The sequence below is a fragment of the Rhamphochromis sp. 'chilingali' genome (assembly GCF_963969265.1).
Source record: "Rhamphochromis sp. 'chilingali' genome assembly, chromosome: 15".
Lineage (NCBI taxonomy): Eukaryota > Metazoa > Chordata > Actinopteri > Cichliformes > Cichlidae > Rhamphochromis > Rhamphochromis sp. 'chilingali'.
Window position 1 is genome coordinate 34,325,886 of NC_137942.1, and position 144,179 is coordinate 34,470,064.

General features: G+C 44.1%; 3 protein-coding genes and 1 long non-coding RNA gene across 10 annotated transcripts in view; 2 read left to right on the forward strand and 2 right to left on the reverse strand.

The window, feature by feature from the left end:
• The first annotated feature begins 5,137 nt into the window (after positions 1–5,137).
• On the forward strand, positions 5,138–23,174 carry LOC308411656. Of its 3 annotated transcripts, none has more exons than XR_013974433.1 (4): positions 5,138–5,211; positions 20,455–20,587; positions 21,010–21,074; positions 21,928–23,174. It is a non-coding gene; the product is annotated as an uncharacterized lncRNA (long non-coding RNA). The 3 variants fall into 3 exon arrangements; XR_013974434.1 differs by lacking the exon at positions 5,138–5,211 and adding an exon at positions 11,274–11,795; XR_013974435.1 differs by lacking the exon at positions 5,138–5,211 and having other exon boundaries at positions 20,196–20,587.
• A 4,732-nt stretch (positions 23,175–27,906) lies between these two features.
• On the reverse strand, positions 27,907–52,556 carry hao1 (hydroxyacid oxidase (glycolate oxidase) 1; the record flags this gene model as incomplete). The annotated part of the gene is made up of 8 exons (XM_080906392.1): positions 27,907–28,193; positions 36,056–36,125; positions 36,229–36,387; positions 39,297–39,388; positions 41,195–41,367; positions 41,479–41,749; positions 51,511–51,662; positions 52,426–52,556. The coding sequence occupies 8 exons, from the start codon at positions 52,554–52,556 to the stop codon at positions 28,126–28,128; spliced, it is 1,116 nt and encodes a 371-aa protein (XP_080762518.1). The 3' UTR covers positions 27,907–28,125.
• An 8,774-nt stretch (positions 52,557–61,330) lies between these two features.
• On the reverse strand, positions 61,331–120,336 carry smg1 (SMG1 nonsense mediated mRNA decay associated PI3K related kinase). Of its 5 annotated transcripts, none has more exons than XM_080906538.1 (64): positions 120,114–120,336; positions 117,920–118,068; positions 117,371–117,523; positions 116,793–116,929; positions 115,846–115,904; positions 113,934–114,147; positions 113,194–113,319; positions 113,018–113,090; positions 110,549–110,646; positions 109,766–109,939; positions 108,896–109,117; positions 108,359–108,460; positions 107,729–108,007; positions 106,118–106,248; positions 102,642–102,803; positions 102,366–102,484; positions 102,193–102,280; positions 101,974–102,075; positions 98,771–98,911; positions 98,294–98,520; positions 97,914–98,113; positions 96,992–97,153; positions 96,107–96,261; positions 95,860–95,993; positions 95,333–95,644; positions 94,927–95,068; positions 91,904–92,054; positions 91,583–91,703; positions 90,910–91,158; positions 87,795–87,946; positions 86,971–87,106; positions 85,544–85,688; positions 85,228–85,366; positions 84,067–84,285; positions 83,765–83,945; positions 82,568–82,729; positions 81,987–82,201; positions 81,699–81,853; positions 80,425–80,647; positions 78,681–78,927; positions 77,144–77,373; positions 76,785–77,030; positions 76,527–76,665; positions 76,052–76,161; positions 74,783–75,001; positions 74,191–74,384; positions 73,012–73,184; positions 71,689–71,968; positions 71,051–71,323; positions 69,799–70,033; positions 69,487–69,698; positions 69,232–69,388; positions 68,427–68,616; positions 67,828–68,108; positions 67,034–67,243; positions 66,651–66,788; positions 65,736–65,888; positions 65,471–65,650; positions 64,629–64,856; positions 64,230–64,441; positions 64,021–64,121; positions 63,707–63,880; positions 63,309–63,415; positions 61,331–62,970 (listed from the first exon to the last, which is right to left on the reverse strand). In XM_080906538.1, the coding sequence occupies exons 1-64, from the start codon at positions 120,188–120,190 to the stop codon at positions 62,893–62,895; spliced, it is 10,953 nt and encodes a 3,650-aa protein (XP_080762664.1). In that variant the 5' UTR covers positions 120,191–120,336; the 3' UTR covers positions 61,331–62,892. The 5 variants fall into 5 exon arrangements, with proteins under 5 accessions (XP_080762664.1, XP_080762662.1, XP_080762663.1 ...); XM_080906536.1 differs by having other exon boundaries at positions 77,138–77,373; XM_080906537.1 differs by having other exon boundaries at positions 87,795–87,949.
• A 23,731-nt stretch (positions 120,337–144,067) lies between these two features.
• The window catches only part of LOC308410906 (E3 ubiquitin/ISG15 ligase TRIM25-like), a 2,884-nt gene continuing 2,772 nt past the window's right edge, over positions 144,068–144,179 (forward strand). The window contains exon 1 of the mRNA XM_080904582.1: positions 144,068–144,179. This exon is cut by the window's right edge and continues 2,772 nt beyond it. The gene's annotated coding sequence lies outside the window, so the exon portion shown is untranslated.

Here is a 144,179-nt window from a genome sequence, read left to right on the forward strand (position 1 = left end):
GTGAATTGCAGACTTAACCCTTAAGTTGCCAAATTTGGAGTTACTGATGTTTGCATTAAGAAACATTGTGTTTGAATAACTGTGTTTTAATTAATTATATCATTTATATTGTTGGGAATGTTAAATGCTAAAGTGAAGAAAAGCTTTGATTTCACTCATGACTGAACATCTTATTATTAATCATTGCGGGCCACTGTAAAGAGTCAATTAACGTTTATAGAGGTTAAAAAAAAAAAAAAAAAAAGAATAACAGGGGAATGATAGACTTGTCACACTCAAAATGGAGATATGTAATGATAAACACTGGTCCCCGTCTTTTAGGTCCTTTCATTGAAATAGTCAATAATTTAGAAAAAGTAGAGACATAGCCGACAGGGGCATGCGACATGAGGTGGTGCTGCATAAAATAGGAGCCAAATAAAGAAAAATTATTGTTCTTAGCTTTGAGAAATTTAAATTAAAATGTACCATTGCACTCAGAGGATCAATAGGAAATTCAATATATGTTAATTTTGTATAAAGTACATGACTGATGACTGTTCTGTTCTGAGCTTTTGTTTTTACAGCACCCACTTGACCACACCAACAGTTTCTCGCCACCAACAGGGGGTACTTGCAAAGAATAGGGAGGAATTGGACTCAAAACTGGGAAAGGTAAGCCCCAAAAGGGTGTGATAACACCATAACTTTCACTTATTCCTGCTCCAAATTCTCAAAAGTTGACCCCAAACATGGAAAAGTCTTCAAACCTTTAGAGACAGAGTGGAGTTCTAGACAAATGTAAATGTGCCAAACCACATGCAAATGGAGCATTTGAATCGATAAGATGATGAAATAACACACAGTAAAATGTTGATAATGTTGATTATGTTTATCCCAGTGTGCAGAGCAAGGTTATTAGTATTAAAGAAAACAAATGAAATAACAAAAACTAGAAGTGGAAAAACATTTGCGTTAACGGAAATAAAATAAAAACAAAAAAGGAAAAAAATTAACTAAAACTGTAATGAAGTTCACAAAACTAACTAAAACTAGAAAAATTTGCATTTCCTGCGAAAATGCAGTGTGGATGCTTTAAAGCTGGAGCTGCATGCGAAAAGTAGCAGAAATTGTAAAAACTTTGTAGAAGGAAAAGAACTTTGCGAAAATGTAATAACTTAGTAAAACTGCAATATCTTGGAGGAAACATAATACTTGGCAGAAATACAATAGTATAGCAGAACTTAGCAGAAATATTGTAACTTACCAGAAACATGATAACTTCTCAAAAAATACAAGAATTTAGGGGAAATAGTATAAGATAACAGAAAAGAAATATATTTAGCCAAAAATACTTAAACATTACAGAAACACTAGGATTTAGAAAAGTAATACAACATAGCAGAAATACTGTGATTTAACAGAGGCATTGTGATGAACTGTAAATATTGTAATTTTAAATTAATACTATATTTAGCACATCTATTGTAACATGACATTCCCTCAAGCCAAGAGCATAGCAACCATAACAACGCATGGATTTTGTGAAAAATCACAGTTTTGCAACTCAAAACGTAAAGAGGGATAAGATGAAAACGGTAGAAGATATGAAAAAGCTGAATCATACATGAATAGCCCAATAATTTGTGAACATTTTAAAGTTTGAATGGTTGTTCTAGCCGAAAGTAGGGGGTAGTAGTTAAAGTTTCAAAAACAAGCAAGGTTTGGCAGAATTGCGAAAGTTTCCCATTCATTTCAATGGGACAAATTAAAAGAAAAAGCTTAAATTTTTTAAAGTAAAAATAGCAAAAGTTATGGCCGGAACGAGCAAAAATAGCAAAATAGATTAAAATTTAAACGGTGAAAATAGCACAAAATTGTGTAAGTAATAAAGAATAAAGAGAAACAGGAACTTAATGGTGTAGATGCTTAAAGCATACACACAATTAACTGAACTTATAGCAAAAGGTGTTTAGTTTTCATTGATGTGTGTGCCCTACAATAGTCAAGAATGAAAATGAAATTTAGTTTCCAGATTTTTCCTTGCTGTCTCATTATGCCAGCAGGTGGCGGTACGTTAATGGAGTCATCTGTGCGGCTGCCAGTGGTGCCAACTTAGCGACTTTGTCGCTATATTTAGTAAGTCTTCAGACCCCTTAACAAAAGACGTGATAGCGCGTATCACTTTTACTCTCAACAAGCAGCGGGGCTATAACGCAGTCAGTTCTTGTTTTACCGTTTTACTCTTATGCTGTTTTATGGATCACAAGGTTTAAAATTAGTTATAAACCCACACACACGAAGTAACTCCACAGGAGTGCCTATTTCGGATCACTTTTGCCGGTCCAAGCCCAGGTGAAGGAGCAAGGTTGGAATTGTGTCAAAAAACAACAAACAATAATGGCAAAACAAATTTAACTTGTAGTTCTAAATAGACTCTAAATGCAGTTAGGATATTTTTTTTTACCCACTTTATGTCACTTCCACGATATTATTTCTCTCTCCAACAATTTGGGTTACAATGAGGTTAGCATGACCAATTATGCAAAACTAGGCGATGGCGTCATTCGGCGACTTTTGTCGACTTCTAGCGATTTTTAGCGCAACCAATAGCGATTTCCCCTCTGTGAGGAGTTGGCGACATTGGTTTCTGCTTCGTCTTCGTGCAGAATCATGTCAGGAAAAGGTCGGGAGAGAGCAACAGAGTTCAATTTGGGATTACTTTGAATATGACTGTGTTTTGTTTAAAGCAAGTGTCTTGTAGTGGAAAGAGACAAATTATGAGGGAGATTTATAAAACGGTAAAAAATCCCACAAACCTTAAAATGCACTTGAAAAGCTCACATAAGGAGGCTAGCCTAGCTTACCTTGAAAAAGGTAAGGGAGTACACTCCCCTCCACTTAACCACTCATCCCCTCATCCCCAGAAACAGAAGCTAACCTCAGACAAGGCAGTGTGACGCATCCCGAGACAACAGGACGGGAACATCTACACAACTGTGTGTGTTAATTGCCTTCACAAAGTTTATCAATTCACCTGAACCAAATTAGGAATATCCCGTGCTGTAAGAGTTAATAGTCGCAATACATGGGAATGTGTCAAAACAGGGGGGGAGTTGAGTATTAACATTAATCAAGGGTTATATGAACATTTCTATGACTTCATTTGTGTTTTAATTACTTTGGTGAATTTAAGCTAATAGTGACCCTAAAGGTTTTATAAATCATTTTTCATCATTGAATCATTGAAATGAACTGAATTTTTTTTTGGGGGGGGGCAAATGTTGGGTTTATGAATGGCTAATTTGTTTTTGATGCCGTTTGTTAAAATGAGTGGTTCTAATAATTCTCTTACACACCTTGCAAATGTGCTTATAATGAGTTGGCACTCGGTCTTTTGAAGGTCATAAGCTTCGTTCGGCGTGATGGTCCGGATTGATAAAGTGTAGGAAACGCCTTGAGTGCAGAGGGCTAAATGCAAACACGCTTACACACACATAGGATATGATTAGAATAAGTCCCTGGGACATTCTCAGTGTTCTACATCAATTCTGAATCACTGGAAGGTCAATAGATAACAACATTAGATTATTAGGGCTAGGCAGGGAGGTGTTTTGGTTTTCTGTCTCTTACAGAGAAAGGAACAGACACCAGACGAGGTCACAAATATACGAGGATCCTTTGCAGCGGAGACAGACACAGTGATGGCCGAGATACCAACTGGGTCCAAGTGTCATGGCGTTTGGGCTCCGATTAGTCACCTGAAAGGATGGATCCCATAAACACAGCGATAACCATGAAGGGGTTGGCGGAAATCCAGGAACACCAAACCAACGAGGTTCGAGAGGCTCTTGGGCAAAAGGGGGACACGTTCCTGTTCCTTTTTCTGGAGGATACACTGGACCGGAGGATACACAGATTGTTGTTTGAAATCGGGGCAGAATAATCCCCTGATCTGTGCAACGACTGAAGGGTTGTCTAACCCCTGAGGTTGAAGAAAGAAGAGCAAAGGACCACCCGACTGGACGACACTGGTGGCTGCAGCAATAAAGTAAAGGTCAAAAGCTCCTTGGATAGACGTCTGAAGGGTATAAGGTAGCACCAAGATAAAGCTGTGGGAGACCTGGGGAGTGTCATCTGTACCTGCTACTGTTGTAAAAATAATTTTTTCTTGCATCTGAACCGCGCAAACACAGAGGTCATCTCACACATGGTTCGCCCAACAGAGGGACAAAGGGCCGGAGGAGTGAGTCGAAATGGACCCGGCCACACTGGATTGCAGGGTGTAGGTGAGCTCTGGAGAATCCAGAGCTCAACAGAGGGAATTGTCAAATATAATGTTGGGTTATAATATTATTTTATGCCTAATTAAAGATTGTGAATTATTATGTAGTTTTAGTTTGCATTATTCTCCTGAATTAGAAGAAGCTGATAACTATTGCATTTGTTAGACTGATTTGCATTACCTTAGACTGCTGATTTATTGTGAATGAATGATGTTGTTTTATGATGCATTATACTGCTAAGTTATAAGAAATACTGTTCGCAGAAAGTCATCGCCTTATTTGTCTGATTAGAAGAGAACAGAACATGCTGGAGTTTTCTGCTCCATCTCAGCAGGAGCAGATAAAGAGGGAGCCAAGGTCGTAGCTTAGGCGTCGTGTGAGAGAGAGTGTGAATGTTTAGGCTTTTATGATAAGGTGGGAGGACCAGAAGCTATAAGAGTTTGAGCAATGCTCCACCATTTTGAGATCTGATGCTGTCTGCATACGGTGTTTATCTCCCACGCGTGTGATCATTAAAATCATTGTTTGACTGAACCCGACCGGACCAGTGTTGTTCTTTTGGTTTTTCATCTTGTCTCCATCCCCAATATTTTGAACTCGTAACACCGCCCACCAGGCGTGTGGAAGAAAGAAGAAAAGAAGAAAAAACCCGGTCCGGGCCGCCTGGCCACCCTTTGTGCGGGTGTCCGCTCCCCAGGCTCCGAAAGCCTTGCCAGCCCTTGTGATCGGGTGGCACCGCCCACCAGGCGTGTGGAAGAAAGAAGAAAAGAAGAAAAAACCCGGACCAGTCACATGATCACATTTAACCAATGGTCGCCCTTGACGGCAGAACGCGCTAGTTACGAGACGGGAACGAGCTCACAAAGAGCACGCGCATTTTTAGCGGTCCGGAGCTGCAGGAGAAACACAAGTGAACTCAGAGACACAGACTGATGCGACAAAACCAGTAAGTAGGTGTACAGCGTACACTGTAGTGTGTAGCACCCAGGAGTATTAGCTTATTACGTACACGTTGGTAAGCTGTCTTGTTGCAACTGACGAACTGAAACAAACGAGCGTGCTGTGTGTGCAACAGCGCGACAAACATTACCTGTCCTTTTATTAACTCATTCACTGCCAGCCATTTCCAAACGTATGCTTTCAATTGACGTCTATAGCCGTCAATGGCAGTGAATGAGTTAACTGCACAAGTAGTGCTGGTCACAGCTGCTGGCTACCTGTGTAAGGCTGTCATGGGTCTGTAGCTCTGTCACCGTTTTAGGGAACATATTTAGTTTTAAAGTAAGTTTCCGGGCTTTTCCTGCCTTTCTGGAGGGATTATATTTCACTAAAAAACGATCTAATATGCATGTCCACATAATTATGCATTATTATAATTATAATATATTAAAAAACACACGCTGTATTTTAAAGAACATACATTAAGAAGCAGATTATATTAGATTTATATTTTAAATATGACAAAATTTGGATTTTACAGCAGTAAAATGATTGTATCTCTACAGTTTAAACATGTAATAAGCTTTGCCCTGCACAGAGTGGATAGTAAAACAAATGGAATCATCATAAATACATTATTTCATATTTATTACTTCCCCCTCCTCTTTGCTTTATTATTGTAGCTCTAGTAATAAATAATAATGTAAGGATTCTGGATCAGCACAGTGATGCCCATAGTATATACAGTATTCTGAAGAAGGTCTAACATGTCACTGTGTGTGCGTGCATGTGTGTGTTTTATTTAGATGGATTTTAAAAAAAATATTACCCATGATATAACATTGTGCAGACATGGCTGGTAAGGACATGAGGAGGAAACAGCAGGAGCTGTGTGAGGCTACTAAAGGCAGGGCTATAACATTTTTCTGTCATCATTTTATTATAGATTAAGTGCTGGAGTTGTTAGGTGTGGATAATTAGATTATAGTTTATTGCAATAGCAAGTTGTGCCTTGTTCTCACATAGACAGCAAGTGGAGAGTGATATATGAAATGATGGGATGGAAGGAAGAAGAGAAGCAAAGAGTGATTCACAGGCAGAGCCTAAATTATTTCTCACAATTTTTTGTGTCCTTATGGTTCCAAGCGCTGTCACCAATCTTTGCATTTTGTTATTATCTCATGACACTTGTTTAATCAGCTACCATCTCTCCTATGGACTTTTTAATGTCTACAGTCTCAGATCAACACAGCCCTGCCCTTCCCATATTAGATTCTTGATGAATGTGTGTTGTTGTTATTCAACCTGGTTCAATGTGCCCCTTTTTAACTTTGAGCACCCGCCCCTTTAAACCTCTCTGCACGGCCCTGGTGTAGGGGACACAGCAAACATGTGGAAGAAGGTACTCTGATCAGACGAGACCAAAGTTAAACTTTTTGGCCTATATGAAAAGCGCTACATGTGGCAGAAAAATAACACTGCTCATCACCAGTGTTGGGACTAACGCGTTATTAAGTAACGCGTTACAGTAACTACGTTATTATTATGGTAATGAGCACGGTAACTAGTTATTATGCCAAAACCGGGAACGCGTTACTCGTTACTGGGATTTAGATAGGCTCGTTATTCGTTACTTCGTGTGGTGGCTGTCGCGGAGCTTCCGCAGATTCAATAACATTAGCAAGTGGTGGAAGCCAGCAGGTGGATGAAGGAAAAGGGAGAAGAGGAGAGACCCGAAGCGGGCGCTGGTCCGAGAGTGTCAGGTGAACTGAACTTCAGGTAAGAAGTTATGACCTGCAGTCTCTCTGGGTCAGATATGAACCAAGTTTAGGTGGAGTTTATTTTCGTTGCGCTGACTTTTTCGTACTGCGTGCTAGCTAGCATGACGGAGTTTCTATACAGCTGGGTGGTGCTATGTTACTGATGTTGAACTTTATTTTGTTCATACAGTTAATTATTAGAGTTGCCAACCGTTCCCTAAAAAACAGAATCGTCTCGTATTCAGAGAAATTATTACGCGTTTCTTATTGAGGTGAAAAGGAACACAGTTTGTTCCGGACTTCAGCTACAATGAAAAAGACACAAAGCTGGAGTTATTCTGTGTTTACGCTGCACAGCTGCCTCTTCTTCTCTCATTCTCTCCCCTCCCTCTCCTGTTTCTACTTTAATTATGAAACTGATCAATGATCAGCTGATGGCTTTTCCCTCTTGTTTATTTATCGTCCACTTTGCGCAAGAAAGAGGAAACCACCGGATGTCGCGCTAAACAACAGCAGCACGTTTAAGCTTGATCAGCTGTTGTTAGAATTTATTTAATATTAATTTCTAGTATCAGCTGATGTTTGCTGGAGCCACAGCTGTAAAGCTGCTGGTCATGATGTCGGTTTGTATATCTGGTGAGAGGGAAACATGAAGATGAAACCAGGAGATGTCCTTACTGAATCATCAGAGCTAAACAGGTGATGGAGAAACAGGTTTACCTTTTAGGTGACATGAATGAGTTGAAGGGAAGTTATGAACTGTTTCTGAGAGACAAATAACACCAGGATCCTTTTCTAAGTAGCTGACAGCTGGTAACTGTGCAGGGGCGGGTCTAGCAAAGTGTTGCCAGGGGGCCATGTAGGGAATTAACAGGGAAAGGGGGGCACAAAGAAATACTTTTCTTTCTTATTCTCATTTAAAATGTCTAGCTTTTAAAAAATAATTATCTGAATCTTACAACAAACGATTGATAGATTGATACATATATACCATCAAGACAGTGTACATCACTGTCACAACAGTGTTTGTTTTCATTCAAAGGCTTTATGATATTTGCAATAATGGCGTCTCTAGTCAAAATGCCCGGGCTGATTTTAGTCCCAGTCCAGCCCTGTATGCAGCGCATCTGCAGTCTGGTGTTACCTACATCTTCCTATTCGGAAGGCAGAATTTATGAGTTCTGAGTACAATCGAAAGCACCACGACTGCAGTTTTTGTGTTGGATGTAAAAAGCGCACATGACGCTGTGACGTAGACTAGAATCATGGCGGCGGTCAACAACGGTCCAGGCGTGGGATTTCTCTCGTGGAAATATGCACATTATTTTTTCCTTTGGTAGGTGGCACAGTGCACTTGTGGCAAGTAAGCAAGCTAGAAGACTGGCAATCTTGCTGGGTATCCAGTTAGCAACACATTAACAAGAGAAGTCTGAGTAAAACCAAAGTTACTTTCCCTAGTAACTAGTTACTTTGAAAGTAACGAGTAACTTGAAGTAACTGAGTTACTTTTGATGGAAGTAACTAGTAATGTAACTAAGTTACTAATTTAAAGTAACTTACCCAACACTGCTCATCACCCTGAACGTACCATCCCCACTGTGAAACATGGTGGTGGCAACATCATTCTGTGGGGATGTTTTCCTTCTACAGGGACAGAGAAACTGGTCAGAGATGATGGGAAGATGGATGGAGCTAAATAGATGGGAATTCTGGAAGAAAACCTGTTGGAGGCTGCAAAGGACTTGAGCTTGGGATGTAGATTTACCTTCCAGGAAGACAATGACCCTAAATATACAGTTAGAGCTTCAATGGAATGCTTTAGATCAAAGAATATCCATGTGTTAGAAGGGTCAGTCAAAGTTCAGACCTAAATCCCATTGAGCATCTGTGGCAAGAGTTGAACATTGCTGTTCAGACACGCTTTCTGTCCAATCTGTCTGAGCTTGAGCTGTTTTACAATGAAGAATGGGCAAATATTTCAGTCTCTAGATGTGCAAAGCTGGTAGAGACATACTCCAAAAGACTTGCAGGTGTAACTGTAGCAAAAGGTGGCTCTATGAAGAGCAGGGGTTTGAATAGAAATGCATGCCACACTTTTCCAAATTTATTTGCTTAGAATTTTGACAACCATGTATTATTTTCATACCACTTCACAATTATGTGCTACTTTGTGTTAATCTATCATAGAAAAGGTCAATAAAAAACACATTTTGTTTGTGGTTGTAAGGTGACAAAATGTGTAAAAGTTCAAGAACTATGATTAATTTTTTAAGGCACCGTAACTTCAAATCACCACACAAGCACACATCAGTTAACATGCATGTACACATATGCAGTTAAAGCATATGTGTACATAGGGCTGCTCGATTATGGTAAAAATGATAATCACGATTATTTTCACTGAAATTGAGATCACGATTATTTGACGATATTTATTTAACCCTTTAAGACCTACCATAGAACCAAGTCCACCAGAGCTTATATTATTTTATTTTTTTTACATGCTGTAGTGCCATTTTGGGAGCATTTCAAGTTGCTATACATCAATACAACTGTTATAGCCCATATTTTAATAATATGTATGCATTAAGTCCATAGTAATTACATAAATTGCAAAAAAGTGCAATAAACTACAAAAAAAATTGAAAATCGCTTTTGTTTTGTTTACATATATTTCTACTTGGAGAAATTTAAGAGGTTTATCCCTCAAAACTTTAAATACAATAAAGTTGCAAAAAAATAGTTTCCCACCACAGGAAATTTATTTTGAGTGTCTTCATAGTTTTATTTTGGAGATACAGCAATTTTTATATACTGCAGGAAAAACAAAAAACAATCCTATGATGCAAATTTGCAAAGAAAACAGCATGTGCATCATTTTACTGTGGGAAGTGTTACGAACAGCTGATAGGAACGGCAAAGCCTGTTTCTGGAGTATTATGTTTTTGTTCCTGCAAGCGCTTTTTATGCAATTTTTGCAAAGCTATATGTGGAACGAAACCGTGACCGAGGACAAGCTGATGGCATCAGATGTAAGTACAACTCCTCCGGTTTCATATGCAAAACAAATTATTGCGCTAGCTTACACGGTTTAGGTTCTACAGGGATTTAAAAATAGTTACACAACACGGAGCGTGCTGCTCTGACCGGCTTTAAAGGGTTAACAATGACTTTAAAAAAATAATATAAAATAGTGTGCAACACCACTGAAGTTTTTTTTTTTTTTTTAAACTCTCTTTTCAACCAACGGCAGTCACTCTCCTCTCCAAATAACTTCTGCTTCAAAAGTTAAAGTAGAGAAAGACTGCAAACCTTAGGAACAATATGGAATGAGTGATAATGTCAGCACCATTCCATGATTTGGAAATATTTGTTTCACTTTAAATCTGTTTTTTTTTCTTAATTGCAAAAACTGTAAAATTTGAATTATCTTTTGTATCGCTTCAGTGTTCTGTCACTTCACTGACTCCCTCTTGTATCCTTGCTACACATTGGATATAATTTTTCTTACCACGATGATGCATGATCTTTACTCTCAAATCATTTTAATGGCTTCTGAGGAAGTTGCCCCTCCGCTCCAAATTACTGTTTAACAGGCAATTTGTTCTTTACTCTAGTTTGTTCCTTGATTGTAAAATCTGGTATTTTTGCAAATTTGGCTCAGGGGGACCTGAAAGCCAGGAGACAATTTATTGTATTGGCCACAAACAATCTAATAGAGGCCCATTTCCCATAAATATTAATAAAGATTTCTATCAGAGCAAAAATATCTCTCTCTCTCTCTTAAGTATTTGCTCCTAACCTAGCAGTCATATATAGCCTTTAATTAATCCTGCATTTTTTGTCAAAGATATTTGTCACCATGAAATTAATAGCTTAAAACGGCAACGTATGAACAGATTCACTGAGTAATCAGAAAAGTTTAGCATGAATCTGGACATTAGATTTAAGCTTGAAGTTTTAACCTTATCAAATATCACTTGGTAGAAGCTCCTTACCGTTTGAAGAAATCTCTTCTCAATCTGCTGTCCTCTTTTGCTTGCATCTTTTTTTTTCCATCTGAGACTGACGTTATTCCGTGTTAACTATTTTTTCTCCGTGAAAAACACAGCAACTCATCTTATCCCGGGGTGCCAGGGCGTCGAGCTCCGGATCTCAGCAGAAAAGTGCCAGAAAACGTTGCAGGCTGATCCAGGTATCAGTTTAAAATAAGTTCTCCTCCGTGACGTCAGAGTTGGAACACCGTTGCCTCTGCGTAACCATGGTTACAGGGGACGCTTTGGAGCTCTGCTGCTCAGCAGCAAAAGATTTCAGGTTAAACTCTAAAACCAAATAAAATCAATATACTGTATATGTGTATAGTGTACCGCGTAAGCGTTCGTTTTCTGGAAGAGGCTGTAAAACGGACAGTTAAAATGTGACCGGATTGAGGATATGTCGAGCTGTCGATAAGCACGGCTGTTTTTGTGCTGTTATTTACTGTTAGCCTGTTTTGCTGGCGTTACTGAAGTTGTTTTCAACTGGATGTCACATTGTTGAACTCTGATGATTAATGAATAAACTCTCGATGTGACGATGGTAGAATGTAATTGTAACCCTGTGTTCATTTAGTCGTTTGATACCGTTTAATATCCAGTCCATCTGTTTGGTATTTTGTTTTTAACATGCCCTGGAATAATTTAAAGTTTTACAATGCCGGTGATTTTCGACTCTTTCGCGACAGTCAGCTGGGGAGTAAACTGTGGGGTTCTCAGAGGTAGCTCATGTGAGCCAGCAGTGACATCTGTACATGCAGTAGCCTTAAAATACTGATTATTTATTCTCCTGCTAGGTAAGAATTTGTGTTTTATACGTACATTGCTTCTTTCTATATGTTATCGTTTGGTTATGTTATGATGTGTGGTTAATGATTATTATTAGTGTGCTAACCGTGAATAAGGTAGTAAGCTTGAAAATTAGCAGCCATGTTAAGCGGATTTCGGTGATCAAATTCGTGTGTCACTGTTTGGAATATAAACCCATATGGCTTGCACTACTTTCAAGATGTAAGCTAAAGGGGTGTGTTTTAAAAAAGGTGCAAGAATGACCTAACTCAGTGAGCGATGTGTGTTCATTGTACAGTAAGTTGTAATTTATGTTGTTGTGCATTTGAACTAGCAGACTGCACTGTTGTTTAGGGGCTATGAGCACACATGGGCTGTGACCCAATCCAGTGACCGCACGCTTCGGGGTACGCGCAGTTCGCGTACTACGTACGGCGCGTACTAGGAAGTACGAGAAGTGCGGAAATGAGAGGCTTGTGAAATGGGACGGTCTGGCCGTCGTCGCGCTGCTCAGGTTGCCTAGCAACCATGATACTAACCGCGAGAAACGTTAGCTAGCTAACCACGCTAACGAGCTAACCACGCTAACGCCATGCAGCCCAGAGGTGCTGCACGGACTAAAATCCTTTCATTTTCTCAAAAGTTGACAGCGCGCCTTATGTATGAATTCTGGTTGTGCTTGATGGCCGCGAACCGATTTTATGTGGAACACGGCGCTCAGCAATCTGTCCAAAAATGTTTTAGTACGACTTTAGTAAGCTACGGAGCTGCACCGCTTGATGGATTGTCGGAGCATTACGGCTGAGCCTCGCGGAGTGATACGTACTGTGCTTCAACGTAATATTACCCTACTGTGTATAAGGACCATAAATGGCACCTGTTAAGAGACGTGGTTGCGAAGCGGATTTCAAACTCCAGGCTGTCAGTCACGCAGTAGAAGTTGGGAACAGAGCAGCTGTGAAATCTGTCTTTGTTATTGTGCTCAGCGTCTTTTAGTTTACATTTTGACTGCACAATTGTGAGCTTTTTGTTATGCACAAAAACAACATTGTTTTCTTTTATTTATGGAGCATTATTATTTAATAAATGCTCATAATTTATTTTTGAGTAAATTTATGTACATCTGCTCTATGTTAATAAAAGTGCCTGTGTGACATCTGGGACACAGCTTTGACTAAGAACTCTCTTTTTGTTCTTACTTTATGGCTTTAAAAAAATATATCGAGATATATATCTTATATCGCCATCCAGCTAAAAAATATCGAGATATGAATTTTGGGTCATATCGCCCAGCCCTATCAGGGGGTCCTTTTGTCCCTCTGTGGGGGGATACTCCCACTAGGTTTATATCTGGGACTCTCCACCATTTGACCTTAGAACTGAAGAAGCTTCTCGGATGAGAGGTGAAACGTCTTCAAGTAACTTAAAGAAGTCCAGACGCTTTTCTTTGCAAGCTCCTTTGACTACGATGACCTGGATGACTGAGAACCTTCACAGACATTAGCAGGTGGTGGAGGCCAGCAGGTGGATGAGGGAAGGGGAGGCAAGAGGAGAGACCCGAGGTGGCCGCCGGTCTGAGTGTCAGGTGAACTGAACTTCAGGTAAGAAGTTATGACCTGCAGTCTATGTTGGTCAGATATAAACCAAGTTTAGGTGGAGTTTTATTTTTGTTGTGCTGACTTTTTACAGTCAGTTACAATAACTCGTACTGCGTGCTAGCTAGCATGATGGAGTTTCTATACAGCTGGGTGGGTGCTATGATACTACTGATAGTAGAGTTGCCAACCGTCCCGTAAAAAGACGGAATCGTCCCACATTCAGAGAAAATATTACGCGTTTCATATTGAGCTGAAAAGGAATGCAGTTTGTCCCGTTCCATCCTACCTGACAAACCATCCTACCCATTGTTTCTGCGCATGCGCACAACACGAAATTAAGTGGCAAACCGTACTACCTTTGTGAATATTAGCCAGAAAAATATTCTGACGGGTAAAATTAAGTGCCAGACCATCCTACCTTTGTGAATGTGACCTACAAGCATACTAACAGCTAAAATTTAGTGGCAAATCGTCCTACCTTTGTTAATCTGAGCTAGAAGCATATTTTCACAGCTAAAATTCAGTGGCGAACCATCCTACCTTTGTGAATATGAGCTACAAGCATACTCTGATGGGCAAAGTTAAGTGGCAAACTGTCATACCAACTTAAATTTGTGCTGGAATTTTTCTGTGACAGCAGAAATGTGCATAAACTACTTACGGTAGGACATTTTGCCAAAGTAGGATGGTTTGTCAGAACACCGTACTTCAGCTAGAAAGGAAAAAGACACAAAGCTGGATTTATTCTGTCGTTACGCTGTCAGCTGCCTCTTCTTCTCTCATTCTCTCCCCCTCCCTCACCTGTTTCTACTTCAATCATGAATCTGATCAATGATCAGCTGATTGGCTCTCTTGTTTGTTTATCGCCCACTTTGCGCCAGAAAAAGGAAACCAGCGGATGTCGCTCTAAACAACAGCAGCACGTTTAAGCTTGATCAGCTGTTGTTAGAATTTATTTAATATTAATTTCTACTATCAGCTGATGTTGGTTTGGATATGTGGTGAGAGGGAAACATGAAGATGAAACCAGGAGATGTCCTTACTGAATCATCAGAGCTGAACAGGTGATGGAGAAACAGGTTTACCTTTCAGGTGACATGAATGAGTTGAAGGGAAGTTATGAACTGTTTCTGAGAGACAAATAACACCAGGATCCTTTTCTAAGTAGCCGACAGCTGGTAACTATGCAGGGGCGGGTCTAGCAAAGCTTTGCCAGGGGGCCAGGTAGGGCATTAACAGGGAAAGGGGGGCACAAAGAAATACTTCCTTATTCTCATTTAAAATGTCTGGCTGTTATTAAATAATTATCTGAAGCTTACAACCAAAGTTTTTATCTGACGTAAAATGTATAGAAATCATACATATACCAACAAGACTGTACATCACTGTCACAACAGCATTTGTTTTCATTCAAAGGCTTTATGGTTTTCCTATAATACCTGGTGGGCCGGTCTCTAGTCAAAAAGCCCGGGCTGATTTTTTGTCCCAGTCCAGCCCTGGGCACAACACGCAGTGAATTAATCTGAGAGGTGCATTAAAAAATAAATGGCCGCACCAGCGGTGCACATCGCAAATCAGCTCACATAGACACATTAGTTGTGCCGCTTCTTAATGACGGTATCTTAGCTAACAACCCTAACAATCAGATTCAACTTGTAATTGGGTTAAAATAACTTAGCCTACTGGTGAGAGGGACGTTATTATCTTTCTACATTCCGACACTTCAAAAGCTTCAGCAGCTGTGCGCTCAGCGCAGCATCAGCACCACGGAGATACACGGATACATCCGTAGACTCGAGACAGAATTCACAATGTGTTTTTGGGACTTTCAGGTGTATGGACCAATGTTTTATTTTCTGATCAAACCAGAAATCTTTAATGAGCAGCTGGATTTGTCTCGCATTAACTGGCTGAGTTAATGCCAGTTAATGCAACATCGAAGCAGCTGGAATCCACAGCTGTGTGTGTTCATGGAGCTGCATGTTCACCTGCTGGACATCACTACCTGACAAGTTTGACTATCTTCAGAACATTGCAGAGGCCTTATTGACAGTATTTGGCTCTACATGTCTGTGTGAGCAGATTTTCTCTCACATGAATCCTCAGGTAGCCTCTGAATGCTGGACACTGGGAGACCTGTGTCTCTGAGTGGGAGACCAGAGATCACATTAACATGTGTGTCTCTGTATTAACAAACATGCCATATTGGCCCAGTTTATTTTTCTTATCATTGTTGTGAGGAGACCATAAACAGCATTTGTATTTTCTGTTGTACAGTTCATTTGCTCTTATGGATAAAATGTGTTTTTTTTGTTTCAAAATAGCTGATAACTATTCGCTGACAGCTGCCAGCATCTGCAAACAAATATAATCCTATAAAGTGGTTCTATATAGTGTGTAACTGTTCATATAGAGCGTTATTAAATTTATTGCTAATGCAATCATATGGCACATTGACTTCTGAGGAAATTTTAGATGCACTCGTCATCAGAAAAGTTGCCGACCCCTGATATAGATGTATCATATATAAGAGACAAATGTTGTTCCTTCAGTATGTTGGCATTATTACATTTGGCTCAATGCTTACATATATGTGTAAAAACAAAATGTACGAGCTGTGATAACTGTGTCTGATAGAATGAAGAGTCGACTGATATATGAAATATTCCTTTATTGGGTGAGAAAACCAACATTCCACAGGCCACAATTGACAATCTGATAGACTCCATGCGACGATGTGTTGCACTGCATGAGGCAAATGGTGGTCACACCAGATACTGACCGGTTCTGGGTCCCCAGACCCCCAATAGCGCAAAAAACTGCACATTCCAGGGTGGCCTTTTGTTGTGGGCAGTCTGAGGTACACCTGTGCACTACTCATGATGTCAGATCAGCATCCTGATGTGGCACACCTGTGAGGTGGGATGGATTATCTCAATATGGCAGATGTGCCCACTACCATACATTTGGACTGATTTGTGACCACTGTTTGGGAGGGATGGTTATATTGTGTATCTGGAATGAATTTTAGGTCTCTACGTCCATCCCATGGGGAATGGGAGCAGTAACAAAGGTGTTGCGTTTATATTTTTGTTGAGTGTATAAAGCATTAAACAGTTACAGCAATATGATGCAACAAACACAGCAGCTACTGATCCAAAATACTCAAAGCTTCATAGAACTGAAACCAACATTTATTTTTAGCTCCATTCTGCTGCTGATACAGACTTTAGGTTTCTGAACATTAAACTTGTTGCTGCCTTTCATAGTGTGTAGCTTGAAGGCCCTGAGTACTCTGAGTACTTTCTCCCACACTGGAAACACTGGGATGATCACATTATTTGAACATTACCTAATAAGACTGATTCAGCACAGACAGTTATGTTAAACTTTCCTAGCAGTCCTTCACAAACAGGGAACAGTCTGTCTATTCTCTCCATCTGTCAGCTGCTGCTGGCTCTTCCTCCTCCTCTTCCTCACACACTGCTGAGTTTGTCCTGGTGGATCATCAGGGGTGCAAAGCCTCACAGATGATGTGCAGCAGTGGGTCCCTCAGTCTGTCCTCACTCTGGACACTTGCAGTCGTCACACATGGAAATCAAATGTGTGATAAGCTGCAGGATTCAAACACAAGTGTAACTTATAAACACATGTTCATACTTTTATTCCACAATCAGAGAGAAAGAAACAGAGAGAGAGTGCAGGACAGACAGACAGGTGACAGTCTCAGGTGTACACACTGCTACACAACAGCACCAGAGAAGCAGGATTTAGTGTTTGTGTTATTACGAGTGTAAACAAGAAGAGTTCCAGATGGTGCAGTGGACACATGTGTGACTGCTGTGATTAAAGCATCTTTCTTTCAGCTTAACGAGTGAACCGTCAGCTCGTTCAAACACACGTTAAAGTGCGTTTGGCTCGACACCACCGAACAGAGGCAGCAATATAACACAGCTAACATTAACAGTGCAGTGAATCCTGCTTGTGCCGTGATGTTCAGGACTGCAAACCGAGCAGCATCACTGACTTTCAGCTTGTTGTGTTTGTGGATATATGACTGACTTTAATTATCCACAAAATCATCACATTCTCTGTCAGATTAAGGTCGACTATTGAACGGCGTATATTTTAAAGTAAAGGCTGTAAAACCAAGTTAGTACATTCACAACTAATGTCACATAACTTTGCCGACATGTGGCCAACAGTAATGTTTTAATGTTCTTCATTATTAAACATTCGCACATAAATAAGTGACATCATATACAGTAAACTTACTTTTGAAAGTTTACTCTTCGGCTGCTCCGCTTCTGCCCTCTGCCGTGTTTTTCGGCAAAATTATCCACACCCACCACCGCGCTATGAATTGTGGGATATATGGGACCACAAAGTGTACAGCGGACCACACTTCAAATTTGGGGAAATCGACGGCGCATTTGGAGTACACTTCAAATTGGGACAGCCGTCGTCACGTCGCTGTGACGTAATAGGTTTCAAAATGCGTACTCAGGAGCGTGCGGTCACTGGATTGGGACACAGCCAAGGTCTGTAGCTGTGTCAGAGCAGCTTGTGTGAGCCAGCGGTGATATCTGTACACGCAGTACCTTTAAAATACTCGTGTGTCATTCTCCTGCTAGCAGTGGAGGAGACTTCTGCTGAGGAAGAGGCCCTGCTGTCCTGCCGTCTTACTGGTGCCATTGAGGGATCAGCGGCTGCTATATATTCTCCTCGACCTCGAGTATTTGGACTGAAGGACTCACAGACACGTTTTATATTTAGCTCTATACATTTTAAAAAGATTTTTTAAAAATATTTTCTTATTCACAAAGGCTGTATGGAGACATTTTGGTTATTGCCACAGACGCTTTCTCTTACTACGGATGGAGGATGTTGCGGTTTTACAACCCATGAACTGAGAAACGACTCAATAAGTAATATGTTCACATATTCCAGTGTTAAACACAAGTGAGTCTCAATTGAGTGAAGTGTTGGTAACTGATGCCAATATTTTTCTTCTGTTTAAATCCCATTCATATAAGGGACCCTAATTTTATCCTGCTACAAACATATTCACCCAGTGTCATTTAAGTTTCCTGTAAACTACACATGTAAAGCGGATGTGAGAGAGGCTGTGATGAAGTCCTGGAGTTTTTAACGATGTACGTGCTCCAGTCCAGAAATTTGTATTATATGTTGGACACAGGTGGTAAAGTGCTGTCACACCCTGAATAAATTGTCCTCTGTTCTTTGGTAAGCTGACATATTTGTTACATAATCATATGGTTTATCAGAGGGGAAGTGCGAGTTTTAGAATACTGGAGCCTAAGGTTAGGTGCAATAATATTCAGCCGTAATATTAGCTTATAACTAGGTCTTGTCAGTTAGCCAGTGTTGTGTCAAAAAGTCATGTCTGCCATAAACTCATTTTCGGTATTTGTCAAAAACCAGTTGATCATATTTAACCCTCCTGTTATGTTGGTTTCCAGGAACAACAGTTATGCTTCTGGGTTAATTTGACCCGGGGCAAATTTACTCATCCAAAAGTGTAGGAAACACTGGCATTGATTATTTTACAATTTTCTTTTATAATTTAGATTTTTTTCGTTTTCTGCAGTGATGCAGATGACATGTGACATCTCTTCTGTTCTGGGTCAATCTGACCCGCAACATAACAGGAGGGATAAACTGCTATAGACAACTTTTTGGTCTATAATATGTGAAACATGTCATATGTGTCCCTCATGAGTGATATTGAGTCATCTTGTGCCACAAACAACATTCCTGTCACAAGGTAGAAGCTGCAATCACTTTTTGGCAGTGATTTTTACTTCGTATTTATTCATTTGACATTAAAATTACTTTTTTAAAGAGTAATCTGGCCAAGAGGACAGCAGAAATTGCAACAAATATAATAATAGTTCTCTAAACATATTTTAAGTGTCCCAAAAGGACTGGGTTGGTTTTAATATAGTTACAATAACACAGAGTTATAAATATACTTGAAAAAATGGGTCGTTATTAAACTTGATATATAGCCTTTTGTAAATCATGTTCACTAAAGTCTATTTACCAATATAAGTAAAGACATTGGAAATCAGTTTTTGTCAGACGATCACTTTTTGGCACAACACCGGAGGTAAAACAGGTATGATCCTTCATATCTGGAGTGTGAAGGTGCAGACATAAATTCAGATATCTCTGGGATGTTTAAGAGTTTAGAATTTCTCTGGTTCATTAGCTTTATTCAGATAATTCAGTAATCACTCAAGATTAGTTCACTAGTACTCCTGAATTCAAAGAAATAGTCAGGGTATTCGGCGCTTTGCTTTCCCACAGGCGAACTCAGGTGAAATGAAAGAAGTATTGGATGCCCTCCTCCTCTGGCACAACGATAACTCACAAAAGCTCCTTGGAGTAAAGAGATCAGGTTCAGAAGTGGTTCTTTCTAAGAACGTATATCTGTATTTATAAATGACATATTAAGGATGAGTGATGCTTAAATAATGAGGAAATTAAGCAGTGACATTTAACAATGTGTCATTTTTATCCACTATTCTATGTTTATTTATGAGTACAAGATGCTTTTTTCTATCAAATACCTAAAAAATGACTCACTGCACCTTTAAAAATACTAACTTAAATAAACCAAGATAACCCAGCAGTCCATAGGAAATAATGTGTGCACTATGTCACTAAATTTATTGTCACTGCAAATGTAAAAGGAAACATAAATGAACCACAGAGGAAGTGACATGACTTTGAGGACAGATGTGATCAGGTGGAAAGTGCAGAAAGCTGACTGATGTCCATCTGTGGCTCCATTCAAAGTTGGCCTGTCCTGTATCAGGCATTCAGGATTTTCTTTTATGGCCATTTAGCTCTTATGGCATGAACTTGCTCAGTGCATTATTATTGGCGTTTCTACAGTCTGATATTTGTTTAATAATTGATTGATACAGTGCATCAAATAAGTTGATAAATAAGATGTTAAAAACTTCATCATCATATCAAACATGATCGATTTGGAGCAAGTTTATTTGGCACATGCTGACTGCATTCTAATTGTAACCAGAACAGGAGGCGAGAGCAGAGAACGAGAGTGCAGCAGTTTAGTGAAAGGAACAGGAAAGGTGAAGAAGAGGTGAGCATCCAAAAGACGAGCAAGAGGACAGTTCCAAAGGAGACATGACGGCACAATAAAAGCTGTAAGAGCAGAGATTCATTTTTACTATTTTTTTCTTTAGGTTTTACTCCCGCTGCTTACAGTAAATCAAATATATAGTACAAACAAGAAAAACTCAAATTGCATTGTTGTTCAGTATAGCTCTGTGACTTCAACCTTTAGCTAACGTATAATGTTTGACATTTTTTATAACTGTGACTATAAAATATAGTCAATAATATTAAAAAGGTGCTGTTACTGAGTGAAACTTCCAAAGATTTCAGGTCTGGATTTAGCTCCAGTGCTATGCTGGACATAAGCAACTGTGTTAGTGTGACGCCCTGCATATTTGAAGCATTGCAATAAACTTCTGTTCTTACTGAATCTGTAACATTGCCTTGATCTGCCTACATCATTTTTTAAATAGTTTATGTTGTTAAATGAGTTTTGTGTCACTGTGCACAGAGAGAAACTCACCTGATGTAGTGGTAATGCGTTATTCACCACTAGATGGAGACAACCTGGCACAGGTATTTTCTCTACACACGAAATTTCACACTGAAAAGCATTGGTGGGAATTTTTGTTTACATAGTAAGCAAAAGAAAAAATGTCTTGAGGTCTTTCCAGTGTTTTCAAAATTGTGTTTTTCAGATACACGTCAAAATTTAATACAGACAAACACACACACAAAACAACAAAATATGTCAAATTACATGCACGTCTCATTCACTTTTCAATTTCATGGAAAATAACTTGTGTTATTCATGACATGATATCATTTAAAATAACTTTGTCAGGCCAGTGAATAGCTGCCACATAAGTATAAATCTAAATCATGCAAGTGTAATATAGAAAAAAAACACAAACAGTTGTGCTGTTAGTTCATAATAAATGGGTAGGGGTGTATAGTCAGTAAAAGCCACCAAGGCTTTGCCGAGCTCCAAACCTCCTCTGCCACAAACAGAAGCATCAAAAATGTGCGCTGGGAGCTTCATGGCATGATTTCTACAGCCACACAAATCTATATGTATGTGGCCAAGAACCTCAGTCCATGTAGAGTATCTTAGCACAGTTTACTTGTGTCAGTTAGGTCAGCTAGTGGGATGGCAGAGAGGGCAGCCTTTACATTATTTTATTGTAGAGTGACTGGAACTGCCTATGAGCTTCTAATCAGGCAGAGATATTGACAGAAGGAAATATTTCAAAATAAAAAATAAAAAAAATTACTTTTTTAAATTTCAAAGGAAATACATTGATGAAAATCAAAGAAGAGAAATATTTATGTGATGTTCCATTTTCCTGAGAACTGATTGGCTGTGATGACTCCTTCAAGTACTACATGCTACTTTGTCCTGCTAGTTAAGCCTGCTGTCTGTTCTCAGGCCTCCTCCTGCTTCACTGCCATAAATCCATCACCAGAGGGCTCCACTGACCTGCCTGTTGACATCAGAGCACGCCCCTGTGTCATGTGACCTGGCTGGAGTTGCAAAGCTGGACTCAGACCTGGCCCAGGCAAGTTCAAAGACAGTTGTGGTAGAGAGAGCAGGGAGTATAGTAGAGCACTGGAAGGATGAGGTGGAAACAGGAAGCGTGTAGATTCAGTGGATTTGGCATCCTCCATCTGTCTCCATGCTCTCTTTACTGGCCTTCTAAAAATCACTTCTAAAAACTTTTCCTGTAGCTGTGTAGCTGCTTTTGTTTAAATGTTTAGCATTTAGAATTCAACTTTACTGTCATTACACATGTCTAAATACAGGGTAACAAAATACAGTTTGCATCTTATCAGTAAGTGCAATAAGAGCAAATATACAGATGTACTACATATATACAGATGTATCGGTGTGAGGTAAACAGATCTACAGAGTGCTATGAATATATCTACAGCAGTGGAAGCGTAGCTCTCTGAACAGACTACAATAGTGAACATGGGTGTCAGGTTGACACTGTGCCCGCTGCACACTACAAGGTTAACAAGTTCCTCTCGACTGAGCCCAGACGGACTAGCCACAGACATTTTCTACATTTACAGAATAAATAAGTTTGTGTATTTCCTAAATATTTCGTTCTTGTTATTTTGTTTTGCACAAAAGCGAAATACAATCAGGAGCGTTGTCATGAAGCTTTTCCTGAAGCTGCCTCCACTGAGTGAGCAGCGGCGCCCTCTGCAGTTTGTGTGTGGAAGTGCAAAAGCTTACAGCACCTGGTATTCCCAGGCGGTCTCCCATCCAAGTACTGACCGGGCCCGACCCTGCTTAGCTTCCGAGATCAGACGAGATTGGGCGTGTTCAGGGTGGTATGGCCGTAAGCGAGGGAAGCCCGCTATAAAAGACCTTTTATACTTGGCAAATGTCACGCACTTTAAAATATAGTATTGTGCTAAGCTTCACATGTTACAGCGAAAACATGCAAACCTTTGTTGTGAACTGCAGCTTCAACACTGAGCTGCAAAAATGCTTTTCCCGCGGTAACGTCACCATAATAACACATGTTAGTTTCTCACAGCACAGTGTTAAAGTGACAGAGAGCACACAGTGTGTTAGGACCATTTGGAAGTCCAATATTTTTGTGCTTTGGAGAATTCAACTTGTATACAGGACATAAAAAAACGTAAGCACGACCGTGTCATCACAGCATGTATAAAAAGGCTGTTTGTGACGCAGTCCCTCGCTTACGGCCACACCACCCTGAACACGCCTGATCTCGTCTGGTCTCGGAAGCCAAGCTGGGTCGGGCCTGGCCAGTACTTGGATGGGAGACCGCCTGGGAATACCAGGTGCCGTAAGCTTCTGCACTTCAAGACACAAATGACAGTTTAACCCTTGTGCGCCCGCCTGTTCTCGGGGCGTGGGGCGTGGTGACCCCCCGAGGGGCGTGTGTGTTATTATGATGATTAGGGTGGGGGTCGCTAGGACCCCCGAGGGGCGCTTGTGTTATTACGACGTCGGCGGCGTCTGGGGAGCGTCGGTGCGTGAAGCGGCGTAGTTGGGACAGTACGTGACGGCGCAGTTGGTGCACACGTACACTCGGCACTCGTGGCACAGGATCTTGGTCTTGACGTCTTTGCTCTTGGGACACACGCGGCACCTTCGCCTCTTGACCGGAGAGGAGTCGTGTGGCGTAGCGTCGGCGGTGCGAGTAGTACGAGCATCGGCATCGTCGGCCTCGGTGGCAGTACCTCGGCCCGCGACTCGGCCTCCTCCCCGTCCTCGCGCTAACGCCCTGGCTTCGAGCATGGGGCGCGCGAGCGCTTTGCCCAGTCGCTCGAGGAAGAGCCGTCGTTTGTTGAGCTTGCCCGCCATCCAGTCGGGGTGAATTTCCCTCCACAGCACGAATGCGTTGTAGGCCGCCACGTCGACCATGTTGTGGAAAAGGGCCACGGGCCACCTGCAGGTCTTTCTCCTGCAGCTGTACGTGCTCACGACCTTGTCCAGGTTGTCGACGCCTCCCTTGTTGCGGTTGTAATGCAGCACCAAGGGAGGCCTTGCGAGCCGCCGTCCTGGCAAAGTTGCAACGGCATTTCGTAGCCGTGATCCAAGTGGCTCTTTGGTTGTTAAAGGTTGCTATGGCAAGTATGACAGAAGATTCTTAAATCATCTTAAAAAGGAAAGTCTCATTTTGCTCAACTGTTTCTGGAGGTCACAGCTCACGATTGAAATGGAAAACATTAAAGGAAGAAAGTGCACATTCTCTCATTTTTAAGGTTTGACATATAAGAACATAATAGAAATGATCTGGTCTTTACGAGCTCAGATGAACCACAAAGTGTGTGGAAACTAAGAACACCCCATGATTCAGTAGCTTGTAGAAGCAGCAATAACTTTATCAGGTTCTTACATCACTGTTGATAAGAATGTTGGCCTTCACTTCATTGAGGGTTTGAAGACATTGGTTCATGCACAGCTCTCTTAAGGCCCAACTGCAGCATTTCAATCAGGTTGAGGTCTAGATGTCGACTGGGCCGTTGCAACACCTTGGTTGTTTTTTTACATTTATCTTTTCACCTAGCCATTTGGTTGCAGATTTGCAGCAGAATGTGTTTGAGATCATTGTTTAATCTGTTATGTTGTTGTTCATCTGAGGTTGTGTGTACCCAATTTGAGCCAAGCTTTATCTGTCAGGCAGATGGCTTCACGTTTGATTCAAAAATACTTTGGTACACAAAGGAAAGGTCCTGTGGACTTGCTGTGGATGGTCCTTTCTAATTGTACTGTCATGAACATTAGCATGTAACATGCTAGCAGTGGCCTGAAAAGTCTGAGACGTAGCTCTTGGGTTTTGTGCAGTTTTCCTGAGTATTGCACAGTTTGATCTTTGGGCATATTTGCTGGGATGTTCACTACTGAGAAGATTAGCAACTGCACTGAATGTTTTCCACTTGACAATCATCTGTCTCTCTGTAAAATGATGGGCTTCTAATTGTTTGGCCTCATTATAGCCTCATAACTTTTCCTAGATTGATGGGAAGCAACCATTTCTTCTCAAAGATGGTTGTTGATGTCTTTTCTAGTTGGCATTGTGTTAACAAACAGCTTTCAGACCTGCAAGCTGACAAAGCTGCTTTCACCGCGGTGTGCACACCTGCTGTTGTGAACACCTCTTAATCAAGTACATTTGATTAGTAGCACCTGGCTGCAACATATCTTCTAAATTCCTATTAAAGCAATAAAGGTGAACTCAGTTTTCAACACACTGTAAATTGCATTTTGTCTTAGCTTGTCTTAATGACATGGTGTATCATATCAGTGTTATACATGATAACATGTGATATATGTATGTAATATGTAGTTCATCTGACGTTGTATTTACCTCATTTTAAGACCTGCTAAGAAACAGATTGTTTTTATGGTTTTTTTTTTTTTACTATGACTACAAATAAGGATTTTAGCCATCTAGAGCAAGGCAGAGTGAAAGATGGAAAACAGAACATAGAAAAAAACAGAGGTTAATGTGAGACATATCACATATTGACGGGGTCGGGTTATGTTAAAAAGTATAAATTGTTATACTTTGTTCATTGGTTCAAAGGTACCCCACACTTCTTTTTTTGTTTGCTTGTTTGTTCTGGTGTATTTTTCATTTGAACTGTTATTCTGCCAGAGTACTCATATTTACAAGATGGCATTGAACGCCTCATTGGTGTGTCAGGAAAACTCTTTTGTACGTATGTTCCTTGAAGGGGATTGGAGTCGTTCTTTTTCCACCGCAGCGAAGGGCTAGGAGTAGGAGAGGAGCTGCTGTATGTTTTTGTTATCGATCTGATTGTGAAATAAAGCATATGCAGTGAGAAAGCAACTCCAGGAGTCATCCCTGCCTTAAAGCTGCAACATTAACGTTATTTAAAAGAGAAACAACCTCTCTATAGGAGTTTATTAATAAGGTAATAACACAAGGTAATAACTTGGCATTTTTATTACTTGTCGTCCTTTCCAACATCTTGAGACAATGTTCCACATTTTGACTGGCTCTGCAGGACATGGCTGGCTTTTAACTAATGCAACATTGCAGTCAAGCGACGGTTCGGCAGTCCAGTGCTATGCTGAAAGTTACGAGTTACCAGAAAGTCACAAGTCAACATGGTGGGAAGTAGATAATTTTTTTCCCATTTCAATGCGGTGTGTGTGTGTGTGTGTGTGTGTGTGTGTGTGTGTGTGTGTGTGTGTGTGTGTGTGTGTGTGAGAGTGTGTCTGTGTGTGTGTGTGTGTGTGTGTGTGTGTGTGTGTGTGAGAGAGAGTGTGTCTGTGTGTGTGTGTGTGTGTGTGTGTGTGTGTGAGAGAGAGTGTGTGTGTGTGTGTGTGTGTGTGTGTGTGTGAGAGAGTGTGTCTGTGTGTGTGTGTGTGTGTGTGTGTGTGTGTGTGTGTGAGAGAGTGTGTCTGTGTGTGTGTGTGTGTGTGTGTGTGTGTGAGAGAGAGTGTGTCTGTGTGTGTGTGTGTGTGTGTGTGTGTGTGTGTGAGAGAGAGTGTGTCTGTGTGTGTGTCTGTGTGTGTGTGTGTGTGTGTGTGTGTGAGAGAGAGTGTGTCTGTGTGTGTGTCTGTGTGTGTGTGTGTGTGTGTGAGAGAGAGTGTGTCTGTGTGTGTGTGTGTGTGTGTGTGTGTGTGTGTGTGTGTGTGTGTGTGTGTGAGAGAGTGTGTCTGTGTGTGTGTGTGTGTGTGTGTGTGTGTGTGTGTGTGTGTGTGTGTGTGTGTGAGAGAGAGTGTCTGTGTGTGTGTGTGTGTGTGTGTGTGTGTGAGAGAGAGTGTGTGTGTGTGTGAGAGAGAGTGTCTGTGTGTGTGTGTGTGTGTGTGTGAGAGAGTGTGTGTGTGTGTGTGAGTATATAATGACTAATACATGAAATCATATAGGGAACAAAATTCAGCTTCCTGTTATTATTATTATTATTACTTGATTTGGAAACGTTTCATTTAAATATAATGTGTCTGACAAGATAACCTCGGACTGTTGCGCCACACAAACTCTGTGCTAGTTTGTTGGGGTCTGGTCGCCCTGGTCAGCCTGTACAGTCTGCTTAGTATTTGATATCAAACACCGATGTAGCTTAAAAGCAAATACAGTTTCCACAAAGTGCTGCTCACGGAGTTCTGTTTTCCTTCGTTTCCCCATTTTAACAAATCAGCTGGTGTGTTACGGAATATGACATATTTTAAATATTGTCACAAACGAGAGGAAGCGTTGGTGAATATGTTTATTGAGACTGGGATATCTACACAACTGTGTGAGTCAGTTGCCTTCAAAAAGTTTAGCAATGCACCCGGTGCTGCAAGAGTTAATAGTCTTATTGGGGCCAAGATATATCTTTTACAGTTGCCTGCTATCAATGGTTGTTCATCTGCCCTCATTTTTTTATTTTTTTAAAGAACCCATAGGTTCCCCTTAGGTGGGAATGTGAGTTGTCTGTCTCTGCGTGTTAGCCCTGCGACAGACAGGCGGCCTGTCCAGGGTGCAGGGATATGGTAGCTGCAATAGCAACATACCCAAGGATGAGCAGAAGAGCATGACTGATGTGATGAAACTGGGATTTTGTTGCACTTAATTATTGCAAACACAACTAAAACTATAACTGAAACTAATCAAAACTATAACTGAAACTAAGGATGTTCAAAAAAATAAAAACTGAACTAAGCTAGCAAACAATTGGTAAAAACGAATTAAAACTGATATAAAATTGAAAATCTGAAGTCAAAACTAAATAAAAACTCTTGATTTTCGACTTTGCTAACGAAACAACTTCATCCTTAAGTGTTTTTGACGGGGCTAGATGTGATGTGATTCGAATGTGTTTTTCTCAATTAAACAACATATTTATATTAACAATTCACAGTTAGATTTAATCTCAATATTGAGCGTTTCAGTTAAAAGATGCTAAATACAAGTTCATTACTCACAATCAGCTCCAGGGCTTGTCTTATGGGAGACTGTATGTCCAAAGATTTACGGCCCTGTATTTTGTATCAGTTTTTACATGCTCTAGTCAAAAGCACCACTTTAAAAACATTACCTTTTAACAGGAAACAGCACTTTGTTTTGACATCAAGAATTCATTTAGTGATTCATAAAAAAAATGATTCGTGTATTCTTCAGTTCTCTCACATCCTCGAGGTGAAGTCCATTCTCCTGACCAGGGACCTGCTTACTTCAGAAACTGAACGACAACCTGGACACAAACACACAAAACCATGTTTGTCAAATAGTCTCCAGTGATGACAAAGTCTGAAATCTGAACTGATGTAAATGTAACAAGACTCAATCAGGTTAAATATATTGATACAATAAAATAGCTTACTTCATCTTGTGTTTTCAAGATTGGAGGAACCAAATATTCTAGAATAATTTCTCCACTTTTAACAACATATCACAGTCTTTGACTTTAATGTTTTAGTTCTGTTAATTATACATTTCTAATCAGTTTGTTTTCATATTCCTTCTTACATCTCTCATTCCCAGCAGAAAAAACCCCTAATCAAAGTCATATTCTGAGGCTGACTGAGAGAAAGTCTCCGAGCTTTAAAGTATTTAAGGACTGGGCAGTGGGAATGTTCCACTTAATACTTCATTATGTTTTTTGTGGATTCTTCAGTTTAGAAAATTACATGGTGTCAAAATCCTGAAATGAAAAAAAAAAACATCAATACATATGAATGAAATTAATATAAAACAATTGCAGTAAAAAGGCACATGTAATGTAAAACTAGCTAAGCAGATCCACATAATAAAACAAATGTTAAAGCTTCTTAATAAAAAAAGATCTATTTGAGCTGCATCATCAACACATGCTGATCACAGAGCTCTACAATCAGAACAATCAGAGCTTTATATTCATGTTAGAACTTGGCTGAAGGTCGACAAATATCTTATCCATGGCGTAGAGACAGAGCCTCTGAGAGTCTTCACCTGGAACTCCATGCTACTGTTTTGGGATATTGTGGGTGAAAACCAGCAGGAGGCAGCAGAGACCTGAGCAACCCAGCAGGAGCGTTTGAGATTTGGCATACACAGGCCTCCTCTGTCTGTCATACGGGAGATATAGTAAAGATGGGCCTAATCTGGGCTGTCTTTTCTTTTAAATACGTTTATTGAAGATTGTTTTTATCCTTGCATCCTTGTTTATGCATTTAGTCATAGACATTGGCAGCATAGAACATCTAATGATTGATTCCACAACAGTTCATTGTTGGCATGTAGTTTGCACAATTCATCTGTTTTTAGAGTCATTTTAACAACAGATAGGTAAGGCTGTCTTTGGCAACTTCAAACATTGTTTAAACAGGTGGTTCATTCTTTCGAAATATTAAAAAAAGGAAATATTTATAGCCAGAGGTGTTGCCAAATGAGCACCTGGGGAGTTCAACACTTTCATTTGGACAATGTCCACTGTCAACTTAATTTGCTTATTCTGTTGTCAGAGATATGAGGGGCGAGGGTCCAGCCTTGGCATGTACACACTGGTTCTTTTGAAGTGTAACTTTCCAGTAACATATAACACTTTAAATATTTTTTAAAGGTCTAAAGGGATTCCATCTGTGCTGGGTGTTTTTCCTGTGTTTAACGTCTCTGTGGCATTTGAATGTTCACTCACTGATTTCTGTCTAAGCGCTTTAGACCAGACTGTAATGTTTTTATCTGCAGTTCATTTATTGTCCTCTCATTCACTAATGATTTTATGCGCCATACCAAAGGCTTGGTTTTATGTGCCAGATGGGCTACAACTAAAAGTAACATCTGATTAATGGAGTAGTCAGATAGGAGAACTTTTTTATATGAACAACTGTTAATTCTGGGGACAAGAGAGTTCTAATTAAGGAAGTAACCTATAGGACTCCAGCTATTGTGTCTGGTTGAATGACAAAAGTATTTTCTCATTGTTGGGTTTTCTAGTCTCCGTATATCTTTAGTTCGGACATGAATTATTGGATAACCCGTCTGCTTTCCAGATGAGAAGAGTGTAAATCTATCACCACAAAGAGCTGCAATATAAAGAAACAAAGTGTTGTAAAGACTGGGGACCATACAGATTAACTAAAGTCAGGTTCATCAGTGAGCTTTGTATTATGATGAATCTCCCTGTGGGGTCTAAGATTTGGTTTTGTTTTAAATAAGTATTGCTACTCGCCTAGCATGTGATGAGATGTGTGCTAGAAAACACCTGACTTGGCCATGTTGTCCTTAGTAATTTTAAATGGTAAATGGCCTGCATTTGTATAGCGCTTTTCTAGTCCCTAAGGACCCCAAAGCGCTTCACACTACATTCAGTCATTCACCCATTCACACACACATTCACACACTGGCGATGGCAAGCTACGTTGTAGCCACAGCTGCCCTGGGGCGCACTGACAGAGGCGAGGCTGCCGGACACTGGCGCCACCGGGCCCTCTGACCACCACCAGTAGGCAAACACGGGGTTAGTATCTTGCCCAAGGATATTTGGCATGCAGCCAGGAGCCAGCCTGGGATCGAACCACCGACCTTCTGATTAGTGGCTGACCTGCTCTGCCACCTGAGCTACAAGTAAGTGTGTTTCTTGGATAAAGACTACTTTTGAGTGATACTGTTTGAGTCTTTTCATAACTTCTTTTAGTTTGATAAATTTCCTAAGGCCTCTTACATTCCAGGAGATTAGTTCAAGATTGGAGTCACTACTCATTCATTTTATGCCCTTAGTATCTTAACACTAACTGCCTTTTTGTCTCAACGGTAGTGGAAAAAGCTCTAATTACATCCTTTATTTCTTGATGCGATGTTACAACTTCCCGTAGTTCTAGACAGCTCTAGACAAACAAGCAACTGCTGGTCAGCCATCCAGATATAATGGGGGTTAACAAGAAGCAGAAGATCAGTTGTAGTAATCCCAGTGGACAGCAGATAGGAGGAGCATACTGGGAACAGAAGGCAGAACTGGAGCAGGTGTGTACAGTCCAAAGCAATCCAAGTGGTAATAGGAGCATTAGGAGCTTTAACCTCAGCAGATTCCAAGCACAACATCAGAGGTTTCTGTCCAGATGAGTGCAGTCCTATGAAAAGCTAACATACTCTGCAGAAATCTCAAACTCATAAGCCTGTGGTAGTGGACTCGAGCTTGAGGAATACTGGCATCGGACCAGGCAACATTGCTCACAATCTTCTACAGTTCACATGGTGAACCCTGTTCTTAGCTACTGGAGTGATACTGGTATGTTCTTTTGCTGTTGCAACCCAATGTGCTTGATAGATGCTCTTCTGGATACCTTGGTTGTAACGGGTGGTTATTTTTCTTAATATAGCTAATATACTTCCTGTGAGCTTTAAGCAGTCTGGCGATTCTCCTCTGACATCAGCAAGGTATTTCATCGATGTTGCATTATCAAGCAGTTGAACAGGTATACCTAATGAAGTGGCCGTGAATAAGTATATGGTTCACATAAACTAAATAATAGGGGTGCAACGATACACAAAATTCACGGTTCGGTTCGATACTTTGGTGTCACGGTTCGATATTTTTTCGATACAAAAAAAATGTTCATGCCTTTTTAATTTGTCATTTATTAAAATTATAAATATATATTTTAACTCAAAAGTACAGTTTTAAATTTAATATGGATTTATATGGACGCAAACGCGCGTTTGCGTCCATATAAAAAGCAGGGTTTTGTCCGCTAGAGTGGGATTTTCACGGCACATTCTGCACCACATCTCTGTGCGTTCATCATTTGTTTGAAGCCAGCTCACCTCCTGCAACCACTTTTCCGAGAATACGTGCTTCTTTTGTGGTTCGGACTCCTGACATTTGTTTGGAGGTGGAGGAACATCACAGTAATTGCTTAAAGGAGCTTCTTCGACATCTTTAAGAGTTCTAAACAAATGTCTGTCCTCCTCCAGAAAATCTTATGTACACAAACACGCGTTGCAACTTCTTATCTTGTGTGTGTTTTTTATTTTGACAGCGAATGCGCACCTGCGGACCACTTATGTGCAGCCCTGGTTATTTAGCTCGTCATATTGCAGCCACAGAAATTCTTTTGTCCATGAAACCATAAAGCTGCACTTTCTTTTTGCCTTATAGTCTGATTTGTCATAACTTCTCTGTTTTGTGGTAAGCTTTTCTTTGGCTGTCACTTCTTCACCCTGACCTGTCTTATTTGGCTCAGCAGAACTGAAATATATATCCTGCTGCTTTTACACACGCACTCACATAAGCTCAGCGATTCTCTGCAGATCAACCTCTCACATGTTTAAGCTGCCGGAGATTTCACTTGTCATGTTTGCATAGTAAGCTAACGATTGATAATGTCACGGACCCGGTGCCGGGGACTCGGGGTTCGTGAACAGTGTGGACCTTTATTGTTATTAGTGTATTGGATGTATGTTTGCTGCACTGTGCTCTTGTGTTCCATGCTGGTGTGTGTGTGTGTGTGAGGCTGGAGGATGAAGGACAGCCACCTGCAGGCCTGATGGGTGTGGCCCTGCCAGCTGCTGGTCACGCCTAGCTTACCACACACCTGCTTCTGATCAGGATCGTCGGGGGAGCTACTTAACAGAGCGATGGAGCTTCCTCCGGTGCAGGATCGTTGAGTTAGACTCCACGTCAGTGTCTCTAGTGTTGTTAAAGTGTATGCCTGCCGGAGTTGGTGCCATAACGGCTGTGTCTGTGTTTTTCCCCAGGAGGACAGCGGAACACAGGACTGCAAGACACACGGGGTGTGTGAAGGCACAGGGCCAGAGAGCACGGGATACCAGCACTTGGGAGAAGACACGTCACGGGAGTCGAGGGAGCACTTTTGGAGATTTAATGTGTGGTGTACATTTACCTCACTGTAAATAAACCCACTGTTCATTCCATTAAGTCTGCGTTTTGGGTCCTTTCTCCTACATCCCCCACGGTCTGCCCTCCAGACCGTGACAGAACGATCCTGCCAGATGGACCCAGCGGACTTTTCGGAGAGGTTCAGGAGGGAGGTGACAGACAAAGTAAATCGTCTATGTGAACTGTGGCTGGAAGCGCACGCGGAGGGTTTACGTTGTGCTGTGGAGAAGCGGTTGCAGGAAACACTGACTTGTTTTCCCTGGGTGTTGGACAATCTTTTTCCGATTGTGGCGGATTTCCTGTTCAACACCCTTCACCTCCACTCTCCGATCCAGGCTGCCCCCCCACTCGGCCAGCCTGAGGTTCTTCAGCCTGATACGCCGGCCCCGACGTCTACCCGGAAACGGCGTTCGCGCCGCCGGCGTTTCTCACCGCAGCCGCCCTCCCGGACATCTCAAGAACCGGCTGTGGTGAGTAATAAGGACACTTTTTCATTTCTCACCCCATCTGCTTTTTTGTTTTCAGTGGATGGTGACACCGCTGACGCTGCTGCAAGCCGGCCAACAGTACAACTAGCGTGGCCTCATTCAGCAGTCTCCACGCCACTGGCGGCTTCACCATCTGCGGTTGTAGCGCCGTCATCATCCCATCCGCATGCAGTCACCCCTCGGCCATCTTCTTCACCGGCTCTACCTTCACCTTCCCCACCTGCGGACACCGCATCACCATCTTCGCCTCCGGATCATCCATCTGTGGCTGAAGCGCAGCCAGAGGTGCCCGCACGGCCAGCTGTTGAGCCCTGCGAGCAGGAGCAGGAGCCCGGAGAGCGGGAGGAGCTGCTCAGCGAAGCGGAGCAGGAGCTCAGGGAGCGGGAGGTGCCCGCACGGCCAGCCGTGCAGCCCTGCGAGCCGGAGCCCGGAGAGCGGGAGCAGCGGCTCGGCGAGCGGGAGCTCAGCATGCCCGAGCAGGGGCTCAGCGAGCGGGAGGAGCTCAGCATGCTCGAGCAGGAGCTCAGCGAGCGGGAGGAGCTCAGCATGCTCGAGCAGGAGCTCAGCGAGCCGGAGGAGCTCAGCATGCTCGAGCAGGAGCTCAGCGAGCCGGAGGAGCTCAGCGAGCCGGAGGAGCACAGCGAGCCGGAGGAGCACAGCGAGCCGGAGGAGCACAGCGGGCCGGAGGAGCTCAGCGTGTCGGAGGAGCTCAGCGAGCTTATGCTGGAGGAGCTCAGCATGCCGAAGGAGCTCAGCGAGCGAGGGGAGCCCGCGTCGCCAGCTGTGGAACTCAGCAAGCCGGAGGAGCTCCCCCTGTGCTCCTCCGGCTCACCGAGCTCCTCCGGCTCGCTGAGCTCCTCCGGCTCGCTGAGCTCTACAGCTGGCGACGCGGGCTCCCCTCGCTCGCTGAGCTCCTCCGGCTCGCTGAGGTCCGGAGGGATCCGCTGAGCCAGAGCTGGAGGTCGGCGTGCCGGAGGGGCCGCCACGTCCAGCAGCCCGGCCGCCACGTCCTGCAGCCCGGCCGCCACGTCCTGCAGCCCGGCCGGTACATCGAGAATCATGGGTTGTGCTGAGGCGGGAGCTACAATGCCGCCGCCACCGGACCCGTGGCAGGCCGCCGGAGGAGCAACGCCGCCGCCACCGGACCCGTGGCAGGCCACCAGAACCGTTCCACCGCGGCTGCCGGACCCATGGCCGCCCGCCGGAGCTCCTGCGTTTCCATCAAGGGGTTAGAGGTAGGCCACCTGAACTTTTTTGCCGCCACTGCCTAACCCGCAGCGGGTCCCGCTTGTTTTGCCGTCCTACAGGTCGGCCGCCAGAACTGTGTTTGCTGCCACTGGACCGGGGGATTGAACTGTTGAACTGTGTTTTTCTTTTGTTGCTTTGTGGTGGCTGTTTAGCGGAGTGGTCAGAGTGTCAGAGGAATTGGTGCACAAATTATCACCACTCACCAATCAGTGCTGTCGCTCTCTATACACAGTTCGCACGATTGCAAAGTGAAAGCAAAAAACAAGCCCAAATTCAAACGCGATTTCAATATGTCACATATTGACAGTGGCTCACCGATGCCAATGACATAATTACCCAGCTACATTTCTGAAAGAATGCAAAAGCATTGACATATATTTTTCCTTCCTACAATAGCCCGACGGGCAGGGCAGAGATAGATTTTGGTAGCCCGACTGGAAAAATCGCTAGCTCCGGGACGTCGGGCTAGCGATATTGCGAGCCCTGTATCTGATTGAGGAATCACTCATCTTTGGAAAAGAGAGTTTATTACAGAGAAATGTCTCTTTCCAAAATAAAAGCTATACTATACGCTTCTTCTGGGCTATATTCTCAGCAGCATATTAAACATATCAGGTCCCCATAAGGAGAATCCTGTGCTAACGGCTGTCTAAATGACTCGGGTAAAGTTTGTAGCATGGTGCTTGTTGTTTTTGTCTGCTTCCACTTGTCTTTGCACTAGGATGCTGTCGGAGTAAATGTGCAGTCATATTCGTTGTGTTCCCACTAGTGCTGTCAGCGTTAATCTGAAATGACGTTAACGCCACAACACAGCGAATCTCCGTTAACGAGCTACCGCGGATCGCCCCGTGCATGGGGCTAGACGGCCAACACGTTAACGAGCTAACTGCGCTAACACACTAGCTCCCACCCATGTAATTGAGCATTGCATGGCACATCCGACATACTGTTTTACTTTAGTCCATGACGCGCTTACCTTCAGGGTCATACGTCACATGAAAACCAAAATAGTTCCAAACGCCAGATCTGAATGAGGGTGGGGGAGGTTCAATTTGCCATGTTGCAAGGAGAGCTTAACTTCTGTCTGCTAGCTTGCCCTGCGCTCAGTGAATCTGCGTTCGACTACTCCGCCTAGGCTGCACTGTCGAGCGCAGATCCACTGAGCGCTCAACGCAGACAGCATAGTCAGAAGGAAAGTTGATAAAATAAATTAAAAATTTTGTATTGTTCGATACATATGCGTACCGAACCGAAAGCACTGTATCGAACGGTTCAATATCGATACGAGTATCGTTGCACCCCTACTAAATAACATACAATATAATTCCTTTTTAACAAATTAAGATAAATTGCTGCTTTCTGAAACCAAACCTTAACCCTAGTCTTCACTTTAACATACGCAATGTGTTTTTTTTGTCCACATTTGTGTTTATATTCAACGGGTTTGTAAAAATAGTTTATAGGTGACTTTTCTGCAAAGTACATTTCCTGTGTTTTTGTTACCTGACAGGGCCATAGCCAGTCGCAGTTCATCTTTCAGAAGCTCCAGAAGCTCAATAACTCCTTGTTCCCCCTGGGCAGACATAGAAAATCAAGATGATGTTTTTATAAATAACCATCTTTATTTTGGAGCCCAAAAAATGTGATGGTGGAAAAAAGCTACTGAAGTGCTTCACCTGACAGGCAAGGCCCCACAGCACAGGTCGACCAATGAAAACAGCCTTTGCTCCCAGAGCTAAGGCCTTTAGGACGTCTGTCCCGCGTCTCACTCCTCCATCCATGTAGACTTCACATCGACCCTGCACTGCCCTCACCACCTCCTCCAAGGCATCTAGCTACACACACAAAACACACAGTGATCAACTACAATGACAATTATTAACTCAAATCATATCCTCAAATTCTAATGTATCAATGTTCCAAATGAATTTGGTATAGATGTTTAACATTTTGTTCAAGCACACGTCAAGAAATAACACTAGTGTTGACCTAAAAAGTAAACTAAATGTCTACAGGAACTAAAGTTAGCAAATACTGAAAACTCTGACAAGAATTCAATAAAACTTGAAAAGAAAAATAAAGACTTCTAAACTAAACAAAGAATTAATCTAAAGCAGGGGTGTCAAACTCAACCAAACAGTGGGCCAAAATTCAAAACTGGAACAAAGTCGTGGGCTAACGTTAATATTTATTGAAATATATTTATTCCTCCAGATATAAGAATGAATCTACAGCTCTAATAGTAACTTGTTTTGGCTTCGCGGGCCAAATGTTAATTAGGCTGCGGGCCAAATTTGGCCTGGGGGCCAGAGTTTGACACCTATGATCTAAAGCAACAACTTCACAAACATTAAACCAGATATCAAATAGAATAAAAGACAAATTGACTCCAATCCAGACGAAAACCAAAAGTACACGACACAAATTACAAACTAAATGAACTTTAACAAATAGTAAGGAAATCTGTGTTTGGTTGATTATTCATTGCAACCACGTTTCCTGGCAATAAACAGTCTTTCCAACAGTAAGATTCATTTGCCCTTAAATGTTGCCACATTCTTAAAGAAAATACATCGATGGGTTGAGCAGAGGACTTACGTCCTCTCATACACCCCTTCGTACATCAAATTACTTTTTGCACAGCCCATTGTTGCATTTGCCTGCATTGTTCTGTTCTGTCTGGTGTTGCACTGTCTTTGTTTTGTTTCTGTTGCAATTTTTGCACACTTGCACTTTATGTATTCCTGTGTTGATTGCCTGTTATATGTAGCACCGTGGTCTTTGAGGAACGTTGTCTTGCTTCACAGTACACTGTACCACTGCACATGGCTGAAATGACAAGCCACTTGACTTATTAAGTGACTTGACTTGTTTTGAGCTGCTGGTATCCCAAGTGCTGACAATTAAGAGTCTGGTTGGTGCCTGAGTGAGCATGTCAGCAGTCAGTTGGTGTCTGCTCCCATCATGCTAAGTTTGACTGATCTGGATAGGGCCTGTGCCAGAGGGCATTTTCAAGCTGCTGTTCCTAAAACAACCAAAAACCCCAAATTACAGCATTATTTGGAGTGCCCTAGTACCATCTTCAAATTGAAGGCCAAGTTGCATATAACAGGGGATGTCAGACACAGGCCATGAAGTGGGCGTCCCAAGATGACGACACCACAAGAATAACATTTCCTCTCCCTGTCAGCACTTAGGAAACATAAGCAACCTTCAACAGATTTGCAGTCAAGGTTTTCAGGACAATATGGTTGACTGCTCTCTACCCAGACAATCCAGAACAAACTGCACACAGCCAATGTCTGGTCTCTGCCAGGAGTCCTGCCATGACTGCCCTTCATCGTCAGGCCCATATTTCAGCGATGAGTCCAGATTCTGCCTATGGCAGGTGGACGTGGGTGGGTAGAAGTGTGGAGAAGACTTGTTGAATGCAATACTGAGGGCAACATGTTTTGGTGGAAAAGGTGTGATGATGTGGGGTGCTGTCTCCCATAAAGAGACAAGGCTTGTCATCATCTGAGGTGTTAGAAAGCACACCGTTTACATGTTGGTTATTTCTCTATAGTATTATGTTTCATCCACTGATAGTCTGTGAAAGCCATCTCTATACTGGAGCTCCTTCAATGCACGACCTGTGTTTGATGCCATGTGGTGAATGTTTATAATGTCTACTTTCTCCCATTACGGCTGCTGATAGCACACATCTTTTTCTTTTGCCCTTTTTACTGGATAGCTGTATTTCCTTGGTTAACTGCTCTGTGTGAATGCCAGAAGGTGAGTTCTGATGATGTCATGTAGATTAAATATTAGCACATGTATTTGTTCACTTGTGTATACACTAATCTTATGCTAAGGCACCATTCATGCTACTAAGCTAATTTATGCTAGTTTTAACCCTCCTGTGAGGTCATTGTTTACGTTACTGATACATTTGATTGCTGAATACAGTCCTGTTCTGTAATCTTATGTTTGTGTATAGAATATATGTCGCTTGCTTGCTGTACTGATTGTTTAGTTGTTTGTATTATTACTACAGACCACAGCAGAATCAAGCCAAACCTAACCAAGCTGCACCACTTTAGAGGACATGTCTCCTCTGTTCTGTGCCTGTCCTTGTCACGAGGCAGTCTCTATGCAAAGCGATATTAAGATGAGATTGACAATCCTTTATCTCCATAGTCTGGAACCAAACTCCAACCACGCTTGTGCCCACAGAGTGTGGTTTTATTAAAGACTGCCTCCGGTGGAAAGGATGGAATGGTTTCCTGCAGTTCTGAATTTTATATGCAAGGCCACAAGAGAGTCACAAAATGATAACTACAACCAAAGCCCTCAAAGATAAATCACTTCCAAAACCAAAAGGAAACATGAACTCAAACTCAAAACGGTCACCGTAACACTGCACGCAGAGTAGGAAATGAGAGTCTTAAGAAAAGTAGATAAGATTTCATATTTAAACATATTTAAGACAATCCTGGGTTCAGCAGTCAGGTCCTTCTTCGGGAGCCCCAGTTTTATCCAAAACAATCATTTCAGGTCACCTCATGCATCTGTGAAGCCACTTTTACTGGATGGACGCACCGAGTATAAAAACAGATTCAGGTTATACATTTTTAATATTATTATTATTATTATTATAAGATCAAACATTTAGGGCTGCTTAATGAAAACTTGTATTTGTCAGAGTTCAATTGCAATCCACCCAAAAACAGAAAAATTCAAATGCACACACACACACACAGACCGTGGCAGAAACCCCGTCCAGTTGCCGAGCTCCGTGATTGGACACCAGGATGCCACTGACACCACAGTTCACAGCCTTGGCAGCATCCTCACCTGACACACAAAATCAGAGAAATAAGCTCAGGGTTTCTGTGTGATGAGCATATTCTGTATTTGAATACAGTTACTCTTGATAGCATTGTTTTCCTAGTACACCTGTGAGGAACCAGTGTGTATGTACCTCACCAAATGTCTGCGACTTTCATTTTCCTAATACTGCCAAAATATAACCACTGATGTGTGCAGCACTGGATGCTTTAAAGTCTACTTGAAAAGCATCTTAAGTCAAATTTATTTGTATACAACTATCCAGACAAGCCAACTCAGAGGGATAGAAAGGAGTATAAAGATACATGTATACAGGTCATGATATAAACCGTACAAAACTAATCAGAGAAATGGAAAAGTCTTGTTTCTTTTTTGCTTCTAATCGGAAGAGTTGTTTTCTGTGTTTGCAGATCTGCAGTAATATATATTTATTAGAGATTAGAGGTTATTTCTGCAACAACTTTGGTAAAAGTAATGTCAAAACAGTTTATTAAGAGAAGATCCAGCCCTCTGTAGCCAACTCTTAGTCTGCTCTCTGACATCTAACTTTTAGACCACAAAAAGGTGAACATGAGGGACCACCCACTAGAAATTAAATGGAATCAAATCAGTTTGCAGATGTGGTTCATTAATAGGCTACTTCCAATAATAAAACGTTTTGAGGCCTGATTTAAACGAAGTAAAACTCGATGATTTCAGGTTTTCAGAAAGTTTGTTCCACAGTTGATGACAAAAAAAAGACTAAATGATTTTTCTTTGTTTTTTTCTTGATTGGGGATATTTTGAAGGTCTGTTACTGCGAGTTCAGTACATAGTGTAAGTTACAATGGATGCCTTAGTATTACGCTGATTCAGTCCAAGTCCATTTAGTTCTTTTTAAACTAGTAGAAGAGTTTTAAAATACATCCATTGTGACATCAGATGCTAATGTATAGATTTGAAAACAGGACCAATGTTCTCAACATTTTTGAACCTGGTTGATTCAGCCCCCTGCATCTGAATAAGCTGTAGGAGATCTTTTGCTAAGACCCGTAAGACCTAAAAACCGTTTTATTTTCTATAAACGAGGGTAGGAGCTATGGTCCTGAGTTGATGATAAAATATAGAGTTGTGTGTCATCAGGACTCTGTGCCTGCCAGCCAAGTTCTTCCACACCACACTCACTTAATCTTGTGCGTTGGTGCACAGACATGTTGGAACACAAAGAGGCCATCCCCACACTATTCCCACATAGTTCTAGGTATGTTCTAGGTATACTGAAGCATGAGTTCCCTTCACTGTAACTAAAGGGCTGAGCCAGCTCCTGAAAAAGAACCCCACACCAGAATCTTACGTCGGCACAGTGTAGTCAGACAAGTCTCCTGACCACATCCAGACTTGTCCATGGAATTGCCAGACGGACAAGCATGACGCGTCACTTCAGAGGACATGTCTGCACTGTTCGACAGTCTAGTGGCGGAGTGCCCCACAACACTGCACTTTGCACTTGCTCATGTAAGACTTAGATGCAGCTGCTTGGCCATGGAAACTGAGCTGAGAGCGACCCATTCTTTCACAAATGTTTGTAGAAGCTGCCTCCAGGTACCTGATTCCATGTGGCCATGGAAGTGACTGGAACACCTGGATGGGTGAGTGAACAGTTTTGGTAATATGGTGGATATATGAGTGAGATGGCGAGACTGTCATGATTCTCTTTCCTCACACTATGATCTGTAACTGTGTGTGTGTGTGTGTGTGTGTGTGTGTGTGTGTGTGTGTGTGTGTGTGTGTGTGTGTGTGTGTGTGTGTGTGTGTGTGTGTGTGTCCATCTACCATTTAATACTCCTTTTACAATCACAGGGAGGCGTGTGTGTTTTTTCAGCCACGTGATGTCATCCCAACAGATAGAAGGGTCTATGGCGTTTGCAACATAAACAGCCAGGCCACTGTCATTGCCGTAGTCTCCCTCGGAGAAAGCCAGGGAGGCTGTTGAGAAGTTAGCCATGCTGGAATCACACATGCACAAAGACACAGAGAGAAAGAAGAGTTCAGAGTTCGATGCTACAAAGGAACGTGGTGTAATTACACAGCCTGTACTGTTCTTTTTGTTTCCCTACCTCAGGTGTGGGGGCATCTTAAAGCGGTTGCGCACATCATCCAATCTCTTCCCTAGGTATGGTGTATCCACGGTAACAAAGATGGCTTTATAGCCCGCCTTCTCGGCCCGGCGCACCAACGACAGCGTGAGCTCCCTGTCTTTATAGATGTAGAGCTGCAGCCAGAGGACACCACCACTGCCCAGTGAGGTAGTCATTGCTGACATCACTTCCTCTATTGTTGAGGTGGCCCAGGAACTCAGCATCATCCCAGTTCCCATTGCTTTGCATGCTGTGAAGAAATGTTATATTACTGGTGACAATGGTCTTTTCCAAAGAAGTTTCAAAGGAGGTTATGATAATACTTTAACTTAACTAACCCAACTCAGGTATTCAGTAAAGATCTCGCCCTCTCCCCTTCCTCACCTACCTAATAATTTTTCCATAGATCTGTCCAGTTGCCTTTTGCCCACTAGTCGTCTCTACAACTTAACTGAACCCAAATGAAAAGCTATGGAGAAATATTTCACTCACTCTCTTGCTTCCAGTATAATCCGCCCCTTTCCTCTCCTATTGGTGATGTTTTTTCTTTGTTGAACAGAGACAAAGATAGATTTCTATGGCCTCAACAAAATCACAGTAAAGAACAAACTCCTAAACACCTCTAAACTCCTACAGGGGCATGTCATACGTGTGAAGTGTGAGGGTTGTGATGCCCCAAATGCAGAGGCTTTGAGGCAGTGTAAATTTAATCAAAGACTAGCCGCTTAGTAGGCTGACACAAAAAATGAAAAGATGAAAATAAATTAAACTTGAAAACTAACCTATGAGTAGGGAGCAATGGACCGAGAGACACGAGGGAAATGTCCTCATGTCAGGTTTTGGTTTTTTTTTTGGTTTTTAAATGATGTGTCACTGTTTATACAGTGATACTTAACACTGAATAATATATTAATCATGCAAAGACTATAATTATTTAGGATTAGAGAACAGAACAAGATAATTATCAGAACAAACTTATAGAAGACCTTGATAAAACTATTGCCATATTTTATAGATATATATGTTCTGACAACTGTAATTCCTTCATGTTCCTATGATTTTGAAAGCAATCACATGAATCCATCTTGTAAGTAATGTACTTACTTTTTCGGGGGTAGTATTTGTCTTCAATACAGAACTTTCGAATAATCGAGACAGCCACCGTGAACATGTAGCACACATGAGGCACAGCAGGGAAGAATGTACCTTTTTTATCTTAGTTCTGTTAATTAACTTTTAATCAGGACACAGTGTTTTTCTGTGTGCTGATGCTGTGTTCATGTCTTCAGCGTGCTGGAATATTCATGTTCCTCCCGTGGGGGGCACTCTTGAGTCACACAGAGAAAAAGTGAGTGAGAGTTTTGTCAGACAGAGAAATGGCCAGTGTTGGGACTAATGCGTTATTAAGTAACGCGCTACAGTAACTACGTTATTATTGTGGTAACGAGCACGGTAACTAGTTATTATGCCAAAATCAGGAACGCGTTAGTCGTTACTGGGATTTAGATAGGCTCGTTACTCGTTACTTCGTGTGGTGGCTATCGCGGAGCTTCCACAGATTCAGTAACATTAGCAAGTGGTGGAGGCCAGCAGGTGGAGGAGGGAAAGGGAGGCAAGAGGAGAGACCCGAGGCGGGCGCTGGTCCGAGAGTGTCAGGTGAACTGAACTTCAGGTAAGAAGTTATGACCTGCAGTCAGATATAAACCAAGTTTAGGTGGAGTTTATTTTCGTTATGCTGACTTTTTCGTGCTGCGTGCTAGCTAGCATGATAGAGTTTCTGTACAGCTGGGTGGTGCTATGATGTTATTGATGTTGAACTTTATTTTGTTTATAAGGTTAATTATTAGAGTTGCCAACCGTTTCCTAAAAAACGGAATCGTCTCGTATTCAGAGAAAATATTACGCGTTTCGTGTTGAGGTGAAAAGGAACAGTTTGTTCCGGACTTCAGCTACGATGAAAAAGACAAAGCTGGAGTTATTCTGTGTTTACGCTGCACAGCTGCCTCTTCTTCTCTCATTCTCTCCCCTCCCTCTCCCGTTACTGCTTCAATCATGAAACTGATCAATGATCAGCTGATCGTCTCTCTCGTTTGTTGATCGCCCACTTTGCGCCAGAAAGAGGAAACCAGCAGATGTCGCGCTAAACAACAGCAGCACGTTTAAGCTTGATCAGCTGTTGTTAGTAGAGATGGCACGATACCACTTTTTTATGTCCGATACCGATATCAAAAATTTTGATATCTGCCGATACCAATATGAATCCGATATAGTGTGTTTTTTAATCAATAAAACAGTTTTTTTTAATATCTTGCTGCTTTTTGTATGAGTTCATACTCAAGTTAAAAAAAACAAAACAATTCCACTCTCGCATTCACACACTGGTGGAGGCAGCTACAGTTGTAGCCACAGCTGCCCTGGGGCAGACTGACAGAAGCCAGGCTGCCATATCGCGCCATCGGCCCCTCTGGCCATCACCAGTAGGCAACAGGTGAAGTGTCTTGCCCAAGGACACAACGACCGAGACTGACCGAGCCGGGGTTCAAACCGGCAACCTTCCAATTACAAGACAAACTACCAACTCCTGAGCTACGATCGCACCTTAAAATACAGATATTTGGTTAAAATATCACTAATGCTGGAAAAAGGCTATCACCAAGGGATAGGGAAAAGAAGATCCTCCTACCCTGGACCAGTGGACACAGATTGTAGAGGAAATCTACATTATGGAAGAGGTGACACACCAAAGGAAGCTCAGCACGAAGAAAAAAGGACTAAATGGACGCTTTATAAACCAGAACAGCAACAAAAAATTCAGAACAACCGGAAAGGAAAATTTACCAATAAAACTAAACTGACAAAAAAGGCTCCTGACTCAGAGGATGAATCAAACCTGGCAAAGACTTTTCACTTGCTTGTTTAAGCAATTTTACTGGCAGATGGTCACAGAATAAATCTATGACAAATGCCAACGATAACACAGTAACAGACAAAACAATATTTTTGCACCAACAAGGTGATTCCCAAAGTTTCCCAAAGTATCTCAGTAGGAGTATGTCGGAGGAAATAACTGAACCCTGTGATCGACTAATAAAACAGTAAAATAAAAAGATGAGAAGGCAAAGAATCTTTGAATTGAAATTCTAATTTGAATGTTTTCACTCGGCTTGAATCTGTTATGAGAATGAGAACTTTTTAGCTGTTGTCTGTTTGAGGGCGACTTTGCTTCCACAGAACAATGAGAACAGTCAGGGGTTAAAGTGGGAGCCTGAGATCTGTGCAGTGTCTCACAACTCGCAGTGATGTGTAATGTGAGCTCCAGGACAGGCTGTGCAGGGTGTGACCAGCTGACCATTGTGGATTTACAAAACTGAATCCAACAAGATAGAAGCAGACATTTCACAAGCTGTCCTTTACAGCATGCTGTTTGTACCATCTTTATCCACTGGGGATAGCCCACTACCATCCTTATACTGTATACAGTTGTTATAAAGGTTGAATTAAGTGGGTTAATCTAAGTATTATCATCTTAAATGCTAAGTAACCTACTGCGTAACATAAGTCTGACCATAAGGAACAGCCTAACAGTGCTTTACTAGGAATTCACCTCAGTACAGCACAAAACTACCCAGTACTTTGATGCAACAAATTGTAGGATGTCTCACAATATGAAAATACATAATTTATGAAAATACCCCATATACAGATTCAATTTGTGATGAAACATTATGACATTAATCAAATCTTTAAATGTGCAGTTCTTCCCTTCAAATACTGTCATGGTCCTTGGTCGGTGACCCAGCGCTTTAAGTTTATTATTAGCATTTTCCAATTTATTATCATGATTATTATTATTGTTCGAGTTCTACGTGTTATATTCGGTCTGAGTCTGCGTCTGTATCTGTCTGTCTATGGTGTCACCCCGTCTGTTTGTTAATCTGTCTGTTTAGTTCAATGTCTTGTCTGGTTCCATGTGTCTGAGTTTCCTGTTTTATTGTGAAGGTCTCTGTCGTATGTGAGTGTGCTCAGTTTACGTTTCCCCTGTCTCGTCAGCTGTGATTTCTCCCAGGTGTGTTCCCCTCCTGTCTCTCATCCCTTGATTACTGCCATCTGTGTATTTAAGCCCTGTGTTTCTCTGTGTCAGTGTCGCGTCGTACCCTCAACTTGCTGTGTGTTTGTAATGTCCTGTCCTCCAGTACCTCGGGTTGGAGTTTTGTTTTTGTAAGTTTTATTTCGTGAATCATTCCTCCAGCAATAAAGCTGCATTTTCAGTTTATTCCCATCTCCAAGAGTCCTGCAATTTTGGGTCCACCACTTCTGCTTGCCTGCCACACAGCCAACCATGACAGAACGACGCGACCAGTACATGGACCCAGCGGACTCATCCCGGGAGCGCGATCTCGCCCGCGTCATGACCCTAATGAAGCGGATTTCCCACACAAAGGATACTAAGGCAATGGCGATCGGATTAAACGCTATCGGAACAATCCTCGAGGGGAATCCACATCTCTGCCAACTCAAGGGATTCATGAGCTTAATTGACGAGATGCACGAAGCCCAGGAGGTTCTTCAGGCTCAGGAGCTAGCGGCCTTTGCTCGTTCGCAGTACTCCACTCCGAGGCCTCCGCAGCAACAGCAGCAACGGACGGAGCGCGCCGCGAAGCAGTGTAAGCTCCCTGCAACACAGCAGCAGCCGAACACGGAGCCTTCTGCGACACCACAGCGATCGCCACGGGCAGGATATCAACCCCTTGCCGCTGCCACCGAGTGAACCACTGACTCCGGTCTGCTCCAACTGTCGCTCGCCAGCCTCTTTCCTTGCGGCCATGTGGGCGCAGGATGAGGAGTCGGCCTCTACGCCATCGCCATTCTCCTCTGCAGTTTCCACTCCCACTTCCAGGAGGAAACGGCACCGGCGCCATCACCATTCCTCGCTACAGCCGCACTCCAGCCCCTTCCCAGAGCAATCAGCAGCTGTGAGTAACCTGCTGGTTCCATTCTGTCCCTGCCAGAGGTCCCCGCGCCTGCTGGTTTTGTCCTGTGTGTTCCAGGGGCCCCTGTGCCCACTGGTCCTGAGACTGTTTTCGCTGGAGGGCCTGAGGAGCCCGTCCAGCCTCCTGCTTCGCCAGCTGGGGGGCCCGAGGAGACCGTCCAGCGACCTTCCTCGTCAGCTGGGGGGCCTGAGGAGCCCGTCCAGCCACCAGCTGCTCCACCAGCAGCCTCATCCACACCTGCAGCAGCAGCGGCATCAACAGTTTCGTCCACGCCGCCGCCTGCTGCAGCCTCGGAGTCTACATCCTCGCCAGCTGCAGCCTCTGTGTCTTCATCCTCGCCAGCTGCAGCCTCTGTGTCTTCATCCTCGCCAGCTGCAGCCTCTTCGTCTTCATCCTCGCCAGCTGCAGCCTCTGTGTCTTCATCCTTGCCGTCGCCTGGTCCAGCTTTTGCTTCACCCACACCGTCGCCTGGTCCAGCTACTGCTTCACCCACGCCGTCGCCTGGTCCAGCTACTGCTTCACCCACGCCTGGTCCAGCTCCGGTTTCACCCACGCCTGGTCCAGCCTCGCCTTCAGCCTCGCCTTCAGCCGCCTCAGCCTCGTTTGGTCCAGCCGCAGTGGCTTCTTCCACGCCAGGTCCGGCTTCAGCGTCTGGTCCTGCCTCGTCTGGTCCTGCCTCGTCTGGTCCTGCGGTTGCCACACCATCATCAGTTCCAGCTCGTCCTGTTCCACCTCGTCTCTGCTGGCCGCTTTCCTGGCCTCTAGTTGGGCGTCGTCGCCGCTGTGGACGACCTCCTGAACGCCGCCGCTGCCTTCTGCGTGGCCGGCCTCCGGACTTGCTCTGTTGCCACCGCTGCCATACGCACGGTCGGCCCCCGGACTTGCTCTGTTGCCACCGCTGCCATGCGCACGGTCGGCCTCCAGAACTGTTTGCCCGTCACCGCCGCTGCCTTTCGCACGGTCGGCCTCCCGAAATGAACTGTGCTGGCCTTCTGACCTATCGGTCCCCAGACCGACCTCCTGACCTACGTTTTGGACTCTGCTCCCCTGTGTGGTTTTTGGACATTTTTTTTGGGTTTCTGGGGGGGCTCTTCTTTTGTTCTGTTCTGGGCCCTCCGTCCTGTGCCTCCCGCCGCCCACCCTGGCTTGGTGGTCTGTTTGTCTTTTGGGGCTGTCGGGGGCCAGCCCTTGAGGGGGGGTTACTGTCATGGTCCTGGGTCGGTGACCCAGCGCTTTAAGTTTATTATTAGCATTTTCCAATTTATTATCATGATTATTATTATTGTTTGAGTTCTACGTGTTATATTCGGTCTGCCTCTGAGTCTGCGTCTGTATCTGTCTGTCTATGGTGTCACCCCGTCTGTTTGTTAATCTGTCTGTTTAGTTCAATGTCTTGTCTGGTTCCATGTGTCTGAGTTTCCTGTTTTATTGTGAAGGTCTCTGTCGTATGTGAGTGTGCTCAGATTAAGATAAGATAAGATAAGATAAGATAGAACTTTATTAATCCCTCGGGTGGGTTCCTCTGGGAAATTCGATTTCCAAAAAAGCACAGCACCGACAGAAGTTACAGAGTTATACACACACACATATATATAAATACAGAGACAATATAAATAAAATATACGAAGGGGATAAATAGAATAAATAGGAATAAAAATAAAAATACAAGTGAATTGCACATTTCAAGTATTGAGTCTATTACACTGTTGACTATTTACAAAAAGTATTGCACAAAAGGTATTGCACAGTGAGGTGAAGAGGCACTATAGCTTAGTTGTTCCCCCCTCCTTTGTCCTCCTGTTTCCCCTCCCTCTCCCCTCCAGAGAGGAGTTAAACAGTCTGATGGCGTGTGGGACAAAGGAGTTTTTAAGTCTGTTAGTTCTTGTCTTTGGGAGAAGCAACCTGTCACTGAACAGACTCTTCTGGTTGTTAATGGCCGTGTGCAGAGGATGCCTGGCATTGTCCATAATGTCCATCAGTTTCTTTAATGTCCTTTTCTCTGCCACTGTCACCAGAGTGTCCAGCTTCATGCCGACCACAGAGCTAGCCCTCCTGATCAGTTTCTCCAGCCTGGATGAGTCCTTCTTTGCTGTGCTGCTCCCCCAGCACACCACAGCATAGAAAAGTACTCCAGCAACCACCGACTGGTAAAACATCCTCAGGAGCTTCCTGCAGATGTTAAAAGACCTCAGCCTCCTGAGGAAGTACAGTCGGCTTTGTGCTTTTTTATACAGGTGCTCTGTGTTGCATGACCATGATTGCATGATTACGTTTCCCCTGTCTCGTCAGCTGTGATTTCTCCCAGGTGTGTTCCCCTCCTGTCTCTCATCCCTTGATTACTGCCATCTGTGTATTTAAGCCCTGTGTTTCTCTGTGTCAGTGTCGCGTCGTACCCTCAACTTGCTGTGTGTTTGTAATGTCCTGTCCTCCAGCACCTCGGGTTGGAGTTTTGCTTTTGTAAGTTTTATTTCGTGAATCATTCCTCCAGCAATAAAGCTGCATTTTCAGTTTATTCCCATCTCCAAGAGTCCTGCAATTTTGGGTCCACCACGTCTGCTTGCCTGCCACACAGCCAACCATGACAGAACGACGCGACCAGTACATGGACCCAGCGGACTCATCCCGGGAGCGCGATCTCGCCCGCGTCATGACCCTAATGAAGCGGATTTCCCACACAAAGGATACTTTTTTTTTCTTTTTCTTTCTTTCTTTCTTTTTTTCTTTCTTTCTTTCTTTTTTCTTTTTCTTTTTTGTCTTTTTTCTTTTTCTCCTCCCTTTTCCTTTTTCCTTCTTCTCTTTTTTTTATTCTTTCTTTCTTTTCTTCCTTTTCTCTTGTGATGATTTAAATTAAGCAGTGTTCACCGAGGTTTGTAATCATGTGGTACTCACTGGTTCTGGTTCGAAATTAACAGCAAGCAAAAGCACCGAAAACTATGACAAAACTAGTTCAAAATTGGCTCGAGAAGCAGTGCACGCATGCGTCAGTTTGACCGGATGTCCAAGTTGACACACGTTTAAGCTTGATCGGCTGTTGTTAGAATTTATTTAACATTAATTTCTAGTATCAGCTGATGCTTGCTGGAGCCACAGCTGTAAAGCTGCTGGTCATGATATCGATTTGTATATCTGGTGAGAGGGAAACATGAAGATGAAACCAGGAGATGTCCTTACTGAATCATCAGAGCTGAACAGGTGATGGAGAAACAGGTTTACCTTTCAGGTGACATGAATGAGTTGAAGGGAAGTTATGAACTGTTTCTGAGAGACAAATAACACCAGGATCCTTTTCTAAGTCGCTGACAGCTGGTAACAGCTTTGTAAGAGGGGCACAAAGAAATACTTTTCTTTCTTATTCTCATTTAAAATGTCTAGCTTTAATAAATAATTATCTTACAACCAAAGTTTTTATCTGATGCAAAATGTATAGAAATCATACATATACCAACAAGACAGTGTACATCACTGTCACAAGAGCGTTTGTTTTCATTCAAAGGCTTTATGCCTTTTCCTTGAGTTTGCATAAATACATTAGTTGTGGCGCTTCTTAATGACGGTATCTTAGCTAACAACCCCAACTTATTCAACTTGTAATTGGCTAAAAATAACTTAGCTAACCGGTGAGAGGGACGTTGCTAGCTGGCAGTTTTATCAGTCAATGTTGAAATTTCCACATTCAGATACTTCAAATGCTTCAGGAGCTTTCAGCTCAGTGCATCATCCATCCATCCATCCATCCATCTTCATCCGCTTTATCCGGGGCCGGGTCGTGGGGGCAGCAGCCTAAGCAAAGAGGCCCAGACCTCCCTCTCCCCAGCCACCTCCTCCAGCTTATCCGGGGGAACACCAAGGCGTTCCCAGGCCAGCCGAGAGATATAATCTCTCCAGCGTGTCCTGGGTCTGCCCCGGGGCCTCCTCCCAGTGGGACATGCCTGGAACACCTCACCCAGGAGGCGCCCAGGGGGCATCCTTGTCAGATGCCCGAACCACCTCAGCTGGCTCCTTTCGATGTGGAGCAGCAGCTGCTCTACTCTGAGCCCCTCCCGGATGGCCGAACTTCTCACCTTCTCACTTCTCAGTGCATCATCACCACGGAAATACACGGATACATCCGTAGACTTGAGACAGAATTCACAATGCGTTTTTGGGACTTTCAGGTGTATGGACTAATGTTTTCTTTTCTGATCAAACCAGAAAGCTTTAATGAGGAGCTGGGTTTGTCTCGCATTAACTGCCTGAACACAGAGGACATCGAAATGCAGCTGATTGAACTGAAAAGCTTGACACTGTGGGGGTCAAAGTTTGCAGAACTACAGATGCAGCTGGAATCCACAGCTGTGTGTGTTCATGGAGCTGCATGTTCACCTGCTGGACATCACTACTTGACAAGTTTAACTGTCTTCAGAACATTGCAGAGGCCTTATTGACAGTATTTGGCTCTACATATCTGTGTGAGCAGATTTTCTCTCACATGAAGAGTGTCCTCACGTAGCCGTCTGAATGCTGGACACTGGGAGACCTGTGTCTCTGAGTGGGAGACCAGAGATCACATTAACATGTGTGTCTCTGTATTAACAAACATGCCACCACTTCTGCTTGCCTGCCACACAGCCAACCATGACAAAATACTACCTCTCATCTTCCTCTCTTAGCGTTCTCTGTCTCTGACTGCAGATACCTGCACGCATTTCTCCTCCTGAGTAATCCAGCGGCTGGACCTTCAGCGAGCATCACACTGTGCAGCAGATTGCACAGTTTGTGTGTTTGTTGTTGTTTGTTGAGCCAACAGAAACATTGCCACTTGTTTTATGATTGCTCCTCTTCTGTAGCACCAGATGCAGAAGTAATAACTTACAGACACCTGCACACTCTGGCTGATGTTGTCTCTACATAGCACAGCTGTACTGTGATAAAACGATCTGGGTTATTTTATCCATTCATTTTACCTGATTGGAAAACCGAGGCTACATTTTTTCCATTTTGTGTTCCCAGTTTTGTGCGTGTGTCTTTAGTGTGTGTTAACCTTTTGCTGTGGCTGTCTCTCCTTCAGGATGAGCCATCCTCTGCATTGCAGTGGCAGCGATGCAGAGCGGCATGCTGAGCTTCTCCCCCAGCACTGAGACAGACAGATCCACTGTAGACACGTCCCTCAGCACTCGAGGAACCAGATACCACCTACACACGTGTGTAATAGTGGAAGAGGTCATTCTACAGTTACACTTCTGCAGCTTCTTTTTACTTACAAAGATTCATTCACACTCTGATGTCCATTGAAAAACGGAGACAGACTGATTCTGAAAAGAAAACACGTTATTTCTTTTTTTTTTTGGAAGTGACATCAGAAACAGCAGCATGTGACATCACGTGATGGCGGAGCTTCAGTTCATCCTTTGTCATCCTTTTTTTTTTTTTTTTTTTTTTAAAAACAAAAAAAACCACACGTTATTTCTACAACTGAAAGCTTTGGTAGAAGCACATCAATATATATATATATATATATAGACAAAGTACTGGGCTGTTACATTTATCTGAATTACATATTACACAGCTGTTGAAAGCCATTAAGCTTCCAGCGCAGGAGGCTTGGAGCTCTGCAGGTTTGCAGTAGTGTGTTTGTAAAGGCAGCCTGCATGGCTAACTCCTGGATTTTATACACCTGTGGAAATGGCACAGAAAACACCTGGATCCAAAGATAAACAGGTGTGGTACTTATGTCCCTATAGTGTAATTCATTACACATTAAACGTACCTGTTAGCACATAAATAATGTAAAATGATAAAAAGACAAGCATCAGAGTCCAGAGCAGCTGCTGTGTGTAATTTCAGCTTTGGATTCAGGCTCCAACACGGTTTGTAGAAATTCTTACTCTGAATGTTCAGTTCAGTATTTTTGTATTACCACATCAACGACAGTGACCTTCACACGTCTGTGTTTTACCTGTTGAAAGCAGCCACATTGTCAGCCAGTGTCTTTTGCTCATCAGCTCCTGAGCGGTAGTAGTCATACACAGCTTTAGGAAGAGTTTTCCTGGCTTCCTCCTCAAAGTCCAACACACACACACGCTGCATTGTTTTTCACTTCGAACTACCAGAAAACTGAAAACTGCAGCCTCTCTGTGATTTGCAATAAACAGAACTAGTTTAATCATTAACCTGCCAGAGGTTTAACAAGCTGTGAGCCTTTCACGTCCTGACTCCTGTGCTTTACGTTTCTCTTCAGCCCTTATTGATGGCATCAGACACGACGCCTCCCTGAGCCTGATTGAGCAGAAGGTTTCTTCCTATTAAAGCCCAGTTTGTCCTTCCTGTGCTTTGATTGTTTTATTGTTGGGCTCGAGTGTTGTTGTGACTCTGTCCTATAGAAATAAATCATAAATGAATTAAACTCAGAGGAGTTTCTGCTTTGCTCTGTTTACACAAGATAAGACTGCAGCTGTGAGGATTCCACACCATCTGGGCCTGTGTGTTGCCAGATTAGAGTGTTGCCATGTCTAGTGCTGACTGCCTACGAACTTTGAAACTTCATGTGCCTTCTGTGAACTTTGAACCCAATGATGTTTTCATTAAAAACAGCAGAGAGGTGGTACTCTGTGGATACTTTGTGTCAAACCAGTGATTTATAAGGGTTAGCGTGTTTTGGGGGTTAAAAGCCACAGAAACTCAGTGTTTAGAAAGCAGCAGTTCTGATACTCCTGACATGTACGGGATCACTACAGGTTTTCTCTTAGGCAACGGTCGTCCTTCTCTCCTGGATCGGCTGGAGCTTTCTTTAGGAGTCTTCCCAGCTTTGGCAAAAGTCCAGGTGGGACAACTACATTTACTCAGGGCCTTCTTGATGTGCTGTTCTTCTGCCTCCCTTTTTGTATTTTCACCACTGAGCAGTGACAACATTTTCTCTTGATAGTCTTTCTGGTTTAGCAAAACTGTGCACATACCCTTGCCTGTCATTACCAAGTGATGTGAGTGCCTTCCTCTCCTCCATGCTGATGTTGGATGCTGGGGGCTTTGCATTGCTGAGACAGGCCGTAGTTGCTCTGCTTCCACTTTTGCAATATTGTTGCTGTTTCGAATTGCAGTTTCTGTGGCTGTGATCAGCTCCGATCAGATTTGTCTCTGCGTCACAGCAAAATTCAACCCTTTAGCAAGGATGTTTTTCTCTGCTTGGGTGAGCTGTGTGTCAGACAAATTCTTCACCCACTTGTCCACATCCATGGTGTGGCATCCTTCTCTCTTCTGGCCGCTGAGGACACTCGCCGTATTTGGCTGTGGTTTACGCTACATGCAGATGAACAGAATCAACTTTTGGGGATTAAATGATGCTTGTACTACTGAAAATCACTTTATCCTTAAAAACCACGTAAACAGACATGAAGAAGAATGTGTTTGTAACACTAACATTATGTTGTTACAAAAAGGACTAGATGTTACAGTCCCTGATAATGCATTGCTTTAGATGGAGAGACTCTTGAGGGATGGCTGTTATGAGGAAAGGCAGCCCAGAAACTTTGCCAGCAGCACACATCGTTATGTGCCTCAACTTTCGGTCTTTTACCCAAGCTAATCTGCCATTTTTCTTCCTTGGTTAGGTTTAGGGATTACAGATCTGATCTAGATTATCATTTTAAATTTGGGACACATCGTCAGTAGTGGACCTTGGATTCATCGGATGTTTCGGCCATTATCACTAGACACCCTCATCCAAGGAGGCCCTGCCAGGGTTGATCAGGCCCTGGAGTGTCACTGGTTTATGTTAAAATGTTATTTCTCTTCTTCTTTCTTCTGTCTAGTTTTCTACAGTTTATTTTCTTCTATCTATTCACTGCAACTGAGAAATAATACTTACCTCTTTAGCATTTATGGAGCCTCACTTCTTCAAAGGGATAGAAAAGGTGACAGAGAGGAGTACGACAAAAGGGACACGATCAGAGAGAGCAGAGAGGAGAGCCGGAAGGGCGGCGCCCGACCTGGCTTACCACACCTCCCAACCAGATTGGGCTGTACGCTCTACCTTCCCACTTTCACCCAGAAAAGGGAAGAAGAGCAGAGGGGAGTAGGGCAGAACATTTCTTTTCTCTCGCAGTTAGCTGACTGCCTTAGGTAATGTCAGCCCTTTTTAACCATAGCCAGTGACTGGTCCTCTGATCCCAATCTCTCTAAGCAGCTTTGCTGTTATGCTGGCAACAAAGCCCCTGCACCCCACTTCCACTGGGCGCACCTTGATCTTCCAGCCTCTGTCCTCTGCCTCAGCTGCCAAGTTGGCTTCTTACACTCAAACACTTCCTCAATTGCTTCCTCCCATGGTACCGTCAGCTCAATGATGTATGCAAGTTTTGGGGAGTTAGACCAAAGGACGAGGTCTGGTCACAGAGTTGTTGTTATGATCTCTGTGAGAAGAATTAGCCTCTGATCCAAGTTCACCTGCATCTGCCAATCCCTGGCAACCTTCAACGGGCCCAGGTCTGGGGTTGAGGGGCTCGTCCTCGGCTTGTCTCCTTCCTTGGTTCGTGAAAGGTTGAGTGTTGATGGATTTTCTTTTGCACTCAACTTTCTTGGCTAGACACCTGAGAACCTAGTTGTGTCTCCATGTGTATCTGCCCTGAGTAAGGCTAGTCCTACAACCAACCAAGATGTGCTTGAGTGTTGCTGGGACTGTACACAGGGGGGAGGATGGGTCCTTTCCAAACCACAGCTGCGGATTTATTGGAGAAGGTAGCACATCGTATGTCACGCGGATGATGAAACTTAGTCTATTAGACTCCGAGCCCCAGATTTCACTCCATGAGAGTTTCCTCTTTTCCACACTCTCCCAATTCATCCAGCGACCATGTTTGGCCAGCGCTATGGCTCTGGCATGTCTGGCTGTTTCCTCCTGTCGACACACCTCCTACACCACCATTCTTCGACATTCGGTTACAGATGCCTGTTGCCACCGAGGTGTTACTGCGCCAAGACCAAATCCACCTCTGCCCTGTTGGACGTGACCCACCACGTCACGATGCCGAAGAGCAGGTTTGGCCCGTAGCACAGATGTGGCTGGGGTCCACTTCCTCCCCGTTGCTAGGGTGGGAGCAGTGCCTCCCACTACGGGGTCCCGGGAGTCCATGAGTGACATCTCAAGCCTCACATTTGCACATTTAAACTCTGCAACCAGGCTGGGGATAGGCAATGACAGTATCCCGTCGCTGTAGAGTCCAACGCTGCTGAGGCACTTGGGAAGTCCGAGCCACTTCTTAGCGTAGGAGCTCACTAGCCTCTCTAGTTGATTGGTGTGATTGAGTGAGACCTCGTACATTGTCAACGGCCACAGTAGTCTGGGTAATAACCCAAACTGGAAGCACCAGAGCTTCAGTTTCCCTGGGAGTGCAGTGTTGTTAATCCGCTTGAGGTCATCAGCCAAGTTCTGCCTTAATTGTTCTAGTTGCCACGTATCATTGAGGTCTGCATTATACCACCGTCCCAGGCTCTTTATGGGCTTCTCTAAGACTGTTGGAATTGGTTCTCCACTGATATAGAATTGCTTGACTGTCAGTTTTCCTTTTATGATGGAGATGCTGCAAGATTTACTTGGCTTAAACTCCATCCTTGCCCATTGTTTTCCAGGAGCTTCTGTAGGAATCACCTAGTACATGGTTTTGTTGTTGTAATGATGGTCATGTCATCCATGTAGGCCCTAATGGGAGGAAGATGCTGAAATAGTTGAAGGCCATCCACAAGATGTCTTGTGGGACTGACCCAAAGGCGTTGGCAAGGTCTAAAAAGACCACATGAAGGTCTCTTCGTTCTTTTTTGGCAGTTTGAATCTGGTGCCAGATGACGCTAGCATGCTCCAGACATCCCGAGAAGCCCCAGATGCCAGCCTTCTAAACTGATGTGTCAACATAGTTGTTTCTTTGCAGGAAAGCAGATAGTCTTTGGGCCAAATCACTGAAGAAGATCTTTCCCTGTACATTCAGCAGGCTGATCTGGCAAAACTGGCTGATGGATGAAGAGTTCTTCTCCTTAGGGATCAGAATACCTCCTGCTCTTCGCCAAGCCTTCTGCCATGCTACCTTCATCAGCTTCCACAGGTATTTGAGGACTCGTAGGGTGTTTTTATAGAGCCTGTATGAGATGCCATTAGGTCCTGGGGCCGATGCTGCTCTTGCCTTCTTCACTACCTTCTCCACTTCACTCCATGTAGGTGGTCTTATGTCCATTTGGTGTTCAGGTGCCTGGATGGGTGGCATATCAGTCGGAATGGTAACTGGCTCATGCCTCTGATCATAAGAGTAAGCTTTCCTCAGATGATCTTCCAGGTCTTTTATGGGCATTTTGAGGCACCCGCTCTGCTCTTCAACAAAAAGGCCCTTAACAAAGTTGTATGGGTTGCTGTAGAAAAGGGTCCTTGTCCGTTCTTTCTTCTTACGTTGTCGTCTGAGGTGTTCTGCTCTTCGCAGCTTAGTAAGTTGTTGCTTTATTTCCTCCTGCAGGGCAGTGAGTCCCTCCCTTTCTGTCTCATAGGCCCTCCTCCACTGTTGCCTCAGTTGTCTTCTAGAGGTGGGAATCACCATACACCCCACGATACGATATTATCACAATACTTAGCTCACGATACTATATTATTGCGATTTTTTTTTTTAAAATATATTTTTGCAATATTCTGGGTATTGCAATACAATATTTTGTGATTTATCACATATTTTTTCTACTGCAGATTTTGTCCATAAAGGTAAACTTTATCATTATTCATTTTATCTAATAATAAAGTCTCACACTCAGTCTTTCTCTCATGTCAGTCAGTCTTATTGCTGACAAAGTGAACGGTTTGTATAACAGTCTAGTAACCAACTTAACTGAACGTAACTATCTGGTACAATTATAGCTTAAAACAAAATATAATTTTACATTAAATAAAAAAGTTTTAAATTTAAATAAAATAAAACATGTCTTAAATTAAAATAAGTAAACTGTCCTGTTTGTTGCTGCCCTAAAAAGAGCTCCAGAGCGTGGTTTGCCACTGTGCTTCTATTGAAAAACCCAGTTATGCGCCGCACTCTCCCCAAGACCCTGGCTACTGCAGGCAGGTTTAAGGCTCGTTGTGATGCCAGATTGAGCATATGGGCGAAACACTTCACATGCAGGTATCCCGCTAGCTGAGTGGCAATTGTCATATTAGAAGCATTGTCGGTGACAACCACCAGATTTTTGTCAGCAATCCCCCATTCCTGTGCTGCATTTTGCAGGAGATTTGCAATGTTCGCTCCGGTGTGACTTTCATGTAATGTTCGAGTTTGGAGAACGTAAGACAGCAGTTGCCAGTCCGCTGTGAGATAATGAGCTGTTATAGTCGCATATGAATCCACAGCCCGCGAGGTCCATGCGTCGCAAGTTAATGCAACCCTTTCTGCTGTGCTCAAACTGTCCTCAACTTTACGCTTCACATCTATGTAGAGATTGGGTACGGCTGTGTCCGCGAAAAAACGTTGTGATGGTATCACATACCTGGGTTCCAGCGTCTTCATCATGTAAGAAAAGCCCTCGTTTTCCACAATGTTGTAAGGACGCAGGTCTTTGCAGATGAAGTACGTGATAGATTGTGTTATTTTCTTAGCTCGCTCTGAATTGGGAGATAGCTTTGCTAAGCTAAGAGTGTCCAGCGTTGGTTGATTTTTCAGTGGAGCTGATTCAGAGCTAGCTTTCCCATCCGCGGTTAATGCTATATTTGGATGGTGCCGTGTAAGATGGGCCCTCATGTTCGTAGTATTCCCAGAGTACTTTATTTTCATACGACACACCTTGCAAATCCCGTGTGTCATATCCATCTCATTTGTTCCATCCTTGTTAAAAAATCCAAAGTACGTCCAGACGTTTGATTTAAACGCAGATGGCGCTTTCCTGATCTCTTTTTCTTCCTCCATCTTTGTTTGATCAATTTTCCCATGTGCTGACCTAACCTCTGCTGACCTCACTAGAGAAAAAGCTCAACCGCACCATCTGGTGGACTGGAAGTTTTTGGAACAAAATATCGATGTCTGCTGTCCCTGTATCGATACATTATTGGCAAACAAAATATCGCGATACTACGCAGTATCGATTTTTTCCCCCACCCCTATTGTCTTCTCTCTTTCACTAATCTACCACTTTCCCGCTGTCTCCTAGACTTTAACTGGTTTAAATGGCCTTTAAACCAGTAACCTCTGAGAACTGTTTCTGCTATTAAAACAGTTTGTTTTGATAACCCTGAATGATTCTTGGTCACAACATTTGCGCCATCAGAGAAAGCTCATTTTACTCCACACACATTTGGAAAATCACAGTTTGAACATAAAATCCCAGAATAATTAGTATTTGAGATTGCTGCAGCAACAACATTAAAGAAAAATATCTTTTCATGTTGCTGTGTTTTCATTTGAAAATATAAAATGTTAATGTTTTTTATGTAAAACATAAAAACAACAAAGACGTTAAAGATGTTCTGATAAAATCTGTGAATGTCTCAATTCATTGGTGTTTCCATCTGAGAGTCTACAGGGTGAACACTGAAGTTGGGTTTTAGAAATACAAATGGCAACAGGACACGGGTTAACTTTGACCACACTAACGTCTAGTTTAAGGTGAGAGAAGTAAATGCATCACAGAAGCTAAAAGGAGCTGCTAATAAGACCCATGAGATGATTCACATCATCTAACAAGACTTCAACAGAACCTGGAACATTAAAGTTCACTTCCGGTCTGTGTGATGATTGTACTTTTATTACCTGAGCTAATGTGGATGCTGTAAAATCAGCCGGGCTGAAAAAACAAGTACACATTTGGACAAACTGTGCTGTAACTTCACATGTTGTGAAATCTTTGAGAAAAGAAAAACAGAGAAGTCATAAACTCCTTGATATGTTGACATCATGTCAGTAATGCACACAGATGTATGTTGGAAGGGTGAGCTTAACAGTTAAGATACAGTCGTCCTTACAGTCTGTACACACTTTGTCATAGATAATAAATAAAACCATAAATGTTAATCAAGTCATTTGATTTATTCTAAATTGGAAAATTTCATTGTTCTTGACAATGACAATAAATAAATAAATACTAAATACTAAAATACTATTTTCCAATTTATTCAATTTCCACCATTTTTGCGACTAACTGTTTCACTTCCAGGTGACTGTTGTTGTAAATGAAACTGGATTCATACTTCTGCTGTGCAGCTTACTGAGTGTCCTCTGATGGGCAGTGTGCAGTCACACAAAACAACAACTTAAATGTCCCCCATAACCATGACTGGAGTTTGGAAATGTAAAGGACATTATACTGTAACTACTACTGTAAAATCATTGCTGTGACTTTAAGATCACAACCTGATTCCAAACAGTCTAACGTCAACATTCTGACCCCTGGAAACAGAATGAGATCACAGGATGGCAACAAAATGGACTTTAAAATGAGATCTACCCTAACAAAGAGTAAGTGCACCTATGTAAGAACAAGCATCACTGCTGTGGAGTTTGTTTTACATACAGACTCGGAGCTGCTCGTCTCCTCTTGGCATTTTCTTATTTAACCATTGGTGACTTGGAACCTCAAAGTTTAGCAACAAAACACTTTGTTTCCTTTTTCCATCAAACATTTCTTTCAGTCATCTGCCATATCGCGCCATCGGCCAGTCTGTCCCAGGGCAGCTGTGGCTACAACCGCAGCTGCCTCCACCAGTGTGTGAATGTGAGAGTGAATGAATAGTGGAATTGTAAAGCGCTCTGAGGGTCTTGAAAAGCGCTATATAAATGCAATCCATTATTATTATTATTATTATCTGTGTTTATCAGTGACTAATCTTTATTCAATAACCACAAAGTACACAAATACAAGATTAAATATTTTATTTTGCTTTATTGGTGGATCAGGGAGGAGTCCCAGCTCGGGGGTCGCACCGTGAGTTAGATGTTACTTGACCCACACTGGCTGCTGTGCGACCCTCTCGGGGATCCTCACTCTGGTACGATCCTCTACATGAGGTGGAGCGTTTATACTTCGGACTTTAATCCAAAAAAGGAAAATAGATTCAAACAAACAAATAAAACGAGTGAAAGCCTTCCAGCGGGGCATGCAGCCTCCAGCTCCCTCCATCTTGTTACAAAAGCACTGGTTTAATTAAGAATCATAATATTGGAAATATTTCCAAACTAATTATATTGGAATAATAATTATAAAGAAGGCCCAACAGCGTCTCCAATTTCTAAGAATCCTCAGAAAATGGACCCGAAGGAGCTTCTGATCGTCTTCTACTGCTGCTCCACTGACAGTGTGCTCCACCTGTGGATGGGTCTCCTGCTCCAGCATCCTACGGGACCGTCCACACCCAGGACATCGGGTGTTTAAGCTGCTGCCGTCTGGCAGGATGTTCAGGCTGCTGAGGTCGCGGACAAACAGACTGAAGGGCGGCTTTTACATCAGGGTAACAGCCCTGATCAATGCAAACAGCTGAGCTGATTGAATACCTCCCTGGACTTTACTATTATTGTTATTGCCCACACAATAATAATGTGCAATAAACATTCACTCATTCACTCATTTATTAAGTCATTTCATTTTTTTTTTTTTACTCGTACCTTTCTTGTGCTTAAAAAAGTCCACTTCAAGTTACTGTGTTGTGCCGACGTGGGACAGTTTCCAATTTCCTTGTCTTATTGCACCATGTGTGACTGCATGACAATAACGAGCATCTTATCCTAATAACCTTTTTACTGTGGTTTAACACATTTTCTCACACAGGTCCATAAAAACCTTTCAAAAAGTTTACTTTTTGACAAAAAAGTAAACGTTGTCTTAAAATGACAACAGCACGACATTATGATTTAATATTCCATCATTTTAATTTCTGTCTCAAACATCTGATTCTTGCCATATTTTTATGATCCAATTTTGGGGGTTATATCAGAATTTTATGATATTCATAAAAATGAGGACTCCCATTAACTTTTATTACTTCCTTTAATACTTACTAAGTCATTATCATTTGACAGGGGGCCATAAATCACTGGTTTTGACATAAGGCGTCTAATATCACTGTCTCGCCTGGATGAGCTTCAGAAGAGCTGAAGAAATTCAGATGCAACAAACAGATCCGACCTGACTGTACAAAATCGAGCCCTCTGGTTGAAGACTTATCTGTGTCGTAGGTAAGTTAGCATCCCTACGTAGTTGAGCTGGGCGAGGATGGTCATTTCCAGCAGACCCCTGTTCTTTAGCACCAGTCTAATCGTTCAGCCCCAGTTAGAAGTGTCACAGAAAACAGCACACCTCTCTGTTCCACGTTTATTTGGCATCCAACAAAATCCAATAAAAGCTTTAAGAATTAACATGTTTCACCATCACCAAAAACAACATTTCTCCCAATAAAAATGTAAAACTAGAAGGTCCAAAATCATAAAAAGCAAGCATTACGGCTTGGGGTGTAAGTACATGATGCAAGCAGCTCGAGACGGGCAAGTTGGAAAAAGGCAGAAATCTAATCCTACTGATAGTAAAGCACAACACAGATTAAAGATCCACACTGAAGAAAATCAAGCAGAGGTTTTCCCTTCAGCTGACTCACAGCCACCTGAAACTAACATGACAGGGTGTTTCAGCTGTAACCACAAAAAACAGAAAAGACCTCCTGAGAAAACAATTCTACTTCATCTTTTATTCGGTGAAATCTAACAGCACTTCAGAGTCAAGTTTGTTCTTTTTAACAACCAAAGCAAAGTTTGATTACTACGTTTCCACCGTGCTTGCAGCTGGATTGAAATAGAGTTTTTTAAACCCCCATTTCACTCCGTCCTCCCTCACAGTGTTACCCACTGGCTGCTCAGGATGATAATGCCAAAAGTTGAGAGAAAAACGCGTAGCCGTGTAAGCCATCTAACCGTCCACTGAGTTTGAGCCACAGTAAAGTCCCAGCCAGTGTGTCAGCTGTGTGCTCCGGAGGAAAACAGCTCACCTCTCGCTTCATCCCGCCCTCTGCTGGGCTCTGACGGCCACAAAAAGATGCAGTGATGTTTATAGGTACAACTTGACAGTCAGCAATGTAGGTGAGAGAGGGAAGGTATTTTCAAGTTGAGGGTGAGGTGGCTTTTGCCTTCCTTCCCTCCTTCCTCTCCTGGTGCCACCATGCCCACTCAGACCCCAAAAAGGAAGGCCGGTCAGCAGGCGCACCAAGTGCCGTGTTAGCCCAATCACCCATTGTTGGGGGGAGTGTGGTTGCAGCAATGCTACGAGGTTGCTGCCCCAGTTTGGGTACCCAGGGGTGCGGGAGGGTGGACTAAGCATCCACGTCCCATATTCTTCCCCTAGTATGGCCTGGTACTGCTGTGTTGACACCCAAGTCCCGCTGGACTCTGGTGGATCTCCAAGCCTTCGCTGGACCAGACATGAAGCAGCAGAGCGTTCACACCCATGCAGTCCAGCCCTCATACAGCTGGGCCAAGTTATCCATGTTGGTAGCCTCCTTGATAACAAAGTCCACCTGCAACCAAACCAGATGTGGTCAGTTTTAAATACAGACAACGTTATTGTTACGATACCTGACTCTTTCATAATGATTAGAATCTGCTCAGACGATCCGATTCCAGTCTTTGTTTAAAACTGGACTTTGCTGTGCTCAGACTCATGCAGACCACTGCTGCTGCATTACAAAGGCTTCAGACATCTGATAAATCCATGCGACTCTCACAGCAGCAGACATCGACTTCACACTGTGTCAGCACATTTTGTTTGTTTCTTTTAAACAACCTCTTCATCCTGTCACGAGGCTGCTTTGACATGCCTCCCTATTCTCCTGGTGGTTACAAAATGATGTGCTACCTGCTCGGAGACACTCATCCTCCTGTTGGGATCGATGTCTCGGCCCTCCAGTTTGGCTTTCACTCTCTTCCACACGCTGACCGCGTAGGAGTTCCTCTCTTGGACCGCTGAAATCGAACAAAGTGTTTGTTGAGATGAAGTCTCTAATGTTAATGTTTGTTCTGCACAGGAACCTGTGTAGACACTGGGATACAATTTCATTTGCTAAAGGTAGGTATGCACCAAGCCTACAACTCCTGCTGAACACAAGTACTGAGACTGTAATCCTCACTCTGAGAAAGGGAACGAATGCTCTTCTGACCTCAGACAGCTGCATACATATTACATATTTGTGAAACCTGCTGCTTTTTCAAAAGCCCCAGTTTCCAAAGATTGTGAGGAGAGTGAAGGAAGAGTACCTCGTCCTGTTTTGGGGTCTCGTACAGCCCTCTTGGGGCTGGAGTTGAGACCTTTACTGCTCACTAGAGTACTGGGCGGGGTATCGGTCGGGGTTCCCAGGTTGCGTGGGAGAGCCTTGCGTGCATTCTGGGACATCGAGTCTGGCTGGGTTTTCACCCCACTGCATCTGACAGCTAAATGAAAAACATAACAAATACACACACGTGTGTGTACGTGTCACATGTTCACTTGACAGGACGCACACTGACACCAGTGAAAACCCATTTTCCCCACCATAAGGTTTGTAGCATGCTACAACATCGGGAGGCTATACCTGCTGCAAAGCTCGACTGTGCTGCAGAAACAGGACTGGAGCACTCAGCGTCTCTGTCGGTCACCAGTGGGGAGGCAAAGCCCACCAGGCCGTTATAGACGCTGTTGGAATAAACGCATGCATGCATTAATAACGATTATTAATAATAATTAATATGATTTTTATGTGAAAATGAAAAAGATCAGGAAGTGTGTGTGTGACCCAAGCACCTCTGGCTCTGTGAGTGCAGCTCTTTCAGAGTACTGGGGATTTCTTCCAGTAGTTCGAGCTGCTCCTGGCTGAGGTGCTGTCCACTGGCCTGGACAACAGTGAACAGCACTAACTGGATGTTGTCTTGCCAAGCTTTGTACTCCAACAGGAAGTGACGCACGCTGCCCTCGTATGTCACCTCTTCACCATCCGCCAGCGCTGCCTCCTCATCCTGTACGACATAAGAACAGTGACGACTGCAGGTTCACAGCAGGATGCAGCAACGTGCAACACACGTGTGGACCATTTTTAAACCTTTGTGCTCGCTCATCTTCTACACTTATTCGAATGGCAAACACATAATAGTGGTGAAAACACCCCAGATTTTAAAATCAGCTGTGTGTGTGCCTCAGGTGTACCTTGGCCATGGCCCTCAGCAGGTGCTTGACGTCAGCTAAATGGCGGTTGTGATTAGAGAGAATCGTTTTGATCGAGTCCACCAGCAGCTGCAGTGTTTCTCCACAGGTTTCCAGCTGCTGCTCCCGTTCCTCCTGATTCCTCTGCTCCATGTTTAGCTCATCCTCCAGCTGCCTCTGGGCACAGCTGAGCCACTCCACACTGCCTATAGGTAGGTCTAGCACTGGACTCTGTAGCAATGGAAAGCACATCGCCGTCTTATCAAGTTTCTCCAAACTCACTGGGTGATCACTCAAAAAGGTGAGGGCAAAGAAGGACGCACATGGTGGCCATTGATAGAGAAACACAAAGAACAGGTTTCATACAAACATCTGTTAGACTGTGAAGATGAACTGTGAATGCAAACAGAAACATTTAGTCTCAGTAGGAACTCCACGCGTTACATGTCAAAAGTGGGTTTGGAGTGGTTAATGTTCCGCTAGCACCTGTAAAGTCTGGTTGTCCAGACACCGACAGGAGAAAACTGACCCTCGCTCTGACCTCAGGAAATGTTTGTTTATTAACTCAGCTGGTTGTCTGACTGCATGCTGAGAGTTTTAATAAAAAAGTTTTAATAACTTCCTGAACTCGGTGTTTTTAAATGTATCACAGCCTGACAGACTCGTTAAGGGCCGGCTGGAACTAGGTTTCATATCCTACATGTGACAGCAGAGCATTACATGTGGAAATGAATGTTATTAAAGATGAAGGACTAATTATTTAAAATGTTATCAGTGCATGTGGTACAAAAACAAGGCTGCACCAGAAAAACTTGACAGAAATGTAGGTCAAAGGTCAAACCAACCAGTCTGTGCAGGAGCTGGAGTTCCAGTGCAGACACCGTGCTGCTAAACTGGGCAGCGTACGAACACGTCTGCTGGCAGCGCTTCAGCAGTTCAAACAGGGCTGCGTCCATGCTGAGAGCCTCGGGGGATCGGGTCCGAAGGCCTTCAAAGTTGAGGATCGTGGAGCACAGGAATGTGACCTGGAAAGGAAGAGTGGCAAAATTGGCATTTTGTCCAAATGTGGTGATCAGTGACAGTAGGAGGCGAACACAGCAGCGGCTGTACCTGGCTGGTGCGCTGGTTGTCTCTGGCCACCATGGCGCGTCTCTCTCTGATGGTCATCTCAAAGTCCTGCAGGACAGGCGCCAGTGCTGGGTTGGCTCCACCGGCCCACTTTAAACGCTGCTCGATGCTAGCCTCCAGCGACGCTAGCTTCTCCTGAAGACACCACCAACGTGAATCACAGGACAGGAAAAATGTTTCATACAACTCACAACCCTGATAACGATAAGCGGAAATATTATTACAAAGTCATAATGAAGCTCTGAGAGGAATACTTTGCACATACTGAGGTGGATGCACATGATCACAGGATCGTTTCCATGGTAAAGGAGGAAGAGAGGGCGGGTGCATGTGGGATACATAGACTGGTTTCCCATTACAACACAGTGTGCATGCTTGTCGTCATAGCAATGCGACATGAACGCTACAACAAAGGGGGCGTCGCTTGGTTAAAATCAGGCTTCAAACTTTCCTTTTTGCTAAAGTAGCATAAGTGAGCGTCTCACCAGACCCCCCTCCTGCGTTCTGAATGACACCTGACGCTATACACAGGGAGGCCCCTCCTGACACTGGCGTCACTTAGCCAGCCTGCAGGGGCTGGTGTAACAGCAGCTTCTGATGAGGGGCGTCCCCATAGTGAGACACTCACATCTGATACTCAGAGAACCTGGGTTACATACATAACCTTAAGTTAGCTTGAAGGACTTTTGGTTCGCCTGGCAACCCAGCAGGCTTTTCCTGAATTTCACTGACATGCCTTTCAGGTAATGTTTCTGAGCTGCTGCAGTTTAACTTTACTATGAGAGTTTCCTGTAGAAGTTCCTGTGTTAAACATACTAAAGTATGTTTAAAAATGTCATTCTCCTAAAGTGGCCAGAAACTATTATGGTTTTGATCTGGGAATGAAGACAAACTCACCTGAATGGCAACGATGGCTGCTTCATCCTGACTCAGCTTATACAGCTTCTTCTTCATGTTGCTGAGGATCACAGAACGAGGAGGAATGCTGACACTTAAAGGCTGATTACTGGGACCCAGAACATCCTCGTGCTGCCACTGAAAGAAACGCACCAATAAAAACAGTGGTATATTTGGACAATCACCAAATGACATGAAGTTACGTCAGAGATGATCCAGACATCATCATGATTCTAATACAGCTGACCAGAACTCGCCCCGTTCTTTGCAGCACTTTGTGTTAGCTTCACTGATCTTCAGCTTACACCGCAGGCAACTGGAAGTATTTTTTGTGATGTGAAAAGTGATCACAACTCCAAAAGCAGCACTACTGGTGCATGTACCTGGAACATAGCGATGTGCAGCTGGCTCCTCTGCAGGCTGGCCCTGGCAGCTTCCAGGTTGCTATCCAGCCTCCTCAGCAGGTCAACTTTTTTCCATGCTGTGTCATAGGACGACACCAGCACTGTGGCTCTGTTCAACAGCAGCTGGGAGACTCGACCTGACGTCAGCCCCTGCTCCACTGCCTTCTTACAGAGCTCGTCCAGAGAAACCTTTGGAGGAACACACATAGCAAAGGTTACTTTACGGTATTCTTTACAGTCTTTGAAAACTGGAACAATAAATGTGTATCCACTCTGCATTTACACTAAAACATTCAACATTTCACACACACAGCGTTTTTTGTAAATAAGGTTTTTCCACGGTGAGTAGAATCTGGTGAAAAATGAAGAATCCATTGTGGAAGAAGGTTGCAACATGAAAAATATTTGGAACAGGTGACACATGAGTATGAGATCCAGAAAGGGCGATGACTGTCCGACAGTCAGGGGGAGGCTTTGAAAGAACAGGTTATCAACTCAAACCCACTGATTACTCTGCAGCTGAGAGAGCGATACTTATTTTTAAACAGGCTGAGTAAGGACTACCTGATGGGCAGCAACGATCAACAGATCAACCAACCTGAACTAGAACGCAGCCAACAGGTGATCAGCATTTCTAAAGACTCCTTTAAGATAGTTAAAATTCAATAATGAACACTCTTTTTTAACGTTGACATGGAGAACATGAAGAAGGTTGAAAAGAACGTTGAGAGAACAAAGATACTGAACACCACATAATTCCACACAGATCATACCTTGCTCTCTGCACCAAAGTCTTTTGCTTCCACCTGAGCGACAATGTCCACACCGAGGGCAGAGAGGGTGCTGCAGAGGGCCAGACTGAGGGCTTGGCTGGGCATACCCATAAGCATCTGCCGGACAAACTCAGCAGTGAAGGCCTTGATGGGACGAATCATCTGTTCCTCACTGACCACTGCTGCACCCGACCCAGTGCTGCCGGGCCGGCCGTACAGGGACTTCCCCAAACCAACAGGTCCATTTGTAGGTAACAGCTCCTCAGCTGGGGCGCAGGTACCTGCAAAGATTTGTCCCACAGTCATCAGACATGCCGCAAGAATATCTGGTTATTTAAACCACAGAGCTCACAACTACCTCGGAAAGCTATGTTCTCTCTTTCTATGCGAAACACTGAGCAGTTTGACTTTGTCAAAGTGCAAACATCCAGAAACACTTCATAGTGGAAGAAGAAAAGGCTGTAGATTATGGCTAAACCAATATTTTAACAATGCTCAGCCCTCTCTATAGTGTCCATGGCATCAAGTGGGTGCTTTTAATAAAGTGCAACAACATGATAAGTTCATCCTCAGTCTGTGTGGCCGTGAAGAGCTCTTACCAGAAAGAGTCTGAGCAAACGAGGAACACAGCCTGAAGAAATCCCTGATGGTCTGCAGTCTCTTGATGAAGAACACTTCCTCCATCAGCTGACGCTGATTCAGGCTATCAAAGAAGTGGAGCTGTGTGGCTCGGGCCTCCCTCAGAACATCCACCTTTCTCCACAGGGGCGGCACCTCTAAAGAACTCAGCTAAGGATAATGCAGAGCAAAGTAATATTAGTCGCTCCAGGAAACAACGGTGTAAGAAACACAGACTAGTTCCTGAAGAGCAGGTTAGGACTGGATCAAGCTTATCCTGCACTGTGTTTCCACCTGCTGTCAGGATACAAAGTGCATTGTTGTTTGCTGTGCTGGTACACAACCATGCCTGTGTTGAGAATAACATGGAACCTGGCGGCCAATTATGGTACAGAATTGAACTCAATATTTAAAATAAACAAGCTATAAAATGCACCGTGAGTCATAAAAATATCCCGTTACAGACGTGACGAGGATTTCTGATGTCATTCTAGGTCTTTCACTGCATTGTTCTGCCCTCTGCAGCCCCTAATCTCTCTGCAGTGGCAGTGCAAGAGTGTACAGCTGTTGCTAATTGACCAGGTGTGGATAAACCTGAGGCGGGCTTTCATAAAGGCTCACTACTGTTTGTCTTAGTGGTACCAGTTATTTTAGCCAACTTGTTATGCGATTTAAAATAAAAGCTCTTCTCTGTGAAGTTCTGGTATCAGTCTCCATGTTTATGTCGCAGCTTTGGAGCCGGGTCGTAACATGCATTCACTGAATGTGCAGAAATGTAAGCTCTACCTTTTCAGTCAGCTGCCCAAAGGCCGTCTCCAGCTGAGTGAACATGCCATCAAAGGCAACCAACAACATTTGACCTGCAGACATCTTTGGTGTGTCCTGGCCCTGTCCATCCATGCTATGAGGCTGGATCAGTTCAGAGTACTGCACACGCAGCATTCTGACAAACAGACACACACAAAACAAACTTTAAGCATGCAGGTTAGCAGCAAGTTAAACAGCACTGTGTCCGCTAAAAATGCACGACAGGAACTCCACCTGGTGATGTGGAGGCAGTGGTTACGGCCGTTGTGGTCCAGGCCTGTGCCGGTTTGCAAACTATCGGCCAAACCTTGCAGGCCAAGACCATCAGAGCTCTGATCTACCAGCTGCTCCAGTTCTGCCAACATGGACTCCAGAGTCGGCTCTCCTTTGATCATACATCGCAGAGCCTCTGGAAAGATGATCTGACGGAAATTGGTGTTCAGCTCCTGCAATAAAAAGATGACAGGCCAGAGCAATGTCAGCAAAAAGACTTTACACGGCCTCAGCCTGTTCCTGCGCGGCTTCATAGTTTGCAGGTGGACCTACCTGTAAGCAGGTATACACAGCACTGGCCAGGTAAACAACCTGGGTGGTAGCTGAAGGTGGAGGGAGCTCCAGGTCATGAGTTAAGAGTGGGCAGCGTTGCAGCAGTGTTACAAGCCCATTGATGTTTCCAATCATACTGCATAGCTCCTCCAAAAACCACGCCCCATCCCGAGACGTCAGGTCCACGAGCTGCTCCCCAGCGCTGGTTGCTGCACCCTCCATCACCAGGTTGCGTCTACGGTCAATCAAACACAAGACAAAAGTGGGTTCACTGTGTCCACTGCAGCTTTTATCCACCCACTCAAACCCATCCACACCGAGGTTGGACTGATCTCATTTCCAACGCTGCTGAGGACCACATCGTTTTTTATTACGTCCCATTAAAGCCCCATAAGTAAAAATGGTGCACTGTCTTTTTCACATGACTGCATGCTGCTGAATAGACACTTCACGTTATGCACAGAGCACTTCTCGCCATGTGACCTTCTGCCCACTCTAATGTGTGAGATCAGTAACAGTAGCACGCCTGCTAGCTTCCATGGTTATTATCACAGGTGAGTTGGCCAAGTCTGACTAAAGAAAACAGAGTCCTACATGATCTGACCAGGACTCAGTCGTGCTGACAGCAAAGACAAATCGCCAAGAGCTGGATGAGGAGGCCTGCTTCCAGTCTGTAGAGCAGCCTGTGACAAGGCCAACAGGCTAGCAGATTGCTTCGGGATACAACCTTTAAAGCTCTGCGCCAATGCAACAACAGGCAGCAGGATGATTTTGTGGAGCGCTCGTGCAGGAATCACCTTCTTTAAAATGTAAATAATGATGGTGACCGACTTCAGACAGAAGAGGACCGCTAACATGAGTGACCATCACCATGTGGTTCAGATTAGGGCTCGTTTCTTTCCTCCTGCTTTATCTTACCAAAGATCTCTTTTCCAGAAACAAAGACTTTTTAAATCTTTTCAGTCCTAACCAGTAGTTTGAACCTTAACCAGAGCTTTAAGTGGTCTTTCAGGGTTTTTAGTGCCGCTGAGTGGATTTCTTCAGATTACTGACTCAGAAACTCTGGTGTTAGGTTTGAGTTTTTCCCACCTACGTTTGGCTGCCTTCACTTACATCAGCATGTTTTTGGACCTCATACTACCAGATTCTTATTCATCTGTCTGTTGACCTACAGTACGGACACAATTAAACCCTCACAGACAGTCACAGGGACTGAAAACTGTGAGACACAGAATGAAAATGTGAATGAAACCTGCAGAGTGTGCAGAGGGCAGAGGTGATGATTGCAGCCAGGCTGAGAGAACCTGGCTCTCCATTCTCCCGCAGGAAAACTGTGATGCAGTGCTCAATCTCCTGCAGCTGCTCCTCACACGCTGCTACTGTGGTGCCCTCAGCCTTCAGCCGCTCTGCTTGGTGCACCACGCGCTCGTTGGTGTCAGCCACTTGGTGCTGCAGAGTCAATTCCACACTGGAAAGAAACTGGCAGGAGGCAGCAGAAGGTTGTGGAGCAAACAGCAACTCATATCTGGAAAGAGAGAGACACACATTTAGCTGGTATCGTGAGTTACACCATGAGGAGCAGAACATAAGCTTGGATGTGATTCATGGTGATGCTGCAACCTGTCCTGTCTCATGAACTGCAGGTATCTGCAGGTAACTCAGGTGAAGGGGCGCACAGGATGTTTGCCGAGTTGAAGAGAACTATCATAGGGGACATTTTTAGGTGTGTAACTTGGACCTGACGGTGGGTCTCAGGGGTGCTTCTTCACCAAAAACATTTTAGGGACTCTGCGAGGACTGGTCACCAGTAAGGCTGGTACCAGCTAAGCGACACATGCAGTCCTAGGGTTAACCAATGAAAATGAGAAAAGACAATGCGTGGCTCCTTACTGTCTGTAGATGTGCTGGCAGTGATCTGCTGTCATGTCTCTCAGCAGCTCTTCCAACCAGGCCTTCCACTGATGGGCCCTGTGGAATACTAGGGTAGCCCGTGGGTACAGCAAAGCCACTGTGGCATAGCTGTGAAGCTGCTCCAGGGAGCTGCGGAGGGCTCCACGGCGCTGCTGCAGCAAGGTGCTCACCTCCGCCTCCAGGCTCTCACATTGGCTGATTAGGTGGGCCTGACCTGCATTTTGCAGGAAGGCTGTGGCTGGCACATAGCTGGGAGGGCCTGATGGGACAGCCAAGAACAAGACAGCACAGCTCAGTACAATCAATGCATTTTTACTGAAAACTGAACCACAAGCAGTGTTGTTTAATCGTAGTGTTAAGCAGGGATAAATCATCAATATCACATAAATAATTAACATTGACCCTGACAGGCGGGCACACAGTTAACCATCCAGCTCTTCAAGAACAGTAAATGTTCACGATGACATCACTAGAGACAGAAACAGCGTCCGACAGAGTGAACCTGAAATGTGAGTTTGGAGAATCAATAATTGGATAAAGGGCCATGACACTCAACCAGTGGCTGTAGTTCCACTTCCACAGCACAATGTTCTCGTTCCCTCCTTTGTTCTATTTACAGAAACACTAACAGCAGGACAAAAGGCAGAACTCACACTTTACTGTACAGACAATACTCTTCCAAGACCTTCAATAATCCTGAAAAGAGTCGTATGAACATGTCCCTCCCACTGAAAACGCTACATGAAGGCAAACAATCACGTTCCTGGGATTTCCTGACCTGGACGATTGAGCTCGTATTCAGACAACCTGTGTCTGTTTCCACTGGGTGAGGGAGTCCAAACCAAGAAGTGGGACGCACAGGTGGAGCCCCAGGTGCACGCAGACTTCCTGTGTCATATGCAAGCTTATTGGCTGCTGACTACATATTAAAACGGGCTCCTCCAATCAGGTCAGGAGCAACTCAAGAGCTGTGCAGTTATTGTGTAAACATGCTACGACTAAAATAGAGGGACAAGATTATTCATTGTATAGAACAGCTGCCAACCTGCTTGGCCTCGCACTACTGAGCTGGTGGGACGTACTGAACATCCTGGGTCAGGAGAGTATGCCTTCTTATTTATTGTTGTTCTGTTTTAAATGGAGGTTATATGAAGTTTTTACCCTGATTTAGAACTAAATGTCAAATCATCCTATTTTCATTTTATATATTTTTAAGTAAAATATACCAAAGCAACACCCAGAAATATGTTGAAATACACAATATTCAGAAACCTGAGGAGAGTATTTTACACAGACACTGACCAAGATCGATAGGACTGCTGATGTCCTGCAGCAGGCTGGCGAGCTGTGTGGCCTCCAGGCTGGAGAATGCTGCCTGGTACTGGGAGATCCACTGGTCCAGTTCAGTCAGTTTGCCCTGAATGGCCTCCTGCACGGTCCGCTGTCGTGACTGCAGCTGGGTATGTTCAGAGTACCTGTGAGCAGGAGGGCTGGGTGAGTAAGAGTTCAGAATGAGGCGATGATGTTTGTGGATACAGTATTTCTGTTATCGTCCTGATCTCATCTATTCCAGCGGTGCTATTAAATTTCCTGCATGTAGCACTCGGCAGGCGTGCGCACAAAGAAGCCATCGCACACGCGGCTGCAGTTTCACATTCTCGCCACCAGCTCTCCGTTTCTCGGACTGAAACCCTGCTCGCACGGATCAGCTGAGTTTGAATGGTCGGAGCAGTGCAGAGGCTCAGCAGTAAATAATCCAGCTGTCAGCATCTCCACTGCTACACAGCAAACTGCTGATAGTTCACTCTGCACACTTTCAAATTGTAAACAAAGTTTCAAATAGTTTTTCTGTTGTTGCCACAGTATGACTGTTTATATAACTATGATCATCTATTCAAAGCGACCAATCGCTTTACGACCCCGTCCTCCTTTGGGCTCCGCCTCCAAACATTCAGCTGATTTGTGTTCACCGAGCTCGTCTGTTACAGATCTGCTTCCTGATACAACCGTCCCGCCTGCACCAGGAGAACACCCCTAAGAGTGGTCTCATTAACATGTGTGGTAACTGTTGAATACTTAACTCGAGTGTGTGCAGGCTGTGTGTCAGCACTGCTGCAAATGAGCGTGCGATCTGAACCATGTATTTATTTTACAGAGTTATATTGTTCTTCATGTTCTGGCTGCTGTAACACATTCGTTTCCTTCCTTCAGGGGTAATAAAGCTTATCTTATGCTATAAGTGTGACCACAATGTTTCCAAGCAACAACATCACCTAACTTTATCTATCAATGAATAATTTAAAAGCCACATTTCCTTATTTTGTTGTCTGTAGTGACTGTTTAAAAGACGATCAAATATCCAAACATGTTACAAACTTCAATGAATCCACCGGACGTACCTTTCAGTCTTTCAAATGTATATCCTTAAATGCACCTTTTGGCATGCATTTGAAAGAACATGAACAGTGTGCTGTGTCTGACCTTTGCTCCAGGGTGAAGATGTCGTGGTCAGGGTGGTTCTCTGCCCCCTCTAAGAAGGCGCTCTCCTCTTGTAGTTTAGCTTGGCGTTTCTCTCCTTGGCAGAGAAGCTCCTGCAGGACCAAGTACTCTTCTACGGCTTCTTCTACTTGTGGTAGGACCGCTAGCATTTCGTCACGATTCTTAAACCAGTTCACCTGCACGAGGCCCACACAGAACAATAACACATTAAAAATATGAAATGCAGGAAAGGATTCATTCTACAGCCTGCAGGGTTGTTAAAAACAAAGCCAACCCTACTCCTGCCTATTTAGACAATGTGAGCTGTAAGAGCAATAACTGTAGTGTCAGTCAGCTGTGGATTAACCTGGAATGACAGATAAAAACCACTAATATTCTCCTTCGTTACACTGTAACGCAGTCCTTATTTAACTTTCTCCCCTATTTATTGTTCTCACTGCCAGACAAAGTGAAGCAACATTGACAACTGCAATTAAAGAAACGGCTGCAACCATGGCAACCTGAGACACCACCACAGAACCGACTGGATTTGCTGATAAGGTGCTGTATGATTATTTGACATCTGTGAACTCACCTTGATCTCAGCCACCCTGGAGGAGAAGAGAGAGCGCGTGATGTCTCTCTCCATGTCCCGCTTGCTCTTTTTGCTGTCAGCCTGTTGGCCTCCCCCTCCGTACACTGCACCAGCAAATCCTACCTCTCCCCCCGCGGTCCAGTCCACCAGAGGGTCGTACACGAAGGCCTCCAGCAGGGTCAGTAAGGTCTCTCTGCCTCGTCGCATTATCTGAACCACCTAGAAACACACATCCCACTTGATTTTTTCCCCCCACGTGTATTTTGACTTCCATCCTGTCACAATAGCCGACAGCTCTAACATCTCCATGTTTCAGTGCATGGGAAATATCCCGAGATACAAAACGTGCACTGGCTACATCCCTCTAACAAACAGCCTGTAAGCTGCAGCAAACTGTAAAAACAAACTGTCACTCCATCTAAGATAAGATAAGATAAGATAACCTTTATTAGTCCCACACGTGGGAAATTTGTTTTGTCACAGCAGGAAGTGGACAGTGCAAAAGTTATGAGGCAAAAATTAGAATACAATAAGAATAAATACAGTACACAACTGTACAGAATAGAATAAAATACTATATACAGTAGAATACAATAAAATAAATATACAATAAGATAAAAATAGAATACGAATGCTATATACAACTGAGTAAAAATACAACGATGCCAGAAAGGATTATTGCACTTAGTGTTATTGCACATGTGTGGATGTGTGTGTTTGTTCAGTTAAAGTCTTTGTTGTGGAGTCTGACAGCAGTGGGGAGGAAAGACCTGCGAAATCTCTCCGTCCCACACCGTGGGTGCCGCAGTCTCCCACTGAAGGAGCTGCTCAGTGCTGTCACAGTCTACTGCTTAATTTTACCTTCATTATTCTAAACTGTGCAAAAAAAGCCACTCGTCTCAATATTTATCAATTACAGCCCAGTGGGAATACTTTCCAATCGTGACCCTCAGGGAAAACAGTCATCTCAGGCTCATGTGTTCATTTTATAAGCTCCAACATATTGAACACTTTGAACTTGGCTCTCGCTTCATCAGCAGCAAGAGATGAAGATCCTCATTCTAACAGCAGAGGTGGGCGGTGGTATGGTGTACCTGCCACGGGGCACACTGCGACTATGCTACGTGAAATTAGTCCAATCTGTTACAAGGTGTGTGAGAAATGCTACTGATGATAACATAGATGGGTGTGTTTTAGATACCCTTTCACAGATGGGTTGAGTTAACGCCTGTACAAATGGTTTTATATGCAGTGTGATGTGAGAGTAACCTGTTCACAGGACAGCCTGAAGATGCCCTCCACCCCAGTGACTCCCAGAGCCATCTCGATGTTGTGGGTCATCCTGAATGGGACCTTCTCTGGCACTCGCAGGCTTTTCCCTGGCAACACACACACACTTTGATACTGTGCACCCAGGAAAACGAGCAGGTCACCCACTACATGGAAAATCGATACTGTTCCACGCTAGCAGCCAAAAATAACCCCTCAGCTGGGTTTCCTCCAACATCTCAGTGTGTGATAAAGAGCTTTGAGTCTGATCATATTATGGGGGACTGTGGAGGAAAAGAGCTTTATTATATCTGCACAGAACAGGCTGACTAGCTGTGGTGAGCACTGTGTGAGTGGTGTTCACCTCTGTCCCTTTGCTTCTATCACATGCAGCACAATAGTTTTTTACCTTTTAATAAATGTGGTTCTAAACTATTCTCTTTAAAATGAATCGCAGCAACACAGTTAAACGCACCTTTTTCAAAGCATACGTTGTAGTCAATGTGCACCACCTCTCCAGTGGTCATGTCAATCAAAACGTTGTCAAGGTGACGGTCGCCAAGGCCAATAATGTATCCCACCATTGACATGACAGCAGTAGATCGGGCGTAGGACTGCAGACAGAGAAAAGGAAACAAAGAAACATCTGGATTACATTTCTGAGCATCTGTCCTTTTCTGAAACAGGAGACAAGGAAGAAGGTGAGAAACGCTTTGAATGCATCTCCTCGCACCTGAGTGACCCTCCACCACTCGCTCGGCGTGGTGCAAGAACACCAGAGCTCCTTGGACAGAAGGTTGGACGGCGTTGCTTCCATCAACTCTTTCAGAACCTCCTTCATAACGCTGAGAGGCCAGTCTCTCCGTGTCACATCCACACTCAGCCCCACTGCCTTTAGAGCCGGCCCGATGCGACTGTAGTACAGTTCACTGGGGCGGGGCACTGGAGGTATAGGCTGCTGTGGGAAGGAGTCCTGGGCCTGCTCAGAAAACAAAGTCACGTCACTAACCAGTAATACGGGCCCGAAACCAGAAAGCGCTCACCGCCTGACCAGTGTTAAAGCCGTGTGTTACAGTGCAGACAAACCTCTACCTTCTGAGCCTGCTGCACAGCCTCCCTCTGCTGCCAGCGTTTGTAGAGGCCAAAGAGGGGCGTGGCACCGTCCACCCACTGGATCAGCCCTGAACGAGTTCCAAGCGGCGTGACAGAATAGTGTCGGGCATGGAAGTGTGGTTGCTCCTGCTGATTGATCTTGGTGAACATGGTGTTGACAATTGACAAGAACTGCATGATGCGCTCATCCAAATGCAAATCCTCCAGACCTGAGAGAAACTTCAGTCACTATTTCATCACAAAGGAAACTTTGACATTTTTCCCTTTGCTTTCTACGCACAACACACAGCTCACGAGCTCAGAGGGATCATTGGCGGTTCACATAAAAGCTTTTTAATGACGACTCTGTCTTGGTAAAATGACACTGTACAAACGATTTAGTATGAACACCCACAGAAAACGTTTGTGCTACTCTCAACTCACCCCCAGCTTCTGTCAGGTCTGCGTTTCTTTCTCACGTTCTGTATTTCACATGTACGTGCTGACTCGAAAAAACTCAATCGTGGATACTAATCTGGGCGACCCCGAGTTTACACACAGATGATGTACGTTGAATGTGACGCAGGAAACAAGCAACTAGAGAGCCTAACATCGGGTCAGCGGGTCGAATGATGAAACAAACAAAATATATATGAAAATAAAAAGAATTGGATTTCTTACAGACCTTTTTATAATAACAATCACTATAATGCCAAGTGTCAAAGGTGCTCTTGGGAGGACCCTGTCTTAAAGTGCTTGGACCCCATTTGTTAAAAATAAAATTAGGCATCTGTCACGCAGGCGTGGGGACCAACTGGCAAATATATAAATCAAAGGCTGCATTACCCAACCTTTGGTTAGCACTTGTTGCTGCTGGTTGTCACTAGTTAAAATTAGCTAACACCAAAAACCTTGTGGCTGCCACAGTTACGACTTATTTGCTAACTATCGACTGTTAGCAAAACAAAGTACAATAAAAACTGGAAACAGAACCTTCGCCTTCAAAGTAAAAGCTGCGCCTCACTGCTACAGGAAACACTTTTTGGTTGGAATACCATCGTCACTATTTCGCTATAACGTTGCAGATAAAAGTCTTCCATGCAAATTGTGGGTGACCATGGCAACTGCCACGTTTTGTGGAGTACCACCATCTTTATGACCAGCTTCACCTTACAACTGGCCCCACCTCCAGCAGCCAGCTGGGGAATATTCATTTGTCCTGTTTAGTCACACAGCTTGCATTCAAACTGCGTCAAACACAGAAGATGTTCTCAGAAACTACAGACTCAACGGGTCGATGTGCCTCTCTCATACTTCATGTTCTAATGACTTTACTAACATTACTTTATCTGTTTCAAAGCACTCCTCTGCCCACTGAAAATCAACAAAAATGAGAAAAGCCAGGCTTCAGTTGTTCACAGAACACAACTGTCAATATTACCAACTGAATGCTAATGCAGTTTTTACGTTTCCTGTTCCCTGCAGCTTTAGAAGACTGTTTCCATCTACGACTGCTGCTGCGACCGAGTTTCCCCACCTTTAAAGAGGTACGGGTAGTTGTGTCCATCTGAGCCCAGGAAGAACAGTTTCTTTGGCTTGGTCTTGGTTGGCAGTATAGTGATGGTGTTCCCTACACTCTGTATGGTCACTGCATCTAATGCCGATGCCTCGCCAGGTAGAGCAATCTCTGTTGTAGTCATGGAAACCAGGCGGGGACTAATCTCGTCCAGATGCAGCAGATAGCTGGTTCTCTTCTGAGCACGCTGTTGCAGGCTCATCATGATCTGTCCAACACAGACAGCACATCAGTCAGGTTTGGAACAGCTACACAATATAAAACTATGGAAATATCAAGGATCCTACATCTGTGGAAGTGATGCATCTCAACATAACAGAATACATACACAGGTACATCTTCACAGGTGCTGGGGAAACAATTCCTGTGTATATTTAACACACACTGCACACAAATACACAGTTTGCTAAGGACAAAATGACACTCGGTGGATCATCAACCGTTTGAGAGCTGGATTTGAAATCACACGTAGTTGAAAGTGAAAACTGAATGTGCAGACTGAGTGGGCTCTCCTTCCAGACCTGAACCAGGACATCAGCGAGCTCGGGGGCAGTGGTGCTTTTTGGCACTGATGGCCCAGAGGTTCTCAGTTGGACTCAGACCTGGGGAACATCAACGCCTTCATCTTCCAGGAACGTCACAGACACAATGGCCATGTGAGCTGCACACAGTCCTGGACCAGGAGGAGACCAGGGCCCTCTGCACCAGCACCAGGTTGACAAATGGTAAATGGCCTGTATTTATATAGCGCTTTTAATAGTCCCTAAGGACCCCAAAGCGCTTTACATATCCAGTCATCCACCCATTCACACACACATTCACACACTGGTGATGGAGCTACATTGTAGCCACAGCTGCCCTGGGCAGACTGACTGAAGCGAGGCTGCCGGACACTGGCGCCACCGGCCCCTCTGACCACCACCAGTAGGCAACGGGTGAAGTGCCTTGCCCAAGGACACAACGACCGAGACTGTCCGAGCCGGGGCTCGAACCGGCAACCTTCCGATTACAAGGCGAACTCCCAACTCTTGAGCCACGATCGCCCCAAAGGCAATGAGGAAATGATTTCACTAAGCTGCAAGCAGCATACGCTGTTACCACTCTATCACAGGTGCTCCCGTCCATGAAGGGAACACTGCACCTGTGGTGGGGTCGCAAGTTCTGGTGTTTCTGCTGTGAACAGATTCCACTGAAGGATGTGAGGCCATTACACCTGATCAGAAACGGTACCTGTAGCCCACTGGTTGGTATGTCATGCTGCAGGGCTCTGGCAGTACTACTCTCAGCCCCCCTCTAACAATGGAGCAAATACCAGGCCCTGGGTTAAAACCTTTTTATTGGCCTGTTTGAGTTTCCTGGTTTAACAGTCCATCTCTTGGCTTCCACAGTCCTGAGACTTGGCTGGGAGACAAAGCAAAGCCTTCTTACGATGACATGCTGGCCCGAACGTGCAGCAGGTGGGACGACACGTCACTATCAGCAGTGACACTAACAACACAAAACCGAGCTAAAGTCAGTGAGCAGGATGAGGTAAGCAACCACCACCACTGCATTTTTAAGGGTCGTCTTGTTGTCGCCTGTTCAGTGAACCTGTTGTCACACACTGTTCATCAGTTTCTGCTCCCATTGCTATCCCTGCAGCTTACAGAACTTGAATAATTTGAAAATAAAACCATGGTCATCACTAACACAAAGCACATCATACCTGTTTGAAGGGAAGCCAGCTACTGGCTGGATTAGCCGGGTTTACGGGGTTTCTTAGACGCTCCAGGGCAGACGTGATGGCATCACCGTAGGTCTGCTGAAACCAGGATTCATGCGGCGTCTCTGCCGGAGCTGCTGTGATGCTGCACACATGATCCAGGGCAAAAACCACGGGACGCATCAGAGCAGAGTGCTTTTCACGCATTATGGCGATCTTTTCATCCCTGCAGATCAACAAATGGTATTGGGAGATCAGACAAGCCTAGTAAGAACTTTACTTTTCATTGAACACAGAAAAAGACAGATCAGCAACTGACTGGTGACTGCCAGCACCAGCCCTCAGCCTCCTGAGACCTCCCACGCTGCTCGCCCAGCGGGGTGACGACAGTACCCCAAATCAGCCTTTTACAGCTGAGGGGTAATAGCTTTTCCACAGGCTGGTTTTCATCATGTCATCGCTGAACTTTTAAACCACCAGTAACAAATGATTAAGGTTCTACAGGTTCCACAACAGATGAGACCGGGAGCATTGAAGCAACTACAGGACATGGACTGTCAATGGAGTCCAGAGTTTTAGCACAAGAGGGTGGAGTTCAGATGTTCTTACCTTTGACGTGGATGACTCAGTTAGGGAAATACGAGAGAAACGTAAAGAAAGTACAGCTTACAACTAACCAGTGCAACCATAACCTGCAAGGTCCAGTAACGACTAGTGCACATCTACACACCGATGCGGGATGAACGGACTAGTTGTGCACTGGTGTGTTACATCACCATTCTTAATTCAAGGTGCTGAGGAATTCTAGGAGCGTACCATCTGTGTGATATCAACCAAGGTCTGAAAGATCGTGTTTTGGACCTGAAATGCTTCCTAAAACAGATGAAAGTCAGAAGGTTCCAGAATCTGTTTTGGGTCACGAGGAGTTAGGAAGGACGTCTAAGTGGTGTATGGTAGCAGCATTGTTCTACTCTGAACATTCAAAGTGCTTTTTACTACAAGCACACGCTGACACTGAGGTGGACAGACTGGGCACCAACCTTCCAACTGGTAGAAAACCCCTCCTGAGCCACAGCCATTTGGTATTAGTGGGTCTATTTCTGGTCACTCAAGAAAGCACTTTCCATAGTGAGACCTTTGCTTATTGTTGGCTCCATGGCACCAAATGAACTGTGGGCCAGCAGCGGTTAGCTTTGATTTGAGATGTTTTTTCAAACAACGATGTACACAGAAAAAAGCAGACCCTATCCTGAGGCTAAGGTCAAAGCAAGTCTCACCTGCGCAGTGTGTTATTGTTCTGCACTCTCTTGACCTCATCCTCCAGCTGCTGGATCTTGCGTAGGACATGCATGTGCTGCTGTTGTAACACACCTAGCCACAGTTCATCCCACAGCAACGTGACTCTGCGCAGCTCACCCACCAGCTGCTGGACCTGGTCGGCACACACAAGTCAATCATTTGAGAAAATCACATTTCTTTTAACTGAACTTTAGCTGTAGTTGATTCAAGTATAAACAGTATAGCCCCCCCCCATACAAAACGTGTAACCGCGGTCAGCCTTCTACCTGCAGCACCATGCTAGGGTTGGCTAAAGACAGCTTCTCCACAATCTTGCTGTAACAGTCCTGCATCATGGCTTGGTCTTGACTTGAACAGGTCGCCAGCTCTTCTGATGATCTGCCTTGTTCATCACTCCCAAGCTGCTCCTCTTCATCCACACCTAGGTCCTCTCCTTGTATGCTCCCCAAGAAGGTAGGCAGAGCTGACGGCAGTTTGCTCCCTGTTTGCAAAATTAACCAATCGAGAGGAGAAGTCAGAAAAACGAGCACAGGGTGTCTGATGTCAGAGACTCCCTTTCAAACCATGCAGACTTGTTTCAGAATATTAAGTGTAACCTGCCAGATCACATTTATACCACCAAAATAAAACAAATGCATCTGGAGTAACAATACATTTACTGCATTAACTGCTAAGGATTTTTTTATACAGTCTCCTATTTTTCTGACTATGTATTAGTCATTTCTTGCACATATGACTAATACCGAGTGAACAAGCAAAGTGAAATATTTGAGATATTAATGTAGAACTCTTTAAACAGCTGGAGAGAACATGGCTGCAACAAGAAAGAAAAGAAAAGTAAGCCTACCTGCATTCTGAGCTTCCCCTCCCAGGGAGAGTGAGCCTACAATGGCAGGGTAGAGGATGAGGTGTGGGGAGTCCTGGGCCACACGGCACAGCAGGCTGCATATGCTTTGTCGGATGTACGCCTCCGGATGGTTGAGACGCGAAAAAAGCTGTGGGATGATACCTGAAGACAACACGAAGAATCAGTACATGAAAAGCAACAAGTACATACTTTATGACTAGCTAAATGCTAAATGTTGAAAGTGTGTTCTTTTGGTACCCTTGGCTGACCGACATAAACAAGAGTTTACAGCAGGAGTCTCCAACTCCAGTCCTCGAGAGCTACTGTCCTGCAGCTTTTAGATGGATCCCTACTCCAACAGCTAAATCAGATGGTTGGATCTCCTCTTCAGCAGCCATCCAGTTTGGCAAACACCTGATAACAAGCCATTCATTTGATTCAGGCGTGTCAGAACAAGGATGCTTCTAAAAGCTGCAGCACGGTAGCTCTCGAGGACTGGGGCTGGACACCGCTGATTTACAGCACGGACCAAACATTCCCAGGTCTGCTCTAGAGTTCGGAGCTTGACCACAGAGATATTCTCATGTCCTTATTACTCGCAGAGTAACCCTAACCTATCACTGTGGCTGTTTTTATTCATTACATTATGTAAACCAGGCATCACTGGACAGAACATCAGTAACCTTTCAGCAGTCACTTGGTACCCTGGAGCCAACAGAGCACAGACTGCCCCCTGACCACATGAACAGCACACATTTCCACTAACTTAATTTCTCTTCTTCCCCCAGTGAACTCTGTGGATCAGACACCCTGTGCTTGTTTGCCAGTTCTGGCCGGGTTGGGAGACACGGTCAGAGACTTCAGGGCAAGAGACAGACCCCTGAGGGCATCAGGCTCTGAGGACCAGTGGCCTTCACATCATGATGAAGGTGTTTGTTACAAACGGACAAGACTGTTTGTCCACTGTGTTTGTTTTCATCTTCACATGCTCTTCTTTTCCATCTCATCTGCCCCTCACTGCCATCAATTTCCATCAGGGAATCGAGAGGTTTTCACTCCAGTGTTGGGAGCTCTTAATGTATGTAAGCTTCAACTATGAGTGAAAAACCCATCTATTATATCCATCACACACACACACACACACACACACACACACACACACACACACACACACAGTAAACCTGCATTAGGACATACCCCTCCAGGGTGCCGTAGGAGTCGAAGCTAAGCCTAGCTCAAGCCCCTCTCTCAGTTCACCGGCATGCTTCACCAGAAGACGCAGGAGACGCAGCGTTGCCATGACAATTACGTCATCATTGCTCTGCTTGCTGCTGTGATATGAAAGCAGCACTTTGGGGTCATCTTCATCTACAGGGACCTAAAACCAAACACACACACAGAGTGAGGGAGTGAACCAAGCGCTGCACTTACATCTATGTCATGATCTTCACATGGCAGTCACTGTTTCACAGTCATCAGCTTTAGGAACTCAGCCTCACGTGTCCAGCATTGAGCTTGAGGAAGGTGAAATAGGCCTGGCAGGAGATGCGGTAGAGACCAAAGATACGGTCCACGACCAGTCTCCAAACTCGGATCAGACCATCTGTAACCTGCTGGCTGGCCTCCCCCAGCCAAGGGCACGAACTGGTGAGCTGCCGCCAAATCACGTCCACCATGTCATCCTCATCATCTTCCTGCTGCAGAGCCATTTCCTCATCCTGACATAAAGCAGAACATCAGGGTTGACACAGGCTGCAGAAAAGAATCCAAGAATATACAAACAATGACTGTTGAAAACACCAAGCGTGCACTGAATACAAGCTCGAACACAACAAAGCATGTGAGAAGAGTCCGGACAGAGGTCAGAAACATCAAAACACAGCAGTACAAGCCACAATGTGTAAGACGTCCCTGTTCAAGTACGTATACCTGTGCATGAGATCAGATCACTACATATGCCAGCAGCAGCCTACAGGAGCTGATGGCACCTCTGACAGACATTCATTCATTCATTCATTTATTTATTCATTTTCAGGCACAACAAATACCTATATTGAACATAAAATACACAAAACAAAAAACAAAACTTGCCTGAAAAAGGAGTGGGACGAAGAAAACTTATTAAATCCCACCCCTATACTCACTCATCAACAAAAAAAAAAAACAAACTTCCCGCAGCTACGCCCATCATTGCATACAGACCCATCAACAGCCCCGGGCAGATACAAGCATCTAAGCGGCAGCTCGCAACCAACAATTAGAGCCTTCATAACTGAATACAGAATATATAAATTATAAATTGCATTACCACAGGTAACAGGCAGTAATATGTACTGACCAAGCCTGTTACTGAAGTGTACTACGCAACTGCCATCGCCTCTTCAAGCAGCGAGCACAACTGCAGAAACTGACGCAATCGTCTTTTTTAAATAAACAGGTAAATGTGTCAAACACCATTACGGCCGTGGTCACAAGTCAGTATTTTAAAAACACAGATGCTGACGTAGATGAAAGGGAAGCTGGCACATTGGAGACGGAGGCAAAGGTGGAGAGAAAACCCGAGCACAGGTCCACACGCCTCAGGCAGCAGCTGGTGTCCTCGCAGCGCTACTACGCCCAGTGTACTATATGTACGTGCTATCAGCTGTTCAGGACTTTACCTGGATACCAGTAGGTCGACACATGGCCTGTCCCAAAATACTGAAGATCATGTCCTTGTCTTCTTCACTTGTTGTTGCTGGCAGCAGCTCCTCTATCTCCTTCTTTTCCCCAGGAAGAAGAGGCAGTCCCTCCCCTTGGCTGAAGAGGAGAAGCTCCATTAAAAGTAATGTTTCCACTGTGTTGTTGGGCCACCGAAGACATTACGCAGACCAGTAGAGCATACACAACAGTGTGTGTGTGTGTGTGTGTGTGTGTGTGTGTGTGTGTGTGTGTGTGTGTCTGTGTGTGTGTCTGTGTGTGTCTGTGTCCACTAACCTGGCATTATCGACTACCTTCCTGCCCCAGCGGTAAGCCCAGCTGGCCAGGGCTGCCCAGGACTTTGCCACATCTGGAGCCAGACTGGTGGACAACTGATACAGCTGACCCAACACGAAGTCTGGCTCTCCAACACCCACATTGACTGTACAGGGAAGAACATTAACATCAAACACTTTAGAGGGTTGTGGATATTTCAGTATTCATCTGCAGGTACATGGTGTCTCATCATTTTGAGTAATTTGTCCTCCTGAGCCTGGGAAGCATGTTTAACTTCTAGTTATCTGGGATTAGTTGGACTGGAGAAAGAAAGTGTAACAAAACGATTCAGTGTTTTTTAGTTTAAAGATCTTAAGTGTTCATCATGTGCAGAAAAGCCAACATGTACTGCCGACATAAGAGGACAGAGTGTCAGGTTAATATGGACGTACACCTGTCAAAAGTTCAGACACACCGTCTCATTTAATGGTTTTTGTTATTTTCATGAGTAAGTAACATTTATTTCTATAGCACTTTTTAAAACAGGAAGTTGTTTCAAAGTGCTTCACATGGGAATAGAAAACATAAGACATTGTAGATTCTCACTGAAGCCATCAAAACTATGAATGAACACGTGGAAATATGTAGTGAACAAAAACGTGGGAAATAACTCCAAACACGTTTGATATTTCAGATTCTTTGCTTTGCTCTCTCGGCGTCTCCATGAGCTTCATGAGGTCGTCTCCTGAAATGGTTTCCAACAGTCTGGAAGGAGTTCAGAGATGCTGAGCACTTGTTGGTCCTTTGCCTTCACTCTGCGCTCCATCTCATCCCAAACCATCTCCACTGAGGTCAGGTGACTGTGGAGGCCAGGCTGTCTGGTCAGCACTGCATCACTCTCCTTCTTGGTCAGATAGCCCTGACACAGCCCGGAGGTGTGTTTGGGGTCATCGTCCTGTTGGAATTTAAACGATGGGATGGCGTGTGTCTGCAGGATGGTAGCCATGCTGGTTCAGTTTGCCTTCAATTTTGAATGAATCCCCAACAGTGTCACCACCACTGAACCCTGACAGGCACAGCTGTGAGCTGAAACCATGTCAGGTGACTACATCATGAAGCTCACTGAGAGCAGGGTTTGCAGCTCTGCCAACAAAGCAAACAGTGGCTACTAAAATATATTTATTAAGTTTTTCTTTGTCACATAACTCCATATATGCTGCTTCATATATTTGATGTCTTCAGTGTAGAAAGTCGTAACAATAAAGAAAAACCATTAAATGAGGAGGCGTGTCCACACTTGAGTGGTAGTATAGTAGACTGGGAAATTAAAGTAGTACATCCCAACTCTGCATTATTGAGAAGTCATTGATTTAGAGTTAAGAGGGGGACAATCAACATTACTGCAGCCCAGAGAAGTCCTGTGTGAATACATCAGGTTCCAATGGTACCTGAAATCTCAGCAGTGACTGATGGGATGGCCTGATCCTCCAGGGGCAGCTCCAGCAGAGCAGCAATGTTCCTGCTCAGAGCCGACATGCTGCCCAGAGCGCTGCATGCGTTCACTGCTGCAGATTTCTTTACCACCTACAAAAACATTAACAGCCTGAAAGCATGCATTTTAAAGATATATCCAAACAATCACATCTGCTATATTAGACATATTTTATTCTTTTCTAAAATGTGTCAAAGATGCTTCAAGAAGTCCTTTACCCTATTTTTTATGTTTTGGTTAAATATCTTTAACAGGACAATAAAGAAGGGGGGTCAGCACATGCCTCCATGGTGGATTACAACCTGGGCTTTTCACTTTCCTTATGGTATATGCAGCACCTGTCCACCCCAGCAACATAATCCGATCGCCTGCACCAACACTGAACACAATCTTCAGAATGCTGGAGATGAGTGCACTTTGTGGGCTGAATAAAGTGATCAGGGAAGCTGGCTCTGCAGCAACCTGGACACGTCAGAAGCTTCTGGTGGAGAAGACAATCAGCACCACCACAAGCTGTGTGTCTGCATATCTGGCTGTTTAACACAGACCTGGGTCAGCTTTCACTTACTTAGAGTTGAGTAACAGAGGAAATGTTGCTTCTCTTAACCAGGACAAATATCAGCTGAGCCAAAGCAGGTTAGAGGGTTAGGTCCCATCATTGGTCCGATTCTTACATTTAATGTTCTTGTGTTCTATTAACTTCACTGTACTGCTTTCACGTTAGGCACAGCTCTTTGCATACGTGATTATCATTACCAAATATTCCAAAAAGCAGTAAACCTGTTTGAGCTGAGGCGTCATGTCCTTCCAGTCGGCCAGCAACCATTTGCAGAGTGTCAGCAGCGAGCGGCAGGCAGCGCCTTCATTCTTCCCCAAATGGCAATAAGACAGAGCAGCTTTGCTCAGCATCTCCATGGCTGTCAGTGACTGACCTGCTGAGAAACAACCACTTAGAAAACAGAGCCTCAGGACCCTCATCAATGCTCTGCACATACACCTGGGTTTTTGTAAAATAGGGTTGGATTAGGATCTCTGGTTTCAGTGGCATTACTGCTAAACAGCTCGACAGGGACTTGAAGGGAGAAACTTCCATATTTGTTTTATAAGATGTCAAACTGTGTGTGCTTTTTAAATTATTCTGCTAAGTGGACTCACAGCATCTGTCGTAACTACAGTGCCACTGTCTGTTTTTCTGATGTATTGATAACTAATTAATGATTTATTATTTTTAATTATTCATCATTTACCATCATTATCATTATTATTGCTTCCAGCTGCTGGCAGCAAGGACAGAGGAAGGCTGGCAGACCCCAGGTCAGGTCTGCCAGGCTTTCTTCAGCAAAGAGAACCAGCTGATGACTGACTCAGAGCGCACACACGAGCAAACTCATCTCTGTAAAATTCAACTGGAGGAAAGGCGTTTAATATAAATGCTATTCAAAGTAGCTGTGCATAATTTTACATTCATGAGAAGGTTATGAGTAATTTCTTCTCTCTAACTGAGAGCAGCAAACTCTTTTTCCAGGCTACATGATGGTCTTCTAAATTAGTGAGACTCAATTTTCTATCCAGCTTCCAAGTTATCTGCTTTTTAAGGCGTGCATCTGAGAATTATACCACGGAGGCAAGCACTTTTTCAGAGGAGCTACAGGGTCCAGAGCCGTACACAGTGAAGATGGAAGGGAAGTTAGAAAACTATCCTTGATGCAAAAAGACTTTAGGTTGAGATGCACACCCGTGTGGAGCATGCATAGGTTCATCGCATGCTCAGGCTGCCTTGAGATCCACTCATGATCGTATCCACTGCGTGGCTTGTCCACACAAACTGCTCCACAGTCGGGTAGCTCACCAGGCTAACCTGTCAGGTGGCTGCTGCAGAGCAAGGCGAAATGGAGATACCTGAGGATCTGGCTGCAACACCAGGCGTGAGCTGGGCAGATGAGACCCACAGACCATCACTACCACTTTCCTGTTGCTGGAGCCACATGGAGGATGTGAGGGTTTCTCCCTGCTGGAGTTCATATGGGAGGAGATGCTACAAGAACAGGGAGGAGGTTTTAACGAGAATGAAGAGGAGTCGGCCGACTCACAGTTCCTGCTGCCTGACAACAAGGAGGTGGACTCCAACTCCCTGGTTAGCATCAGCTGGGCTGCAAAGCACTCAGCTACCAGCTAGGTTGATAAACCTGCAATGGCGTCTCCCCTGGATTTCAACATGCAAGATATGTGTAAGCACGCAGCTTACATATACAAAAATCAGTCCATCTATCATTTACCCAAAGTCGTCTTCATCTTCATAGCCCCGTCCCTCCCCTGGAAGGAAGGCCGCTTCCTTACAGATAAGTGCTACAAAGCAGCTGCTCTGTCAACGAGAGCCCACAGTACCTCCTCTGTGCTAATGGCTCAGAGGACATGACAGCTAAACCAGACACCAGTGTGTGGGAAGAACTCTGCATCTTCACTGACCACGTCCTCCACGTCCTCTGCCTCCACAAATTAGTGGCTACTGGGAGAGCCACAGGCCTGGTGATTCTCCAGGAGCAGGCACGCTGGCTCAGGCTCACCAACCTCACAACTAAGGAAAAAGAGGAACTCCTTGTCAAGGAGTTCCTTGTTGACAAGATCAATGTCTCCGGTGCAGTCGTCAGAAGAACAGATAAAGAGATGGAGATGAGATGTGAGGAGAAAAGAGAGATGCTGGCTTTGAAACTGTGGCACCGTTTCAGGATCCCTAAAGTAGATAAGGTGCAGGGGCTCTCAAGAATCCACGGGCTGGGAAGCAGTCTTTGGGTGGATGTTACCATAGCCACCCGAGGGAAACCGATGCAAAGTTTTCCGTGTTGTTTTACAAGCACTTCTTCATGCACTCTGTATTAAAACTGTGCCGTTACGTGCATCCAGGCAGTTTGCCCACAGCGCTGTCACATTTTGTAAAACACATGAAAACATTAAACACGCTGAAAAACAGAGCAATGCTGTCGGCTATTACACAGCCCGCAGAGTCGCGTTTCCATGGCTGTGACCATGCAGACACCTCGCTCACGTCTCATGGAGGTAACGGGCCACCGGGACAGCATGTCTTACACACTTGACCACAAGAGGGCACCAACATGCTATCTGTGGCAAAGTGGTCAGAGGAAATACAAATGCCTGTTTGGTCAAGCGTGTAGGAGAGAAGCTCTCAAGAGCATCAGTCGTGCATTCAGTTCTCCCAGAACATACGAAGATCAATGTGCGGCTTAATCCCCGCATAGAACCGGCGCCTTTTAGCCGCCGTCTTTCGTCTCAGAGGAACAACAGCAGCTGGATACCTTGTGTCCAGTCTGTGCATTTATATGGACAGGACCTGGAGTTTTAGGTTGTCTGAGTAACCCTCTATAAATAAAGTGAGGGTATACTACACATCAGTGAATGATCACTGAATAATTCTTGAAAAATGAAATTTGTCATAAACTGCTGCAGAAACAGTTTTTACTAAATGAAAAGTGATGCAGACACAGAGTCAGCTGCCATCCTGATATCACAGCTCAGTAAACTGTCTCTGATGTGCGCTCCACATTTCTACCTTCACCTCAGAGTGAACACGCAGACGACCGAACGAAATCAGCTGTTCAGGAACCAAAACCTCAGTTTATGTTTAAGCACAAAGTTAGGCCAAGGTGCTGCTTGGACCCAGATCTCCCAGCTGTTTGCCCTTTCTAAATAATCACCTCACTGATTACAGTGAGGATTTTTCATCATATTACATTGATTTTAATCGTTTTGTTGGGTCTTCCTGGGTTTGGAGTGTGTGTGTGTGTGTGTGTGTGTGTGTGTGTGTGTGTGTTCGAGGTGAACAGGTCCTTTTTTCCCATCCAATGGAGTGTAAGGTAGAGTAATGAAGATGTTCCCTCACCTGCAGTTCTTAGGACTTTGGCTTTTTCTATCTCCACCTCTGGTCCCCATTTCTCCCCCAGGGTGCCTTCAAGATTAAGACGCCTGAAGGCCTTGCACAGGTGCTCTTCCTGCTCTTCTTCTTGTGTTTGTGTGTCACTGAACTGTCTGAGCAGGCGAGATGCCAGTGTAATGTTGCCTTTTTTACGGGCAAATTTGACAGCAGTCAGACAAAGCTCCATTAGGTGGCTATCGGTGGAGGAAGAGTAACCTAAGCAAGAATGAGGAGAAATGTTAGAGGTTTACATGGACAAATACATCCAGCATGTTTCCACGGCCCTTTGTCTATGCAGCACAGTGATCACGTTCAGCCCAGCAAAAAGTACGTCTGCAGCACAAAGCTGGATTTGGGACTTTGTAAAGTAAGGTCAGGTCCAACCAACTTCTTCTCCAATCCAAGCTCAGGCTATTTTGGGGACGAGCTGAGGTACCAGCTGGACAGCCTGACCGATCATCCAACCACTGTACCGCCTGGGTTAACCCTCAGAGATACAAAGTGGCTTCATTTCTTTCTTGGAAGAATTGCTCTGACAATTTATGAAGCACGCATAAATTGTTTTTTTCTTCTTCGATGCTGCTGAAACAAAACTGAGGTGTGATTAATTCTCTCAGAAACAACAGGACTCAATGGTTACCCTTAAGTTTGTGGAGGAGTTGTCTCTGAAATGTGCTGTATCTGAGGGCATGAAGGAACAGCTGGGCATCCTGCTGCTTACAAGAGTTGAGAGCCTCACTGCACAGAGGAATCACGCAGTCCTGTGAAGAACAAAGGGTGAAGATAAGCTACGTTTCTTTAAACTGGACAATTACAGTTCAAGCTGGTGCTCATTGCAGCTGCTTCGTCTGAAGTTAACGCTAGAAACCTAGAAAGTGTGTGTGTGTGCGCGCGCGCCAAACTGACACTAAACAACTGTAAAGTCGTTTTTGATGCAAATGAAATGAGTTTATTTATGAACCTCTTGTCCAGTGAGAGCATTCTCCAGGGTGGCAGTAGAGTGGAGCTGCAGGGTGGGAAATGTGGGCAGGGTCTCAGAGAGGGTGAGGGTCGACAGGCGAAGGGGACCCAAGCAGATCCGTCCGGTCTGTTTCAAGCAACGCACCAACGTACTGCAACATCACATCACACGATTTGTTACCAGTCTGAAAATGGCACCGTGCTAAAAATAAGTAACACATTTTAAACATTAACATTTGGAAAGAAAACAGACAAGAGACAGTTTTCTGCAACGACTCCAGAATTAACCGACTTTTTCCTCCTTTTTGGCCCTGGAATGGAGGCTGTCGTTCAGTCTCACTTTACAGAATCAGGAAATGGACTGAACATACCAAGGATAGATGAGATTTACACTCTTAACCCCATTTCAGCCTAAAGAGTTCTTTCACACGAGCACAGAGGACAGTCTGTTGCTGTCAGTCTCTCCCTCCTACCTTGGACGTGCTGCTAAACATGCTCTCTTTTATCTAGAGGTTTAAAACGTCTCAGTTTTCACTGTCATGCAAAAGAATTAACAGAAGTTGGCATCAGAGCAACGACAAAGTAGCAGCACGAAAAAGATCTCTGAAGGAACCACATCCAGTTTATTCCAGCAACACCTGCCTTACCTATATACACATCAGTGTTTGCCAAGCCTGGTTGTTACTATATGACCTTATTCTTTCAGTCTGGAGTGTAAACCTACTGCTGCTGCTGACGAAAGAACCTAATTAATAACAACAATCATATACAACACACTAAAAATGTATATTAAGCAACAAAAGCAATGTTCAGTAAACCGTATGCGCTCAATGCTGGGAACAAGCGTGTTGGCCTAGATGAAAGAAGTGTGCACTATAGCGCAGAGTCGTTACACCTTGGAGGCAGGGCTGGACAGGGAGCACGAGTGAGACCACACAGTCTCCAGGAGAAGGGCTGGACTTTGGTTCCCTGCTGCTTCAGGTCAGGGAAAGGTCCCTGACCACCTGACTGCAAGTATGCAGCGAATGACAGTTTTCCTAGAACTGATTCCATTGTTCTACTGGGAAACTTGACGAAACTACAAGACCTAGATTGGCGTTGCATTGACGGATTTGCTATGACACTCAGGCAAAGAGAGGAGCTGAGCTGTTAACTGATCACGCCCTGCTGATGAGTTAGATCAGCTGCTGTGAGAGGAAACTGGACAGGCCCGGTGCGCCTAAATGGGACCCTCCAGAACAGAGACAACAGATCTGTGACAGAGGGTCGGTGCCCTGTCTGACAGACGGCCCAGTCCACAGCATCTTCCTTCCCAACCTTGGGTGTGGAAGAAGTTCAGTTCAAGACTTTTGGTCGGACTCTAAGCAATTCTGGCAAATTGTCAGGTGACTAAAAGCAATGCTCTACTCACACAGTGTAAATATAGTGTGGATGGGGTGATGCTGCCTTTAACTCATTCACTGCCAGCCATTGGCAGTGAATGAGTTAAACCCATTGACTCATTCACTGCCATTGACGGCTATAGATGTCAATGGCAGTGAATGAGTTAACTGGAGGCAGTGGAGGGAATAGTTGGAGCAGAGTCTGTGGATGAGGGCGGCTACTTGCTGATCATTAGGGGCGAGGTCATTGAGGCAGTCAAACTACTAGCTTGTAGGTAGTTGGGCTGTTGGGGGTGGATGAGTTCTTCATGGTCCTGGATGCTGTAGGGCTGCCTTGGTTGACACGCCTCTGCAACGCCGTGGAGATTCGGTTGTCTGCCATAGGATCGACTTGTTCCCAGTGGGTGCTACGGCTGCCCTCTGTCACGGATTCAGTTAATGATGAACGTTATTAAAGGGATCCAGCAGATCAGAGCACAAAGTCTCTCTTCATACAGATGACAAGTTGTTTATATCAGACCCTCGTTTGTTGTTGTTACTTTAAACATTTGGAGAAATATCTGGTTATGAAGTTAATATTCAAAATAATGAGTTAAGGCCCCGCCCTTCTGCATGCGAGGGACAAATTGGATCCAACTCTTTCAAGATTAGCCACAGAAAATCCAAGTGTTTAGGTCTATGAGTACCACGTGATGTTAAGGATCTTTACAAGTCCAATGATCCACCTCTGCTATCATCAGTGGTTCTTCTAAAGAACGAGCCTCTTACTTTAGGAGGAACAAACAACTCTATCAACATGTGTTCGCATCCTAGATTTCTTTAAGTGTCCCCATTTTTTAACAAAACCTTTCTTGTCCAGTCGTAACAGCCAGAAATCAACATTCATATGGAATAAAAAGCTGCCAAAGATACGTAAAAACGCACGTCACTTCCAAAATTCATATTATATATATTATTGGGTAGTAAATGTTAGAGTATTAATATTATTGTACTGGTGAAGAGGGATACCATCAGCCCCAGTTGGTAGTCACTGGAAGGAGCTTGAGTTGTGCGCACCTCCCCTGCAGCCTCACGAGGTTCCAAACATCCAGTCTCAGACCGTATACTCAACCCAGGTGTAATTCATACAGTTAAAACTTGGAATCAGTTTAGAAGAGCCTTTAATCTTACTGGGTTGTGGTTATCTGCACCAATAACAAAAAGAAAATGTTCTAACGTTTGATGTCTGGCTGCAATCTGGGAGTCGATCACTGCACTTCTTGTATATAGAAAACAATGTATGCCTGCACACAGTGCACTGATAACATCCCAGAAACAGTGTCACACTTGTGTCCCTTTATAATAATATTTGGGTTTGTATTTATATCTCAATAATCATCTCTTTACATCTCTGTTTCTACGCTTTGTCTTACATGGCTGCTCGGTTTTCTGTTGTGTGTATGCTGCTACAGCCGTCAGAAAAGGCTTGAAACGCCCCGACTTTATCACAAAAATACTTTCTGAGCAAACTGAACAATAGAAAGCTAAAATGTGGCAGTTCTCCTATTAAGAAGGGTTTCATTACCCTAATGGGGTTTTTCCCCCTTGAAATCAGAGCTGGTACGGCATTTGACAATGATTGACCCATAAAAAATGAACTCACTCTGAGTTTGGTGCTGCTCTCTGATCCTGCTGCTCGCTGACTTTGGTCATTGCACTTACAGCGCTGCGAAGGAGCTGCACCTCGATAGCTCTCTGCAGCTCAGTTGGATCTGGACTCATTGAGGGCAGGAGCCTTTTCAGATCTAAATTTGAGCACAAAGAGTGTTAGAAATACTAGCAGCCACCAGTAGATGGGTCCCATGGTATAAATCTGACTTTCAGAAAAGCTGACCTTGAGGTCAAGGTCACTGAGATTCAAAATGTTCCAAGCCTTTTAGCAGATACCTGTGGTCTTACTTTGAAAATCCTACATTACATTCTGGGAAAAAATACCAGTTTTACTGCAAATGCACAACTCAGTCACAATCCAGACGTCTGTTAAGACTCGGGGCAGTAAGGACACTTACCCAGTTTGTCCTTACTGCCAGAAAGAGCGGTGTAATCCTCTCCAGGCAGCAGCTCCAGTTGAACCCCACATTCTGCTAGATCGCCCTCCTCAAAGTGACTCAAAGCATGGATGTAATTGAAATCTGTCTTCAGGTTGATGCTGACTGGATTGGTCGAGTTCTGTTTGAGGGTGCTGACAGTGGCCTGCCACTCCTTAACAGCAGCCCAGTCACAAAGTGCCACATAACACTGACAGGCTTTGTTGGCCAGAAAGTTCAGCACCTCTGGAGAGCACTCACTCGACTTCAGTAACACCGTCTTCCTGCTGTCACCTGTTGAAAATGACACCAAGCATCATAGCATCAGTGAAACTTAAAGGAAAGATGAAAAAACAAAGAAAGCATCAGAAAACACACGTTTCTAAGAGTCGGGTGATGCACAGCCTACCTGCAGTGGCTGTGTGCCTCACAGCTGTGCTACAGGAACAGTTAGAAAGCTAGCTGAACAAATAAACATGCTGCGATCTAAGGGGATGTTTGCTAGTTACCATTGCTACAGTGTTTTGGACTGCTTGTGTTGCTGGACAGTTTGAGCATGAAGGAGTCAGAGCCTTTGATGCTGCAGTCCATCCCTGTAACTGCAGACAGTTGGTCTTGATACTCCTGGGCTGCTTTCTCAAACCTGCACATACAAACATATGCACAGTTGATTACAGCAATGAAACTACATGAATCTATTACAAATGAGTATCTCAGTGAACCATGAGGATAATCGGTTAGTGTGCCAGTCCTTACCGTCCCTCAGCCTGCAGCGCAACCGATGACAACCAGCCCATACTCTTGCCTGAAGTTGAGGCACTCCAACTTGCCAAGCCCTGGATGGCCTCGGGACAATGCAACTCCAACAGAGCCTCCACAAGCAACACCACGGGCACCTCCAGCTCTGGACCCTTTAAAGTCCACAGATCCACAGTTCACCCAGACAGATGACACTATTTATTACCACAGTATTTGTAGGATGGTCAAATGATACACCGCCTAATCTAACACTCAGCATTTGCACAGACAAACAGAACTACTACAGCACTTATTCACAGCACTTCACTCGTTCCACATTTGGTCATGTTACAGCCTCTCGGCACTCATTTTTGGGCAGTTTCTCCCGTTGTTCTATGCAGAACCTCGGTGCACAGCCATTTTCACATCTGTTCAGTTCAGATCAAGTTTGAACTCTGGCTGGGACACTCTCTTGTTATCTTGGTTTGTGTGCCTAGGATTGTTGTCCTGTTGGAAGATGGGATGGTATTGACCAGGTAATAAGCGGTACCTGGTTTCCTCCAGACATGACCGAAGGGTCAGGTCAAAGAGTTCCTTTTGGTCAACTCTAGCGGAGCTGGCAGTTTAAGGTAGAACGCTATGTTAGATTTCTCAGATGTTAAATATGTCATCAGCAAACAGGAAGATGGTCAGTGAACTGAGGAGAAGGGTTGTGCAGCATGGTGACCTCAGCTAGTTAAATCCAGTGGCTAGCATCCTAAGCCTCTGACAGCACTGCAGCTGTGTACTACATTCAGTGCTGATTACTGTAACATGACAAACAAGTGAAGTAATATGAATATTTTCACTGTATATACATCTCTACTACATCTAATACATAGAGGATATTCTACTAACACAGACCTGAGTGCCACTGTTTTTAATCTCTGCAAGCAGATCGAACCCATGGCGAATAGTTACTGCTGGCTGTCCAGACAGAAGACCAACTCTCATCAGTGCCAAGCGGATCCTCGTCAGCCAGTCCTGGCACGTCTGACGGTTCGTGTAGAAGAAAGTCCGAATTCCCTGAGGAGTGGCGAAGAAGGCATGCGTGATCATTTATACAAGCGACTGATTATTAATCAATCGAATAGAATAGAATTCAACTTTATTGTCATTGCACATGCACAGGTACAGGGCAACGAAATGCAGTTTGCATCCATCCAGAAGTGCTTTAGTGATATAGATATATTACAATATATATTAGCAATAATATAGATATGCAAGTATATTACAGAAATGGGTCTATTATGGTATGTTATAATGTACACGGTATGAAGTATGTTGTGAATAAGATAAGATAGAACTTTATTAATCCCTCGGGTGGGTTCCTCTGGGAAATTCGATTTCCAAAAAAAGCACAGCAACGACCGAAGTTACAGTTACAATATGCTATAACTATAAGTATGTACAGGCTATGAACAGGATGAACAATGAATCGTCAATCGATCCAGGACACTAAATCCCAGACAGAAAATAGTTGTTTCAATTTTATTATGTGACATTATAGAGGAGGCTATATGTAAGGTTTAGCAGATTCAATCTTTGACTTAGCCAATCTGTCAGCAATGACAATCACTCCCTGGAGACAAAAGATTAAAAACGCCCTTCATACATTTTGTTTGCACTTATAAATTACTGATAAACTGTGACTCAGTATCTTTTTCCTTTATCACAAAACTCAAGGACACCTGTAGTAATGATAAAACTCTGAGGCTCTATCATCTCCTTTAGTGTCAAAATATTAAACTATTTCATTTTCAAGCCGTGGAGTTTGTCTGCGTACCTTTGGTGGAGCTGTCAGAGCATTAGCACAGCCCTCGTAGGCATTGTACATGAGCTTCTCCAGGTTCTCCAGGTACTGAAGCAGCAAAGTGAGGCGGAGCTGATTTAAGTGGTGACCATCACTGTCACTTCCACTGCCCGCCCAAGCTCCAACATCCTGCTCGGGGTTCAGACTCTGTGCAGCCAAGCTCCGGATCATACCTGCAACAAAGCAGAGAAAATGGTTTGTGTCTGAGAACTTTAGATGAACTGTCCCAGTTTTATTTCTTTACCAGACAGCATCTGTATGTATCTGAGAAACCTCTTCTGGAGGTTACAAAAAAGATCTTGAAAGTAAATGACAATTACTGTGAATGCAGTCACATGAACTCTTCACTTTACCTTCAATGGTCTGGAAGGTGTCCTGAGCTCGACCCAAAGGTGTTCGGAGTTTGGATAACACGGTGAACTGTGCAGCCTCCCACACTGCCCACTGCCATAGCAACACCTCTGTTTTCAGCAGTGCCCGTGTCACCACGTCTGGCTTGCTACCATCTGTACTTCCACGGCCATCCTGTTTCTCAAGGCGTTGGCAGCTGTAGTACAGGCGCTCCAGCCAGGAGTCCTTGCTGTAGATACAGGACATGACCACCTTTATTCATCACAAGTCCTATCCTCCATAAAACCAAGCGTGCATCACAGATCTCCCTTACATTACGCAGACCTGACGTGAATCTCTCACTATAGTTGACTCAAAATCGTCATGATACACACATCTGTGTAAACCCACAGCACGACTACCAAAGATCAAAAATGACCATGAGACTGTAAAACAAAAGACATTCTCAGAGTTCTGTGCAGCTGTCACTGTGCCATTACCCTCCACGGTGCAGGACGCCATATAGGATGAAGCTAATAAGGTCACTGAAGTCCTGGGGGTGGAAAGTGCTGCTCGGAGCATGGCTCATGTGGTGGCGAATGGCCAGAGAGATCTTCCTCATTTCAGGATGGCTGTGGTTACTGTGAACAAGCAATATACACGCATATGTTGAGAACATGCATCCGATCTCCTGATGGGTCACAACTGCGGTTCAAATCTAACACCAACTGTCCCCTAACTATGACAGTGCTGATGAAAGCAATGCCGTTTGTGAGTGTGCAGCTCTGAGAGTCATAGATGAATAGTACAGATTGGTTAAAACACGGAGCTCCCTTTCATACGTTTAATCAAAACTATTTAATTTATTTGAAAAATGGCAGTCAGGCAGGATGCAACAACCTGCACTCACATTAGCTGTGAGACAGCGTTAGCCGAGCAGCTGGTTAATGAATTGGGACCTGCCGGGTTGTAGTTAGACTCAACTCAAGTAATAACTCTGTATAAGTAGTAGTCTGTAGTTATTAACCAGGACCACTTATTGTTCAGACTCGGTACAACCTTAGCTAATCATTAGCCAGACCCACACTCTACTACAGGGGTGGCCAACCAGTCACAATATACACACATTCTGCTCAGCCAGATTTATTGTAAATGTCACACACCAATATGATAATGACTCCTACAGTACTAAAACTACAGGCCAGTCATTTTCAACAATTGTGCGCACTGTTTCACACACACAAACTCTCAGTTCAACCAAGTCCACAAACAAAAATATAATAATCTACAATAGCATTTACTTTTACAATGCATGTTGTTTAGTGGGACTTCTGGCATTCCTTGCCTTGTATGTTGACCCAAACATTGACAGTATCTTAAGCGCAGCCCGTTTGACATTGGGGTATTTTTCCATTGGCATACTTTTCCAGAACTCAATGGTCCCTTCCCTTAAAGCAGGTTTCAATTGGTCCTCTTCACAAAGATCGATCATCTCCAACTCAGCTGCAGCTTCATCTGTGACTAGCGAGACTTTCAAACAGCCGGTCTCTGCATTCAATGGGTCGGCAAGGAACGTAATCTGTGGCCTTTTCAATTGTAGATCATGGAACCGGGTCACAAAGCTTTCGTGCAAGTTTTCAATCAGCGTTGCATATCTGGCTCTTTGCTTACTCAGGGCAGCGCTGGCGACTTGCCCGCTTGGCTTTTAGCAGAGTGGGAAAATGCGTTAAATCTCCCTTTTGAATATGTGTCTTGAACAGCTTCAGTTTGTTGACAAACGCAAACACACTTTGCACCAGGTCAGGCAGCATTTTTAACTTACCCTGCAGGGTCAGGTTCAGTCTGTCCAAGTGACACAGCATGTCGACCAAAAAGGCCAGATCCATAATCCACTTGAGGTCCGAGAGCTCGGGATAGTCCTTGTCCTTCTTTTCCATAAACAGTTTCACGGCATCCAAAAGCTCAAAGAAACGAGAGAGTACCCGGCCTTTTGACAGCCACCTCACAGTGCAGTGCAGCGGCAGGTCACCTGGAAGCCCTTGGTCCAGCTCAGCGATGAGATTCTTGAATTGCCTGTGGTTAAGCGCATGTGTGCGGATATAGTTGACGATTTCCATCACAGGCTTCATGACGTTATCTAAATTCAATGATTTAGACACGAGTTGCTCCATGTGGATGATGCAGTGGAAATTCCAAAAGTCAGGAATAGTTCGGTCAGCTTTGCACAGCCCCACAAGCCCGTTCACAGATCCCATCATGGCTGGTGCTCCATCCGTGGCTATTGCAGTTCATTTTGTTATGGGCAGATTTGCTTTTTCTAATGCAGCCATCATGGTTTCTTTCACATCTATGCCACGGGTTCTGTCTTTTAATGGCACAATATCCAGGAGCTCTTCTTTGATCACACAATCGTTTGACACAGACTGTGCAAATATTGCCCACTGAGGCTTGGCTTGTATATCACAACTCTCATCCAATGCGACACTAAAATACTCACATGCTTGAAGGTCAGAGTGCAACTGTGTTTCAATAGCCGTGTTAATGTCCGATATTCTGTGTTCAACAGTGTGGCGGGACAGTTGGACGTCTGATACCACGCGTTTTAATTTGTCGTTTTCAGGAGACAAGATTTCAACAACGTCACTGAGGCATTTTTTAACGAACTCCCCTTCATCGTATGGCTTTTTAGCCCGTGCAATGTTCCAAGCCAGCTGATAGGATGCGAGTGTTAAGGTCTCTGACCGCTTCGTAAATTTTTGGAAAAACTGTATGTGCTGACTTTTCAAAGTGGCCAACTCGTGCTTGCGAAGTTCAGTCCCTTTTGGGTCGATGGTTCTGGTCGATGTTAGCATGGAGTGAGCTGAAGTGGCGCTGAAGATTTGAAGCTTTGAAATGCGCTAATGACGTCTGACATATAAGGCAGAATGGCTTGCCATTGCGTTCAACAAAAAAATATAAACTCTCCCACTCTGTTAAAAACGTCCTGTGTTCATCTTCATATTTTCTTTTTGCTGTGCATTTTTTTCCTGCCATTTTAAGGGCAAACTTGCTCCTACTGGGAAACTTTGCGGTATTTTCATCTCACACACATGGCCATTTGATGAAAATACCGTATTGAACTCAAGCGAAGCGAACGTGCACATTTTAAAACAACAACACAAAAAAAAACCCAAAACACAAACTTTGATATGAACGTAAGAGCCGCATGAAACCAGGCAAAGAGCCGCATGCGGCTCGAGAGCCGCGGGTTGGCCACCCCTGCTCTACTAGATACAGGAAAACGAGCCAAAGTAACAGCAGGTTTATTGACTGCCTTTCATTAAAGTGGAGCTCAGAGAGTTTAGGCTCTGTATAGCCAGGAGCCAACAGCTGCTGTAGCACCAAATGCTTCATAGCTGGCCCAAGTCTGAACTTGGTGTTTTGTAGTGGTCACAGAGACGGATATATTCTGCTGTATGGCGAATACCACAGCTTTCATCCCAAAGGCAAATTATCCAAAACATTTCATCCTACTGAGCATGAGCCGACGTCAAGAACAAGACTGTGGAGCTTGTTAGTCTATCAGATGCTGGGTGATGCCTCTATATCACACCAGAGCAATCAGGAAGACATCCACTGCTAATAACAGCACATCAACGATGTATATGTCAAATCACGTGAATGAATCAAGTGTGCAGTGGTACAGCTGTGCAGCAAGTCTTACCTCAGAGCCACATCAAGAGGGATTGTCCTGAGAAGTTTACCATAAGCTTGCCTCACCCTCATGGCCGAGTGGACCAACTGCACTCTGCACACATCTGTACACCTAAGACACCCCCAACCCACAACACACAGACACACACACAGAGGCTTTAATACAAGAGAACAAACATTAGGCATCATATGCTTCCATATACGTGCAGGTCAGAAGCAAGCCGTTCACCTCTGCAGCAGCTCAGTAGACAGTGATGAAGAAAGGACCTGTAAAGTGTGGCAGGTCTGGAGGCAGATACCCTGATCTTCATTCAGAGCTGTCCACAGAAAACGAGGACAGCATTAAACATCCTGCTCAGTGGTGAAGCCTGTGTAAAGCACAATTCTGGAGTTTACTCTCACCGTTAGCCAGAATCCCTCTGCAGAACTTGTTGAAAGAGGGCAGGGAAAAGAGGGGGCTGTAGGTGTCCGACTTCTTCATCAGCAGAGAGATCTCCTGAGCCCAGGTGAGAAGCAGTTTCCTAACATACCAACATAAGACTGTTATAATAGCTGTATCCAATATGTTCAATCTGGTTTACAGTCATCGTTAGACAGCTAATGAGTCATTTAGCTAAACAGTGAACATTTAGTGATAAAACACTGAGCTGTGTTTGGTTAAAAATGGGGAGAGAGAACCTGGCCTCGGGGTAAAGATGCTCCCGGGACAGCAGACCTCCAAGAAGACTAAGCAGTGTGCTGAAATGCTTCTTAGTTGCCGTGGTTACAGTACTGATGACAGCACCATCAAACAGAGAGGGAGAAGACGACGATAAGCTGGATGAGATGAAGTGATCGTGCCTGCGAACAGAGACAGAGGAGGTCATCTGATTAGAGAAGCAGCCATAAAACAGGAACATCGAGAGACACTAAGCGTTCCTTCAGTTTGGTCTGGGAGCCAAACCTTCACACAGCTCACAGTTCACTCAAATAATCTTCAGTGACAGAGACAAACTTGACTTTCTTCATTCAGCTAGTTTTACAACACCACCCATATAATATTAATCAGGTTTGGGTTTCCACTGTTACTGTTAGAATGTCCCATGACAACCACTTGGACATCTGCTGCGTGTCCTCCAATGTGGTAACATTTCAACGCTTTAACTTGAAGAGTGGCCGTATAACGACACAGGCCCACCACAGCTGAAGCCTAAACTGCCACAGTAGACGTCCACACCAAACCTGGGTCACAGCCAAGAAACCAGTTGGTCTGAACAGGTAGGACGCTGCACCTGAGGGCCATTCATCCATCCATTTTATTCCGCTTATGCAGGGGCCGGGTCGCGGGGGCAGCAGCCTAAGCAGAGAAGCCCAGACCTCCCTCTCCCCAGCCACCTCCTCCAGCTTATCCGGGGGAATACCAAGGCGTTCCCAGGCCAGCCGAGAGATATAATCTCTCCAGTGTGTCCTGGGTCTGCCCCGGGGCCTCCTCCCGGTGGGACATGCCTGGAACACCTCACCCAGGAGGCGCCCAGGGGGCATCCTTGTCAGATGCCCGAACCACCTCAGCTGGCTCCTTTCGATGTGCAGGAGCAGCTGCTCTACTCTGAGCTCCTCCCGAACTTCTCACCCCATCTCTAAGGGAGAGGCCAGCCACCCTTCGGAGGAAGCTCATTTCTGCCGCTTGTATCCGCGATCTCGTTCTTTCGGTCACTACCCACAGCTCATGGCCATAGGTGAGGGTAGGGACGTAGATCGACCGGTAAACTGAGAGCTTCGCTTTTACACTCAGCTCCCTCTTCACCACGACGGACCGGTGCAGCGTCCGCATTACTGCAGCTGCAGCCCCAATCCGTCTGTCGATCTCCGGCTCCCTTCTCCCATCACTCGTGTACAAGACCCTGAGATACTTGAACTCCTCCACTTGGGGCAGGAACTCATCCCCGACCTGGAGTGGGCACTCCACCCTTTTCCGGCTGAGAACCATGGCCTCAGATTTGGACGTCTTGATTCTCATTCCCACCGCTTCACACTCGGCTGCAAACCGTTCCAGTGCGAGCTGGAGGCCCTCACCTGATGAAGCCAACAGAACCACAATATCTGCAAAAAGCAGAGATGAGATTCTGAGACCACCGAAGTGAAAGCCCTCCGCCACTTGGCTACACCTAGAAATTCTGTCCATGTCATGTCAACCCAGACAGCCTTACAACATCCAGAGCCTTCAGGAACTCGGGGCGGACCTCATCCACCCCAGGGGCTCTGCCACCAAGGAGTTGTTTAACTGCTTCAGTGACCTCGCCCCCAGAGATTGGCGGGTCATGCCCCTCATCCCCAGACTCTGCTTTTCCCACGGAAGATGTGCCAGTAGGATTGAGGAGATCCTCCTTCCACCGCCTGACGATTTCCTCAGTCGAAGTCAGCAGCACTCCACCCGCACTATACACAGTGCAGGTGGAACACTGCTTTCCCCTCCTGAGTCGCCTGAATCTCTTCGAGGCGGTCCGAAAGTCTTTTTCCATCGCTTCTCCGAACTCCTCCCACACAGCAAAAAACAAACAAACTGAGGGCCAGGCCACTTCATTGAGTTCATGTCTGGATAGTATTTACGTCCATGATGAAACTACACAGCAGCACTGGAAGAATCCAGAGATGCACAAGGAGACACTTGTACTAAGAAGGTGAGCAGAGTTCAAATCCAGCGAGGTTTCTAATTAGTTTGAAGAAGCAAAATAAAAGCAGAGTCAGAGGCGTTTGCAGATTTTTTCCTTTGGTTTCTTTTTCTGTGCGCCCTCTCAGTAGGATACATACACTGGTAATAACGAAGCTTGGATTTTCTCAAATGGCATTCTTCTGTAGCAACAATTTTTTAGAACAGCCACATCGTTCAGACGATGCAGAGAGCTACGAAACGAAATGATCGTCCCTTTTCAGACAGACAAGTCAGTGGTTTCTGGGGGCATTTTACTCCTCCTCCAGAAGACTTAACACTAGAACAACCAAGGGGATATTCTAATGAACAGGTATATCTGTAACTGCTCGGGTGCCTCTGCACCATCCCTCTGCCCAGGGAGAGTGCGGCACAGCAGGACGCACGACGGATGTAATCCGTGACAATTCTGACCGCGTTGAGGAGGGAAACAAAGAGCTGTCATCGTGGTCGTCAGCGGAGCAGCACACTGGGCCGACGCGGGCTCTCCTGCTCATCATCCGAAAAACCATGAATGTCCAAGCCGATGCCCAACACAGCATCATCTGTGACCGTTAGCGTTCCTGCCTGGTTCCAGCTCATCTTCAGCTAACCCATCAACATATTCCATGTGGTCAGCCCAGCTAAATGCAGGGGCATCAACCAGACACTCCTTGTGTTCGGACTAGGACAAAGCTGGGGCCCCCGTCTTTCCAGGGTCGAGTACCGGAGCTGCAGACAAAACGCACAGGCTTCGGGCTCCGTCAGTGTTGTCCTAGTGTGGACAATCCCCAGGCAGATGGGCAGACATCGTAGCATTTGCTGTCGTGCAAAGAGAAACTGAACCTCTGAGGACAGGGTGGACAGTGCAGGCAGCACTAACTGCACGGTGGAGGCTAACACCAACACGGACAGTTAAGCCAACCTAACTAGGAGCAGCCCGACTCAGTGAGGTGTAAGAACTGAGGGTGACTGTGATGACGGGGGTATATGTGCAGGTGGGTCTTAAAGGCATGAACAAAGCTTCCTTCAGCCAGGACACGTGGGGGCGTGATATCTCACACTCGTGTGTTGTACTGAGTGAATCGACTGAAAGGGAGCTTCAGGATTCTTCAGGATAACTGCTCTAATTCAGCATTACTATGACGGTGAGCAGCAATCAGCAAAACAACTGCTTCTACTCATAATAACAGCAGTTACAGTTGGTGGTGGAAGATCTAGAAGGGAAGGATTTTGGTAAAAGGACTTGTAACGGTGGCATCTGTTACAGCACCTAGCCTGAGGAAAAGATGGCCTGTTCTTTCACAAGTGTGCACAAAGGCACACCGCATGTCTGCTTGGTTTATACACCTGTTGCAAGTGGACTGAAAACACCTGAATAAAAAGATTAAGAGGGGTGGCCCGTCCCTTTTGTAGTGCATGTCTGCATAACTGAGAATGCTGCAGTGGACAGCAGTGATTCTGTTCACAGTACATGTGGGTGTATTACCTGGTGCAGTGAGAGTACAGGGAGTAGAGTACGGTGTACTGGATAGCAGGGTAGTAGACAGCCAACTCAGAGTGGACCAGCATCAGATTGTGACTTAGAAGAGCAAAGACTGTCGGCGACAAGGCCCACATCTAGATAGAACACACAGAAAACCACTAATGAACCAAAAGAAGATGCGGACACAGACCATGGACTGAATCTTGTGGCGGTGCAAACATTGTCACATCGAAGTGCTGGGTCATACATTTGAAGAGGTGAAATCTTAAAAACGTGAAACAATTGCACGAGCGCTGCTGATTGGCTGAGGAAGAATAAAGTAGTCGTGGTAAACCAAGCCCCTCTGGGGTTGTTGGTGCTTCGATTCTGAAGTACAGTGTGTGTGTGGGGAGTGTGATTGTGTACTGTGTGCATTCCTGTGTGTCTCCATGTTGTGTGAGTGTGAGAGTATTTGTATGTATGTGTGCCTGAGGGTGGGAATGCATGCAGGCCAGGTGCTACACTCCACCTATCTTACAACATCTCAGGCTCCTCGTCCCTGCTGTGGTCCTCCTGGGGCTCTCGTGCTCTGGGGGGCCTCTGGGGCCCGGGTGTCCTCCATGCCTGCTTCGTGTCCTGGGGGCAGGGCTGTTATTTATGCATATATTGGTTGTTGCTGTGGTTTCACTGTTTCTTTCCGTCAGCAGGTATTGACGCAGATTCTCACCGTTGTTTCCTCCTCCCCATCTTTCTCTCTCCCCTTCTGTTTAACTTTTTGCCCACTTTCTCTTCTTTCTTCTTTTCCATCCGCGGTCTAGTCCGTTAGGATTTTGATAACTCAAAATAAAAACACTAATAAACTAAATAAATAAAATATGACTATCAAGTGGTCCATTATTGGATTTGCTATAATGGTCCACTGGGGAAAGTAAATCTTTTGGGCATTTTTTGGCCTTAAGAGAACAACTCTGACAGACAGGCAAAAATACATTGTTGGCCTCCTATCTGCAGTACTGTGACATCATCCATCCATCCACTTATCCTTTTCAGGGTGCGGGGGGCGCTGGAGCCTATCCCAGCTGTCATAGGGCGAGAGGCGGGGTACCCCCTGGACAGGTCGCCAGGCTGTCGCAGGGCCAACACACAGAGACAGACAACCATTCACACTCACATTCACACCTTTGGGCAATTTGGATTAATCAATTAACCTATCCCCACAAACTGCATGTCTTTGGACGGTGGGAGGAAGCCGGAGTACCCGGAGGGAACCCACGCAAACACGGGGAGAACATGCAAACTCCACACAGAAAACTCGATGGTGGAATTGAACTCAGGACCTTCTGGCTGTGCGGCAACAGTGCTGACCACCGTGCTGCCCTACTGTGACACACTGTGTTAACTTTGTGAGTGTGACAGAATGAAACTGTGAGGAATATCAGCATGGCTGTCATGCAGACACTGAGTGATGAACCCAGCAATGACGCATGTCCCAAAATGCGTTACAGGAACATATCTTTAGATGTATTAATGAGTGTAAAGTTAATATGAACCTTTTACCCCACCAGTCACACCAAAGGAAGTACTGCGACATTATTACAGTGCTACTGTGATGTTTAACAATAGACAACGGCTCACCCCAATCAGAGAATTCTTGGTGTTGCCAATGGTGGTAAAGGTGCTGAGGTTGAAGATGATGGTGAACTGGGCTTTTTCTGGCGGTAGGGTGAGGGGAGCAAAAGCAGGGTGCTGGATATTAGGGCAGAGGGTCCCTGGTTCCAGGGGACCCAAAGTCTCCATCAAGCTGTTGAGACCACACGCCATCTCGCCCAACACCATTTTATAAGCTGCCTCCAGTGTTGGGATGTTTTTCAGGCTCAGCAGCGCCTGGTACACACCGTGGACAGCTGACATGACCTGTGCAGGGAGCACATGGACAGGGATTACACTCATCAACACAGAAAATCTTCAAATTATTTTCACTCACCCAACCTACGAATGAGCCAAGAACACACTGAGTCTATATAACTGACCTTCATGCATGTTCCTGCTCTGATATATATGCAACATGTTTTTCTTGGTAGAATCTTAGCTTGTTTCTAAGGTGAAGGCCTTTTGCATTAGCGAGCCACTTGGGTTCAGTACGTTGCCCGAGGATATTTGGTATGCAGACTGGAGCGGCCTTGGATTGAGCCGCCGGTGTATTAGATGTGTAAAATATATGCCAAGCCCATTAAGGTGGTACAGGAACACTGAGTGAAGCCAAACCTCTTTCTCTTGATGAAAGCGAAGCTTCAGCAGCTGGGAGTCTGGTGCCAACAGCTTCTCTACAAAGGACACGGGCAGCTTGGTGTTGACCTGGTCTACAATCTGAAAGGAAACATTAAAAAATTCCTCACACAACGTCAAAGTCAGGCTTGCTAATTGTTTAGACCGTCACAGAATTTTCCACAAGTTGTAGCAGTCCCAGATTTAACTTTAATCAAAGGTTTATCAGAATTGGACAATTTACAGCACTCGACAGCCAGACTGGTAACTGCCACAGAGGGGAGGGGGCACGGTAGGGACTAAGAATGTGTGGGGGTGGAGACAGGGGGCTGTTACAGGAAATCACAATGTTTAGTGCAGAAAAGGACAAAAACTGGTATCTGCAACACAGACTGTAAGAAAGCTGCCATCAGCTCAATTATAATCATAACAGGTCAAACTACAGCATCAGTGTAGACTTTGTCAGTCAGGCTGTGAGCATACAAATGAACACATCTTATTCTATGAGTACATATAAAACCCGTTAGGTGACTGTACCAGAGTGAGGAGATTGAGCACTGCCAGGTTGTAGTCTGGGCCACAGGCCTGGCAGCAATCTAGCTGGTCTAGACCGTAGGCAAGGACAGCATCCATCAGCTGCCCACAGGGCTCTACACTGGCCAGCAGCACACCCACACACTCATTCCCTGCAGTGAGAACGGCCTCAGAGAACTGCACCTGCTTTGCCACAGTCACACAGGCCAGAACCCGGTTAAGAACCTTTGGAAAGATCAGGAAACAGAGAACAGTGACTAAAGTGATGAAGCCCAGACTGCGAACTTCACAGATTGTAATAATAAAACGTATTAGAGACCACAGAAACGTTTTGTAACCGATTTGAAGTGTAAAGAAATATTTGGCTTATCCTGTATACGCTGACTGCCTTGCTACAAATCTGCATCTTTCTTTTAACGGTCAAATTCACACGTGAGAAAAGTTCAATGTGCAGAAAAAAAAGAATGAGCCTAAATGTCCACGAGGCTCAGTTACTCCGAGTTATGCAAAAAGAAGGTGCACTAAATTCTGATGTTCTGCTTGTTGTGGCTAAAATCAATATCTGTGTCCAACCTGTCATTATCCAACTACCACAGCACGTTGTGTGCACACTTCAGAGGAACGTCTTATTGACCAGCTGCTCCTCAGGCTTTCTTAGAACAAACTAAATACTACTGGAAAATAAGGCACTGTGGTAAATATAGTGTGTATTTAAGTACTTCATCAAAGGAAACCTGGAAGATGTGCTCCTTTTACCAACAGCACAATGTTCTCAATGCATTTTAACAGTAAGTTATTTCCAAACTGCGATCCACATTTGTCAGTGAGTGCTCTCCAGATCTCCTGTTTGGTTGTCAGAGGTGCAGCTCTTACGTCTGTCACGTAGACTTCAGTAATAGGAGGTCCTCTGAACGGGCTGAATCGCTCTCCGATGCTGCGGACCACTGTGCTGAAAACTCTCAGCAGGGCTGCCAACTTGGGCAACGACACTGAGGGAGGGGGGATATCTTCATCGAGCACCTCTCCTGAGACCACGTGGCTCAGATCCTAAAGAGAGCAAAGAGTCAGCCAAGCACGAGACAAACATAGCCATTAGCTCTATGGGGCATCATTTAATTTTTATTATCTGGTAAGAGAATCCAATTTAATACCATCAAGGATCTTTGAGGGTTTCCAGTCTGAGCATAAACTGGACCCAAACACACTGGTTCCAGTTTGTTGCACATTTAAATAAAGCCTACTGAACAGTATAAGGTGCAGTGAAGTCTAGAGACTTAAATTTAGCTGATCTACAGCAGACCGCCCGTCAGGTCAGCACCGCAGCGAGTCCTTTCCCCGGGGTCTGAGCTTCAACATAGCTCATTCACCACAGAGGTTTGGGCTTTTTCCAACAGTACTTGTGCTCACTCTTTACCATACTTGCCAGTACTGAGCACGGCTGAAGACCTAACATACATCATTCAAGTACAAGTGGTCAGACCGAACTCCCAGGGAGGGATCTAACAAAGCAAACCAGTTCTGGAAGCAGCTCACAGGTGACACAGAGACCACCTGGGACACGGGCCGGGTTAAACTCAGTACTGCAGGTACCTGGCTGCTTCTCGTCACTGCACCTTCTAAATAAGTATAACTGGCTGAGAGGCTCGGTGACGTCACCTCGGCATATGCTTCCATATCCTCCAAGAACTGTCCCAGCAATGTGGTGGAGAAGGTCAGGTCGGCCACCCAAAACTGCTCCAGGCTCTGTAACCAGCCTAAGCACAGACAGGGAGAGCAGAGCTGCAGGTAAACGAGCTGAACTGTATCTGTGTTTACACATCAACCCACCCATCCAAACACATGACCCACCGCTCCTTCAAAACGTGCCGGGAGAATCACTGAGAACTTTCCAAGCCCAAAGAATATACAGCATGTACATCTTTAACAGTTTTATTCATAAAAAATGAATAAAAAGAACAAACTGTAGAGTTTAATGCTACTCTGGGCCATGAAGGACAGACCGTGTAAACTCATGAGGGCTGGAGAGACAGGGCGTGTGGCTGCTGCATTTTGCACAAGTCTAAGGCTGCGTTCACACTGCAGGCGAAAGCGCATCAAATCCGACTTTTCTGACCCTGTGCGACCATCTATCCCATCATGGTGACAGTGTGAACGGCACAAATCCGATATTTTCAAATCCGACCTGGGTCACTTTCGTATGTGGTGCTGAATCCGATACATATCTGATGTTTCAGAAAGCGACTGCTGTTTGATGGTCATGTCGCATTAAATCCGTCTTTTACGTCACTGACACGAGACAGACGCCAATTATCAGCGCCGGAGAAGACATCGCGAACGCTTCCTGTCCGTCCAGTGAAACTGCTGGGAAGACAGCGTTGGAGAAACGTGAACATTTTATTTGTACTGTATAATCTGCAGATTCTGACAGAAACCTGCAGCTATCCTTTGAAGCAGCGCTCCTCTAAAACAGCAATAATGATAGTTATAAAGTTAGTTTGTAAAAAACAAAATAACTTTATAACTTAAAGCAAAATTAGGAAACGTAAAGTCCGAAGTCTTTATATTAAGGGCCATCAGTCAAACAATAGTTTGCTCTGGGTCTAAACAGAGCGTGTTGTGTGTGACGTCTTCTTTTGCACACGCGGCCGCTTTGAGCGTTCACACTAGAGCGCGTTTGCTGTCGCATTTTATTTGTAGTGTGAACGAGCAGACAAAAAAAATCGGATTTGATCAAATAATCGGAGTTGAGCATCAAGACCTGCAGAGTGAACGTAGCCGTAGTGTTTTCCCACTGATGTGTATTAAAACACTATTATAATAATCCAAGTCTAAATGTCACTCGTGATATTCCTCCAGCGGCAGCAGCAGGACTGGGGGACCTTGTTTTATCTCACAGGTGTGCCAATAACAAATCTCTTTTATTCAAATATATTTTTATAAGTTTCTTAACATCCATTTGTAAGGTTGGAGAGCTTTGCTGAATGCTTTGATGTTACTGCTGATGGAGCCGTGAGTCAGCAGCAGAACAGGTCTGCACTCATCGAGTGCTTTGAATAATTCAATTATAAAGACAGTCTCTACAACTTCTGATCATTTAACGCAGCACCATAGCATGCTGCTGTGTTAAACACTGTAAATGTGTTTCACCCACATTTGCAACTAAAAGCAGAGCTGCAATGCAAACATGTTTAGGAGCAGCTTCTGAACAACATCAAGCCCCCACAGCTGAGTTCAGTAAAAGACACAGCAGCGCTGTTTCTGTGATCACCACTGAAACCTTCACTTGGAAAACCTGACATGAAGACAATTAACCTCGAGCCTTCCATGAAGACAGAGTAAAGGTACATTTCTCATAAATTAGTTCAGATTGTGTATACATCTTATTTTATTTGACATAATTCATTAAAAGAGAGAAAAGAAAACATTTTCCTGGAAGTAGCAGAAAAAAAATCTAAATCTGAATATAATGATCCTTCTGTGTTAACAGTCATTTTTGTTATGTGCACATAGAACTTAATGTTATGTTATTTATCCGTAACTATTGTTGCGATTCATTACAGTCTGTTTAAACTGTACTGTTTGCTGCACTGCGGCTGCTGAGAAACAGTACTTGGTCTCAGGCTGGGTAAATACGAAATGACAATGAACTCCTGAGTACTAACGATGCACTCACTTTGCAAATGAAAACACACAGCTCTCCTCTGCATAAGCTCAGGATTAGTATCAGTGACACTGGCCCTGTATGTACAGTATCACACAGCACTGGGAGTAGCTTTCCTTCTTAATGTGTCCATGAACGCAAACATTAAGGCTGTCATTTCTGGTCTCTGAATGTTTGCCTTCTTCTTTTAATCCAGGGTACTGGCCAAGTAGCACGCTTGGTCCGTACATTTAAACAGCTGCAATAGAATCTAAACTAGAGGTACAAAGGGGGTAGAAACCACTGCTCGGTGTTTCAGGGTGTGAGGCAGGAGGAATCCCAGTGGTGGCAGGGAAATGTGTGGACATGTTGCTCCCATTTTCTCATGAACCTTTTCAATGCTCGTCCTTCCCACTGGGTTATAAATAAGCCTGCTGATGTCAAACAGCTGCAGAAGTACTGCCCGCTAACATGCGCTTACTGACCTGAGACTTGCTGGGTGAGTGCCTGCTTCTGTGTGTGGTCAATGTGCCAACCCACCAGGATGTCCACAGTGTCCTGTGAGACAGCAGAAGACATCAGGACAGTGGCTGGAAAGATCAGAGATGCTGTGATCTGAACACAGTGCACCTGTTGGTCTCAGCCATGGAACAATACTCACCCTGAAGTTGGTGCTGAAGACATGTGGGTAGCAGTGTGCCACCTGAAGAATACATTTGACACTTTGACAAAGCAGCTCTGGAGTGTCCACGTTTTCAAGGATGGACTGCAGATTGCTCATCACCATCTGAAACACACAGCAGGCCCCATCTACAGTACATCTCTGCAGGGCTTTGCATCGTCTGCAATAACATTGCTATACACGTCTATGTGATGTGAAAGTATGATATGGCAACTGGTTAAAAATTGACCAAAATATGATAAACATCCCTGATAGAACGTGTGTTTACTATGCAACAACACTGCACGGCTCTTTGAAGATTGTTACTGTAGCTACTGTCAAACTAAACTGCAGCTCTTAATTCAAACTGACTGAAAGCAATACCCACTGCCACGGCACTGGCTAACAGCAACCAACCTTATGCATGGTGTGAATTTCAGTGCAGGTGCTGTGAATAGTTTAACAGATTACTATCAATAAGCCTGAACAACACTCTCTCTGCAAGACTTGCACTCCCTCTGCTGTTCCAGCACTAGTGTACACAGGCATGTAACATAAGGGTTCACACCTACATCTTACATCATCATCATCAGTAGTATAAATGCAGGCTAACTGGCCCTGGGTATCTGTAGCCTGAAGCTGTAACAGTGAATAGCTGCATGGTGCTGATGCAGAGACAGGTCAAAATGAACCGGACAGATAGAGTTGTACTCGTGAAAAGCATCAGGCCGTGTCTTTACCTGCATAATGTGAGAAAAGGCCTTCCTCTCCCCAGCAGCCTCCAAAGCGCGCTGTGCTGCCACCAGGTACAACAGCTTCACCTCATCACGACTGCTTGAATTGAACTTGACAAAGAGCCACTTGAAGATGCGCTCTGCCTCATAGCTGAGTACGGTGCACAGGATACCAAGGCAGGCTGCAGCATCCTGACGCAGCTCCCACAGCATCTTACTGCTAAAAACATCAACACAGGAAAAAAAACAACTTTAGAGCGGCCTGACTATTATTTCGATCGGCTTGGATGGACAGCGTCGGTGCACAGCCATGACTCTTCAACCCTGATCGCTCAGACTCGCCACGCAGGAAGCTCTAGGAAGAGTCCTGGTGGTTCCAAACTTGTTCCACATATGGATGATGGAGGCCACTGTGCTCCTTAGGACCTTCAGTGATGCAGAGACGTCCTCAGATCTATACACTCCTACCTCAGAGGTCTACAGAGCACTCCCTGGACTTCATGGCTGGGTTTGTGCCCCGACACTGTCAAATATGCGACCTTATATAGACAAGTGTGCACTTTTCCACATCATGTTCAATCAACTGAATTCACCTCAGATGAACTCCAACAGAGTTGAAGAATGATGTGACAGATGATCAGTGGAAACAAGAAGCACCTGAGCTACATTTTGAGGGTCATGGCAACAAAATAACAACCTCAAATATAACCTTCGTCATTATGGACCATTTCATTGAATATAGAGGTGAAAACTGAATGTAATTCATTTTGGAAAAAGGTTGTAACCTGACAAATATTTGAAACAAACTTCTGTAATAATTTCTATTAAACAGTAGAAAAAAGAACAAGCACCAGCAGCTGACTTTAGATTGAATGCGCAGAGAGCACAGCCGGAGTCCTAATGATTAATGCAAACTTTGGTGGGGACCGGTTAGCACAGTACGGTTCGCTGCTCCGTGTCCGATTTTTCCATGTTAGGAATAAATAGTAGGATTTAAGATGGCAGCAATGCATCTGCAAGGATGCCAGCTGCCGTTAAACACCAAAGAAGAAGAAGAAGAAGCAGCAGCAGCAGTCCCCGGTACCACAGCTGTGTCCAAATTCGGGGGCCGCATCCTTTGGAGACCGCATTTGTAAGCCGATTAAGTCACAGCGTGGCCCACCATATCCCAGAATTCATAGCGCGGCCCAGCTAATTCCAGTTCCCAACAATGGCGGCAGCTACTTAGTTTTAATATTACTCTTATTATTCTTTCTGGGTCGCAAAATGAACATTTAACATATTTTCAGAATGTAGCTGTGTAAACTTCTAATATCTGCTCAGTTTATCAAGACAACACATATTTTCAAAAGTGCGCCGACGTTTTCAGAGCCATCTGTTACCCACTAGCTCGATAGCTGACCGGGAGGTCAAGGGTCACTAGAGCCGGTGAAAACAGGGGATTCCCGGCACATCATTTTCAAACCCCCCGGAGTTCTTTCCCTACTCAGGTTAAACATGATATATGAGTCACTCAGATAACTTAAAAATGTTCTTGTTTGGCTTTGTTCAGTGTTTTATTTGTTCCTGAGTAAATCGGTTTGGCTGAGATTAAAGTTACAGTTTGCACACAGCTGATTAAACGGTTAACATTGAAAGTTTAATAAACTCTCATCTTGTCTTTATTGTTAGTTAGCACAGACCTTAAACACTTCCAGCTGTAAGCTAATGATAGTTATATAAGAGCAGATGCTGCTGGTGCAACAAGCTGTACGTTTTACGCCCAATGGATGATGATCCGATTAGTCGCTTGTGGCAGCGCTACTGAGCAACAGTCTGAGTTTATGTGAATATTTTAATCTCCTTTCTATTTCTACAGCCCTGAGTTATTGAAACTTCCTGTACTGCCAATGAACCCACGCACCCAGCATCCTCTTACCTCTCATTTAAAATGTCATTCAGAGTGCTAAGGATGGTGTCCAATTGTTTGACCAGAGTCTGTGGAGACAAGACAGAAGTCATTAGGATTACACAGTCTCACTAGTTACTCACTGTTTATCGAACTACAGTCCCCTTTATGTATCAGTCACATCTAGCTAGCTCAGGCTCATATTATAGCAGCCTTCACATCAAAATATGTCTAAACAATCATGTTGCTAGGCAACTCAGTGCATGCCAGTAGTTGTTTTACGTTAAAACTAAAGCCCCCTGCAGCGCTGCAGGTAAAAGCAGTCATAATGTTTTTGTCCTTTGTTCTCACACACCTCAACATTCAGTATTTAATGAAAAAGCCCATTTTAGGAAAAGCCAGGAAAACTGAGACGATAGGGTTTTATCTTAACACAGTTACAGGCCCGAGGGTCAAAGTATTCATAAATACATGAGTACTAGAGCCTACGAAGGACCTTTAGGTAAATCAACAGTCCAAGCGGTCATAAGGTAGCTGGTCAGTTGGGGTGGCTGTAGCTCAGGCGGTAGAGCAGGTTACTGCTGATCTACTGATCGGAAGGTTGGTGGTTCAATTCCTGGCTTCCCCTAGTCTGCATGCCAAATATTCTTTGGCAAGATACTAACCCCAAACTGCTCTCTGATGCATCCATCGGAGTGTGAATGTGTGTGACTGTTAGCTAGAAAACACTTAGAAAAATGTGCTTTTGCGAATGGGTGAATGCACAAGTTGTATAAAGCGCTTTGAGTGCTCAGAAGAGTAGAAAAGCGCTCTATAAGAACCAGTCCATTTACCCTCACAGTGTGTGCTGGGAGAAGTAAATATGTAAACACATCGTATAATGTATTCCAATACAGTTTGCTGCACCCTGTGAGTGTGACTATAGTGACGTTGCTGGCTATCACGGATTGAAACACCAGGAAAGTAATCTGACTGACCCCTCTGCTCTCGCCATGGCTGATGAATTCCTTCAGCTGTTTGATTGTAGCCAGCCTCCGGTCACGATCATCTTCCCTGGAGACTCGGCGCAGGAGGTTGGCCAGTCGAGACTCCTCTGAGTGAGCCATTCCTCTGTCTGCAACGACATCCCGATACTCCGAGTGAACACACATGATCCCGCTGCAGCTACACCAGTATATTAGAAAAAACTAAACTACAACCACAGCTGGAGTTCCTCAGCATCATTTCAGAAGTATATAGATGTAACTACTGCAGAAAACATGTTGGGAACATGCTCTTTAGACACAAGCTGTTAATTAGCTAGTCAGAGCCTAGTGTTCCCATGAAAACTGGGTAGGAACTGCAAGGAAACCTAAATTTAAGTCTTAATACCATTTCTCCACTTGTGTTAGAGTGGAAACTTCAGTTAACCAAACCTGGCATTACCTTTTTCCAACTGTCAGTGAATGACTCAGGCAAACCCGATCTGAACACAACGCGAGCTTATTTTTATAAGCCAACTCCTTTGAACCTGCGTTGAACGTGTGCTTCTGCATGCATTTGCTGCACCACTTACCCTGCGATTTCCTCATGTCCTTTGAAGCTAGAGCACGGTTTCCATGCTTAAAAGGAATCAAATCCGTTGTCAAGTCATCTGGCCTCAGCTCTTGCCCCAGCGACTTCCAATCAAACGTAGTATCACAGACACCTTGACCAGCTTCATATCCACCTAAGAGACATTTCATAGAAAGGCCAAGTACGCATAAGCTGCACTATTCAAATACAATGTGTGTTTGTCCATGTAAACAGCCTGTTTTACAACTTGGTTTAACCAACAAGTCAAAGAGGAGCTGACCTGCAGAAGGCTCACGACAGAAGATAAATCATTCTTTTCAACATTTCACTTTAATTAGAAATCTGCATCTTTGCTTCTTCGTTTGTCTTTAGACGGGTCAGTGACTAGAAATGAAAATCTGCAGTTAACATGAATGATGGGAGTTTAACTTGAAATTTTGACCCTGAAACTGGAAAATGTTGAAAGTGGGGCAAAAAGCTTCCTTTTTGGGTTATTTTCAGCCAAAGTCTAAGTAAGAAGTAAGAGTTTCAGCTTAACCACAGGCCTCACCCTCTTCCTGATGGGTATCTGCAGCAGCATAGACATTACTGGGCACTGCTGGCTGTTCAGGGCAACTGGAGGCCAACACGTCGTACAGTGGTCCTGAACCAAACTCTCTAGACTTCACCTCGTCCTGGCTGGATGACACACTGTTAACTCTACGGATAAAACAAACACAGACAAAAGAAAAAGACCACCAATGTCACAGCTGACTCTTGATCTAACTCTGAACTCATCCCATTACTACCAGTTTAATACTAATGAATGTCACAGTTCAACTGGAAAGTTTCAGTGCGTGACTAATGAAACTTTCAACTGTAATGACACCACAGGTTGGAGCGTATGAGCTACAGGTGTACTTCAGTGATTCAAGCAAGTGCCACTGCTCAGCAGTTATTTTTGTCTGGGAGTCGATCATTGCTTACATGTCACCATCTGTAAGCAGGGGTACAGCTTTTACACTGTGTGCTCCTTCTCTCTGCCCAATCACAGGTGGTGAGTGTTCTGTACAGGTAAACATCAAACTAGTCTCCAGATGAGTCGGTGTAAAGTAAAGATAAACCACGAGGGACTGCATGAAAAGCATTTGGTGCATATTCCAACTTATTGGGCAACTTTAAGGGTAAACAGTCTATTGCATTTTTAATACAGCAGAGGGAACAACTGCATTAATCACATGGTATAATACTTACATCACATCATGGCATACTGTTAATCAGAAAGAATACAAACAAAAATAATCAACACAAACTTCATCATTTCGCTATTGCATCCTCTCACAAAACATGAAGTGTTGCTTCGACATTACTGGTTGACTCTAAGCTTTGAAGCTTGCAGTATTAGTGCCAGCTTAAACGCCATCGTTTAATCATTAACAGCAACATTTAAATCTCACTTAGCCAACTAACCAGAAAAAGTCACTAAGGATGGCAAATGAAGCAAGACACCAAACAAAATAAAAACACACTAAAGCAGGAAGTAAAAATAAACTATTTAGCTGGCAATTCTGTGCATGTGGTGCAATGCTGCTCGGTAACAAGGCCTACATGGTAACTGCACTGGTTCTTATATTACAGTGTTTTACTCTACTGGAGCACTCGAGGTGCTTTATACAGCATGCCTCATTCACACACAGATACTCCGATGAATGCATCAGAGAGCAACTTGTGGTTAGTATGTTGCACGAGGATTAATTTGGCATGCAACCTGGAGTAACTGGGATGAAACCACCAACCACCCAGTTAGGCGATGACCTGGTCTACCTGAACTACAGCCACGCCAGAAATGAAAGGCTAACATTAGATTAGTTTAATGCCCAAGAAAGAACCGATGAACAGACTGTCATTTTTGTTGTCATACTACTTTAATCGTTTAGAAATTCTTTGCAAACAGATGCAAATCAGGCCTACCCCCACCCCTACTAAAACAGGAGCAATAACCTGCTGCTGAGCCCAGTCTGCAGTCTTCATTTAGCGTGTGACTACAACAACAGGCACCTGACGCTGTTCACACGTCTCACACACACCCAAAATACCCTGGGTCGACACGGGAGTATGGAAACATGGATCCCGTCTCTTACAGAAAGCTGCAGTGAGCCGCATTTCAAAACTAAGCGAGGCCTTCGGGCAGCTGCCACGCTCACAGCCAGCAATGACATCTCCTCTTTTACTCATTGCCCAGTTAGTTATTATAACGCCAACAGGTTAAAAAACCAACACCATCGTACACCTCTCTGTGAAGAAGCTGTAAAAAACGTATCCGGAAGTTATCTGAGGAGTTGATAACATTGCTTTGGGTAGTCTTTCCCATTAGCTAACCATATGTAGCCAGCGCGAAGACCCACAGCTCACAAACACTTTGAGCTACCATGTGTTTCATTTTAAATATCACTCATCAATAAAATACATAAAAGATCAGTATTATTTTTTCAACTGGCGTGCTTTTGTACCAAAGCCTCACAGTTGATTAGCCATTAGCGTTAGCTTGTTAGCAGCGACAGTCCACGACACAGGCTCGTCACAAGCAAGCCCTACGTTTACCGTGGGTGAGTCTATACTGCGTAAACAAGATGGTTTTATGGTTTTCAAGACAGTGCAGTTACGGTCTGTTAGTATTAAGCGTTTAAGCACAAACAAACAGTGCTTCCCTTCCATGTGGCCCCAGCTGAACACAACAGCGAGCCGTAGGCCCACAGAGCACCAACCTGGACTGCCAGTCGTTCCAGTGTGGCCGCAGTTTGTGGGCGCCGCTGAGCCGAGACCCTGTGGCTTTACGGCTCATTACCTTTTAGAGCGCTGCATGACCTACTGTCAGCGGTAACTTATCTCTCCGCAACGTTACTTTTCTCTATTATGCTTTATCAAACCTCACAAATAGGTTAGCAACTTCTTGTTACAGCTAGCTTACGGCACTCCTTCTTCTTTATGTTTTTTTGGCAGTTGTCAAACCAAAGAACGTGCATTACCGCCACCTATCCGGATTCTAAGACAATTACCCAAAATTCTTAGGACCAAATTCATTTGCCTGAATAAATGACAATATTACATTATTGGATACGTTTGCAGAAAGTCTCGTACACTTGAATCTGTGTCTACGCCACATGTTTATTCTTTGGCTATTTGGCGTATTATTTAAACTGTGATCAAAGCTGAGCGATGATATAAGTGACACATCTCTCCTGTTTCTTCTGTATCCATAATCCTAAGCAAAGGAATTTACTACTAATAATAATATCTTTATTGTCAAAAAAATCTGATGCAAAACTGATGCAACCCTATGACTGCAAACATCTTTAAAGGCCTTAAATATGTCTGTAAAAATACAACAGCAAATAAATAAATAAATAGAGTAGAAGGTCTATAACTATGCATAAAAGTCTCGAAAAAGTAACCTTAAAAATGTCTGACAAAAATTTGTACTTCTGTGTGCTTGCTGGTGGTACTTTGTAACCATAAACCCTTCTACAAGCCCTGAGTCATAACCTATGCCCTAATGCAGTGGTTCTTAACCTTGTTGGAGGTACTGAACCCCACCAGCTTCATATGCGCATTCACTGAACCCCTCTTTAGTGAAAAATAAAATGTGATTTTTTTTACTGGTGCACAAAATGAGCCATGCACGTCATGGCGGAGGCTCTGCCGAACCCCTGAGACTGAGTCACTGAACCCCTAGGGTTCGATCGAACCCAGGTTAAGAACCACTGCCCTAATGTGACAAGGACTGCCATAGAAATGTAACAACAAAAATTGTTGGGTTGCCACAGCCTGTGATTGGCTTGTTCCATTTCTCTTATGCATTTCTAGCTATTTTTTGAAAATTACATTTTATTCATTATTATTCAAATCAAATCAAAATTCACATGTTTACTTTGATAGGGCTAAAACCAATAATAAAGTTACAGACCGTGCTTATATCAAACATGTGTATACTTACTGCACTTGATGCATTTTAACCATATATAATATATATTACAGAATATGCAGAAACGCCTGCATACGTGTAAAGAAATGGCTTTGATTTTGCCACCCCATTTGATTTCCATGCCACCAGAAGAAAGTTTCTCTAGATCCGTCTTACAGTACAAAGCACCTTAAGGTGATTGTTGTTGTAATTTTGTGATATATAAATAAAATTTAATTGAAAAAAATGGATTTTGTTTGTAAATATTCTAGAAAACCCTAACGAATGTTATTAGCTCACTATTCGCCTTGTACCGTTGCCCCACCCTGGAGCCAAGCCCCATGAGAGGGTGCCCGAGGGCGAGCGTCTGGTGGCCGGGCCTTAGTCCATGGTGCCTGGCAAGGCACAGCCCAAAAAAGGGACAAGGGCACATGTTCCTGCTGGCCCACCACCTGCAGGAGGTGCAGTAGGGTCGGGTGCATTGTGAGCCCAGCAGCTGCTAGGAGTGGAGATCCTGGCGGACCGATTCCCGGTGCCCCTGGTGAGAAGCAGCGGGCTTGGGTGGGTATCCTTGCTGCCTGTATGTTGGAGTTTCTTCCAGTGGATGAGAGGGTTCATTCCCTGTACCTCTGGGTCCTGGGTCCTGTTCATTGTCTGCGCTTATCCGCCGAGTGGTGGTTCAGAGTACCCAGCCTTCTTGGAGTCCCTGGGTGGGGTACTGGAGGGTGCTCCGCCTGGGGACTCTGTTGTCCTACTGGGAGATTTCAATGCTCACATGGGCAACGACAGCGAGACCTGGAGGGGCGTGATTGGGAGGAACGGCCTCCCGGATCTGAACCGGAGTGGTGTTTTGTTGTTGTCTTAGAAATGAACTTTTACAGCATGATTGGAATATTGTATATGAACAAAAAGAAGTTAATAAAGCTTATGAAGCATTTTTATGAACATTACTTGAGAAAAACTGTCCAGTAATTGAGATTAATAGGAAACACAACTATGCTGGAAGACCATGGATGACTAAAGGACTACAAAATGCCAGCAAAAATAAAAAAGAATACCCTATATATACCTATAAGCTCAATGTTTTTAAGAGCAGTGGAAGAGAAAGAGATTTATGACATAGTTAGAGGACTTAAGAACAAAACCAGTACAGACTGGAATGATATTGATATGGTAACAGTAAAGACAGTTATTGATGGTATCGTAAAACCATTAAAATATATATTCAACTTGTCTTTTCAAAAATGAGTTTTTCCACAAAAAATGAAAGTTGCTAAAGTTATTCCCATTTACAAAACAGGTGAAAAGTATCATTTTACAAACTATAGACCAGTGTCAATACTCTCCCAGTTCTCTAAGATACTGGAAAAACTTTTCATAAAAAGATTTGACAGTTTTGTGGAAAAATATGAATTACTGACAGATAGTCAGTTTGGGTTCAGAAACAACAGATCAACAGCTTTGGCACTGATAGATTTAATGGAAGAGATAACAGAACGTGTGGATAATAAGAGGTATGCGCTCAGAGTTTTCTTAGATCTAAAGAAGGCGTTTGATACTGTTAATCATGAAATTCTATTAAAAAAATGGAAAAGTATGGTTTTAAGGGGAGTGGTTTTGGAATGGTTAAAAAGCTATGTAGGGAATAGGCAACAATATGTACAAATAAATGAATATAAATCTAATTTGATGCATATTGCTTGTGGAGTAGCTCAAGGTTTAGTATTGGGTAGTAGTTAAAAAAATGATCAAATTATAGCAGAGAAATGTGTAGGAAAGGCAGCTTTGAGAACATGCCCTGCTGGATCTGCAGCTCCACTGCACAGACATCGATTAAACCTGCCTAATAACACACATGCAATGAAAATCAGCTTCTTATCTTTCATCAGTGTTACATAGTGTAAATTTAACACACTTAAAGCCTGAAGTTGAGGAATAACTCAGGGGAGTTTCATGACAATAGAGTGACTTTTGTGAAAAGGAAAAAGATAAGCCAGTGATTAAAAGCCTAAAGTAGTTTTAGAATAGTGAATTGGAAGTGCTCTCGTGCTGATTGAGCAAAAGAAGTGATTACGGTAAAAATAAAAATAATTTAATCATGTGGTAATGTTTAAATATGCATTTCTCTTGTCAAGGCAACTTCTTGAGATATGACTCAGTATGCAAATGAGTTGAATGAGTGGTGACAAAAAAAAAGAAGGATTGAAGTTTCCTGTCGGGCCGTGTGAGTGCAAAGAAACATGTCTGTGACTGCGTGAGCAGAATTGCTTGGTAAAATATATAATGGTAACATACAGGATAATTAAATAGAGTGGTCAGGTCTGTGACTAAGTGCAGTCGTGCAGATCTGAAGAAGAAGTTTCTAATTTAGTGATGACACATTGTTATAACGTGTTTAGAAAGTGCTTAATGGGAATATTACTGTTGTGCAAACTGCGCGGCTTTTAACAAGATTTTCTGTGTATTTCGCAGGTGAAATTATATCAGTTGACCTCAGACTGTCAGGACGCTGAAGAACCGAGGCCAACCACTGAGATATGAGGTGGGGAAAATTAATTAACAAATGAATGAGCTCATGTTGCTGAGGGTGGAGAATCTGATTATTTGCGTGGGAGTCTCCACTATCAGCAATATCTGGTGTGAATGCGTGTGAGTGAATGTGTGACTGAACTGTGATGGACTTATGATGTGGACTAAAGTTTTGACTGACTTGGCACTGAGACCAAGACTGGACCAAGGTTAGGATGAATAAATGTTGACAAACAATTCACCATGTCGGGAAGAGAAGGGTGGATGCTTTACTTTGCTATGTTTTGCTTTGCCAAGAGCAGGAGGAGAAGAGAGACCAGAAGGGAAGAGTGTAGTTTCACATGAGGGTGGAGCTGCAGACTTAACCCTGGGGCTGCTAACTTTGGGTTGCTGATGTTTGCTTTAAGGAAATTCTGTTTTATTGACTGGGCTTAGATTATGGTATCACATTATATTGTTGGGAAAATGCCAAATGCTAAAGGGGAGAAAATTTCTGATATTACTCAGATTACCATTAACAAAAGCAGGCCACTGTATAAGTCAGTTAAATTTTATAGAGTGAAATAGTCAGAACCAAAGCAATATTTAGGAGTTATATAGGGGATTGGTAGACTTTTCACATTAAGAATAGAGTTATGGGGGACTTCCGGTGTCATGGTGGCGAGAGTAGCAGCATAAACAGGAGCTCCTGCATCGATAGCTAAAATAATCCGCAATTCAAGAATACAATTCATTAAAAGCGACTTTCCCTTCAAGAATAATGAGCGGAGATAAAAATAAGAAGGGACGAGCCCCGGGCCAAAGCTTAGAAACGCGACTTGAGAGTAAGACATATGAAACACGCTCCGAGCAAGAGGGCGAGAAGATGGCGGCGGTGGCCGCAACATCAGCGCTAGGCCCCCTCAGACAAGTGGTGAGTGAAGAAGTGGCGGAGGGCATGCAAGACCTTAAGGCAGAGATGAAGAAGGAGCTATCGCTCGTGAGAACAAGTTTAAAAGAGGACATGAAAGCCCAAATGAGCGAGTTAACACACGAGATAAATCAACAGGTTACCGCCGCCACAAGCAGGATCGAGGAGGTGGGGAAACGTCTGGAAGAAATGGAAAGAAACATGGTAGGGAAGGAGAAATGGGACATTGGAGTGAGGGATGCCATTGTTACATTACATTACACCGGTTTTAGAATCGCTGCACTGGCTCCCCGTGTGTTTCAGGATCGATTTTAAAGTTCTTTTATTGGTTTTTAAATGTCTTAATGGTCTTGGGCCTTCTTATCTCTCAGATCTGCTTTTACCATATGAACCCTCGCGGACCCTGAGGTCCTCTGGTACTGGCCTTTTGATTGTCCCTAAAGTCAGGACACATACTCACGGAGAGGCAGCTTTTCAGTGGTATGGTCCTCGTCTGTGGAACAGCCTGCCGGAGGAGCTCAGGGCCGCAGAGAACGTACATGTTTTTAAGAACAGGCTCAAGACCCACCTTTTTAATTTAGCTTTTACTTAGCGTTTATTTATTTTATGCTTATTTATTCTATCCTGTTATTCTATTATTAATTTAGACTTTACCTAATATTTATTGATTTTATTCTTATTCATTTTTTAATCTTCTTACTCCATTTATATTTATATTTATATTTATATTGTATCCTGTTCTTATTTATTTTATCATTTTACCCTGTATATATCGTATTGCGTCATATCTCCAGTGTTTCCTCAGAGGGCGCTCTCTGCACCGGAGCTGTGATCGACTGTGGCTGCTGGGTCTCTGGGGGTCCTCTCAGCCTGGCTGGGGGGCTCCTTGGCCTCCCTCCTGCTGTGTGCCCAGCCTGGAGGCTGCGGTCTGTGACCGGCTCCCGGTGCAGACGGCTCCCTGTGATAGTGTTTCCTCACTTGGCCCAGCCCAATTTTTACTCTTTAAGTGTGCTCGTGTGTGTGTGGGGGGGGGATATGTGTGTATGTAACAGAGTCATAAATAACATTGTTATAATTACACAAAATGTGTTCTAAACCCCCAAACTTCTCCTTTTATACCTGACTTTTAGGACCTCCAAGCCTGTAGTTGTGTTCATTATCAGTTAGAGCCCCTCCTCATTCTTTTCTTCTTCTTTGGTGCAATACTATAAATACAGTGTACCCCTTTTGCCTCTCCCCTTTTTCTACAATTCCCCTGTGGGAGAGGTGGGTGTCATTTCTTTCCAGCACCTTAAAGCACACATAATTCATATTTAACCACCCTGATGTTTATGATTGCGATTTTAATTTAGTTATTGTCATTATTGAGCCTGTTTTTGTAAAGATGTTATAAGTGTGTAGTATGTGTGTGTCATAAATGTGTTTTAGGCGCCATAAATGATAGCATGAATATGTATTCCTTGCTAGCTTGGGAGCTGTGGTGGGTTGAGCTAATCCTCTTCCCCACTGTCTGTATTTGGTCGTAGGAGCTGGAGTGGGCAAATTATTTACTTGGAGGTCTTTCTTTCTTTTACCTTTTTTATCAGGTATGTCAGATTTCATGTTGTTTTTGTTTTATCTTATGTCAAATATGTTACGTGTAAATGCATATTTTATGTTTAATGTAAAAATAAATGCCAGCCCCTTTTTCTACAATTCCCCTGTGGGAGAGGAGCTGGAGTGGGCAAATTATTTACTTGGAGGTCTTTCTTTCTTTTACCTTTTTTATCAGACACAACGCAGAATCACACCGGTTACACTTGGTGCCGTGACCCGTCACATCGCCAATCCGCGATCCACCCCTCCTCCTTCTGCTGCCGCTGTTTTCCCGCCTCCTCTCTGCAGCTGTGTACCAGAATCCTGTGCCCTGCGCTTTGACTCACAGGTTTTTATATCGCGTGTGTGATCGATGCCCCGTAATTTGGCCTGCAGGCATCTCTGTCACGTGTGAACTTAAAGGGCAAATACGTAGGTGATCATTTCTGTCACTGTTTCATATTGTTGCCTCAAATTATACAGGCACGGATTGTAATTTTTTTTTCTCTATTGATATTGGCTTTTACAGCCTGTTTTAATTGAGAGGAGAAAACAACATTTTATTTTCTATGGTGTTTTGATTCTTTGATGTTTTTTTTCTTCTCCCCACATTTCATTGTTTTGTGAAGTTTTGCATAATTGTGTGTGGGGGTTAGGCTCGTTTTTTTTTGCTGTTGAACAGTGATATCTCACTTGGGCCAACATGTTAAGTGAGGAAACTGTGGATAGCGCTTTGCCTGATCTGTTCTCTGCGGGGAGTAATATGACCTTTGGTTTGGGGAGGGGTCATCAGATTGCTCCAAAGTTTTTTGGGAGGGGTAGGCCAGTAGTCCCGGGTATTGGTGCCGACACTGTAGACCAGCCAGTGATGCACTCACCATTAATGCCAGCAGCTAGCTCCACACCAGCTGCTTGCGAACGCCAAACACACACCCAGGCTGTCACTAGTGACATGTTGAGCAGCTTGATCACTGACTTAGCAAAGCAAATTGGGGAAAATATCACATCCTCTCTTAACTCTATGCACCAGCCAGCCCCCACCCAGCCACAGTCTCCCCAGAATGTGCCCTCGAGCTGCAATGACCAGTCCCAGCTGAAGGTTGTTGTTCAGTCAGACACCAAAGCTCCACCATACTTCAAGGGTGACAACACAGATCTATTTCCCATCGGTGAATGGGAGGACATGATGAGATGTTATCTGCACAGAATCAGCTGTGACACAGATGAAGAAATGTTTGCCATATTAATGTCTAGACTAACTGGCAAAGCCAGAGATGTGGTCAAGGTGTCACTTCGTTGCCGCCCTGAGTTGAATCGGAATGATCCTATTACTGCTGTGTTTGACATACTGAGGTCTAACTTCAGCGACTTGACATATTCCAGCCTGCCCATGAAAGATTTCTACAGTACTGTGCCACGTCCAGGTGAGAACGCCATGGATTACTGGATCCGGTTGAACAAGTCTATTGATGCTGCTGATGAGTGTCTCCGCAGGCGCGGCAAGATGGTAGAGGACCCCAGTAGTGAGGTTGTTTCGATGTTCATTAATCACTGTCCTGACCACAGTCTTACGTTGTCTTTTCAACTGAAGGCCCCTGAGGAGTGGACTGCAGCTGAGGTTCAGAGCCGTCTGGACAACTATGTGAGGAAAATGAGACAGTCTAGTGTTTTGTCTCATAATACAGCAAGTCTGTCCATCCCGCATCAGAGCCCTGTCGCTGTTAACAGCCAGCCCCACTCCAGCGGTGCTCAAGCAGTCCCAGTAACACATGAGCCAGCCTCGTATCCTATGCCCTCTGTTCCCTCTGCAGCCACATGTCAGCCTCTCTCTTCTGATGGCATGGTAAGTGTGCAGCAGCCCTCTGCTTGTCCTCCTTTGACTCTACATGTCATGCCCCCATCTTTGCCAGTTTCTGGCCCTCCTCCAGCTGAGCCAGGTGTTCAACAGATGGTAGCACTGTTTGACAAGGTTCTGTCCATGTGCACTGCATCACTAGCCACTGGTCCTAGGTGCCCACAACCCACAGGTCATTCCCATGGGCACCGCAATGCTCATCGTGCTTCGTGCAGAGTGTGTGGCTCACATGAACACACAACCCATGTGCATTGTAGGCTGTACAAGCTATGCCACAGCTGCTTTGACCCTGGACACATGAGGCGTGAATGCCCACAGTTGCACCAGAAACCAAGCGTTTCAGTCCCTCCTCCCACCGATGCTGCTTTAAACTAGCCAGCCCATGTAACGAGAGGGGTAGCATGGGCAGTGTTGATGAAACCCTCAGAAATGCAACAGACCCAGAAGCCATATATGTTAACTGCTGTAGTAGCCTCTCTGATGAGAAGACTGTTATTATGGGTTCACAAAGACTTGGCAGGGCTAGTGAGTTGTTTTACGCTCCAGTGTCGGTCAGTGGCCGGTGTTCCCTGACAAGCATGCTTGATTCAGGAAGTATGTCATGCACACTAAGTGAAGAGGCTGATAGCAAGCTAAGAGCCGCTGGTGTTGCTCTGATTCCGCAGCATATCCCTGAAAATGTGGTGCTGGTTGGTTGCGGTGGCCTTCTCACACAACCGAAATGCATCTATGATTTGGACATTGAAGTATATGGGACTAGGTTTCTTGTACCAACATTTGTGGTTCCTGGGCAAAAAGATGAGCTCATCGTGGGGAGCAATGTGATCCGGCCCATCATTCAGAAGATGAAGGCTGATACAAAGTACTGGGAGCTTATTAACTCCAATTACACTGGCACTGATTGTGAAGACTTCCTGCAGTTGCTGAGCTGTATCTCACGGTGGTCTGCTCCTGTGTTGCCAGATAAAGTAGGTACAGTCAGGTTGCGGAAGAGTGTCACTCTCCTGCCACAAAAAGAATATGTAGTTTGGGGAAAGCTGCCACCTTCTGCCCTCGTGTCTCCAGGAAGTACTGTCGTTGTGGAACCCACGTCAGCCCGTTCCACTCCAAAGAACATAATGGTGGGGCGCATTATAACACCCATGTGGGGAGATCGTTGGGTCCCTATGAAAGTCCTTAACCCAACAGAGAGCCCTGTGACACTTCGTCGCAATTCTAAGATTGCGGATGTCTTTCCTTGTATTGCTGTGGAGGACCTGCCCATCACTCAAGGTCTCTGCGAGACTCTGACTGACCAGCATACCAGTTTTCCCCCCTCATCAGACTCTGTGCCTGACTCTGCACAGCTACTCAAAGATGCTGGGTTGGCTGACATTGATATTGAGGGCTGTGAAGTGTCAGATGGGTGGAAGAGGAAATTGGTGGAGCTTGTGTTGACTTACCAAGATGTGTTCTCTAGAGACAAACTGGACTGTGGTGAGGTGAAAGACTTTGTCCATCGTATCCACCTCACTGACGACCGCCCTTTCAGGCTTCCCTATCGCAGAGTACCCCCGGCTCACTATCACAAGTTGCGAGAGGTGCTGTCAGACATGGAGATGAAAGGCATCATCAGTAAGTCCACCAGCGAATACGCCTCGCCACTGGTAATGGTTTGGAAGAAGTCAGGTGACTTGAGGATATGCACTGACTTCCGCTGGCTCAATGCCAAAACCATTAAGGATGCTCACCCACTGCCCCATCAGGCTGACTGTCTTGCTGCCCTTGGTGGGAATGCTTTCTTCAGCACCATGGACCTCACATCTGGGTTCTACAACGTTCCCCTCCATGAGTCTGACAGACGGTACACTGCTTTCACTACACCTCTTGGCCTGTATGAGTACAACAGACTTCCCCAGGGTCTATGCAACAGCCCAGCATCTTTCATGCGGATGATGCTCAGCATCTTTGGTGATTTGAACTTTTCCAGCCTCCTGTGTTATCTTGATGACCTGCTGGTGTTTGCGCCTTCAGAAGAGGAGGCCCTAAGACGTCTTGAGATTGTTTTCTCTCGCCTGAGGACCAGCAATCTGAAGCTGGCGCAGAAAAAATGTCACTTTCTCAGACGCTCTGTGAGGTTTTTGGGTCATGTCGTGGATGCTGGTGGTGTCTCGGTTGATCAGGATAAAGTGAGGGTTATCGCCAATTTTCAGAAGACTGACCTTATGGATGGTGACGGTTGCACCCCTTCTCAGAGGAAAGTGAGATCCTTCCTTGGCATGGTGATGTTTTACCAGCATTTTATTCCAGGGTGCTCTCGTATTGCGAAGCCACTCTTTGCTCTAACTGCCGGTCAGAAGAGGACTAAAGGCTGCCATGGGAGTCGGAAACCTGGAACTTTTCGCAAGCTCACCCCTCAAGATTGGACTCCTGCTTGTGAGAAAGCATTTGAGGGACTCAAAGGTGCACTCCTCAGCTGTGCGGTGCTGGCACATCCTGATTTTGAGAGGCCATTCATCCTTTCAACTGACGCTTCCATGGATGGGCTGGGTGCTGTCTTATCCCAGGTGCCAGCTGGTGAGGAGAGAGCAAGACCTATAGCCTTTGCTAGTAAGTCTCTCAGCCGCAGTCAGGCCAAATACCCAGCACACCGGCTCGAATTTTTGGCTCTGAAGTGGGCTGTGTGCGATAAGTTCAGCCACTGGCTCAAGGGTCATCGGTTCACTGTCTGGACTGATAACAATCCTCTCACATACATTCTGACTAAGCCAAAGCTGGATGCCTGTGAACAGCGTTGGGTCTCTAAGCTTGCACCATACTGCTTTGAGATCAAATATGTTCCTGGAAAGCTGAACATTGTGGCAGACACCCTGAGCAGGGAACCGTTTGTGAGGCCGTTGGCCCAGCGACTCCTGTCGGAGCCCTACTTTGAGCTGCTAGAGCAAGTCAGTGGTGTGAAAGATGCCAGTGTCCAAGATGCCTTCCGTTTGACCTGTCAACCTCAATCGATACGCAGTGCTCCACCCTCTGCTGTGCTTGATGTGTCTCTGTCAACTGATGACGTGTCTTCTCTCATGTCTTCGCTCTGTGAGTGGGAGTCTGCTTCTCGCCAGCGTGCAACATCCCTCGCTGGTCACCTAACCTCCATCAGTCCACCTGACTGTGATGTTACTCATGCGCTGTCCCGTGCTGATCTCCTGTCTCATCAAACAGGGGATCCTGTGATCTCCAGAGTAGCCCGCTATGTTGAGCGTAAGCGCAGACCCTCCAGACGTGAGCGCTGTCATGAGAACCAACATATGTTGCGGCTCCTGAAACAATGGGATAAGCTCACATTCCTCAATGGTGTCCTCTACAGAGTCGTGAGGGACCCACTGACCAAACACAAGAGATTCCAGTTTGTGGTACCTGACTCCCTAAAACAAGTGGTGCTGTCTGGCATACACGACAATGCTGGTCATCAAGGTCAACCTCGCACACTCTCCTTGGCTCGTCAGCGTTTTTTCTGGTATGATATGGAGAAGGATGTGCGCGGTCATGTGAGAAATTGCCGCAGGTGTGTTCTCAGCAAGACCCCAGAGCCAGCAGCTAGGGCCCCGTTGGAAAGCATTAAGACCTGTGCTCCACTGGAACTTGTGTGCATTGACTTCTGGTCAGCTGAGGACAGCAACAACAAGTCTGTGGATGTCCTTGTGATTACTGACCACTTCACAAAATTAGCACATGCATTCCAATGCCAGGATCAGACAGCTAAGAGAGTCGCTAAAAAGCTCTGGGATGGATTCTTCTGTGTGTATGGCTTCCCTCAGCGCATTCACTCTGACCAGGGAGCTAGTTTTGAGAGTGAGCTGCTTGCAGAGCTTCTGGTTTTGGGTGGCGTTGCCAAATCCCACACTTCACCATACCACCCCATGGGTAATGGTACCACAGAGAGATTTAATCGCACCCTTGGAAACATGTTACGGTCCCTCCCCCCCAGATGTAAGCAGAAATGGCCGCAGATGATACAGTCCATGACGTTTGTGTATAACTGTACGGCACACGAGACCACCGGCTTTGCGCCATTCTACCTGATGTTTGGGAGGGTGCCAAGGTTGCCAGTTGACCTCATGTTTCGGGATGTCCTTCATGATGACACCATTTGTGACTATGATACCTATGTCAAGTCACTGATGGATGACCTGCGCTCTGCCATGCTCCGAGCCCAGGAACACAGCACAATGGAGCAGAGACACCAGTCTGACCAGTACAACAGAAAAGTGAAGGGTCTGCCTCTTTCACTAGGGGACCAGGTGTTGTTGGCAAACAAGGGAGTCAGAGGAAAAAGGAAGCTCTCTGACAAATGGGAACCTGTTGTGTACACGGTAGTTGACTTGGATCCTGCTCTTCACATCTGCCGTATCAGAGACAAAGAAGGTCATGAGCGTGTGGTGCATCGCAACCTGCTCCTTCAAGTTAACTTTTTGCCCTTGGACACAACACTGAATGACGATGCTGCACATCCTGCTGTGAGCGTTGTCAGTGGCCCCGCTGAGTCTGACCTGGATGGGTCTGTGACATCTTTTGGGGGCACAGGAGCTGTACCTCCTGCCACCTGGACTGTGGATTCCGTCTTCAGCATTGGCGAGTGTGATGACCGCACACTATCATGGATCCATCAGCAATCTGCCGCTGACCCGGTCGAAGATGGCGTTCATGGGACCCCTCCCATAATGGGTGTTTCTGATCTTGGTGGGCTGGCTGGTGATGGAGCCTCCCCAGGCTCCCCTGCTGCTTTCCCGTCCCACACTTTTCATTCTCTTGAACCCAAAAATGTGGACGTGGATCAAGGACTTACCACACGTTTTGGTAGAATCATTAAACCAGTTCGTCGCTTGATTGAATCAATGGCTCAACTTGAAACACTCCTTGGTGTTGAACCTGTTCAAGCAGCGGTTATTGATGTGTGAATTTGCTTATTTCTGTATGTTTTTCATTGCTATTGTTTTTGGAAAAGAATAATACAGGCACAGAGTTCATTGTATTTTGTCAGTCTGTGCAGTCTGATAGTGACGCCCATAGATATTATGGCCTGTTTTGTGTGGTGTAAATGGCACCTCATTTTGTCTATAGAAAGTCCTGGGATCTTGCTAGGCGCCGAGCAGGTCTCAGGTCTCTTATCCTCCTTGGAGGAAGCTATGTTGCTGATCTAATTCATTGTATATGCGATGTGAATTTGTTTGAGGCCACTGTATCTGTTATTGTGGGTTTATATTTTTTTTTGGTGTACCCTTTAGGATTTTGTGTAATTCTTGGGGGGTGAATGTAACAGAGTCATAAATAACATTGTTATAATTACACAAAATGTGTTCTAAACCCCCAAACTTCTCCTTTTATACCTGACTTTTAGGACCTCCAAGCCTGTAGTTGTGTTCATTATCAGTTAGAGCCCCTCCTCATTCTTTTCTTCTTCTTTGGTGCAATACTATAAATACAGTGTACCCCTTTTGCCTCTCCCCTTTTTCTACAATTCCCCTGTGGGAGAGGTGGGTGTCATTTCTTTCCAGCACCTTAAAGCACACATAATTCATATTTAACCACCCTGATGTTTATGATTGCGATTTTAATTTAGTTATTGTCATTATTGAGCCTGTTTTTGTAAAGATGTTATAAGTGTGTAGTATGTGTGTGTCATAAATGTGTTTTAGGCGCCATAAATGATAGCATGAATATGTATTCCTTGCTAGCTTGGGAGCTGTGGTGGGTTGAGCTAATCCTCTTCCCCACTGTCTGTATTTGGTCGTAGGAGCTGGAGTGGGCAAATTATTTACTTGGAGGTCTTTCTTTCTTTTACCTTTTTTATCAGGTATGTCAGATTTCATGTTGTTTTTGTTTTATCTTATGTCAAATATGTTACGTGTAAATGCATATTTTATGTTTAATGTAAAAATAAATGCCAGCCCCTTTTTCTACAATTCCCCTGTGGGAGAGGAGCTGGAGTGGGCAAATTATTTACTTGGAGGTCTTTCTTTCTTTTACCTTTTTTATCAGACACAACGCAGAATCACACCGGTTACATGTATTCACATCATTTATGTTAATGAGAGTGTGGGGAGTGAGTTGGAGGGTGGGGTGGGCTGTTTTTAACTATGTAAAGCACTTTGTGCTACATTGTTTTTTGTATGAAAAGTGCTTTATAAATAAAGATTGATTGATTGATTGTTCAGCTGCTGGATAACCAGAGGCAGCTCCAAGAGAAGGTTACGGATTTGGAGGGGCGCTCACGCCGTAATAACATACGGATATATGGCCTCCCTGAGAACATAGAAGGCACCTCCATGCTAAGGTATGATGATATCGGAGTTGGGGGACGGTGTGGACTTGGGCAGCGAGAAGAACCTAGGGATAGAGAGAGCTCACCGGGCGCTGGGAGTGCAGCCGCTGCCGGGGGCGCCCCCTCGATCAACAGTGGTGCGCTTCTTAAAGTTCAATATTAAAGAACAAATCCTACGCGCTGCATGGAAGAAGCCGGTATATATAAAGGAGAAACGGATTTTCTTTGATCACGACTATGCCGAAAACATACAAATGAAGAGAAAAGAGTATGGCCCGGTTAAAAAAGTACTTAAAGAAAACGCCATCCGGTTCCAGACCCCGCTTGCTAAAATGCGGGTTCATTTTGACTCGGGAATGGTCCTATACAATAGCGCGGAGGAAGCTGCGGCGGATCTAAGAAGACGCGGATACACGGTGGGACCGGTGGCCACAAGAAAGCCCAAAGGCATTACGGCGGAGATGATCAGCAGTATCCTACCGACAAGCGTGGTTGGGCCGCGGCGCGCCGGGAATACAGCTGATCTACGCGGGAGCGCACGGGAAAAGCTGAAGGTTTTCCAGCACACGGAGGACGTCGGTACGGAGGAGTAACACCTGTGCCCCACCCACCCCGTTTCGCTGTTAAGATGAACATAAGACCAACGGAACAACAGGTGCGCCGGGCTGCTGATCATTACAGGGGGGTATATGGTTGGATGGCCTCCTCCCCTGGCCGTGATGGAATATGGCACGTCGATCCCCCTTTGATCATAGAGTGGTGAGGGTCCGATGCAGGTGACTCACATGTTTTTTGTTTTTTAGTTTCCCTTTTTCTTTTAAAATAGGGAACGAGAGGGGCCCCACACTGTGGCATTTCCCCCAGACTGAGAGGAGAGAAAAAAAACCTCTCTTATGGAAGACCTGGTTTATTTGGTTAAGACAAGTTCTGTCTTTGTTCATGTGTGTTTATTATGTGTTCTGAGGGCTGGGAGTATTGTTATGTTGGTGCGGGAAAATAAGTTGGAAATACATAGAACATATGCGGTATTATAAGGTATTGTCTTTGAATGTAAATGGTATAAAGAATCCCATTAAGAGGAGTAAGATAGTTTCAAAGCTAAAAAGGGAAAAAATTGATATTGCATTTCTACAAGAAACGCATCTATCAAAGGAAGAACATGAGAAGTGGAAGAGAATGGGATTCAAAAATATCTATTATGCCTCACATAGATCTGGCAAAAAAAGAGGAGTGACCATTCTGATACCGAACAAGGTTGGTTTTGAGTTTACTGGAGAACATAAAGATAAAGAGGGAAGATTTGTGTTGGTGAAAGGGAAAATGGAACAGGAAGACGTCACGCTGTGTAATATATATGCACCCCCTGGTAGTAGTACAGGGTTCTTTAAGGAGATATTCAGTCTTATTGCCGCAGAAAGTGTTGGCACATGTATATGTGCAGGAGATTTTAATTTACTTCTCCATCCAAAATGGGATACAACTAGCCGAGACCGGAGGGGAACTAAATTAGAGAAACAAGTAAAAACAATGTTGTCTGAGTTGGGGCTTATAGATATATGGAGATATTTACACAAACATGAACGCAAATTTACATTTTATTCAGCGAGACATGATATGTACTCGAGGATTGATTATTTCCTTACTTTTAGTAAAGATCTCCACAGAGTGAAGGATTGTATAATAGGACAAAGAGATTTATCTGATCATTCGGGACTAACTATGAAGATTGGGTTTAAAGCTAGCCCCAAAAACACCTTATGGAGGCTTAACACAGGTCTGTTAAATAATGACTTGTTTAAAAGAGAAATGGGACAGGAGTTAAAAACATATTTAGAACTCAATGACAATGGAACAGTTAATCCTACGATTTTATGGGATGCGGCTAAGGCATACCTTAGGGGTAAAATTATTGCAAAATGTGCAGTCCTAAAGAAGGTGAGAGCAAAAAAGCTGTCAGATTTGCAGGAAAATTTGGGAAAATTGGAACAATTGCACACCGTTACAAGGTGCCCCCAGGTATTGGAGCAGATGAGGCCGGTTAAACAGGAGATCCACAAAATTTTAAGTGAGGAAATTGAAAAAAAAATAAAAATATAATAGACAACGGTGGTATGAGGCAGGACCCAAAGCTGCTAGGCTATTATCATGGAGTCTCAGGAGGCAACAACAGGAGAACACTATTCATAAAGTTCGAAATTTAAAAACAAATAAGATAACTAATAAACTCGAAGAAATTCAGAGAGCATTTGAAGAATATTACGCTGAGCTATACACACAACCGGACAAAGCAGATGAGCATAAGATTCAGAATTTCTTATCCAGCCTAGATCTACCATTTATAGGTAAGCAGCAGAATGAAAAACTCGTCAGAGAAATATCAGCAGAAGAGATTAACATTGGGATCTCAAAACTCCAGACTTTTAAAGCCCCAGGATGTGATGGATTTCCACCAGAGTGGTATAGGCAGATGAGGGAACCCTTAATCCCGCTACTAAAGGCCTCTTTTAATTACTCTCTGATTGGGGGGGCCCTCCCACCATCGTGGCGGGAGGCGTATATCTCTGTCATACCAAAAGCAGGGAAGGATAAAACTGACCCCAGAGGTTATAGACCTATTAGCGTGTTAAATATAGACTATAAACTATTTGCCGCGATTTTGGCTAGGAGGTTGAGTACATTGATGCCCATGCTGGAGGATCAAACAGGCTTCATTGGTAACAGACAAACACACGATAATATCAGAAGGGCCATTCATATTATTGACCAGATACTTAAAGGGAAAACTGGAACAGTTCTCATTGGGCTTGATGCGGAAAAGGCATACGATACAGTCGGGTGGGAATTTCTGTTTCATGTGTTGAAGAGATTTGGGCTATGTGACAGGTTTATTCAGTGTATAAGAATGATTTATATGTCTCCAACAGCGAGGATCAAAGTTAATGGAAGCCTCTCAAATTGGATAACACTACAACGTGGCTGCAGGCAGGGCTGCCCGTTGAGCCCGCTGCTCTTTAACCTTTTCATTGAGCCGTTGGCTCAATGCATCAGAGAAGATACTCGATTGGAGGGGGTTACAACAGGGAATGTGGAAAATAAAATTTGCTTGTATGCAGACGATGTGCTGGTAGCGCTAGGAAACCCGGAAGAGGGAATTCCTCTGCTTATGGAAACACTGGAAGAATATGGCAGACTGTCTGGTTAGAGACTGAACATTCAAAAAACTCAAATCTTGACATTCTTCTTTAACCCCTCAAGACAATTGGTAGCAAGATATAGATTCGGATGGCATCAATCTCAAATGGAGTATTTGGGGATCCTGCTGACAAAAGACCTTGCATTGTTATATGAAGTTAATTATAATCGGGTGAACAAGAAGATATATGAAGATCTGGAGAGGTGGTTCTGCGCCTCCTCGATCTAGGCAGCAGAGTTAGAGTGATAAAGATAAATATCCTCCCAAAGCTGCTATATTTGTTTGCAGCACTTCCAGTTGAGGTTCCAGCAAAACAATTTAGGGAGTGGGATATGCATTGCTCAAGATTCATATGGGGAAATAAAAGACCGAGAGTGAGATATGCAACATTGCAGCTGCCTGGTGAGCGGGGGGGCATGGCTCTACCGTGCTTTGAGGATTACTATCTGGCAGCCCAGATCAGACCTCTAGTGTGCTGGTGTAACTCTAAGTTTGAGGCAAAATGGAAGCACATTGAGCTTTCTTTGATGGATTTCCCAATACAGTCTGTTCTGGGGTCCCTTGAGAGTTTGCCACAGGCATATCAGATGCAAAATTTCTGTGTAAGTTTTTCCCTGAAAAAATGGGCGGATGTGATTAAAAATTTTGGTCTTAATAGGGAAATAGGGTTGCTGGGATGGCCAGCGTATCTCCCACGCTTCCTTCCAGCATTGTTAGACCATAAATTCAGGGAGTGGTCCAGGCATGGAATCACTGCAATCTGTAAGATGGGGAGCTGATCAATTTTGAGGACGTGTCAGATTTACGAGATCGGCAGGGAAGATTTTTATCGTTACCTGCAGGTTCGGAGCTTCTTCCAGAAGGAAATTAGAATGCTTGACGCAGATGCTAGTGGGGTGATCCGAATATTTATGGATGCTTATGGTGAGAACATTATAAGAGGTACTATAGGCAAAATATACAGAAGTTTTACAGCCATGAAAAAGACCTCAACAAGATATGTCAGTCATCGATGGGAAAAAGAAGCAGGTATAACTATCTCAGAGGGAGATTGGTTGCGGATGTGGAAGAATGTGTTGTCTACCACAAATTCTTTAACATGGCGAGATTTTGGATGGAAGAATTTAATTAGATTCTTCATCACACCAAAGCAGAAATCCGAAATAAGTGGTTCAGGCGCTTCATGCTGGAGGGAGTGCGGGGAGGTCACTGCAGGTTGCTTCCATGTCTTCTGGTCATGCCCTAAACTGAAGACCTTTTGGGAGGAGATTAAACAAATGGTGATGGATGTGCTGGAAGTAACACTGGACTTCTCCTTTAGTACCATGTACCTTGGGAATCGTGTAAAGGAGGATAAAGTCATTATGTTTATAGAGGAAGAATTGATTGAAAGAGTTACTGAATTTCGTTTTTTGGGTGTAATAGTGGATGAGAATTTGACATGGAAATCTCATATTGAACATATTAGAAAGAAAATGGTTAAAAGTATTTATATTTTGGGTAGTATAAGAGATTTATTAAATTATAAAACAATGCGTATTTTATATTTTTCTTTGTTTTTTTCATATATCAACTATTGTGTTGAAGTTTGGGGGAATACATATGAGAATACCATAAAACCTTTAAACCTATTACAGAAGAAAGTTATACGAATAATTCATAATGTTAAATATAGAGAACATACAAACAAATTATTTATAGAATCAAAATTATTAAAATTAGGAGATTTAGTGAAATTACGGACATTATTAATTATGTTTAAGGCTAAAAATAATATTTTGCCTTTTAAGTTACAAAGAGTATTTTTGATGTGTTCAAGGGGAGAAGAGAATAGAAGGAAATTTTATTTTAAACATCAGTTAGCCAGGACTACACAAAGATTAATGAGCACAACGGTTAGGGGTATAAGACTGTGGAATTCACTTCATTATAATTTAAAGAATTGTATAAATCTACAATGTTTTAAAAAGTGTTATATGTTTAAAACGATAACTCAGTATGAAGAATGCGAATGAATGTGATGTTGGTTTGGGATTCGACCGGAGAGAAATGTCAATATTAGTTTGTTTCTGATTTTTGGTGCCCATCGGTGATATAAGTTCGATGGTAGATAGGGGGCAGGGTTTAATAAGAATATTTTCTTCTTCCTGCTCCTTTTCACACATGGTTGTTGTGTTTTGTTGATAGAAGATGTGGTTGTTTTGTTTGATTTGTAGTACCAAGTGTGAAATAAATAAAAAATGAAATGAAATGAAATGAAAATATCCCTGAGGATATAAATAACAGAGACTCATACTTACTGAAAATAGTTATGGTTGCATGCAAAAAGGCAATTACTAGGTGTTGGTTACAGACAAGCCCCCCCACACGGAAGCTGGTCATAGACATTATTAACACAATTCATCATATGGAACTGATTAGCCTCTCACTGCGGCTACAGAAGGAGAAAGGAGAGAGACTTTGGGAACGATGGGATCGTTATACGTCAAGAGACTAGAAACTGATACCTCTGTGATGCAGAGGGACAGCTACGAATTTGTTTGAATGGAACATGCACCTGTGTAATATGTAGTATGTGTAAGTAAAACAAGGCGTTGTGTATTTTGGAATATGTGAACATATGTGACTGTGTTGGTTTCCCTTGCCCTCTTTAGTTCTGTATGTAAAATAAGATGAAAATCAATAAAGAGAAAGTATTAATAAAAAGAATAGAGTTATGGAATAACAAACACTGGTCCAGGGGACCGAGGGTTTTTCCCTTTAAAACAGTAAATTATTAAAAGAGCACAATCGGTAAGGGTATGTGATACGAGGTGGTACTGGAGGGAAACAGGAGCAAAGTAAGGAAAGTAAAACACATTTTGGTTAGCTCTGATAAAGTCAAAATTAAAAGAAGTACCATGACACGCAGAGGATCGAGGTGAAATTAAAAAGGTATGGAAATTTTGTATGAAGCACATGACTGATAACTGTTTTAAGTTTTGTTTCTTATAACACAGATTGGATCATAAGTGGGGAAAACTGAGTTTCAAATGTGAAGTTCAGGTTAACACACAGGTTTGTTTCTAGGCAGTTCCGAGGATGCAGGCTCTGGATGGAGCCAGGAGTTCAAAAGATTTAACATGATACTTAAACTGATTTTATTCCTTAACACAGGTTTGTTGGCAAATATACTCGAGAGGAGAATTGCTGAGGTGTTCTGAGAAATAATATGATTAACCTTTTTCTTTTCTTTTAATTTCCTAATTGTGGTTTTGTTCGACACATGGAAATGTGTCAAAAAGGGTGAGTTTTAGGTCTAATGTGGAACAATGGATTATATGATCATTTTATGACTTTTTGTGTGTTTGATGATTTAAGTATGGTAAAACTTAGGCAGAAATCATTATTTTCATGTTTAAACCAAAGGATTAGAATAAACTGAATCCTTTTTAGAAGATAAAATGCCGGTGTTCATAGGAAGCTGAATACCACACTCAAGGGGAAACTGTGGGGCGGCAGCTTGAATAAAACATATCCTTTGGTGAAGGGAGGGAAGATGTTAGGATTGAAAATGTTTGATTTCTTTTGGATTTCTAGAATAAGCGTTTATTATCATTTTTCATACACACATTGCAATTGTGCTCATAGGAGTTCCCACTCAGTCTTGTGAAGGTCATAAGCTTTGTTCAGTGTGACTGTCTGGATTGAAATATCGTAGGAAAGGGATTTAGAGTGCTTAGGGGTGAATGCAAACATGCTTACAGACACAGACATGACGTGGACCTATTTTTAGGGTAGAGGTGAGACATATGTTGCTTGTAACTGCATTTGTGCCTGTAAAAATAACAGTTTTGTACAAGACGTGCTCGAGATGTTCCAGAGATAAGGGTGAAGAGAGCAATGACAGAAAACAACTGGAGCGGAGGCGGGGAAATTGTCTCTTTAAGTGTGTTAAAGGTTATCAAAAAAGGAACTGTGGCGACTGTCGCTAACTGTAACTTTTTGCATGTTAGGTATCTGCTTGAAGCAAAAAGGGGCGTAAACCCTGATAGACAAAAACCATTTGAAGTGTACTTTCTAGTGGAGATCTATGCTGATATGGTGATGGTGTATATCTTCCCCTGGGTGTGTCGAATAAAATTAAAAGCGTCGGTTACACACATAAAGAACATGGAGATTAAATACATATAAAGGATAGAGCCCAGAACATGATAGTTTGAACTAACTTAGGACAATTTAGATAACAATTGATGAACATATTAGAATATTGAGGCGTAGCAGAGAGAGGTGTTTTCGTTTTCTGTCCTTTACAGAAGAAGGAGCAGATTCCAGAACCACAGCAAAACTACGAAGGGGTAGGCGAGACTCCAGGAAGGATCAGTCTGAACGGATCAGGCCAAGAGAGAGGGACACGGATGTGACCCAAAAGAAGCACAGAGAAACCTCTCAGAAGAGCAGTTATTTAGATTGCAAAGAAGATCAAAAACTTGTTACACAGAGGTTATAATGTGAGCATAAAGTAATGAAGAGTAATGAGAGGGACTTTAGTAATAGTTTGTAGGATTTTTATGTTATGTAAATTGCCCAAAAACAGTGTAAAGGCCGGATATGCGCTACCCGTTAAAGGGGGTGAAGAAAGCAGGAGTAAATTTTTGAAAGAGGAAAGAGTGACAAAAGTGATGTAGGACCTTTTACCAGAAAAATCTAATTATATCTGTTTTTAGTTCACAGTAGTTATTGAGGGAGTCAGTTAATTAGGTTAACTAATAAAATTAGTTAAAAAGGGGGTATGTCACGAAATAAATATATATTCTTAGTGCTTATTTTCTGATTATATTGTTTTATGTATTTTAATAAGAGAGGCCTTTGGAAACCAAGCCCAGACGAGACAAAAACTAGGTCAGAGGGTGACAGGTCGCCCTGGCAACAGACTTTAGAAAGGGGAAGTTTAGTGCAGAGCTGTAGAGGAAATCAGACACAAAAAGAAAGAGGAACTGAGTGTGTGTGTGTGACGTGCTGCAGAAATATAACCATGCTGGCTGAATGCAGTAGTCTTTGTGTGTTCAGGCCTCCAGAAATGTAAAATAAAGATAATTTTTTAAACTTTGACCACTCTGAGTCCAATCTTTTTCTGCCGCCAAAAGAATTCAAAAGAACTGAATTTAATACTACTATCTTGAACCGAAAATCCAAACAAAATAATAACAATTGTCTTTTCTATTGTTTATTGCACAAATAAAACATTGTACCAAAAAATATGTCCGTAAAAATTCCCAAAGCCCAATTATATTTAGGTTTATAAGTCCTTCAGTATATAGGCTCTCAGGAAGAGATACAGATTCATCTGCTGTGCTTGGTGGAAGTAAGAAGTTCTCTGACGTTATAAGGCAACACAAGCTGAAAACGGCTTCATCACAGGTATAAGGTCCTCTCTGTTGGCCTTCTTGCTTACAAGCATCCACTGCCTCCCGAGAAACCTCTTTCAGATGATCCTGTCCTCCAATGAGATGAGAGATGGTGTACATGAGAATCGGACGCCCACTTGGAGCAACTGCATTTCTGCTTCTGCGTATTATGTGGGTGTTCCACATATGTGCAACTTGCTGCAGCTCTTCCTATTAAATATTAAAAATTAAAAAATCTCATATCAGTAAAAGAACACATTTCTCTGGGCTCAACATGTTACCCAAAAGCACCACACAGTGACAGTCAGAAAAACAGAGTTTATCAAAAATACTCAACAACAAGAATAACAGTGGTAGACACGTGATACTGTGGAAAATTTTAAGTAATTATTAAACGTGAATTGTTTTAGACATTTTATGTTTCTGGCCAGTGAAATATGCATTTTTTTCATATCCTGAACGCAGTGATAATAATAGGGATGGTGCATGGTGGGTGTTAAAGCAAACTTTTTATTCTCTCTCCGTGTCTCTCTTTCTCTCTAACACACACACACACACACACACACACACACACACACACACACACACACACACACACACACACACACACACACACACACACACACACAATGACTCATTCAAAGAATATAAACATGGTTACATACCTCGATGACGTTCAGGCATGTAAACAATATGAGCTGCTTGTCCAAAAAACATCCAGAAAAGCAGTCATGGTCTTTTAGTTCCTGGAGACGATTTATCCAGTGCTGAGCATGATGTCGTCTCAGAAAGGCCCACCAGCTTTCAATACGCTGATTGTGATTGCTGGATCCAGTAATAAAACAGTTTCTGACGTTCGGATCCATAGTCCATCGCAAGAATCGTTGCATCTCGGCCATTATGACATTTTCTGTTCCCAAATCAGAGCGAATCCTAACAGGTGTTCCCATCCTCTTTTCAACTTCTGCTATGAAATATCCAGCAATGACTTTGGGATCATTGTTTGTTGAATAGGCATGAAGCCAAATCATAACTCTTGAAAAACCACCAATAGCTCCATTTATACAGATTCCAAAAGGCTTCAGTTTGCCATAGGAGTCAACATGCCACATGAAATTTGGTCCAGGAT

Bases quoted from the DNA above. Each gene is read 5' to 3' on its own strand.
- smg1 (XM_080906535.1), bottom strand. From the start codon at position 120,190: ATGAGCCGTAAAGCCACAGGGTCTCGGCTCAGCGGCGCCCACAAACTG. The intron at 92,055-94,926 runs GTGAGTTCATTT...GTGATGTTGCAG, and splicing joins AGAGCAGCACCAAACTCAGA to TACGTTGGTGCGTTGCTTGA. The intron at 76,162-76,526 runs GTGCGTTTAACT...GTGTGTTGCCAG, and splicing joins CAACGTATGCTTTGAAAAAG to GGAAAAGCCTGCGAGTGCCA.